The sequence below is a fragment of the Lepidochelys kempii genome, chromosome 1, assembly GCF_965140285.1.
Source record: "Lepidochelys kempii isolate rLepKem1 chromosome 1, rLepKem1.hap1, whole genome shotgun sequence".
Lineage (NCBI taxonomy): Eukaryota > Metazoa > Chordata > Testudines > Cheloniidae > Lepidochelys > Lepidochelys kempii.
This window is the reverse complement of record NC_136380.1, coordinates 164,349,403-164,493,581: the sequence shown is the minus strand read 5'-3', so window position 1 is coordinate 164,493,581 and position 144,179 is coordinate 164,349,403. Positions and strand designations below refer to the sequence as shown.

The 144,179-nt window shown below is 42.7% G+C and overlaps 1 protein-coding gene and 1 long non-coding RNA gene across 4 annotated transcripts; both read right to left on the bottom strand.

Annotated features, from left to right (window-relative positions):
* Positions 1-28,185: 28,185 nt before the first annotated feature.
* RCAN1 (regulator of calcineurin 1) lies at positions 28,186-119,169 on the bottom strand. 3 transcript variants are annotated; one of them, XM_073361425.2, is made up of 4 exons: positions 118,667-119,169; positions 56,854-57,027; positions 42,158-42,317; positions 28,186-39,662 (listed from the first exon to the last, which is right to left on the bottom strand). In XM_073361425.2, the coding sequence occupies exons 1-4, from the start codon at positions 118,895-118,897 to the stop codon at positions 39,490-39,492; spliced, it is 738 nt and encodes a 245-aa protein (XP_073217526.1). In that variant the 5' UTR covers positions 118,898-119,169; the 3' UTR covers positions 28,186-39,489. The 3 variants fall into 3 exon arrangements, with proteins under 3 accessions (XP_073217526.1, XP_073217534.1, XP_073217542.1); XM_073361433.2 differs by lacking the exon at positions 118,667-119,169 and adding an exon at positions 59,496-59,630; XM_073361441.2 differs by lacking the exon at positions 118,667-119,169 and adding an exon at positions 59,480-59,607.
* Positions 114,802-118,640, bottom strand: LOC140917914 (uncharacterized). Its single transcript, XR_012161038.2, has 2 exons — positions 117,867-118,640; positions 114,802-115,577 (listed from the first exon to the last, which is right to left on the bottom strand). It is a non-coding gene; the product is annotated as an uncharacterized LOC140917914 (long non-coding RNA).
* Positions 119,170-144,179: the final 25,010 nt, after the last annotated feature.

Sequence of the window (144,179 nt, the reverse complement as noted above, 5' to 3'; positions counted from 1 at the left end):
AAAAGGAGCATTATGTGTGCATGTATCTCACAACGGACTTCATCTGTAGTGCTACATGTTGCTGTAAGAGGGCAGGACAAAGTCCTAAGGACATTATTCTGCCAAAAATATTCCTTGGGTAGTACAAATCTGAGCACGTAATTCAGAAGAAAGTAGCACATATATAACTTTTTATCTAGTCTGTGTCAAAGGTATTCAGTCACCAGGTTTTCTGTTTGTTTCTTTGCATCACAGAAATATATATATTCTAGTATCTATTGGGAAATCCACGAGCACAAAAAGGGACACTATCAGAGTGAAGGAGAAGGGTTCTGTCCAGTTGTGCAAAACTTTCCGCAACAAGTCAAATCAAAAGATGAAAGCTACCCTATACATGGCACTTTAACTTATGCAACTGGGAGGATGTGGTGCAGTAGGTAACCTGAGTTCTCATTGACCTTGACTGCATTATCACGGACGACTTTAGAAAGGATGTTCTGTTCTTTTTAAAAAAACAAAACAAAACAAAAAACTTTCCAATGAGGCACAAGTATGCTTTTCTTCAGCAGCAGCCATGCATACCTTCCTGTTTCAACTACTTTTCTCTTGAACAAACATTTAATGTGAATAGTCCCAGAAAATTACTGCCCTTCTGAAATGTCTGAGATTCTTTCTATTTCTTATTCACTGACCCAGAGCGGTGATACAGAGCGGGATTTCCCACTCTGCTTTGAGTTTTCTGATCCAACTTTGTACACCAGTAGCTTCTTATCTGAGGCGTTGGAATTGATGTTCCCTACTTTAGCATACTCCAGAGGCCCTGATGTCCCTTTACACCAATTTTACACCGGTCTAACCCCATTATCTTTAGTGGAGTTACCCCTGATTTACAATGCCGTAAGCAAGGAAAGACCTGGGTATAGGAGTGTTGCCTTGATGTGTGGCCAGACATTATACAGACATAGCACCAACAGCCGAAACTGAGGAGGCAGATGATACCAGAAGTAACAGCAGCAGAGATGCTAGATACATAAGCAGGAACAGACTGTCAAAGCAATTCGTCTAGTGTATTCTATAGGCTCAGTTCTTAGCTGGTATACTTTGGGATTCTTAGAGACACAGCGAACTTCATTGTGTGTGGACTGTCTTATTCTTTGAATCCAACGAAGATATTGCCACATATCAAAAGGGCAACACTAGTGAAAAACCATGCCTCAAGAGCTTGCAGTGGGTGTCCTTAGTCATCAAAATGATACAGGGCAATTCAGGAATAGCTCGCATTTTGCTCGAGTCCCAGGTAACTGAGTGGCTTGCAGTGCCTTTTCCCATGTATGGCTGGACAAGAGGTAGCGACCCTTCTTGCTGTGATCATCCATGTCTTTGTAACCTCTAGGACAATCTGCTGCAATGTGCTTTGCTGAGGTCTTCTCTTTAGGTCTACCCAGCAGCTTCAGCCAGTGAAGAGTGCAGTTGCTGGCTCATGCTGTGCTGAGCACACAACTCTGTGCTGACGCATTCACACTAGCTTTCTGTTTGCTTCTGGATACCATCTGAGGGGTTGGAGATAATCATTAAATCTTTGTTTGGGCTGGGATCAAGTGGCCTGACAGGGTGTCTCATGCTAGATCTGACCATGACAATTATTGTTGGGTGGGGGATGTTCTTGCCTGTACTTCCTGTGATTGAACATTCCACTGCTGCTACCAAACGCTCCCAGTGAAGGGTTAGTGCATTGGGAGCTCACTCCCCCTGGGGGTTTGCCAGAGCCATTTTTAGTGGACCTCAGGGCATTCTGTAAAGTGCATTTACTTGGTCTGGCTTTTGGTTACACTTTTCAATGACAGGTTTCAGAGTAGCAGCCGTGTTAGTCTGTATTCGCAAAAAGCTTATGCTCAAATAAATTGGTTAGTCTCTAAGGTGCCACAAGTCCTCCTTTTCTTTTCAATGAGTGTATGTAGTGGGTGCATCTTGATTCCTGACTCTTGGCTGCAGTAGTAATCCTCTGGCTAACCCCAATTGGATACCATTTGTGAAGTTGACTTTTACTTTAATGTTGGCTTTAGTAACAAGTTGCTATAATAATAGTGTGTGTGTGTTGGGTGGGTAGGTGGGGGGAATGAAATAAACAAAAATATCCATCACCCAATAAATAGTTAATAACAACTTCTCAATTAGGCACAAGTGAGTGATTTGTCCAGGATCAGAGAATGGATATAATGTTGATTCCCTGGGGCTGAATCATGAGATCATCCCAGGAACTACAACATCTAAAATCTGACATTTGGCATTCAACCCTACTTCCTCTTTCTCAATAGGCCCTCATTCAGTTCATGCAAATGGAGGAAGAAGTTTGTGCAATCTGTAAAACAGGACAAATTGAAATCTAAAAACAGGATGTTGTAAAATTCATGCACTGTTTGCTGCTAAATCTTTCTATGGGAAATCTCATTGATTTGCTATAGTTCTTCTGAATAGCATCATGAAAACCATTTATGACAGGGCTGATAGCTACTGTCTCCAGTGATGGTCTAAAGGGACCTGGTAGCCCAATAAGGCTGCTGCTGATTTAATCTTGATCACAGCAGGCAGGACATTGCACCTTCTCTAATTTTCTAAATCCCCTTTTTATGCCCAGCAGAGATCATGAATGGCCTGTTTATGGGATCTCCTGTACTGCAACTGCTCTTTGGAGAGATTTTTCTGTAAAGTGGAGAAATAATTGTTTGGGGCAATGCATTTTTTAGGGGGTGGGATGGGATGAGATGGGGGAGGACAAACACCTTCTCTTCCAGAAAATACAGCACAAGGTTTTATGACACTTCTCCAGGGGATCGGCACATGTATGAACCTCCATGGGGAAAGCTTTAGATTTCTTTGGTAAAGACAAGTATTCCCTTGTAAAAAGGCCCCAAACACTGTAGCACAGATTCTTCATTGCTCCATGTGGGCACCAGTATTTTTGAGATGTTTAGGGCTTTGCCTTCCCCTTGAGTAGGAGTCAGCCTAAGGATTGCTGTAATTTACACTCAAGCTGCAATGGCACCCTCTATGGGTCATCCCTCCGCTGAGAACATTACTCACACTGGTGTAATATGTGCCTGATCTTGCCATTCATTGCTGAGGTTAACAGAACTAGGATCCATGTGAACCAAATATTTCCCAGGTCAGGTTTCATTCATTTTGGTCCACCTTTCTGCCGCAGAACCAACGGAAATTTGTGTTTAATACTTCTTTGAGATGAAGTGCTTTGAGTGAGCTCATGTACTTGGCTCCTCTTTATCTGAGAATTAAATCTTGCTTTTGCAATTGTGAAAATCACACACGCTCCTGTGCTGCAGGCAGAGCAAGTTTTTGCCCAGGCAAACTCTTATCTTAGGACAAGTAATGGATACTCAACCCTTCCAGGCTGATTTTTAAAGAGACTTTTTGTTTGTCAGAAGGTGTTTAAGGCTCTCACCAAAGAGAAATATTTTAGTTACTATAAGTGTCCATCTTTGTTAACCCTGCAGCCAATCTACTGCAGGCTTGTCAGTTTTCATAAGATTTGCTCAGTGCTTGGGCGAGAGGCCCCATCTAAAATGGAGAAGCTCCAGGATCTAGTGTTGGTGAATCAGCAGCTGGCACTTCTCTCCAAATCAGAAAGAATATAATGCCTCAAGCAAGATGTTAAGGGGCTCTGTGCCACTGGGAGTGCCATTTACTGGAAGGGTCTGTGAAACCAAGCTCTTCCCATAGGTGGCCATTCGAGACGCCTGACACTTCTCGCATGAGTGCTAATCCCATGGCCAAATTTAAACAAGGGTAATTGCATTCTGCTTCTCTAAAATGCTTGCTGTAGTTTCACCAGAAATTATTCTTTGCTTCCACTACTAAACACTGTGGTGTAGTGTTTGTGAGGCAGAAAGGCTATAGGATACAAGTGGTAGGTAAGTGATCTCTCTCATGCACTGGACTGAAGTCTATAAAAACATTTTGTGCTTTGTCATGCTGAAAGGTGATACAGAATTTCTAAACCACTGTAATTACCATTTTGCTTGCTTTGGTGAGTAGAATGATCATAATAATCTTAAAGCTATAGAACTATCAAAGTGTGTATCTATCTATATATTAAAGATCAAAGCCAACTACAGAGAAGTGAAACTTGAAGGCTTAGAGATGGACAGGTCAGAAAAAAATTTAGACCATATACATTCCTTACATTTTTCAATTTAAATAAAAGATGGTTGTTGAAGTAATCTCATGTGCACTGCCTATCTCTGCATGACATGGTGGCCCAGGGCAAAAAGAGAAAAGAAACGGGGAAAAATCCTTAATTATACGAGTCTACATTGCCAGACTAGGCTGACTTGCAACTGCACTTGAGTAGTTTCCACATAGCCACCAAGGTCAAAGAGCATAACTCAGAGCTACAGGTTAACTCATTGGTAAAGAACATAAGAATGGCTGTACTGGGTCAGACCAATGATCCATCCAGCTCAGTATCCTGTCTTCCAACAGTGGCCGGTGTCAGATGCTTCAGAGAAAGCAAACAGAATGGGGCAATTTATCAATTGATCCATCCCGTCGTCCAATCCCAGCTTCTGGTAGTCAGAGGTTTAAGGACATCCAGAGTATGGAGTTGCATCCCTGGCCATCTTGGCTAATAGCCAATGCTGGACCTATCCTCCATAAACTTATTCTTTATTCATAAACTTATTATTTTTTTAACCCAGGTATACTTTTGGCCTTCACAACATCCACTAGCAATGAGTTCCACAGGTTTACTGCATTGTGTGAAGAAGTATTTCCTTATGTTTGTTTTAAACCTGGTGCCTATTAATTTCATTGGGTGACCCCTGGGCAAATAAATGATTATTTGTTTCTGTGGCAGTTCTGGGGAAAAAATGGTTTCACATCAAACTGAATTTGAAATTTTTCAGAGTTTTTGTTGATTTGCAAAAGTCTCTTTTGGGTCTGCTCCAGAGCAGGGATTTGAGCCTGGCTCTTCCACATCCCATGTGAGTGCCCTAATCTCCAGGCTAATGGATATAAAGGGGAGGAGGGCAGCAGCATCACCACCTTCACCATCTCTTCCTCCTCCTCTGACCATTTTGTGAATGGCAAAACAATGAATGTCATATCTGCAAACAGTTTCATGTCAGCCAAAACTGCATTTTTCATCCAATAAACGATTCAGCCAAACACCTTTTTTTACCCAGCTGTACTCACTAGTTCATGGGATGGGCAGCCATGCTGCAGCACGCTAGAGCACCCACTTCCTCCAGAAAGCAACTAAAGTAGATGAGACCATCTAAGCCTGGATACGCTCTCCTAGTTACTAGGTAAACAACACCTGTGACCTCACTCGTGCTCTCTGGGCACACTCCATCAAGGTCCAGACTCAAGCCATCTCCTGTCTCTTGGGATGGAATCATGAGATTTTCCAACTCTCAGATGGGCCCTAGGTTGCAGTCCCCTGTGATCAACCATGTTTGCCTCAGCAGGTCTGACGTAGGCATAGACCCTAAAGTTCTGTTCCCTCTGGGGCAAGGACTATGGGAACCATTGGCCAAGCATCTTCCTTCAAGCAAAATATTTAGAACAAAAGCATTTCAAAAAAATAGATCTTAAAATCACTTAAACGGACTGTATGCATGTTTACCTTTTCCCTAAGGTTTACTATACCCTGGACCTGAAAAGGTCCAATTCTTTTAGCCTCCTCCAGCTTGCTTGCTGAGACAGCTTCTGGCAAATGATCTCCCTACCTCCCCTCAGAAGGGCTTCTTAACTGTTCTGTGTTCTTTTTGTGTCCAGGCTCCCATTCTGCCAAAATAACTATGCCACTTCAGCCAGAAGCCTTGAAGTGCAAGTCCCCCCCTTCCCTTCCCTCCCAACAATGTGCTGGGATGTTCTTATTTACACACCATTGTGCTGCCTTCCTGCACAGTCCCGATGGAATTCAAACATGATAGGCAAATAATAAACATTCCCTGACTGCCCCAGTTTAAGTTAGATCCATACAGTCATACAGGAAATTCTAATGCCCACTGCAGTAACACAGTAACTTTACCTCACTGGCCAGGCCTCTGATCATACTCGTACCATTCTGACATGTTATATATCAAGGCATATCAACTCCACGTCTGTCACAAAGACTTCCATGCAAACATGTAGAAAAAACAGATTTTGTGGATCGCCACGTGCATTAGAGACCGACTTATGTTCAGACCCCTAGATAATAAGCCCCTCTGACTAATGCAGTGAAAGATATCACTGTGCAAAGCAGTGCATATGGTAAAATAGTTAGAAATGGCAAAAAGAGGTCAGCCAACAAGAGACTGGAAGCGCTTACAAAGAGAGACTTCCAAGTAAAGAGGGACAATGTGTGGGTGAGGCAGACAGACAGAGCGAGGTGTGAATGGGGGTGGACAGTAAGAAGAGGAACCATAACTGAGGAATGGCAAAGCAGTGCACAAGTGCAATGAAACCCAGCTGGCCAGAAGAGGCATGAGCAGGATTTGCAGGAAGGTAGGTCAGTGGGAACATCCCTGGTACACCAAAACCACAGCTAAACTGGTTGTTGCCCATTGGGTCTTTCTGAGGGACTCACGTGCATGGTGAAGCTGAAAAAGTTTAACTGTTTTATTAAAATTTATAATAAAAATAGGAGCAACTGGCATCACAGAGGAAACATTCACAAAATGAGTAGAGTCCTCCACTGAGACAGAGAAAACTCTAGTTATAATCAACAGCATAGATGGCAGAAAAAATTACAGAGACTCATCTGTGGCTCGCTCCACCTTTAAGGGCATACCCTACACAGGCATATGTAGCTTTTATAATCAGTAGGTCTTCTATGTATAACTTGTTAGGTCAGACAGCAGCCAGAACAATAGATCTTGTAAGAGGAATCTAGGGAGCTTGTGGCATATTTGGCAAGAACCTGTTAAAAGAACTTTTAAAACAAGCAGGTAAGATCTTACACTCCCCGAATGACCTACTGAAGAAAGATATAGCAGGGTTAATGAGGACAGAAACAAATGAGAGAGTAGTGAAAAACGGAATGGTACATACCTACGGTGCCACTTCTGAAGCTTGGAACAGGAGAGGTGGCACAGCTTAGAGGAATGACTATGGAACTGGGAATCAGGAAAGTAAATGAGGCAATCTTCTTCATGACATTGCCTCAAAGCTGACAGGACACAACAGTGTTTTCATTCCTGGTCACAGCCAGGGATTCTGGAAGGTTCCTCTACACTCCTACACAGCTCTTGAAATATAAAGCAAAAAGGTGTGGTCTGACCCAGAAAAAGTGAAGGTAAATTCAGGAACTCTCACCACCAAGCAATACCTCCAAGATGAAATGGATGCTAGGGATGATAGATTATTTCAAGTGATATTTGTCAGAACTACCTATTATTAGACAACTCCCCTATACTGGATCAAATAATTAAAAGAATTTAATTGAATTTAATTGAATTAAAATTCAAGATCAAATGGGGTCATTTCTAAATGGAAAATGGAAGCATTTTTTTACAGATAAATATTGCTATAAGAAGATGGTTGAGAAATAATAAATATTACTGAAGAGAATGACTGTTGGAAGTTTCGTCTTTCCTATATCATGGATGACTCTGGCCTACATGGAAACTGCTACTTCCAGAAAGTGAGATCAATAAGGATGTGGAGAAACTTATTCTGCATATAATTCAGTGAGAGAAGATGACCACTTTGAACAATGTTTATAAGACCCGTTTCAATCTATAATTTCTTTTAAACACAGGTTTATTTTAAATTAACTTGGTTTTGTTCACTTTATAGGCAGATGACTCTGGTGATGATTGGCGAGGTTAGATAATCAGCACCATCCCATACCCCTGGGAATACTTCTCTCTTCCTTCTCTGATTCTTTGGCAATTCATCTGTCTTCCCATCATGCCCCAACCCAACTTTGACCTCTATGAGACTCATTCAGTAAAGTCTTACTGTAAATACCATAGATGAGATTAGTCTATGGACTTGATTCTCCACTCCATAACGCCAGTATATACTCCAGTAAAGACAGTCTAGTTACACTGGTGGAATGGAATGGAGAGGCAGGCCATATTATGTGATGATGGATGAGTTTAAGAGCAAACAGGAAGAGGAAGGAAATCAGAGAAACACCAATTCTCAGGAGGAAAGGAGGGAGCAGTAAGTAGACTAGGTTAATCCTTAGCACCCAGACCCCATATCTGTGTGCAAAGCAATGAAACATTTTTTTAAAATGTTAAGAAACAAAAAAAGACATTTGCCAACGTATTTTTTGTAACTATCTGTTGAAACTTGCCTTTAAAACAGCATGCCAGATGTCTTGCCTTTTCCCCACTAAATTCTGAGCAGAGTGATTTTCACATCACCACCCCTCCTCAATTGTCATCATTGTCTGGAAAGACAGTCTCCATAGACATATTTATTGATTATTACATTTTTAAATGTCTATGCTGTTGTTTTGGATAGAATTCTACTCTATTGCCCATAGGTCCAAGCATACATTAAGCAACATGAATAACATCTGTCATGTATCTGTTGTCTCGTCATCTCCTTAGGGGAAAAGGTGTGCACAGTAGAGTGTTGTTTTGGAATTTTTTTAATAAATGCACACACACACACAGCTGTGTGTTTATGTTAGAGAAGGATAAGGTCCCAGAATGCTACTTTTACTTAGAGTGAAAGGTAGTGACATTTGTGATGGTTTCCTTTAAGTATATGAAGACCACTTTCCTGCTACTCTTATTCACACAAGCATCCCTATTGAAGTCAATGGAACTACTTGTGTAAGTACTATGAACAATGGGTATGTGGGGCAAAATCAAGCCACAAAAGAGCTGGGGTGAAGTGCTGGGCATTGACTTCAGTGGTGCCAGGCTTTTATCCCTACAACTACCTGGTACCAGCATAGCATGATATCCACAAAACAAAATTCATGCCAAAGCTCACAGTTCAGCCTCCTTGTTTTTCAATGCATCCCATTCCTCTTCTGTCATCTGTGTGTGTTGTCTATTTAGATTGTAAGTTCCTCAGGGCAGGGACTTGTCTTACTTGTCTATAAAACCTCTCACACACTTTGGGCTTTGTATAAATAGAGGTATGTGAATAATTAATTGATTTATGGTACAATAAATCTTTAATACTTTTAATAAACAGGACACGGAATTTCTATGCTGCAGCTCTGCCTAATGACATTGTAAAATGTCCAGACATGCTGTGAGAAAGACTGTGGCAGATACTCTACCAGAAGTCCAATGGGATGTTTTACTGCCAACCATCTAGAGACAGAAGTCCAGGCCAATGTTGGTATTCTTGAAAGAGACAGACCAGCTCCCCTGCAAAGCTAGAACAAATATGAGCAGTATAAATGGCAAAGAAGAATGGGTAGCCCATAAGTAACATCCAAGTATAGCCCAAGAATTTTATGGCGGCTCACTGAACTAAATGGCCTGATAGTTTACAGTATGTGAATTGCCATCCTCAAAACCCACCTCTCAGCATATTGGCTTGGCACTGGTGCAGACATAAAAGAAGAGGAGGAAACCTATTAGGAATGCAGGTTCAGCAGAGGGTCTGAGAAAAAGGAACCATTCCTTTCAGCTCAGTTGCTGGAAGGCCCATGGCAGAGAAGTGCCATTACACACCTACAGAACCTCCTGATTATTTTCTGAGATTTATTGAAATACAATTACTGTGAACCATCAATGAGAAGGTAAAAGGCACCTGTGGTTATTCTATCATGCCTAAAGAAGCTATCGCTGGAGATGGTCAAAAATGGGAATGGCCATCCCAGGGGAAATTCCAATAATTCAAAATTTGCGTGTTAAATCAGGATGAAAAGTTGAAATAGCCAACATTTCTGTGAAATGGAAAGTTCTGAAAACTTTCACTTCAGAAAATGTCCAAATGTTTTGTTTCAATATTTTTGGTTAAAACAAAAATGCTCTGACGACTTTGAATCAAAATGTTTTTGGTCTTGAGTCAGTTCAACGGTAACTGGTGTCCTCCTCAGATCTGCTCTATTGTCTCTGGGTAGTTCTAGCCTGAGTGCCTCATGCCCCTGTTCTCTGTAAGCCAGACTCCCTGGCTGGATTTTCGCTTTGCGTGCGTGCACATACGCACACGCACACACAATTTCCTTTACCATAAGCAAATTCCCGTCTAAGCAAAATGTGAACCTAAGAACATTTAAGTCAAATTTGTGAATCCCCAGTCAAAATGGGCTTGAAATTAAGCAAAACAGATCTGTCCACCCCTAAATCAGACTATACACCCTCTTCTCTCTGTGCACTTGAATAAAAGGCTGTTGCTGAACCAGTTTAATATGTCCTGCCCCTCTACATTACAAAAATAAGGGTGGAGCATATTCTGTTTCCTAAATGGTGATTACAGCAGGTGGCTGGCAGTCACATCCTCTAGACCAGAGGTGGGCAAACTACGGCCTGCGGGACCGTCCTGCCCGGCCCCTGAGCTCCCAGCCTGGGAGACTAGCCCCTGGCCCCTCCCCCACAGCCATGCGGCTGCACGGGCAGCGCTCTGGCCTGCCGCTCCTGCCAGGCAGCGCGGCTTGCGCCCGCCCACCTCCCAGGCTTTCCAATAAGCCTGTCCCGTCGCTCTAAGTGGCATGATAAGGGGGCAGGAGATCCTGGGGGGCAGTCAGGGGACAGGGAGCGGTTGGATGGGATGGAGGTTCTGGCAGGGGGGACAGTCAGGGGACGGGGAACAGGGGGGTTGGATAGGCGTGGGAGTCTCAGGGGGCCTGTCAGGAGGCGGGGATGTGGATAGGGGTCGGGGCACTCAGGGGACAGGGAGTGGGGCGGGGGCTGGATAGGGGGTGGAGTCCTAGGTGGGCAGTTAGGGATGGGAGGTTCCAGGAGGGGGCGATCAGGGGACAAGTAGCAGTTGGGGTTGGATGGGTCGGAGCTTCTGAGGGGGACAGTCAGGGGCGGGAAGTGGGAGGGGGCAGGGGCCAGGCTGTTTGGGGAGGCACAGCCTTCCCTACCCGGCCCTTTATACCATTTCGTAACCCTGAGGTGGCCCTCAGGCCAGAAAGTTTGCCCACCTCTGCTCTAGACTCCAGCATTGACTTACTGTGTAACATTGGGCAAGTCATGGTTTTTGGCTTAGTTTCCCGCCCCTCACACACACCACCACCATCACCACCCTCATGTGCAAAATGGGGATAATAATACCTCAGTCTGAAAGGTGATAGGAAGCTTAAATTGTTGTGACTGAGATCGATGCATGAAAGGTGCTGTGACCAAACAGTTTGTAACTTGTTTCTTTTGGGTTTAGCATTTCCAGGTAGCACACACATATACTACGTTAATAAAAGTAACCATCCTCAGGGAATATTGCGCCTTTAAATGGAAGAGTTGAAATTAAAAATGATCATTTAAAGTTATAGATTTCCAGTGCAAGATATTTTATTCTGAAATGCACACACATACATTATAAGTAAAGTTGGTCAACATTTTTAAAATGAAAGATTTTCCTGGTGGAAAATGAGGTTTCATCAAAATCCAATTTTCTGCAGGCACAGATTTTGACAAAGAAAATTGATGGGAAAATATCAACACTGTCGAAACATTTCAGTTGTGTGTTTCATTTCAATTTCTGGAGCCAAAACATTTCAGTTTTCCAAACTTGGCTGGGATTTTAGGGACTTCCACCGCCCCCCCTCTCCCCCCTGGCTTCCTTTTTACCTTTTCTCTCTTTCTTCCACTGGAAAAAAGCAGGGGAAGTTTAAAAGAAAGGTGTGATGAAGTGGATTTTCTCCATATTTACATCACCACTTATATGTCCAATTAATTTGGCCATTGCATCTCTGGAAGGACACCATGAAACGATTATCATTCAGCACATAGATTCTATCTTATTCCAATACTCAGCTTCTAGCAATTTCCCTCAGGTATCTTTACAATCACACTCTATCGGTGTCTAGAATCTTCCGGTTACTGAATCCTACTGGCCCTCTCTATCTCAAACCTCCAGCTGTATACAAGTGAAGGTTGTTAGCTTTCTAGCTGGCTGTCCAAATAGCAGGTCCATCTTTATTATGCTAACTATACATATATACATTTATACATATGCTAACTACCAGGAAAGTTATTTAAAACTTGTATATTAGCTTTGAAACCATTTTCCATGAGCAGTGGCATTAGGATAGTGTGACATTCACAATGCACTGACTAACAGGGACTTACTAATTTTAAGCCTACTTTGTTTGTCCTGTACGAGGAAATGGAAAAAGTGAATTCCTGTGGTTCAGCTACTGAGCCAGATATATTACACATTATTCCTTTTGTTTGGAAAGTCCTCTTTCCAAACACTTTCCAATACCCAAACTGTATTAACGAAACACATTTACCATCCAAATAGTTTCCAGGAGATCAACAGGATCTTTCCCCTGGTATGCTGAATGGGTGAGTTTGAAAAAGCTCTAGTTGGTGTCCTCTTTTATTCTGAGTGCTTATTAAGAAATAACTAGTACTGGCACTGGGAAAGCCTCTAAAGGTTGGGAGTTTTAATTTGGTTCAAATGAGCATACAAGAGTTCAGGTACTCCTACACAATGGGTTATTTCAGATGAGCTACCCAAACCGCCAATCCTGCCACCTCTCCCTCCTCACACAGTCCCCTGACAGGCACCACAACCTTCATTCTTTCTCCAGTAGGCGGCTTGGTTCCATTGCATTTTCATGAGAGAATCTCAGCAGCCCGGAACTCCTTCCAGCATAGGAACGGGCAGCTCCACTGACTCCCAAATCCATTGATGTCGTCTTCAAGTCTTATCAGGCAGCCTAATATCCAATTCTAGAATAGCAGGAGCCAGTAACTTCTCTGTTGGGACCCATGGCTCTGGCTCTAACATTTAAAAGCATTCTGGATGTTCTGGCTCCGAGAGCACTGTATTAATCCCTAGTCTTGTACAATCCCTTCTTCCCCCCATTCCCACAAGAATAATTAATCCTGCGGTAATTAAGACAGTGTCTACACCACAAAGTGAATTTACATTTTAAAAAGCCGGAGCAGCAGGATCCAACAACAGACTTACTAGCTTACGCTGATTCAGATCCTCCAGTCATTCCCCAGAAGAGGGCAGTGGGATGAAGCAAAGGGAGGGACAAGAGATTGCCCATGAAGACACTTGAAGGGAGTATGGGCCTCAAAACCAAATGCTTATTGAGTTAAAAGTGTGTGTGTGTGTTGGTGGGTTTGGGGGGGAAATTAGCTAAATTTTTAGACACAATTTGAAATTACTCTTTTTGAAAAACTAACTTAATGTTTTCTGTTCTATGCTGTTGACAATATAGCAAGAAAAGCCCAACTGGCAGAATATCCACAGCTGCTTAACAGTGAGAGCTCCTGAAAGCTGAGGAAAATCACAGGAAGGGCCACGCAAAAAACCAAGTCTCAATATGTTTTGACCTGGAACTGAGGCTTGCTGGTGTGTTTTGTTTTTTTGTTAATAGTTCTTTGATGTCCTCATAGAGAGCTTGATCCAATGTATCCTGAAGTAAAAAGATACCAGCTCTGCAGACTGAAGTCCCCTATTTATCCACCTAGCTGGTGAAGTGTTAGCAGTGCAAGTTTTCCCATTGATCAGCTCCCATTGATTTTAGCGGTGAAGGCTCAGGGACATATTCCCTTAATCCCCCTCTTAAAGGCCCCAGAGAAGCTCATTTTATATTTCTAATTGAGGATTGCCTGGTACAGCTCCCAACAGTGACCATGAGTGTTACCCCTGGGTTGGCTGGAGGGATTGTTTGGGCCAATGTGAGGTGACCCACTCCTACCCATGGACTGAGCACGTAGCTCTTAAAACCCCAGCAAGCAAATGACCCTAAATTATTTTAGCGCTTTGGAAAATATGGTAACCCCTTGGTCTGAGTGGTTAGCCAATATTTGGTGCCTTGCCATGTTTCTGCTAGGAGGAGAAATTGTTGATAGGAGTCAGGGTTGTGTGTGTGTGTGCAATCCTGTTTATTTACAAAGAATGTACATCAAGTCCTGTCTCCCTAACCACATTAGAACAAACAATAGAAGATAGTTTCCTTACTCACAATTTCCAGGCCTGCCTATCCGGCCACTACTCTGCCCAAAAGAAACTCTCTCTTTCCTCCTGGGTCACACTTGCACTGAGTCTCTCACTGTCTGCTCACTTTATGATTCCTTTCACACACATTCAAACAGCTGTGACCAAAATCAACACCACAGCCCCTGTGTTTACAATCAGTCTCCAAGGAAACCTCTTGGGCCACATGGCTCAACTTCTATTCAGGCCTCGCCATGCTGGTCCGTGTCCTGGGCAGTGGCTTCTGGTATTTCAGCTATCACTAAACAAAAGGGAATTTAATTGCTGAAGGAAAGGTGGCTAGCATGCCCTTCAGCTTCAGCAAGGTCTGTGATTGCCCACAGATCAAAGACACAATTGCTGGAAGCCATCAATACCCTCCAGCTTAACAATATTTTTAAAAACCATTGACTCAATACGATCATTGAGCATTGTTGACTCAGTACTACCTCTCATCTTCCCTCTCTGTGACTCCTAGTAACTGTCTGAATTACAATGCCTCTACATGGGGATGGATACAGAGCGCACACACAATTTGCTATCTATCCATGAAGCACTGACAGCAGAATGCTTTTCATTTTGATGTAGGACTGTCCCAAAAGCACTCATTTTTAGAGATTACTTTTAGATGGAAAACCATTAACCAGCTGGTTTTACTTAACCCATGTCTGAAAGAAAAAGCAGGTTGGATGAAAACCAACATACGTGTAGGAGTAGTTAAATATAAGGGACAGCATGAATAATGTATTTCAGCAATTTAGGGAACTCTATTCATGTAAAATGAGATGGCCTTTTGGCTCTCAAGATGTGATCTACTAAAACAAACAAAGATCTTGTCACTGGAGACAAGGAAGCTCACGATTGCTAAAGGAGCAGTAAACTTTGTTTCAATTCAGCAGTGAGTGACCAAAATTGATTGCCACCAGTGTCTGTTTGCTGTACTCTGTGAAACGAAATGAGTTTGAATTCTCAATCCACTTTTCAGTGGCTGGATGTCCTCATTGTAACTGACACCTTTAGCGGCAGCATCAACCAAAAAATCAAAGAATGGATGGATAGGGGAGATTGAACTACCTACTCACTGCTACTGGTCAGGGCTGAGTCAGGCAGGATGGGAAAGCTAGCTCACCCGAAGCCCATGCTGTAACTGCTTTGTGACTAAGCAGAGGAAAACACGACTACTGAGCTATCATATTTTATAGACACTAATAGTCGCATCATTTTGCAATTAACTGCTGACTATATAAATGACCAGCTGAAGTTCTATAGTTAAATCTTTTAAATAGAAAACTTGAACATTAGGATCACTATAATGGTTTATCACTCTGCTCTAGCAGATCTGGAAATGACCATAACTCTTCACCACCAAAATGGTTCTCGCTCGTCCTTCACAAGATGTAATAATGAGCTTGATGGCAAATACATTAAACATGTTGACAGCCATGACCCAGCCGCTGTGGATGGAAGAAAGTATTGAAAGTCAAAAATACAGCATGCTGTAAAAAGTTTTCCATATAAAGCAACAAAGTACATTTGTTCGCTGTAGTATCATACTAGTTTAATTTTAAAGGGACATTGCCAAGTCAAATTTGGCCCCAATTCTGGGCTGTGTGAAAACAAGGTCTTACAAAAGCTAAGAACAATACAAATGTTTCCAAGTGATTGTGCACATATACAGTCCACTTTAGATATGCATATGCCCAATGCACTTGTGTTGGAGACTTTTGCCAGCAGTACCACTAGGAGACACATGTGCCCCTGCTCCCCTTGTGCATTGAGCCAAAGTCAGAAAAAGGGCATGTCTGCTGTCTCCATCTCTGTTCCTTCTTGCCACCTGTGCAGTTATTGTCCCAACCAGCGGGAAAGGTCAGAGGGTCACGGAATGTATATGTGCACACCTCTCGAAGACCAGCAGTAACTGTGGATAAGTAATCGCTTTTCTCCTTCACTTGATTATGCACATATATGTTCCACTGCAGGTGACTCTGTGGCAATTCCCTTGCAGGTGGTGGGGGACTTCAGATTATCTGAACAGAGACTGCAATACTGAGTTGCCGAAGTTGGTATCGTCCCAAAAGACCTGAGAGAAGTCACAATGTCTGGAAAAGGTATATATAGACCACCATGTTGCTGCTTTGCTGATGTCTGTTATGGGAACCTTTCTCAAAAAGGCTGAGGAATTGGACTGAGCTGTTATTTTTGGTGGAGGAGAAACTTTGGCAAAATTGTAACAAAAAGTTTGATGCAGTCAGAAACCCTGTGTGAGATATGCTGAGCTGCCACTGGTTGGCCTTTGACTCTCTCGGCCTAGGCTACAAAGAGCCTGGGAGAGGCTCTGAATGATTTGGGGTGGTTAAGGGAGAATACCAATGCTCTGCAGACATCCAAGTGCTGGTGGAGCTGCCGGTGTCAGCGGACACGTCCTGAGAGAATGGAATTATGCTGTCAAAGCTTCTGATGATGCTGGTCACGCTGACTGATGCCAGCAGTGCCGAGCGCACCGAGGGCACCCATCGCACTGATAGTGCAGACCAGATTGATAGTGCTGACTGTACACCAGCAGTGCCAGGTGTGTTGATTGCCTGGAAGATGCTGGCAAAGCCAGTGGAGCTGGATGTACTGATGGTGTCCAAGAAGCTGGAATCTACAATACCAGAACCAGGTGTAGCGGGGGATTTGGTACAGTAAACAAATCAAACCTCTCCAAGATAGGAAAGCCTGCAGAGTTGAAGGCACCAAGACAGGTAGGTGCTTAAGTGACAGGGCCTGCTGCAGCAGCAACATGGACAGTGCCAAGACTGTCTGGACCAGCTGAAGTGATGGCAGCAGCCCTGGTATTGATGAAGGCACTAGACTCAATGGTCCTGGAGGAGCAGGAGTCAGCAGTGCTGCCTCAGACGGAGCCAATGAGTGCTTATGCGCGCCATGTTTTGAACCAGTTCTGGAGAACTTACTGGAGGGAAAACGTAGCTTTAGAGCATTTGTCAGCATGAGAACGCTCCGAGCACTTGGAAGAGGACAGGGGAAAGGACGAGGAATGAAGTTTGTCATCTGACTTGCGTTTAGAGACCCAAAGAGGTGGCGAGGCACTCCTCGTGGACTCAGCATCTGCTGATTCATAGTCTGAATATCTGAAGACTGGGGAGAGGCCGACATGGTGAACTCAACCAGCTTGTTCTCCTACAAGGTTCAGCAGCTGCACACGTGAGTCTCTGATCTCTTGGCTTGGTTTCTTCTCCATCTCCAGGTGGTGGGGCCACACAGGGCTGTCCCTCTTGTTCCTTCGGCTCTGGCACATAAAAGTCTACATATGCAACTGCATGTATAGGTACTGGTGAACAATGTAGAACTGTAGGGGAAGATTTTTCAAAGGCACATTGACAGGTGTCTAATTGCTATTGGTTTTAAATAGAGCCGGGCATATAAGTGCTTTTTGTGCCTTTGAAAATATCCCTCTTGATTCTTTCTTAATCCTAGAACAACAACAGAATAGCACTAGAATCAGCTCACCTCAATGACTCAAGAAAAAATAAATTTTTGCCTTTGAAAAAATATCACCATGTCAACGTTGCGAAATTTCACAAGCCGTGGGGAAAAAACAGATTTCCATGACTTTTACACACTTGTTCAAAGGCAAGTTTTTGCTTTTATTAAAAAAAAACCAGTTTTCTTCATGTCAATAAGTAAATAAACGTATTTAAAAATACATTAAGTTCAGTTGTTTAAAATTTTCACGTTGCATGGAAAACAACAACGTTAAATGACACCACAAAATGCCTTGAGAGCATCATAAAATCTTGGGCCCTGATTCTGTAAAGACCTGTGAAGGCCAAGACTATAGCAGGGTTCAAAATAGAAATAGATACATTCATGGAGGATAGGTCCATCAATGGCTATTAGCCAGGATGGGCAGGGTGGTGTCCCTAGCCTCTGTTTGCCAGAAGCTGGGAATGGGCGACATGGGATGGACCACTTGATGATTACCTGTTCTGTTCATCCCCTCTGAAGCACCTGGCATTGGCCACTGTCAGAAGACAGGATACTGGGCTAGATGGGCCTTTGGTCTGACCCAGTATGGCCATTCTTGTGTTCTTATGACTTATGCACATGCTTAACTTTGCACACACATCAACTTCAACAAGACTATTCATATTATGCAAGGTTAAGCATCTGTGTAAAATCTTTGCCAGCCTGGGGCCTTGATTTTTCCCTGGTGGTACAAATTGTTTTCCACTGATTCATTCTATTGCCAGCTTTCTCTCTCCTTCACACACCTTTGATTAGTATCAGCCTTGTGGGGCTTCTTTCTAAGCCATTGATGCCCTCTCACTCACCTTTTGTGTGTGTGTGTGTGTGTGTGTGTGCGTATGTGGGGGGGGTTCTTCAAGGTAAGTATTTCTGTTGATACTACAGCAAATTGTGTAAGGATCTACACCTCTTCCAATAGTAAACAACTGATCCAAATTGATAGACCTTGTGATGAAGAGAGGGATAGGCTAATAACATAAATCATTCTTTTAAAAAGTGTTTATTTGTCTTGCTGTGGTTTCTAAAAAAATAATAGTGGCGACTTGGAAATTTAGTTCTCAATTGCTCAGAGCCTAGGATGATTTTGGCTGATGAAAAGGCCTGTATCCCATCATCAAACACACAAACCCTACCATCTCTTTATGAACATGCTTTTTTAATGTTAAAGATAGTTTAGAGTGCTGTAAAGAATCCCACATTTCAAGGTTTTCTCTTTAAAGATGAAGTCAGGTACAGTAGAACCTCAGAGTGACAAACACCTCGGGAATGGAGGTTGTTCGTAACTCTGAAATGTTCATAACTCTGAACAAAACGTGATGGCTGTTTTTTCAAAAGTCTACCACTGAACATTGACTTAATACAGCTTTGAAACTCTACTATGCAGAAGAAAAATGCAGCTTTCCCATATTTTAGTAGTTTATGTTTAACAGGGTACTGTACTGTGTTTGCTTTTTGATTTCGTGTCTCTACTGCTGCCTGTGTACCGCCAGTTCCAAATGAGGGGTATGGTGGACTGGTTAGTTCATAACTCTGAGGTTCTGCTATAAGTAGGGTTGCCAAGCCTCCAGGATTGTCCTGGAGTCTCCAGGAATTAGAGATGAATCTTTAATTAAAGATTATGTCATGTGTGAAACCTCCAGGAATATATACAACCCACACTGGCAACCCTAACTGTAATACACATTAGTTTCAGAAATGAGAAGATTCACACATAACAGTAATGCCATTCCAGCCCTAACATTTCCATATGACTTAGTTTTTAGGGTTAAGGACTCGCTTCCTGACACAGTTTAAACACAAACAGATTTTAAAAGCGAAAAGTCTAAACGATAGTTTTTAAAAGGAGCTTTTTTATTATTTGTTGCATCCAACACAGGCCTTGTCATGGGAAATTCCAGGGTGCCCCAGAATCAAAACATGTAAGGCCAGTTTTCAATACCTGAAAAATTTTAGTCAGTAACTATGAAGGGTGGCTGTTAGTTATGAGAGTTTCATGTGTACCCTGCTAAGAGTGCTATTAAAAAACCTTGTGCTTCACCCACTTTGAGGAATACAAAATCCTGGATAGGTTTGTGGACCTCTCAACATGAGAAAGTGTTCTGTTTTCCAGCAGGGTGTTAATTTAGGTAAAAATCTAAGACCCAATGTTTGTGCTCTGAGGAGCCATCTGCTGTCAGATGTACAGCTTCCCAGATGCACAACTTGGGCATCTAATCAACTAATGAAGGAAATAAGCAGAATAGCTTGGATTTTAGTACACCTGCGAACTTGGACATCTACCAACTGAAAGTTGGCTGAAGCTGGAGTCGTTTAATTGCATTGCCAGAAGCCAGTCATTGCTCAGATCAGTCCACAGTAGACCTGCATTGGTGTCTAATACAGCCAAATTTGCAACAAGGTTATGGAGCTCCTGTAAAACATTCAACATGTTACTATCAGCGCTGGAGTCAGGTGAAGACGACTGAACAGCCTAATCCAAATCTGAAAATGGGGCTGTCCACAAAGGTACAGACTTGAGTCTATTTCTGTTATGGAATATATTTTAATAGGACCTCCCTTTGGAATTGTCTCCTCCTGAGAAAAATCATGATTCTCCATAGCACAATGGATGATAGCTCAGAAAATCCACAGGGGGTGGGAGAACACAGATAAGCAAAAAAAAATTTGGTCAGTGGTGTTTATGTGTACTTATATATGGGTGGGAACAGGGTGGCACATAAGCAGATCCCAAGCTTAGCTGTACTACAAATTCCTCAAAGACCTCCTGTTTGAAGACAGTTTCCAGAATCTGTTTCTGTTTGATTTTGAAGTTGGTACAGCCCATCTGGTGCAATATCATAAGACGTAGTCCAGGGAAATTGAGTTTGGAACAAAATACTTAGCATCTGCAGCTAGTAAGAGGCATGCAGATCAGTCAAGCTGCAGTGCAAGCAGCAGGAATCTGCCAATACTTTAAGATGTATTTCCAGGAATTCCAGGACCAGCCATACCGCCTTGCTGATCCTGCAATGTTAACTTGGGAAGTACTGCTTTTGGGGGGCCAGCACTGCCGTTCAGATTGGCCCTGGATAGCAAAATGATCACCCCAGCTCCAGTCATCCTAGCAAATGGATGATTTTTATGATGTTCACAGAAGTGAACCTTTGTGACTGAAGCGAGTCATACAGTAGTGCCCATGAGCTCCTTTCAGGTTTAGGGTTCATTGTGATAGGTACTGCGCAAACACGTACAAAGATAGGATCCCTGCCCCAAACAACTTACAATCTCAGGGCCCAAGTCAGGAACGCACTTGAGCACATCTTAAGACCATCCCCATTCAGGACAGCACTTAATACACACCTAAGTCCCTTTGATCTCAATGGGACATGAGCATTTAAATGTATACTTTCCTCAATAGGCCGTGAATCAGATTCTAAGAATTGTCCCAAAGTTTGAGAGAGTTTGGATCCTGAGTTCTTGATTGGGTTTATCTCTACTTAAAGGCTGATTTATTCATTTAGCCTTCCTCTTTGGTCTCTCCAGTGCAGTTTGCTCACATGGCTGGATCTGATCCCTAATTGCCTGTATTGTAGCTTAAGTTGCTTGAGGCTGAGACCTCAGTTTTGTAAAGCACATGTGCTGTGACAGGGTGATTGTATGTGAATAGCAAATAATAGCTTTTAACCTGAGTGAGTCTTCCCTCCCCCGTTCCCACAGATAGTCCACACATCCAGTGAGACTCATCAGATATCATCAGCACCTTTGAGAGTAACATAAGCAAAACAATGAGTGAGGCACACCTTGCTTCTGCGTTAGCATTCTCTGAGCTACAACCTGGGGCCACATGCTGACATGTGCAATGAAACCTCCAAAGGACTGGTGCAATCTGGCTGGAGCGCCGGGGTAAGTACAGTAGTACCTTGATGATGGTGTTTATCAGGAAATGCGGTCAAAGGGCAGCTGGATTATGAGGATGGAAGTGACTTAAGTTACTGAGCAGTTATCTTATATTGAATAAAAAGTTCAGTTATTACCATCCAGCACAACATACATGAACCATACTCCTGAAATTAGTCCTGCCCCCGCTCTGGGCTCCAGGCAGTGTTAAAGGAAGACAAGCTCTTTGCCAAACTCCTTTCCTACGTAATGCGATTTGGCTAAGGGATCAGTAGCATCATGCCCATATGGCCCTTTAAATCTGTTATGCACAAATTTAGACTGACTTAAAAATACTCTCCTTAATTAGCAACTGGACATGTAAGCCACTCTACTGTGAGCACTTATTATATATTACACCACAAGATTACAGGGCTAGGATTGGGAAGCTTTCTTACTGACCTACATACCGTAGCTATATTATAACAGCACTAGTCTATCATTAAGGCTGTGTCAAAGTTTCCATTGTACAAACCAGCCATAGAATCACAGATTTTTTTTTTTTTTTTTTGGAGTTAAAAGGGACCCATACTGCTCAAGTGTTAGGGTTTTGGTTTAGTTCAGCTAAGCCTCCAAAATGTGAATGCTTACCAGAAAGCTTAGCCAAATCTTCCTAGGAGCCCAAAACCATGTACAGTAATCCTCCATTCCTGCAAGCCCCCTCAAAGTGGGGCACAGCCTACAATAGCCTCAAACTTCCCCACCATCACTTTACCTTGAGCTGTCTTCTGAGAGTAGGGAAGCTTTAACCTATCCATAAGAAATGGTTACCTTTCTGTAACTGTTGTTCTTCAAGATGTTTTCCACATGTCCATTCCACTGTAGGTGAATGCACCCTAAGCACATGGTTATCAGAGATTTTTTCCCCCCTCAGTGGTACCTGTCAGGACAGCTTGAGCGCCCTCTGCTGCTTGCACACCACTATGTGCAGGTCTAATGGGTGGAGCCACCCCCCAAACTCCCCTCAGTTCCTTCGTACTGGATAGTCTCTGACAGAGAGAGGAAGGAGGGTGCGTCGAGGAATGGACATGTGCAACACTTCTCGAAGAACAACAGTTATGGAAAGATAGGTAAGTGTTTCTTCTACTTCCGATGATTGCACATGTCCATTCCACTGTTGGTGACACATAAGTAGATCAGTCAGGAGGTGGGCTCAGAATCTATTTGAACAGTGATTGTAGAACACCATGTCTGAATCTGGCATTGTTCTTGGCTTGATGGGCTAGAGAGTCATGAGAAACAAACGCGTGCACTGATGACCAAGCTGCCACTTAGCAAATGTCAAGAATAGGTACTTGTGCCAGGAAAGCAGCTGAGGCTGCGCAATCTCTAGTTGAATGGGCCAACACTCTAGCTGGAGGAGTTACATTAGTCAACCAGTAGCAAAAACAAATACAGGAAGAAGTCCGGGGGAGATTCTGAGAGGATACTGCATGGCCCTTCACTCTGTTGGCCACTGTGACAAACAGGTAAAAGGCTAAAGCTCTTCTAACTTCTTCTTCTCCACGAGTATGAGTCTGTGGAAGAAAAGTTGGAAGATGGTTTGCCTACTTAACATGAAATTTGGAGACTACTTTTGACAGGAACATATGGTGAAGGAGAAGGCAAACCTTGTCCTTACAGAAAACTGTTCAGGGAGGCTTTGATACCAGTGCTCTCAACTCACCCACTCTCCTTGCCAAGATAACTGCAATTAAAAACACCACTTTAATAGAAATGACAAGTTGTAAGTAGTTCAAAGGATGGCCCCATTAAATTTGCTAGTGCCAAGTTCAGAACCCACTGGGAAAGAGACTCTTGCATTTGTCCCTTCAGAAACCTGACAGCTATGGGGTGGGGAAAAGATCTACTATCCACTGACGGATGGAAAACTGAGATATCTGCCAAATGGACCTTGATAGCGCTAAATGCCTTGATGTGTTGGGTACAGACGGTGGATGGGAAACACACTTCCATTTAGGCAGATAAGTCCCTCTGGTGGAAGGTTTTCTGCTTTGAAAGGTACCCTCTGTATGTCTTTAGAAGAATCCCTTTCCAGTGGTTGTAACCATGAGCATCCATGTTGTCAAGTGGAAGGCTTGCAGGCTGGGATGAAGCAGGCACCTTGGCCCTGGGAAATCATTCCTGGATCAAACAGGAGAGACAGTGGAGGCCTGACTGACAAAATTAGGAGGATCCAGTACCAGGGTGGCAGAAGCCACACTGGTGCTATAAATACGATGCAAGTGTGGTCTTGCTTGGCCTTGGACAAGACTTTGGAAAGTAATGGAATTGGAGGCAAGGCATAGAGTAGAGAGCTCTTCTAGGGTGGCAGGAACTTTCTGTAGGTCCACTTGGGGAGACTCCCACAGCTGGAAAATGGTTCTGGCAATGTCCAGACATAGTGACCACTTGTATTGACCAGAGAAGGATCTGCTCATCTGATCTGCCCAAGTATTTCGCACCCCTAGAAGGTAAGCAGCTCTGAGATTAAATGAATTGGCTATGCAGAACTCCTCTCTGCCTATTTACACAAAACGTAGTTGTGCATTGTCTGCCAGCATCAGCAGATTCTCTCCCACAATATATGGCCGGAAGACTGAATGAGCTAGACTGACAGCTCACAATTCCCTGATGTTTATGAGAATCTTCAGATCTTGAGAAGACCACAGACCTTGAGTCTGCAAGGTCCCCATGTATTCCCACACAATCCAGGGATGACACATCTGTGATTAACGTGAACGTTAGTTGTGAGAGAATGAAGGGAATCCCTATACAAACTCTCAGAGGGTCTGTCTACCAGTCCAGAGAGGACAAAACTAATGTTAGTACATGAACTGTCCTATCCTGACAGATGAGGACTCCAGGTATACACTGACGCTAGCCATCCTTGAAGTTTTCTGAGGCATAGTCTGGTGTGTTGCACCACATGGGTATGTGCTGCCATGTGCCCCAGGACCTCCAGGGAGGCATAGGTGCCAAATCCCTAGCTTAGCAACCACCGGCAGCCTCAGTGCCTCTCATCTGCCGGTGGCCCCACCAATCAACTCCTCTCCCTTCCTCCCAGTGCCTCCCGCTCACTGCAATCAGCTGTTCCGTGGTGTGTAGGAGGCACTAGGAGGAGGAGGAGGAGCAGCAGCAGGCAGAACCGGGTGGGAAGAGGCAGGGCAGGGGTGGGAAGAGATGGGGCAAGGACTTGGGAGAAGGGGTTGGGTGGGGGCAGGACCTGGAGTGGAGCAGGGCATTGAGCACCCCTGGGGCCCGATGAAGCTGGCACCTGTGCCGAGAGGAGCTGCACCCTGCTCCACCTGTTCCCCCAAGACTCCCCCCCCCACCCTGCAGATAAAAGAAACGGACATTAGGCTTGTCAAATGGCACCCAGCCACACAAGCCAAACCCTGGCCTGTCCAGGTGAAAACTGGACTGGTGGCAACCCTAATGGAAGTACTGTGAATTGGTAATGAGTCCCCCTTTCCATGAACCTGAGAAACTTCAGTGATTGTGGTGGATCATCAAGTGAAAGTAAGCGTCTTTCAAATAAAGGGAAGCACATCAGCCCCCTTGTTCTTGGGAAGGAACAACAGAAACCAGTAGAACCCTGCCAAATTTTATTTCCTTCTGGTATTTGTTTAACTCTCTTGAATCTAAAATAGGCTTGAGACCACCTCTTGCTTTAGGCATGAGGAAGTAGTGGAAGTAAAACCCTCCCCCTGCGAAACAGAGGAACTTCCTCTATGGCCTCCACCTGAAGGACAGCCTGTTGGGGCGGGAAAGTGGGGATAGGAACAAACTGAGGGAGTATCCCACTTCTACAGTGCTTGAGATCCCACTGATCTGATGTGATGAGAGTCCAAGCACATAGGAAGTAGGATAGATGATTGGCAAACATTGGGGTAGGAACAGATGGTACCATGGGGGAGTGTCACCCACTGCTCCTACAGCCTGATCTGATGAGGAAGAGGATGGAACAGGATGCTGAATCAGAGCTCTAACTCACTCCTGTGATGGCAGAACTGCTAGAGTGGCTTCTGCTTGTTTGGTACTGGTCCAGTTCTGACTATCAGTGGATATTAGTTGTGGTGCTGATGCTCATGGTGAGATCTCAAGGAGACCAACTGAGGTGGGTGAGGGAATGCCCTGGTAGGAGGAAGGAAACCCTACAGGGTCCAAGAAGGCCATTGACGGTCTTGGAACCCATTCTTGTGTGGACCATTGGCCCTTAACAGGTGACCATTGCTGAGTCTGCTGTGAGTTCCATGGCCCACGAGAGGCTGATGGAGGATATATGTCCTATCTAGTTTGAGACACATATGACCCAGTCTCTGACACTGAGAAAAATGACGACTCCAACTGCTCTGATAACAGGGCAACAGACCCTGTCAGTACCACAGAAAGACAGCCAGAGTCCAGAGATGGTGGAACCAGCCAGACCATCAGCAGCTTCTCTCTCAACCATACCATCTTCTGAGGTAGGGAAAGTGTAGATGGCATCGGTACTGCATCCTCCAGAAGAACAGAAGTAGGAGCCTTAGGTATGAGTATTGGCTGGAAACCTTCCTGCACCGCAGGGGACATCAGTACCAAGAGGTTAAGTAGTTCCTTAGAGGCTGCAAATATCTCTGGAGTTGTTGGTACCAGTAGTCACTCATATTTTTGAGACTCTTCCACAGGCACTTCAGGTGCCGGCCTCGATGGACATGGCAGAGGTTTCTTCTTCTTAGACAACTCGATGAACTTGCTGAACAGGACACAGTCTTTTGAAGCCTTGTGCCACCTTTTTGGCACTGGTGACAGGGAACGTGCTGCCAACTCAGGCAGTGCACTCTGGACAGAAGCCATGGTACCTGGAGCCCGCTCCGAACGTGGCTGCCTCTATCAGAAGACATTTATGTCTGGCTGCTCTGTCCTTTTTGGAGTGGGGTTTAAACCCATTGCAAATGTGACACTTGTCACTTACACGGGATTTTCCCAAGAATTTCAAGCAGGTGTGCTGTGAGCTGCTTACCAGCATTGGTCTACTACATGACCAACAGGTCTTAAACCTTGGAGAGTGAGCTTCGGTACTGGTCCTAGTACCGAAATTCAAATTTGGTGAGAATAAGGACCTAATTTAAACTGAAATATATCGTTAACTGTCTATAGTATAACTAGCTAACTGACTACTAAATCTAAGAAAAACAGGTTCTTTACAAAGATATGAGGGAAGAACTTGCAGTAGTAAGACTGAAATCACTCCAACTGCAACTGGCATTGGTAGTAAGAAGGAATTGTTGGGGGAGGGGGGAGGAGGATCAGGGCTGGCTCCACATTTTATACGTAAACACAGAACCATGCGGCAGTAGAGAGCTCTCAAGCCACCCCGACAGGTACTACTGAAGGAAAGAAAAATCTCAAACAACTGTGGATTAGGTGCACACTCACCTACAGTGGAATGGGCACGTGCAATCACTCCAAGAACAACATAATTACCTTCTTCTGTGGCATACAGAGGGGCAAATCAACTGACTTGTTATATAGTAAATGTGTTGCACTTAAATATGCATTCCACCCTCCAGTTATGTCTTTGAGGTTCTGTCTTTGTTCAATTTGATTGGGTTTTTCGGATAGTTAATCACTGGAATATAGAATGTATCTGTATGGGTATATCAGTCTTAATTGCATATATTCCTTGTAACTAAACTAATTAGTACATTGGTGGCTCCTCTCCTCCATTCTACTCCTCAGTTCTCCAACTAGCTGCACTGCTGCAGGTTTGAAAGTCCTTGCTGTGGCCTGGATTTAGCCTGTACCCAGACCCTGTACCAACTTTGGTGCCTCTTGCTGGTTTCCTGCTGGGCTGGAATGATGGCTGCTATATACTCAACATCTCCCTCCACACTTCCCCACAGTCGCCTGTTTCCCATTTGTCACCTCAATTCCTTTGCCTCCCTCTTTCCCTTGTCTCTTATCACATTGTCTTTCTGCCACACCACACGCTCCTGGCATACTCTGCTCAGTCTGCCTACTGCTCCCCATGCTCCGCCTGCACCCTCTTCAAAAACTCAACATTGGTTTGAAGTATCAGAGGGGTAGCCGTGTTAGTCTGGATCTGTAAAAGCAGCAAAGAGTCCTGTGGAGCCTTATAGACGAACAGACGTCTTGGACCATAAGCTTTTGTGGGTGAATACCCACTTCATCGGATGCATGCATTCACCCACAAAAGCTTATGCTCCAATATGTCTGTTCGTCTATAAGGTGCCACAGGAAGGACTCTTTGCCAATATTGGTTTGGTAATATTTTGAGAAGTATTGTACACAGCGATGCAGCTCAGTTTGTATAAACTTGCCTGTGAAACTGAGTGGCTCAATAAATAAAGTGCCATGAATGGCAAAGGAAACAAGGTACGTTTCAAACAATTCTTCTTTCTGTAATGTATCTGAAAACAACATAACCGCTTGAGAACTGGATGTTAAAATAACCAGGGCAATCACCATGTTTCAAAACCAGCCACTTTATGCTGAATGGATAAAACAATTACAGGCAAGAGAGGCACCAGTTTTCCCACATCAAAATTTCTATTTACAAAAATAGTTTTTTCTCCCTAATCATTCTTCAGCACAAAATAGCTTACATTCTTTCAACTGGAATATTTTACATTGTAACATTTTTAAAATAGCGCTGACCTTCTCAATATCAAAATGACAAGGAATGCATTACAATTCCATTTTGCAACAAAACATTTTATTCCTTTTATATATGGTCTTGCCCTGAAACTATACATACAGTAGGTGCTAACTGACATGGGTTCTCAGTTTTTCTTTTGTTGCTTTTTTAAAGGTACTTGGCTGAAGAATATTTTCATAAAGCTTTTAGTTTAAAGGCAACCATTCACTGACTGTTCATTTCTGCAATATCAGTGATTAGGAACAACTTTTTCAAGTGCATCCTAGCATGACAAATAAATTACATGTAGGTAATGGAGAAGATCTAATACATTGAAGGATATGTAAATTCTTAGAGAACATAGATAGGCACACAAAGCCATTGTCCATAATGGACTTGTTATACACTATTTGTCTGCTAACTGCCCAATAATTCCAGATGCAATTTATTCATTTTGTTTTTCAGGAATATTATGACATCATAGCTCAGTATGGGCTCAATCCTATAAGGTATCGAACGCTCTGACCTGATACAGCTAAACACATTAATATTTCCCCACTGACTTCAAAGTTAAGCAAGTGCTTAAGTACTTTGCTGGTTCAGGCCAAAGTGCTCCGCACCTTCCGGGATCAAGCCCTACATAAGGATAAGATAGGTTTATTTATCAAATGTGCCTCTTAACAAATCGAGAATAAGTTCAGTCTCAGGGCTAGATTGCTCTCTTACTCATGCCGAGTAGTACTTTTCTCTGTGAATAGCCCCAATGGCGTCAATACCTTAAATAAAATAAATAAATTGCTTAAATACCCTCATTACAGGCCCAAGCCAGCACCCACTGAAAAACTTCCATTGACTTCAACGTCGGATACTGCTGCAAAATTCACAATGGTATCTAGACATTAAATGCTGCATTTTTTGAAGTTGCTTCCATTGTTCACTCCCGTTATGAAATCCTTTTGGCTGAACCAGGGCCTAACTTTTTAATATATTTACATTCCATACTGCTTCTAATCTTGCAACATTATTATTTAAAAGGGCATGAATATCAGACATTTCTAATACTCTAAAAAGTGTTCATGTAGGACAGGATTATATCTTAATTTGCAAAATATATATATGTATTTTTTCTCAGTTTTCTACACATTCGTTTACAAGTGAATTAACCATACTAAAAAAATCATTTTAGACAGCTGAAAGGTTTTAAAAAGCAGATTAAAAATCCAACATTCAGACTTCTGTTTTTGTAAACAGTTGTGATAATTCCAGAATTGGAATATCTAAACTATGATATTTTTGAACAAAAAGTCTATCGCATATAGATTTTCATGACTTTTGTATATATATGCACAATACAACTGGTCAGAGGCAACACAACTATTAGAAACCATACTGAAGTTCATGCTCAGGGCTAGATTGCTAATGTTACTGCACCACAAACAGCATGCTTGTTTTAAGTTTTTCTCTTCTAACATATAATTCCCCCTTTTTTATATGTAGCTTAGTTTTTGGGTTATATGTGCTCTGAAATAGCCCTCAAATCTGGGGTTTAGAATAACAGTAGTCTGAAAATTTGCAATACAAAGATTTTTTAAAAAGTAGAAGCATTAGTTACTACTGTATATCAGCTTATAATGCATGCAAGTCTTGGTATACCTTGCTTTTCACATGTACCATATAACCTTCATGTACTGCTTTTGTCACCCATTAACCCCCACAAGAACCACCTCACACTTGAATTTCACCCAAGTGTTGAGGACTTACACAAGATGTTCTGTCCTGCACCACTTAAGCGCCGTATGTTAGAGACTGCAGAAATAGCACAGTTGTGCAAAAACTCTAGTCTGTGAGTAGATGTAGCCAAGGGACTGTGCTGCAGCCCTGTGGCTTGTCCATAGATTGAAGTTGTGAATTCTGTTCCCTGACCTAACTCCCACTGAGTTTCCTGCACCCTGGTTCCACTTATGAGTGGAAGTCCTTACTTTAGGCCCTCATCCTGTTCAATGGGACTACTCAGGGGAGAATGGTTTCACATGTGAAGTCACAGAGTGCTTAAGTGCTCCCAGGGCTGGGGCCTAAGATGGCAATTGCAATTTGTACATTATAAGTTTAGAATTTATCATCACTAAAAAGGGAATATCATTACATGGTGTTAACTAAAAGCCCATTATACAGTTTATATTTTAATCAGCCATATTCAAAAGGAAGAGAGGCTCTGTGATGGCCACATCTCTCTTCTACAGCGGTCTTTCTATTGTGAGTTGAAAGGTGATCAGCAGCTTGCAGGTTTGGGCCTTTATTTTGGCTAAATGGTAAGCAGTTTGATATTGCTGGATACTTAGCTCCACCTACTGGGCACCTACATATACTATTACTTTATAACTATAGGCAGCGGGACTAAATTATTTTATTTATACTTGAGGCCTGATCCTGGAACTTTTCTACACAGGCAGATGTAGAGGTATGCTTAGAGCAACATGCAAAATCAGGGTGTACTTTTAAAACATTTTTGGCCCAAACAGCATGTTTTGGGACAGTTTTCATTGTAAATAAACTAGGAAAAAGCTAGAAAGCATTCAATAATAAAAGCCATTAGATTTTGTAGATCTTTAAAATGAAGCATGAAAAAGAAAATATTTTCAGTTTCTCTTTAGACTGCTTTGGGTTGGCAGCAGAATCATTTAAATTTTGCTTTCCAAAATGGGTTGGGAGCTTTTGTCTGACATATCAGATAGAGAGATTGACCTGCACAGCCAGTAAGAACTCTTTGTAAAACCTCTAGTTCCCACCCCCCCATATTATTTTGGCCCACATGAAACAGATTATTACAGTGATGGTTGGCTTGAAATCTATGTTCCAAGTTTGGATACCTCTAACTTTTCAAAGATTTTGACAGTTCAAAAATCTAACCTGATATGGATTAAAGTGAAAATCTGAAATAATTCTGTAAATTGCAGTTTATACACTACTGCACAAAACAGAGTATAAAAAGCCTAAGCTACACTTATTTTCATGGGAACAGTTTTTTTGTTTTTAAATCTTTTTCAATCAAAGAGCATGGATAAAAATACATCTAGAAATGGTCAGGTTGTCTATCAAGCTGGGTCCCTGTTTTTCATTAGATTTTCCAACACCAAATCTTACTTCAGTGAAAGTTCAAGGTTTCATTAGCTATTTTTGTGAATCCAGAGGTCACAACCACTAGAAAATACTGGAAAGGCAAGATCGCCAAAAATAGCTATTCTGATCAGTTTTCTGAATTAAAAATCAACAACATTAAGGAGATCTGAGAGTCTTGTGAGGAAAATTATTAAATGTAATAGATGGATAGTGAAAAGTATTAGGCAAAAATTAAAATCTATTTAAACTTCAGTCAGGCTTGAAAGATAAACCCAAGAGTTTTAAGAGAACTAGCAGAGGAAATCTTGGAACTTCTCAAAATAATCTTAAGAAAAATATCACTAGAGTCAGAAGAGGTGATTTGAGGATTGGACCCTCCCCCACCCCCCAAGCTTTAGTGATGGCCACTAAATGGCAACTATTTGCCCATCAAAACAAGGGCACAGAGTGAAGAGGTTCAAAAGCGCAGAGGACATAGCATACATAGAACTAAATGGAGGTTCCAGCACAGGTATATATACCTGAGTGCAATAGCTATATTTTCTACAGTCCATAAAAAAAAACATTACATTGAGTGACTCCAGATCAGGTACTCCTTGGGCTCTTCCTGAATTACTCCTAGAGTAGAGGTCCTTCCTTTGCAGCATTGTCAAGAGCTTGAACCAACCACAGAAAAAACTCCAGACACTTGGCTAATAGGGTGGAAGTTTGATTTCCATTGGTCAGAGAGAAGTGAACGAAGGCATCTCAGATACTGTGGTGAGATAGATCTATACCTAGACTAGAAAATGTTCCAGAATATATATTCATAAGTTCCACAATGTTTCAGTGAATCCCATTCACTGACTGCACCTTAAACTGAAGCTTGTCTGATGTGCTATGAAACAGAGCCCTGGAAATAATGAAGAATCTGAATAGAGATTTAATTACCAGTGGAGGGGTGCTGAATACCACAGCCAGGGTGCCTGGTCTAAAGCACAGCCAGGGTGCCTGGTCTAAAGCACAGCCAGGGTGCCTGGTCTAAAGCACAGCCAGGGTGCCTGGTCTAAAGCACTCCTATTTAGAGAGATTCCCTGCCTGCTGTGGTATTTCCAAGAACTCAGACTGAAAAAAGAAAAGGGAACAGAGGAGGGGGGCTACCAAGGAATTACAAATAAAACTAATGCCTGTGCTTTGGGCTTCCTGTACATTCATTTACCTTAAGAAAGGCTTTTCCTCGGACTGAAAGTTCAGCTTCCCGGCCTGTCGTCTCAAGGAAATGTCTTATTGTCAATATGGGAAGCAGGGATGACAGGGTGAATGTGTCCAGTGCTGTATCACAGGACCAAAAATAAATAAATAAAGATAGATCAGCAACTAGGAAGATGACCTGGTTTTCCCAAACTATTTAGCATCTTTGGGAGCTGTTGGGAGCCAGAAGGCCTAAAGAAGCGGGAGGGGAATGGAACAATGGGTGATAGCCGGGAAATGGAGAGCCCTGTCTCAGGAAGAAAGCCCATGGTACCTCACCCAATGACTGTAGACCAAGTGCTATGATAACTCTCAGCCCGCCCTCATGTGCTGAAGCAGCTTCTCTCTTCTTCCTAGTAGCAGGGATTCAATAAGAGGGAAGAGCTCAGGTTGCACAACTTAAGACACCTGCTGATCAACAGGTGAATGAGGCAAACATGAGAGGAAGCACTAGGATGCGTAAGATATTACGGGTTTACTCCCCAAGTGTTGACCTTTAAAGGCCCAACTGAGGAACTGCACATGGACTGGGATAAAATTGTAATGATGGCTTCTGCTGCAGCTATGTAGGTCTATACTGTGGCCCATATTAACCAACATACCTGCTGTCGCCAGCCCCTGCTTGCAGAGTGGTGAAGAGCAACTGCCCTGGTGGTAGAAAGGGTAAGTGAGCCCTGTCACCACGGGAAACATCCCAGCCATGCAGGTTGAACACAGCCTCTATTTCACAACCACCATGTTTTGAAAGCAGAACACCTACCTGTAAGTCTGAAATGGGCAAAGGTAGAAAATGAATTCGTCTGAGTGGGACAGACTCCTCCTGTGAAGGGCAGGATTGAAAGTGTTTGGTCTACCCAAGTTAAGATGAGAAGTTAGAGCAGCTCAGACTTAGGGAGACTTTGGCAGGAAATTTCTGCCAATGAACATAACATCTGTTCCAAGCAGAATATTCATGTGTATTATTACAGGGGGGAAAATTGGAAGAGATGTTTAAGACTATATAAAAAAGAGGTTTATTAGAAAGAGCATGTGAAAAATCTAGTGGCCTTAGTGACTGCTAATTTGTAAGGTACATATGTTGCCCCATTTCCATTGTATCTGAGCGCCTCATTTTTTCAGGTTTCAGAGTAACAGCCGTGTTAGTCTGTATCCGCAAAAAGAAAAGGAGGACTTGTGGCACCTTAGAGACTAACCAATTTATTTGAGCATAAGCTTTCGTGAGCTACAGCTCACTTCATCGGATGCATTCTTTCATGTATTATCCTCAAAATACCCCTATGGAGGCAAGGAACTACCACCAAGAGACTATGACTTGACCAAGATCATGCAAAAGTCTCTGGCAGAGTAGGAAATTGAACCCAGATATAAAGTCCAGTGCTAGTGCCCTTCCTCTGAAACATCCTTCCAACTAAAAAATAAAGATAAAGGGAAGGCTGGATGGAGCATGTTAAATTTGCAACAAGACATTCAGTATAGAACCACTGAATAAGTTTGATACCACTATATTAGCATGTGTCTGAAAATTAGCCGTTATAAAGAGTGCTCATTGACAGTTAAAGCTCCAGGCATGCGACCCATACCATTTAATACATTAATATATGATATAGGAAGGTGTATGATTATCAAGGTCTGAAGTTGTAGATTACTATCCCTTGAATTTTGGACAAACAAGAAGAGTGTGGATTGTGTTCAACAAGATCATGTTCATTCCTAAGAAGTGTAAAGTTACGCAGCTAGTGAGAAGAAAGGATCAAAAGGCTGTACATCTGGAAAAGTCACCCGTTTGACAGAAATCCAGAGGTGACAGGCGGCAAATGGACAAATCGTACATTGCTGTTGCAAAATGAAAAAAGAAGACAGCGGCATGTGTGTGTGTTTGCAGGGAGAACTTAGTGTAATACCAAAAGTAGTAATAGCCCTGTTGCAACCGGACGTGGTAGACTGCATGCAGAGGGTGCCACCATTTTGGGAGAAAAAGAAAATACAAGGAACAGCCAACTATATGGCAGAAAGACTGAAGGATAAAACATAAGGAACAAATTAGGGACCTATATTTTTATAGGTTAGAAAAGTAGACAGAAGGGCAAGTGACAAATATCTTCAAAGTAACCGGAAAAGTTAAAGAATATAATTATTCACGGGGTCAGAATTTGTTAGCACAAAAAAGCAATGGGATGAAGGACTGAAGAGTTTATAAATATATATAGATATAAAAAATGTCTACTGCTCCTCCATGCTATTCTGCCTATATACAAACTCAAAAGAGGAAGTGCTAGATCATCAAAATATGGTTTTGAAGCCATGGGATCGAGCTATCATGTCTTTTGTGGGGGAAGAGAGGTGCTTCAGGCCTTAAAAAGTGACAAGGGGAGTGTCTCCTAAACTTCATGGAGCCTCGGTCTGCTGGAGCATCTCCAGAGAGCCGCAGGGAAAGCATTCTATGGAAAATAGCTGCTTCCTGGTCCCCCCACTACCAGCCAGTGGAGATAAGCATGGGGACATTAACAGCCGGGTAGTTAGACCAACAGAGGTGGTAGGACTCCATTATTTTAGATACTTAGATACCGATTAGAGGGGACAAGTAAATGATGTAGGCCCCAATGCTGTAGTCATTGTTCAAGCAAGAGGAGTTTTGTGAGTATAGAGATTGCAGGACTGGGTTTTTAAGTAAAACATCCCGCAAAATACAGGTGATTAGACTGGATGATGCGAAACATCCTTCTGGCTCCGCTACCCATTCGCATGATATACAACATTCTGTATTTTATTTTCAGTGTTAATATGGGTCAGTGACTCGCATTTTTACAAACAATTACATGAATTATACTAAATATAATTTATGTGATCATTTAAAAATGATTATCAACAATTTTGGAGCACTGGAGCTAATATAAGATTATAGTAAAAATGGGAAGATGAAACATAAGCCCAAAAACCGAATATTTAGATACTCAGTTCTGCATGAATAAAGTAGGATTCTACCTATTACTTTATTATTTTGATTATTTGGGGCTCCTAGGTGCAACTGGAATACAAACAAATTATAGGTAGAGAGCTTCAACTTTAACAGAACTTGTTTTGCTAAGACATTCCTTCTAGCACAATGCAGAATATAGTTTAACTATGCAGGCAAGTACAGTAGCTGGGATTTTTTAAAGGACATGAGAAATTCATTGGTAGTTAGGCACCTTACTTCTTCAGGCTTCTTTGACAATGCCAGCCTGAAGAATTAGAACCCAAAATAGTTAAGTAATTCTTGATGGCTAGAAATAATAGCCTGCTTAAAAATAATTTTTGCCCTATGCATTTTTGGACTTGTCTTGACTATGAGTAAGGGCCATATTCTGTTAACACTTATGGCACTGTACACAGCCCATCTGTACCAATTTCATAAGAATGAACACACATTGGTAACCATTCTTATATGCATGTGATTTCTTGAATGGCAGAATATCATTTTCATTTTTCTGGAGTTTCATGAGAGTGGGTGAGACTCTTATTAAAAAAAAAGTCAATAAGCAAAACAGAGTGGAACTAGCCAGACACAGCAACTTCCATGTATTTGTTTCTAAAAAGTGAACGAATTTAAGGAGGTGTGCTAGTTAAAGCACACTGGTCCAATTAATCCTGTAGTCTTAGTTGTACTGTCTTATCAAGAGCCAAATTATTCCCTCTGATGTGTAAGTGGCTTCCATTGAATTCAATTGGAGAATTGCTTGTCTGTATTAGAGGCAGAATGTTGCTACACACAATAAATGTAAATAATGCCAATTGTAAGATACTGATACATCACAGAGTTTCTATGCAGAAGGAAATGTAAAAGACTAACATTGACATCAAAAACTCCTTTCTCCACACTTATTTTAGAATAAAAGAATTCTTACCCTGGGTTAAGAGGTGGCCCTTTAATGTATTTTGCATGCCTGGTAATGTTTTGTAATGACTAGGCTTGCTGGCTACGTATATGAAACTACTGACACTATGAAAAATATTTTTAAAGAGATTAAACAATGTTGTAAAAGACTATCAAAGACTATCAAACTGGATTCTCCCACCCCCCCATAATTAATATTAAATTTGGTTGGCAAGGATGTGAGCCTACCAAGTAAGCGGGGACAAAGTCCTTATCCTAACATAAGTACATTTTTGGATGCTTGAAGTTTAAGCATTTTTACACCAAAATCTTTAACTATAGTTTCATGCATAAACAACACGACATTTATAAGTAGACAATCCAAATATTTTAATTTAAATATGTCCCATACTATACAATCTTATAAAATACCAGTTTGTCTTAACAGAACAGCTGTTATTTTCATACAGAAACAGAGTGATCCATACACCACATTGGTGCTAAGAGAACAGACATAGGCCAAGATACATAAACTGGGGGCGGACAGCAAGATGGGCAGTTACCGTCCAGTAATCCATGTTCACAAATACAGTTGAGAGTGGCAGAAACTGCAGCCAGCCCAAATCATTCATAGTTCTGAATCTGAATGACTACCTTCAACCTCCATTATGCAGAATGTCTTAATGTGTACCAACATTCCAAATCATGTCACTGTTTGTTTTACATTCTCTTTTCTATTGAAAATAATTGATGCATCTTGGCAGTCCCATAGAAGCAACAGTAACAGCACCCAGTGTTCAGGGTCTATGCTGGCAGCAGAAGAGGAGATGGAGGAGAATGCTACAGAAATTAGGCCAAAGGTTTTGTGCTGAATGAAGGGCAAATATAAAACATCTGCATCAAAATTTAGCAGCAGTATCTTTGGCTACATGGGAAGCCTTAGAAAGCTATACTAGAGACATTTGTGTGCTTCAATGTTTCTCTAAGTTTGGTCATTGTATCCTGCACTTAAAAATAAAAAGAACAAAGAATGTTATGCATTGCAGTCTGATGTTTACACTTCAGTAACAGAAAAGTAACTCATGTGCCCCTGAATTTATATACTGTATGAAATCAGCAGTAAAACACAGCCTGACCTAAAGCTATGCTGGGTGACATTCTACACCTGCAAACTTGGTATCAAACAACATAACATACACAGGGAGAGCATCTCTCTCTCTGTCACAGATAGGAACCAAAACTCAGCATCAGTCTGTGTGCATGCATGCTTACTGTAAATCTAATCCATCAGAATAGGGCCCTACAACTCCAGATGATTACTGAGGTTTAACAGGTTTCTGTTCTCTTTGGTCACAATAACATTGTGTGTCTTGGTCAGCACAATGGTACGCTTTTAGTGGTGTGGAGTCTATACTGTATTATCAGTTGGAATGATTGTACAAATTCATCGGTACATACAGTATTGTATTCTTTATAATATTTGTCTATTTCTACCCAAAAGTGTATTATGTTGGGCTTCCAAGTCAACATTAACTACAAATGGCACATCATAACGCATTTCATTTTAATGCAACAACAGCTACAATGCTGATCCCAAGCCTAGTCTTACTACTAATGAAGCTAATGGCAAAGTTCCCACTGACTTCAAAAAGAGGATCAGGGTCTTTATTTCTAAAAACATGTCTGAACCCCCAAAATACCTCTCCTTCTAAAAGAGAAACATGTCCTCCCCCAACAGTATATTTTTGTCAATATATTAGTATATTTTAAAAAAGTATTAAAATATTTCAAAGTCAGAATCTCCATTTTAAAAGCAGATTCTTGGAAACACTTGAACTGGTACAGCATGTGTTTGTTTGTTATGTAAACATGACAGAAAACTTGTACATCGTTCGTCACTGTCCTTAAAACAGTACTCAAACCAAACAGAATGAAAGCTTATCTGTTCCCACAGCAAGCCATCACCTGAACTGATAAAGCATGCATTATTACTTGGTACTAAGCATTTCTAAATACCAGCCTGTTTTGGAAACAAAGCCAAAAGAGAATACATATTGGACGGACATAGCCATTAGAAAAAATACAAGTGTTCAACTAGTATAACAATCCCATCACAAATTAATGGGGAAAAGGCACTCCATCCCACTTAAACATACCACACATCTGTCATCTATTTCACATCATGTGTGTTGAATCACTGTTAAAATGTGTAACTGCACCAGCTACAATGTACAAGTTAATGTAAAAAGTAATACAGCTCAGGTTTTCTTCCTTTGCCATACTTCCCACTGAAAACTGTACACTGCTGTGAATATACAGTACTAGCTTTATTTACATGTTTAAGAATTTTGTTTTTCAAAAGGAGAAAATCAAAATAATTGAACCAGCATTACTTAAAAACGTATAACTTAAAGTTTAAATAACTTAATACACTTACTTGAACAATTTTCCTATTGCACAGCTTTTTCCATAACTTTGCTAGACAAAATCCCACATAAGCATTTAATAACAGATTAAAATTTTAAAAGCACAAATTATATTGCACCAAAATAAGGTGCTACATAAATTGTATGTCCACTGGAAACTGGGTACCAATAAAACATACATACAGTAAGACACCCAGGATGCTGAGAGATAAGCATTGAAGACAACTTCCCAGATTTCAAAAAGCGTGAAGTGAGAAACTATATAGAAAATAATGCAAAGTTATTTTTGAACATCAGTAAACAACATGCACAAAACAACCTAAGAAAAATGTTTACAATTCCCATATCCTTAAACCATCTCAGTATCACATGTACTTCACATATGTCTAGCCTATGAATTAGAGGCGTATCATGTGAGATAGAACAAAGAAAGCTTTCCCCATCTGTTTTATAATGAAGCAGCCTAGGACTCCTTATCAAGGAAGGTTTCTCAAAATGCCTTTTTCTGATCACCTAACTCTGATCTGGAAGTTTATTTTCGGTTCCATACATATTAACCAATGTGCAGCATTAAAAACAATGAGGAAACTTCCAGTGTTTTTCTGAGTTAAATTACATTGGAATTTCTCCTACTATTGCTGCAGCCACTGCCACCAAACCTGTGACCTGACACTTCCATAGTAAGCATTTTTCTTGTATACGTCTACTTGAAACCCTTGAAAGTTAGAACCACTTCAACTTAAATGAGTAGGAGTATACTCCGGCCTTCTTGTCTGAATAATTTTTGGTTTGGGTTTCTTCATGCCTTCCTCTTCCTCCTCCACTTCATTTTCCTGGTCACTCTCACATACGTGGACAACAACACTGGGAGTAGTGTCAGTTGCAGCATGGAGTTCATACTTTTCTCCTGAAAGTTAGAACATTAGCAAAACTGATCAAAAAAGCTCCATTCTACACAGTAAGCACAGAACAAACAGTCTAAATTTAAAAACAACAACAACAACGAGTCCTTGTGGCATCTTAGAGACTAACAAATTTGTTTGGGCATAAGCTTTCATGGGCTAAAACCCACTTCATCAGATGCCTGGAGTGAAAAATACAGAAAGCAGTATAAATATTACAGCACATGAAAAGATAGGAGTTGCCTTACCAAGTGGGGGGATCAGTGCTAAAGAAGCTAAATCAATTAAGGTGGAAGTGGCCTATTTTCAACAGTTGACAAGAAGGGGTGAATATCAAAGGAGGAAAATTACTTTTGTAGTGCTAATGAGGCGAATGCAATCAAGGTAGACATTGCCCATTTCTAACAATTGACAAGAAGGTGTGAGTATCATTGTCCTACTGTTCTTACAGTGAGGAAGTATTTCCTGACATTTAATCAAATCTTCTATGCTGCAGTTTGAACCCCCTGCCCTCTGTGCAGGACTGGCTATAGGCAGAAGCAAAGCAAGCATGTGCTTGGGAAGGCAAAATTCCAGGGATGCTTGGGCAGTTGCACTCTCGGAGCTTGGGGAGGCAAATTTTTTGCTTGGGGTGGCAAAAAACCTAGAGAGGGCCCTGCCTCTGTGGCAAGAGAGACATCTTTTCTCCATCTTTTTTATGGCAGCCTTTCAAGTATTTGAACACTGCAGTCGTGTCCTTACTTCATCTATGCTGTTCCAAACTAAACATACCCAGTTCCTTCAGCCTTTGATCATATGGCTTGCATTCCATCCCTTTGATCATCTTTGTCGCTTACCTTCGGATCCTTTCCAGTTTCTCTACATCCTTTCTATACAGCAGTGACCAAAACTGGACACACAACTCCAGCTGAAGACTAACCAGCACCAAGTAGAGTGGTACTATCACCTCCTGTGACTTGCATGCTATACCTTGGTTATTGCAACCCAAAATTGCATTTGCTTTTTTTGCAACATCGCATTGACGACTCGTGTTACGGTTGTGATCCACCACAATTACCAGATGTTCTCAGCAGTGCTGCTGCCAAGCCAGTTATCCCCCATTCTGTATTTGTGCATATGTTTTTTCTTCCCGACGTATAGCACCTTACATTTACCTTTGTTGAATTTCATTTTGTTGTCCATAGCCCAGTTCTCCAATTTATCAAGATCCCTTTGAATTTTAGCTCTAGCCTCCAAAGTGTTTGCAACTCTACCAGGTTTGTCTCATCCGCAAAATTTGAACAGTATGATCAAATCTGATCATTCAGGAGAACTGTCCATCTCCATACCATGAAGATTTAAAACCACAGAAGCAGATTTCTTCCAAGGCTTCCACTGGCAGAAGTTAATGAAGTTAGATATAGTTTTGCTGACCAAAACCTAAAGGGCTGAATTCTGCCCTGGGATTCCTGTGTAACAACAGAATTCGCTAGAAGGGATTTTACACATCTACTTGGATAGCATTTAGATAGGCTGTGTTATAATTTTGTTATGTCCATTGATTAGTCATTAGTCAACCCTACAATTTATTATTTTCAAATACCTTTTCTGTAGGAGAAAGAAACCAGCACTCATATTTCTGTGTGTGTTCCTCTGGTCACTTTTTCTTCTGTTCCACTCAGTTTGGTATGTTTTATCCTCATGCTTTTAAGACCTCAGTATCTTAGCAGCTGCATCACCATACAAATTGTGGTGCTTGCGACATCAGATATTTTAGGGAACCAAAGAGCAAGCCAGGCTGGATAGTCTGTAAGGTGTCCCTTGCACAGTTTTTCCCAAATAGTTCTACAGAAAATTGATGAAAGCTCCCACAGAACAAACAAGGGATTCTGCCTCCAGCTCTGCAGATAAATGGGAGCCAGGCTCTTAGAGCTTCCTCTATTCCCCTCTGCCACTGACTTACAGTGTGATAAGTCACTTATCCTCTCTGATTTCAAAAAAACCTTTATCAAATGGATACAACACAACATCACAGTGGTGTGAGACTTAATATGTGCAACGTCTGCAAATCCTCTGATGAAAGTGGCTAGACCTATGTCAGTTATTAATTTACTGTCAGATGGTTGAACAACAGCAACCATGTTTAAGAAAAAGTAGTAGCTATATAGTTAAAATATAAATATTTTAGAAGTGCCATTTTATTTCTGGGGAAACTTATGTTAGAGTTACAATTTTATTTTAAATTTTATAATCTTATAATTCATGTTGTATGACTCAGCAAGAATGTTTTCTTCTGGCAAGGATATTCCTATGGAAATTTTTATCTTTTTGATACAAAAAGGTGATTTCGAAAACAATCCTTGACATAAAAAAAACTTCAGAGTGTTTTCTGTAGTTAGTAATTTAATTGATAATGAACAAATATCTTGGAGGAAAAATCTTTTTGAATTATTACTAGTATTCCAAGTCATTTTTTACTCAAACACAAGTATTAAAACTTTAAGCTTAGAATCCTTCTTACCTGGCCCTAGCTTGGAGATAGCATAGAGAAGGTCATAGTTAATGACTGGTGTAGCATCTTCTACTTGTTTCCAACCAACAGGAGGAGAGGCTGGAGGTGAAATCAAAAACTGTTTGTCTGGTTTTGGTGGAGCCAAATGCGAGCTTCCAATGTGCAAAGTCTGGGAGAATAAAACAAATGATTAAATATTTGATTAATGGAAAATTAAAAGTATCATTTGCATGGAATTTAAAGTTTGAACAGATATACTTCAACAAGCACTCAAGGTGGCAGTATGTAACTGTGTGATAACATATCAAACATACAAATTCAAAACCACCTTGCTGACAATGCTGTCAAAACACGCAGTGAAGTGTGCGCATCTGCTTTTTTTTTTTCATTTTTGTTTTAATATAGTTATTTCATCAGAGAAAAATCTGCTCCCAGAAGACCAAAATAGAGGGAAATTAAAAAGGGGCTGTAAGGTCTAATGATAAATGGTGTTGAAACTTATTATCACAAGTGGTGAAAATTCCAGAAGGTATATAAATAAACTGGCTCCTTCAGGATTGTCCCTGAGGACATTTGAAACAAACACAAAGGATACCAAGAAGAAAGGAACACTCAGATTGATCTTCCCATTAAAGTTAAAAAAAAGGAGTGCCTAATGACAGCAGCTGAAAGTGCACACATTTTCAGAGCTGAGGTACAGTTAGAGATCTCCTTGGTATTACTGATACTCAGGAATCCAGCATTCAGTAACCCACTGATGACTCATATAGATGCACTGGTGATGCTAGGCGCAGGCTCTGTGGTGGATTTGGCGGCCATGGCATCAGGTGGTGGACCACCTTCTGTAGGGTGCCCGCCCGGGAAGGCGGTTAGGGGGAGTGAGCATGGGGAAAGGGGGACTGGGGTGAGGTTGCCCAGATCGAGGCCAGCCGGCAGTAGATCATCCTCTCCCTGGGTGACCGGGGTCAAACCTAGGGCCTCAATCTCCTCATACACGGAGGAGAGGTTGTCTTCTGCTACTCCGGGGGCCTCTCCTCTGGGGCCCGCCTCGACGGTTGCTTTGGGGTTCGCGGGGGGTTCGGGTGGTATCCGGGTAGAAGGGGCTTCCTCAGGGGTCTCGGAGGGGAGGGTCTCCCGTGGAGGGGAGATTCTACCTTCCAATGCCATTCTGTCTTCCCCTCCCGACACCAGCGGATGGATCTCACTCGTGGTCATAGCGGAAGGCTCAGTATCAGTGCCTCCCTTCCTGGTCTTCCGGGGGGCCTCCGCATCGGATGGGTGCAGCGGAGCTTGAGCCTTCCGCTTGCCTCGCTTCCCCTGGAATAGGGTCCAGCCCTCCATAGCGTCGTCTGGGGGTTGGGTAGCAGGGGTCGTGTCGGGGGGCAGAGGTGATGGTTCGGGGGGGGTAACGGTGAGGCAGCATGAGGGGCGGGGGGTTCTCCTTGGGGCGGGCCCTCTCCTATACCCGGTAATATCTTTGCTGCACCCTCCTCCATAGGCTCTGCTGGATTGTTAATAGCAAGGGTGGGACTCCCTTGCTCGTCTGGGCGTTGTAGGGGAGGTGTCTCTTGGGCCCGGACGGGAACAGCGGTGGATCGAGCAGGAGGAGAGGTGGTTTCAGGTGCGGGCAGCCAGGGGCGTCGGCAACGACGGAGCCGACATCCTGCCGGGTCTCGGGGATCTCGGGTGCCCCTCCCCGCTGGGTCAAAGGGCAGTCTCTTCAGACATGCCCCGCTGAGCGGCAGAGGTAGCACCGGGCTTCTCCCGTGGAGTAAAAGACCCGATAGCGGGCTCCCTGGTAGGGGACTAGGAAGGACTAGTCGAAGGACCCCTCGAACGCCTCTCCGTCACGCGCCGGTGGCGGCGGTAGAAGCTGCACTTGCCGGCGGAACGAGAGGACGTGACGGAGGGTGGGGTCCTTGCAGCCCAATGGGAGAGGGCTGATGACAGAAACAAGTTTCCCCAGGGTGGAGAGAGCGGGTAACAGGGCGGCATTGGGTAGAAAGAGAGGGACGGAGGTGAGGACTAGGCGAACGCCCAGGTCCTCTAGCGGCTCCAGGTGGACAAACACCCCCCCCCACCGCCAGGCCCTTGTCCACCGCCTCCTGGGCGGCAGCCTCCAATGCTAAGAAAAAGAAGATCTTCCTGTACATTTTGGAGGCTGCCACAATAGCCATGGGTCCTACCACCCTCGCCAATGCCTGCACGTATGTCACCACGTGGGGCGAGGCGGGGACCAGGAGGCAACGGATGCCGTGCTTCCTGGTCATGGTGGGAAAGGGGCCCCGGCCGCTATTGATGGTAGCGGAGGCGGTGGTTGGGCAAGATGACGAGGCGGCAGGCGGGGGGGGGGGTGCCACCGCCCGGGCATACGTCCTGGGGGCCGGGGGAGGAACGCTCGCAGAGCTGGTGGAGGGAACAGCGGGGAGGGATGCCATGGTTGATGACGAGGCCACAGCGGTGGGGGCAGCCCCTGCCATGGAGGGCCTGGTGGTTTTAGCGGGGCCCTTTCCTTTCTTCACACCCTGGCCTTTCCGGCCAACGGGGGGGGGGGGTGTCCTAGAATCGGGGGGGGGGCGGTGGATGTTGCAGCGGCAGTAATTGCCCGGGTGCCTCCTGCTGCCCCAGCGGGGGCGGTGGCAGATGTTTTGACAGCAGTGGGGGGGGGGAGGGCTGGGGGGTAGGTGGGGGAGAGGCAACTGAGGTTGTTAGAGGGGCCTCACCCCTCTCATTCCCCGCCATTGTGAGCAGGGAGAGACGGGGAGACACCAGAAGGAGGAGGGGGGAGGGGGAAGCAGATTAACCACTCCTCCCTGCTGGGCTGCAGGCGGGGGGGGCGGGGGTGCCAAATGGGTCGGACTGGATGGGGGAGGAAAACAGGAGTTGGGGTCCGGTAATAGGGGCAATCTGTGGGGTAAACAGTCCGGGGCAGGAGCGGGGGGGGACATGGACCCACGCACGTTTGTCCAAAGAGTCTCGTTTGGTCAGCTGTTGTGTTTGGTCTGAGCGGCAAAATTCAAAGCAAACAGCTGAATCCAAAGGCAGATGGCAAGTTGCCAGCAGGGACAGATGGCGGGGGGGCCGTGACGGTCGTAGTAGTGTTGGGGGGGGGAACCGATGGATCAGGGGGCAGCTCCGTGCCACACCCCCTGTGCCCCCACAAACGCAATTAAAACACAGTCAAACTCCCCCCACACGAGAGTACAATTCAAAAGTTACTCAGTCTTACGGCCCCCTCCATGATGGTTCGTAGCTTCCCTGGGTGATTTTTTCTGTCAGCTATCTTCTCTTCTGGTTTTGTGATGAGGCTTTCAGCAGGCCAAGAATGTTGCAGAGATAAGAAGAATCTTCCTAGCTCGGTACGGGTTTAGAAATAACAGCAAAACGGCTGAGTCTGGGGACTTCCACTCCCCTCCTCCGGGTAGCGGGTCGGCAGTCCTCCCCCCCTCCTCTGGGGATTTCAGCTGGGGCAAAAGCGGCGTCCGAGAGCAGGCGTGGGGGGGGGGGGGGGGGCTGGCAGCAAGCTGGCAACTGACCAGCACTCGAACGGCAGCAAAAAAAACAGCAAAAAAAAAAACAAAACGAAGAAAAAGCATCTGGCCCGGTCGGGGGGGAACTAAGGCAGGGTCAAAAAGTAAGAAAAATCCAGGCCAGAGGGCTTTAGGAGAGCATAGAAAGCAGACAGCTAAGCAGCAAGCGAAGGAGGTCCCTTTTCCCTGGGTAAGGGAACAGGGAAGGTTTTTTTTTTTGAAACAAAAAGAAAGTTTATTGGTAACGCTTACAGAATTACCAAAGGAAACAAAACAACTATGCAACAAAACAACGCAATCAGAAGGTATAACACAGCAGCTTTCAGGAGGGAGAAGTGTTCAGGCTAGCCTGGGCCCAGAGCGGGGGGGCTTCCTCGACACTCGTGGTCTTCCACCCTCCTGAGTTACCTGGTGGCCTAGAGCGGGGGGGCTTCCTCGACACTCGTGGTCTTCCACCCCCTCGAGTTACCCAGTGCCGCGCCCAGTGTCACCGATCCTCCCTCTCCTGAGAGTGCCCGGTAAGATGGGCACGGCTGCGGGGTGGGCGGTTTAGGGAGGGGGGGGGGTAGACACCCATGTATTATAGGACCCCTCCTAGATGACAGGAATGATGGTATCCACAGCGGCAATGGCTGGGGCTGGCGTCTCTCGCTCTTCCCCTCAATCAAAGGGTCAGACGGAGGGAACCGGACGGGGTCACCGAGCAGAGAACCCCAGACAGCGCCCACCGCTCCTCGAAGGCTTCAAGGGAGTCGGTGGACGCCGCCCAGAGGAACTCCGCTCGGATACGTGAGTGTACTGAGGATCGGAAAACGGCCCCACAATCGCAGGACGTTTCATGGGCCAACCTCCTCTCTCTGGTTTTGTAAATGGCTGTTTTAGCCAAAGCTAGGAGGAGGTTGACCAGAAGATCCCGCAACTTTGTGGGGCCACGAATGGGAAGTGTATAAATAAAAAGGTGGGGGGAAAAATGAAGCCAGAAGCGTAATAAAATATTTGTGAGGAGCCGGAAAAGGGGTTGCAATCTGGCACACTCTAAATACACGTGCACCAGGGTTTCCCTCACATTACAAAAAGGACAAGTGTCCGGAATGGGGGTAAACCGTGTCAAAAACACGCCCGTGCTCACAGCTCCGTGAAGGAGCCGCCAACTGATGTCCCCGACGGGCCTTGGGACCAGGGTGGAATACAGGCTGGCCCACCGAGGTTGCTCACCCTCCAAAGGTGGCAGGAGATCCCACCACTTTGTATCGGGGCGGGACACCAGGGTGTGGGCGTGAAGGGTGTGAAGCGTAAGTGTATATAAATATTTCCGTGAAGCAATTTGAAAGCTAACCGGCTGCAGTTCGTGCAGCCGGCTTGCAGTGAAAGGGTGAGGGGTGTGTTGGGATCTATGGGGTGGGGGCCCGATGGAAAGGTCCGGCGGGCCTGGGGTAAGGGATGGGCGGGGTGTGCCCTCGCACAAGGCTCGGCTAACATAAGCCCGAGCAGCGGGGGTCAAGGCGGCCTTCACCTCCTGAAGTACGTGCCGGGGGGTACGGAGGCTGGAGAGCCCCATGCGCCGAGCGAGCATCAGGGGATCCAGCCAGTCTCTCCGGTCGTAGTCCAGGAGGTCTCCGACCCTCGTAACTTCCGCCAGGACCAACCTCTGGCGCACCGAGCGGGACTCCGCCACCTGCACACGGAGCTGGGGGTTGTGTAGCAGGGGCTCCGTGAGGAGATCTGCCCCCACGGTGGCCGCCACGGACCTGGTTGTTAGAAACAATTTCCAGGTCCGGAGGAGGTCCTGGTAGAAGACCGGCAGCCCGGAGAGGTCTCGCGGAAAACCCCTCGGAGAAAGATAAAAGAGCTGCCGGTCATATCGAAACCCTTGGAAACGGCGCAGGAAGGCGTGCGCCAGTATGCTCCACGCCGAACTACTTGCACTATAAAAGAGCCTCTGCAGGGCCTGGAGGCGGAAGACGCGGACCTGAGTGTACAGACACTTCAGGCCCTGCCCTCCTTCCTTCAGGGGTAGATGAAGAACTCCAACAGGGGCCCAGTGCATTCCTGACCAAAAAAACTCTAGAATCAATCTCCGGAGATGGGTCAGGAAACCCGGGGCCGGGGCCAGGGTGTTGAGCCGGTACCAGAGCGTGGACAGGACTAGTTGGTTAAGCACCAGTGCTCTCCCTCGGAGGGAGAGACATCGAAGAAGCCTCGTCCATCTCCGGATCCGCTCTATCACCCCGCCCTCTAAATTTTGCCAGTTCTCCGGCGGGGAAGGATGCGTGGCGGAAAGGTAAACGCCGAGATAGAGCAGTGGACCCGCACTCCACCGGATGGTCTGAAGTGCGGGTGGGAGGGAGCTCACCTGCCGCCAGTCCCCCACCGCCAAGCCAGAGCTCTTGACCCAGTTGACTCGGGCGGAGGAGGCTGCCGAATAGATGGCTTGGCATGCCTCCACTCGCGCCAAGTCGCCCGGGTCCTGGACCACGAGAAGTACGTCATCGGCGTACGCCGACAGGACCAGCCGCAGCTCCGGCTCCCGCAGCACCAACCCTGTCATCCTCCTGCGGAGGAGACAGAGGAAAGGCTCGATCGCCAGAGCATACAACTGGCCCGAGAGGGGGCACCCCTGCCGCACTCCTCGCCCGAAGCTGACCGGGTCAGTCAGGGTCCAGTTGAGCCTAACCAAACACTCCGCGGAGGCATACAGCACCCGGAGAAAACTCACAAACCGAGGTCCAAATCCAAACGCCTGCAGAGTGCTCAGGAGGTACCCATGGTCTACTCTATCAAACGCCTTCTCCTGATCAAGAGACAGGAGGGCGAACGATAGACCATCTCTCCGCCCGAGTTCCAAAAGGTCTCGGACGAGAAAGAGGTTGTCGAAAATGCTGCGACCCGGGACAGTATAGGTCTGGTCTGGGTGGACCACGTCCGCCATCACGGACCCCAGCCGCAGCGAGATTGCTTTCGCTACGATTTTGTAATCCGTGCTAAGGAGTGAGACGGGACGCCAGTTTCGTAGATCGCGGAGGTCCCCCTTCTTTGGCAGCAAAGCGAGCACCGCTCGCCTGCATGACAGAGGGAGGACCCCGCTCTGCAAGGACTCAGCCCAGACGGTGACTAGGTCTGGGCCGAGAATGTCCCAGAACGCGCGGTAAAACTCCACGGTCAGCCCGTCCATGCCCGGAGATTTATTGGTGGGCATGCGACGGAGGGCTTCCGAGAACTCGGCCAGGGTGAGAGGCAGCTCTAGTCGGTCTCGGTCGCCCACGCTGACCGTGGGGAGTTCCTCCCAGAGCACCTCGCAAGCGTCAGGATCGGTCGGGTCCGGGGAGAAAAGGCTTGTGTAGAAGTCACGGGCCCTCCCACACATCTCCTCCGGACCCGTGAGGGGGGTGCCGTCTTCCCCAAGAAGGCAGGTGACGTGTTTCTTGGCCCCCCTCGTTTTCTCCAGGGCATAGAAGAAGCGGGAGCCGCGGTCCATCTCCCGAAGGAGGCGGATGCGGGATCGAACGAAGGCACCTCGGGCCCGGTGGTCCTCAAGGGCCCGGAGCTCCTCCCGCTTCTCCCGGCACGCTCCGCAGAGGGACGGGTCCTCGGGATCGGCGGCCAGGCGCCTCTCCATCTCTAAGACCTCCCGTTCCAGCTGCTCTATCGCCGCATTTCGCCGTCGGCTGGTGCCCCGAGTGTAGTCACGGCAGAAGAGCTTGGCGCGCACCTTCCCGAGATCCCACCATCGCCGCACCGAGGGAAAGGCACGCCACTGCTCTCGCCAGGCCAACCAAAACTCCCGGAAGGACATCACAAAGCTCTCGTCCTCCAACAGGCTGTTATTAAAGTGCCAATAGGCCGGCCCCGGTCTCTCTGCACGGAGGGAAACCGTTACAGCGACTAAATGATGATCGGAGAATGGGGCCGGCCGAATGGCGGAGGAGTGGGCCTGTGAAAGATGGAAACGGGATAAATAAATACGGTCCAACCGAGAGTGGTGTGACCGATGGGCCTCCACCCGAACAAAGGTAAACGTGGAGGTGTCATCTGGGTGATGGTCACGCCAGACGTCCACTAGGGAATGATGGTCAACTATCCCTTGGAGAATATTCGCAGCGGCCGGACTCGGTTCGGCCCCTGAGCAGTCCCGTTCCTCGAGGGTGGTGTTAAAGTCCCCTCCCAGGACCAGGCACTCGTGCGAATCCAGGGTGCCGAGAAAGTCGGACACCTGCTGATAAAATTGTGGCCGCCTGGAGCTCATTTGCGGGGCATAGATGTTAACAAAATTAACCACGAGCCCCTCCATACGGACTCGAAGGTGCAGCACGTGGCCCGGCACGGCCTCATTGACCCCTAGCACCTCAGGCCGTAGGTTGGGGGAGAATAGGGTTGCCACTCCAGCCTGCCAGGTCGCAAAGTGGCTAAAGTATACCCCGTCCCCCCACTCCAGCCGCCACCTGTCCTCGGCGGCCGGGTCTGTATGGGTCTCCTGCAGGAAAACTGCAGAGTACCTCCCCTCCCGAAGGTAAGAGAGCACCTGGGACCTGCGGAGAGCCATCCTACAGCCCCTGGTATTCAGGGTCGCAATAATAAGAGGCATCATACGGAGGGCTGGGGGGGTGGGGGTCTTGTATTGGCGGGGAGGTTCAGGGCCCCCGGCGGGTTGCGCAGCAACCCATGACCCATCCCGTGGGTGAGTAGATCGCTTCGGAAGCTGCGGGCTCGCTCGTAGGCCGCAGCACCGCGCTTTCCTTGCCCCCTGCCCTCCTTCATAAGGGCCTTTGTGGCCTGGAGGAGTTGATCAAAGTCCCCCCATAGCCGAAGAGCCAGCTGTGCCCTATTGCGGGCGCCACGGGAGTGCTCTAGGAACTTCCGTAGCGCATGCCGCAGCTCATGGGGGGGTGGGGTTACAATCCCCGAGGTATTCCCTAATGGGCCTCTTAATACAGCCTCGTGGTCCGCTAAGGCAGGTAGACAGGGTGCGGACCACCGACGGGGCGTCTGACAGGCTGGGGTTATTAAATTCAATTCACGCCTTGGGGTGGAGGGGGATGGCAGGGGAAAAATTGCCACTCCTAACGGGTCGCGACTAGAAAGTGCAAAGACTGCTCCCTGGGGGGAGTCTGCAAAAGGCGGAAAGGAAATAACCCCAGGGGCGGCATTAACATTGCAGGAGGAGGGACCTTGGGCAGGGGCAGGGGTGGGGGCAGGGGCAGGGGTAAGGCTCTGGGGTGCAGGAGGCGAGCAGATAAAGGAAAGTGCCTCCTGAGCAGAATCAAGGGTTAAGGGGGAAGGGGAGGGGCTCCCAATAATGCTAGGTGCTGGCTCCATGGTGATTTTAGCGGTCACGGCAGCAGGTGGTGGGCCGCCTTCTGCAGGGTGCTCACCCGGGAAGGCAAAAAGGGGGAGGGAGCATGGGGAAAGGGAGGCTGGGGTAAGGCTGCCCAGCTCGAGGCCGGCCGGCAGCAAATCATCCCCTCCCTGGGTGACCGGGGTCAAATCTAGGGCCTCAATCTCCGCATACACGGAGGAGAGGCCAACTCCTGCCACCCCGGGGGCCTCTCCTCTAGGGCCAGCCTCAACGGCCGCCTCGGGGTCCGCGGGGGGTTCGGGTAGCATCCAGGCAGAAGGGGTGTCCTCAGGAGTCTCGGAGGGGAGGGTTTCCCGTGGAGGGGGGATTCTGCCCTCCAATGCCAGTCCGTCTTCCCCTTCCGACACCGGCGGATGGATCTCGCTCGCGGCCGTGGCGGGAGGCTCGATAGCAGTGCCTCCTTTCCTGGTCTTCCGGGGGGCTTCCGCGTCGGGTGGATGCAGCGGAGCTCGAGCCTTCCGCTTGCCTCGCTTCCCCTGGACTAGGGTCCATCCCTCCATAGCATCATCTGGGGGTTGGTTAGCAGGGGTCGTGTCAGGGGGCGGAGGCGATGGTTTAGGGGTTCGGGGAGGTAGCGGTGGGGCAATATGAGGGGCGGGGGCTTCTCCTTGGGGAGGGCCCTCTCTTATACCCGATAACATCCTTGCCACACCCTCCTCCATGGGCTCTATTGGGGTGGTACTAGCAAGGGTGGAAACCCCTTGCTCGCCCGGGCATTGTAGGGAAGGTATCTCTTGGGCCCGGACGGGAGCAGCGATGGGTCGAATAGGAGGAGGATTGGTTTCAGGTACTGGGCAGCCAGGGGCGTCGGCAGCGACGGGGCCGATGTCCTGCCGGGTCTCGGGGGTTTCGGGTGCCCCTCCCCCCCGAGCCAAAGGGCAGTCTCTGCGGACATGCCCCGCTGAGCGGCAGAGGTAGCACCGGGCCTCTCCGGTAGAATAAAAGACCCGATAGCGGGCTCCCTCGTAGGGGACTAGAAAGGACCCCTCAAGCGCCTCTCCGTCACGCGCCCCTGCCGGTGGTAGAAGCTGCACTTGCCGGCGGAACGAAAAAATGTGACGGAGGGTGGGGTCCTTGCAGCCCAACGGGAGAGGGCTGATGACAGAAACAAGTTTCCCCAGGGTGGAAAGAGCGGGTAACAGGGCAGCATTGGGTAAGAAGGGAGGAACGGAGGTAAGGACAAGGCGAACGCCCAGGTCTTCTAACGGTTCTAGGGGGACAAACACCCCCCCTACCGTCAGGCCCCTCTCCACCGCCTCCTGGGCGGCATCCTCCGAGGCTAAGAAGAAAACGACCTTCCCATACATCTTGGAGGCCGCCACAATAGCCGTGGGTCCTACCACCTTCGCCAACGCCTGCACGTATGTCTCCACGTGGGGCGAGGCGGGCACCAGGAGGCAACGGACGCCGTGCTTCCTGGTCAAGGCGGGGAAAGGGCCTCGGCCGCTGGTGATGGTGGCAGAGGCAGGGGGGCGGCGAGATGACGAGGCGGCAGGCAGCGGGGAGCCCGCTGCCGCCCGGGCATACGTCCTGGGGGCCGGGGGAGGGACAATCGCAGAGCTGGTGGAGGGAAACGCTGGGAGGGGCGCCACGGTTGATGACGAGGCCGCAGCGGTGGGGGCAGCTCCCGCCATGGAGGGCTCAGTGGTTTTAGCGGGGCCCTTTCCTTTCCACCCGCCCTGGCCCTTCTTGCGAACCGGGGGGGGTTTCCTAGAATCTGGGGGGGTGATGGGTGCAGCAGCAGCAGCAGCAATCACCCTGGTGCCTCCTGCTACCGGTGCCCCAGCAGGGGGGGTGGCAAGTACCTTAACAATAGTAGTAGGGGGGGGACCTTGGGGGTTGGGCTGGGGTGGTGGTGGGGAAGGGACAACTAATTTTATTGAAGCAGTCTCACCCCTCTCGTTCCCCGCCATTGTGAGCAGGGAGAGACAGGGAGACACCGGAAGGAGGGGGGGGGAGGCAGAATAGCCCCTCCCTCCGCTGGCTGCGGACGGGAAGGGAAAAAATGCCGAGGGAGGGGGTCTGGGAGGAGGGGGGGAACAAAATCGGGGTCCAGTAAAAGGGGCAAACTGTGGGATAAGCAATCCGGGGGGGGGGGTGCAGACCCACACACGTCTGTCCAAAGAGTCTCGGTTGGTCGGTTGTTAGGTCCGGTCCGGAAGGCAAAGTTCAAAGCAAACAGCTGGATCCGAAGGGAGATGGCAGATTGCCAGCAGGGACAGACTGCGGGGGGGCCGTGACAGTTGTAATAACGATGGGGGGGGGTAGGGGCACCGATGGATCGGGGGTGGGGGTCTCCACGCCACACCCCCTGTGCCGCCACAAACGCAAGTAATCACAGTCAAACTCCCCCCCACGAGAGCATAATTCAAAAAGTTACTCAGTCTTACGGCCTCCGTCACGATGATTTATATTATTTCTTCTGTCCGAAGGAATCTCCGTCTCCGGCTGTGTTGGCTGTGTTCCAAGTCCTCCGGTATGTTAAGAATGCTATAAGGTCCGAGCTACTGGCGAAACGGCTGGGTCTGGGGGTTTCCACTCCCCCCTCTGGACAGCAAAATCGGCAATCTTCCCCCCCCTCCTCCGGGGGCTCAGCTGAGGCAAATAGCTGCGCCCGAAAGCAGGCGTGGGGGGGGATGGCCGGCGAAGGACGTAGATGGGAAAAAAAACACAAAAAATGAAAAAAAAAATAAAAAAAAAGCGTCTGGCCCGGTCGGGGGGGGACTAAGGCAGATGCAAAAAGTAAGAAAAATCCGGGCCAGGAGGCTTTAGGAAAGAATAGAAAGCAGATAGCTGAGGAGCAAGCAAAAGACGTTCCGTTTCCTAACAGGGAAGGTTCCAGAACAATCAGGAACCTTCTGGAGACAAGTAAGACAGGCTGATTAGAACACCTGCAGCCAATCAAGAAGTTGCTAGAATCAATTAAGGCAGGCTAATCAGGGCACCTGGGTTTTCAGAAAAGGAGCTCACTTCAGTTTGTGGTGTGCGTGCGAGGAGCTGGGAGCAAGAGGCACTAGGAGCTGAGAGTGAGAACGTGGACTGTTGGAGGACTGAGGTGTACAAGCATTATCAGACACCAGGAGGAAGGTCCTATGGTGGGGATAAAGAAGGTGTTGGGAGGAGGCCATGGGGAAGTAGCCCAGGGAGTTGTAGCTGTCGCACAGCTGTTCCAGGAGGCACTCTAGACAGCTGCATTCCACAGGGCCCTGGGCTGGAACCCGGAGTAGAGGGCGGGCGCGGGTTCCTCCCAAATCCTCCCAACTCCTGGTCAGACACAGGAGGAGTCAACCTGCACTGTGGGTTCAGAAAAACGGCCAAGCTGAGTGCCGCCGTGAAGTTCCAAGGCGAGCAAATCCGCCAATAAGCACAAGACCCACTAAGGTAGAGCAGGAACTTTGTCACAGAAAGTATTGACCAGAAATCAGTATAGTTCTATATACTGGTACAGACCCCTGCACACCCTTGTCTATATTTAGGAATCACTGCCAATGCAGCTCCACAGGCCAACCCTGTTTGCCGAATCAAGGGCTATTTTTGAGGCTGGAAAAGATCGAACTTCTAAGCCAGTGTTATTTGCATCTCTGTATAACAATTAGAGCAGTGTTTTCTTTGCGACTCCACAGGCATCAGGGTTGCTGAGAACCCACTTTATGCTATAAGAACTGTGCTCAAGAATGTAAGCTTTGATTGAAGAAAAATTACATTTCTAACTGTTACGATTGCAGAGAGCATCAAACATTAACCAAGTGTAAACTATGCGGGTAAGTAAGTGTAAGAGTTTGTGCATAGCCAAAATAATTGGTCATCTCAAAGGGGAGTTAACTGATCAAATGATTACCTTATCTAATATTACAAAATAATTCCCCAATATCATTTACTATTTAGTTACTTTATGTAGTGTAGTTGGGTCCCAGGATATTAAAGTTAAGGTGGGTGAGGTAATATCTTTTATGGACCAACTTATGTTGGTGAGAGAGACAAGCTTTCAAGCCATACAGAGCTCTTCTTCAGGTCTGGGAAAGGTACTCCAAGCACCACAGCTAAATGCAAGGTGGAACTGATTGTTTAGTATAGGTTGTTAGCACATATTCTATTCCAAGGGACCATTCAAGGTAGAGTGGCCCACTAACAGTCCTTTGCAGTCATAGGACGAAAAGAGGATTTAGTTGGTTACAGATCGTTGTAATAAGCCATGGCTCGAAAGTTTTGGGCCAGTAAAAGATATTACTTCATCCACCTTGTCTCTCTATTTAGTTGCTTATCATTTTGGCAGAAATCTCCAGCTAATGCATTTATCCAACATAATTCCCACACCTTTCCCCAGGTCCCAAAGCTATAACTGTCACTACTCAAGCTGCCAACTATGTTGTCAGTACAAATCCGTATAGCATCTTAAAAAATAAACGTATACATTAAACACCTCAAACTAAACTTAACTTATTACCACAAGGGACACAATACTAGTACAGTAAAAACTTTTTAAATCTGGCATGTTGGGGTAATAGGGGGTGCTGGCAAGTGAAAAATGCCAGTTAAGAAAGAGTTTGGGTGCGGGTTCCCATTGGTTCCCAGCCAATGGGAGCTGTTGAGTCAGTGGGCGGGGCAGAGGCAGCGCGAAGAGCCATCTGATGGGTCTCCACCTAGGAGTAGCCAGGACAAGTCACTGCTTGTGAGCAGCCTCCCAAGGTAAGCACCCCCCCGGATCCTGCACCCAAACTCCCTCCCAGAGCCCATGCCTGCACCCCCTCCTGTGCCCCATCCCCCACTCTCACACCCCCTCCTGTACTCCGAACCCCTTGTGGCCGTTCTCCGCCTAGGAGCAGCAGGGACATATTGCTGCTTCTGGGGAGCCACGCAGAGCCAGGTAAGGAGCCTGCTGGCCCCACACCAACCGGACTATAAACCAGACTTTATATCAAGATCAGAAAAGCCAGTTTATAGAGCTTTCCAGTTAGTACAGGGCCAGATAATACAGCTTTTACTGTACTAGTTATTGGGATTTAATTCAATAAAGCCTTCCATTCCAGTGAATAAATGTATCTGAAACTGCTGCAGAATCTTCTATAGTTGTACTGTAGAGATGCAGAATATCTAGGGAGTGTTGCTAACAATTTGGCAAAGAGCAGACATGCTTTCAGTCTCCCCCCTCCCCTCCACAAGTGAAATCTTACAGTTATTTTGTTTTTTAAAACCATCTTTGTTTTATGACCCTGGATATCTTTAAGTATCTCATTAGGAGTTCTGGGGTTACTAGATTTTCAATTAAAGCTGGCTGAAAATTGTCAAAATTTCTTCAACAGAAAAGGTATTTGCAATAAAATGGAAGTTTTTGCAACAATATTTCATTTTGATTGAAACTGATGAAAAATTTCAGAACATTATGAAAAAGAAGAAGCTAGGAAGAGAGGAACACTCCCCTCTATCAGTGGAAAAAAATTAAAGTAGTGAGAGAAGATGGTTTTTATATTCAATAAAATCAAGTGTTCTGAATATTCCCAAAAGTTGTTTGAAATTTTACAAAATATACTCCTCCCCCTGTTTACCCAACCAGCTCTTGGTATGACAGTGAGTACTAGATGTCTCCCCCTTATCCCAAGACGGGGCAAACAATACACAAGCAGCCAGAAACCCAACATATTCATTAGCCTCCAAACACTCCTAAGTTTGGAGGTACCTACCTGATGTTTTCTCCAATCAATTTGGTCACAAATGAATGCTACAAATTTTCACAGGTCTTTAAAAAAAAAAACTGTCAACTACAACAGCATAAGACTCAATGGCAAAATGATTACATTTATACAGAAATGCTTGGTAAAACATACCTGAGCAAAATACAGTTTTATTTCCTTTCCAAGAAATTCTGTCTTATGTAACTGGATTCTAGCATCTGCGGCTGATAAAGGGTTGCTGAAGTTTATTCGTACTCTTTTGAAGCTCTTAAAATACTGAAAGGTGATATCTTTGTCATATGTTCTAAAGAGAGATTCAAATTTGGCCTGTAAAAAAAAATATTATATATTTTTAAAAACAAAAGAAGCCATGTACATGCCACATCCCTTTTTTCTTGTAATTTATTCTCATTCCCTCAAGGACAACTGCTGATTATGATGGACTGCAGTTAACAGTGGCATGCTAAAATATTTTATTAGAGAATATGGTAAGCCATTCAAAATAAACCAATCATCATTTATTTACAACATAGCAGCTGCTTTTTTCTTGCTGAAATAATAATGCCTTCAAGGTAGAAGAAAAGATTACAAATAAGTAAAATATATTGCATGCCTACTGGCTTCTGTCTCAATCTTGTGGCATGCTAAAAAAAGTACTATTTACAAGTGATGAAGATCATGGAGTTTTAATTGCTTAGTTTAGTTTATATAGAAATATCTATAAAAAGCAGGCAAAGTAAATTGAGGGCCAAAAGTCCTTACTCAAGTAAACATGAAGGACATGAAAACGGTAGATATGAAAACTGAATAGTGTGCTGTACTAAAATGTGCTTGTTTTTAAGGTAACCAGACACCTCAGTAATGTTATGACATATGAAAACTATTTTTTGTAGTTATTTTTAATTTAGGGAAATGAAGTGTGCTTAAGGAAATTTCAGTTATAATGACACACAGTAATTCTATAACACCCTCCATCTATGGATCTCAAAGAACTTTACAAACGAAGACGCAATTCCCTTAGTAAAGAAAGTATTGTTCTAATTACACAGACATGGAAACAGAGGTGAGGGCCTTGCACAAGGTTAAAACAGTACATTTGTTGCAGAGTGGGAACAGAATTCAGCCCTTCTGACTCCAAAACCTTGTACTTTTATCGGTGTGGCCCAATGACTTAGCCATCCTATCTAGATGGCAGTATGAAACTAAGTCCATCAAAAGTTGGCAGTCTTCATTGATGATTTGAGTAACTAATGTTTGAGCTTTTAGAGCACATGAGGCAGCTATCCAAACCAAACTCAGCTATTTACACATTATTTATGAAGAATGTTTCCATTTTTACTTCAGGGTGCTGAGGGGAGGGGAAGGGAAAAATGAGTGTATGGCTGGCATACTTGCTGTTTCAGACTTATTTTAAGCACAATGACTCGCTATGTACAACCCTTAGTAGTAAGTTATGTTTTATGTATTGGCATTTTGTATGTTACTATTTCACAGAATCTTACTGATCAGAATGTTCTGACTTCATGTTCATCTTTCAACTGCATTCAGTTTAATCACTGATTTTTGGATAAGGCTACATAGAAGGGTATAACAAAATAGCGTAATATTTTTTTCTTGAACACTTAATTTCCTTATTCTCTTATATAAACCTTTGGTTATAGTTTTTATTTAAGCTAAGCGTGGTTCTAACTCACAACAACTTGCTACTGCTATCCCAAGACTCTAAGTAACAAATATATATTAGACAAAAGCCAAATATTTCATGTATGCATGTTAACTCAAAACTATCCTGTCTCTTAGTGTTCTAATAAAAGCTAGCTGTATGTAAACTCCAAGTAGTTTTAATACAATTCTCAAGAATAGAACCCTTAGCACAGGAATTTATTGTTAGCTTTTTACACGGGAAAGAAAGCTGCTTTGTATTTCTGAAATCTAAGCCTTTTTTTATCTTTTTTCTATATTACACTACTTGGTGCACCAATATCTCATTCATACCTATTCAGAAAAACAGATTGGTCTATAATTCAGAATTCATATTCACCACTAAACCTTTGGAGACCATCTAGATGATTAATGAAATGTATGGAATCTTCAATTTTATGTTAGCTAAAAAGAAAATTCTGTACTATTATAAAATACTCGCCTCATGGATCAAACTTCCAGATGAAATCAGATGTTAGCATCATAGTGTCTACTAATAAAATCCAATTGTTTTGTGCCTGACAGATGTCTTAGCACTGCTAATCAATAATTCACTACTGTAAGTCCAACATTTGTGTGTTTGTTACTCCTTCATTCTCATCAATTAGATAGCTGGAGTGATTATATTACGTAGCATTCCAACACTACAGAAGTGTCACCAGTTTTAACAATTACAGTGCTACACCAACAATGTAAATTTAAACATCTTCATATATTCTAATATAAACAAACCTATTAGCAACATTCTAAATCTGATCATTGAAAATGCCTTCAAATGAAGTTTTTTCAACTCATATTCACACTTACATGCATATATACACAGTATTTTTATGGACAGACAACAAGTATTTGAAAAAGCAGAAGATAAATATCTTAAAGTCCATATGATACATTAAGACTGAAACATAATACACAAAATACACATTTGCAGACTACAACCTGTTAACCTCTGAAATAGTTCTTCCCTACTTCTTAAGCATTATCTGTTTAATGTTTTAAACAGCACAGTATTTTTCAACTATTTTAGAACAGCACCTATCCTTCAGTATTTAAGAAATTCACAGATCTAAAACTCAACTTTAAAAAAGCCATACCCTCGTTTCAATTTGATTGAAGACATCGCTGTCTGCCACACAGGCAATTAGGGAACCAAAACTGTAGTTAAGGTTCCTAAAATGCATTTTGTGCCTCACTAAAGCAACGATAGCAGTTCAACACAAATCCAAGGCAATTACTTTTAAGGAAGCTGTTGGTTCTGTAGACTGTGTTTATAAAGGAAAAAGTCCAACCCCCTCAAAAAAGCATTCAGGTCATCCCGTAAGTGACAGCAAATTCCTGAACAAAGTCCTGCATGCTTTAAGGCAGTCAGGGACAAAATGTAAGCGACTACTGGAAAGAGGTGACATCAGCACATTAGTCAGCTTTCCTATGCTAATTAACTTTGCTTTGGAAGATGGAAAAAACAGCTGAGGTTTGCACAGCAGCTGCTTTATCAACTCCTCTTGCAGCATAGTTTCCATTGGTAGTAATTCCATTCAGCACTCAGACAACATGCTCTTCACTTGAATGGGCCAGCCCATCTTAAGATGGAAAATGTTACTGCTAACAGCTCAATGTCTACAGTAATAAGCAATAATTAGCCAGCAGGGAAATTTCAAGACTTTGGAAACTAGAAAACAAATCCCTTAGTAAATTTACTCCTTGTACTTTCTGAAAATGTACAAGAAGTTTTAAATTGGGGATTAGAGGAAATCTACTTTGAAAAATATGTTTTTCAATGAAATACTTTATAGTGGAAATTCATTTTGAAATACCTTTTCCAATTAAACTTTATGGAGTAATTTCCTGCTTCCACTTTATTTGATTCTCTTATGGTCTCAAGGCCCTGTAATATGAAATCATACAAGAGCTCAATTAGTAGTTTACTACTAGGATTTTAATACAAACCCCTAATTCTCACTGGTGTAAAACTGTAAAGCCTACACTTATATCCCCTGTTCAATGAATTCAGAGTGTTGTTCGGAGAAAGTTTCCAGAAAATAAAGCAAGATGGCGAGATTTAAATCAAGGCTATTTAAGTCACTGATTTAAAATATTTATATCAGATCAGATGGGGCCTTTGTAAAGCTAATTTGAAAATCTGTGCTATTGCAACTATAAATTTTAATCTAACGAACAAAATTACAAATGCTTTTTTTAGTTAGTTTATTTTAGTATAAAATCTACTACAGTTAAGGTATCTTATTTGAATTTTACAAAGCAGCTACAGGCAAAAAACAAACAAACCACAGACGATTAAGGGTTTGTAGGACAAGGACTAAAACCAGCATGTAACTTTACTCAAATGAATAGTCCCTTTGACTTCAGTGGTACTACTCATCTGCTTAGTTAAGCATGTGCATAAGTATTTGCAGCACCAGAGGCTAAAAGTTTTTAATATTTGTGTACAAAATCTTTGCCACTTCAAAACAAAATTGCTTCACTGTTAAGAAGTTTATACTTTCAATACATTAAGTTACTGTAAACTATTTTGTACACAGGCCAAAAACTATCAAAACTATCAGCCTAAAATTAGTGTCTCAGGCCCATATTTAGGCACTTAAAGGTGGAATTTTCAAAAGCACAAGTTACACTGAGTTCATCAGAGAACAGCCTAGCACCATCCTCTTTGGAACCCCCTTTCAGGTAGTTGAAAGCTGCTATCAAATCCCCCCCTCACACTTCTCTTCTGGAGACTAAATAAGCCCAGTCCCCTCAGCCTCTCCTCATAAGACATGGGCCCCAGTCCCCTAATAGTTTTCGTTGCCCTCTGCTGGACTCGGTCCTATTTGTCCACATCCTTTCTATAGTGGGGGCCCAAAACTGGACACAATACTCCAGATGTGGCCTCACCAGTGCCGAATAGAGGGGAATAATCACTGCCCTCGATCTGCGGGCAATGCTCCTACTAATGCAGCCCAATATGCCATTAGCCTTCTTGGCAACAAGGGCACACTGTTGACTCATATCCAGCTTCTCATCCTCTGTAATCCCCACATCCTTTTCTTAAGAACCGCCAGCCTGCAGCAGTGCATGGGATTCTTCCGTCCTAAGTGCAGGACTCTGCACTTGTCCATATTGAACCTCAGATTTCTTTTAGCCCAATCCTCCAATTTCTCTAGGTCACTCCCACACCGCCTTCCAAACTCTGAACCCCTTGTGGCTGTTCCTCCACTTAGGAGCAGCGGGGACATGTCACAGCTTCCAGGGAGCCATGCGGAGCCAGGTAGGGAGCCTGCCACCAGCCGGACTATAAACAAGACTTTCAATGAAGATCAGAAATGCTGGTTTACAGAGCTTTCAGGTTGGTAAAATGCCAGATAACACAGCTTTTACTATAAAAACATTCTAAGACAGGAAAACATTAAATGCTCTGATTTGTTGCCTAATTGCAAGTTATACAAAAATATTAATGGCAGCATTTTCTTTGCCAGTAATACCTGCCATTTTCATCATATGGAGTGAACAGAAGTATTTTAAGAACTCTAAAAGCAAAAAATACCTCTTTGAATATACATATATATCCCAAACCCCACTTCAAAAATGGAAGACTAATTAAAAAAATTCTCTATACTGATACACCCAGAAATCCAGCTTTCAGCAATGAACTGAACAAGTCAACTTAAATCATAACGGTGATATCACAGCATTAACTGACCACATACTTAGTCAAGTTATTCTAGTTCTTGTTGCAGAGTTCTATATTCAGTTTATTTCTACTCAGAAGCCTTTTTTTCCTGAACATCACCTTCATGGTACAGTAAGTGTATTACTAGTCTGCCCAAAGCATGACGTTGTATTTGAATATGGGGGTTCAACTAAGAGACAAGACTTTTTGACCATGTAACAACCATTCTAGATACATAGTTTTAGGGCCTAATCCTGCTCTCACTGATGTCAATGGGTAGCATTCCTCTCGGGACTTTAATGGAAACAGGATTGGACCTTAATTTGCTATGGAAAACACACACTGCATTTACTCACAAAATTTCCATAAGAGGTAATGGAACTAAGGAGAACTTAGTTCTATGGGAAATGAGACATAACAAAACCTATCAGTCTTCCTGTGCTAATGCTCCTCTTCCTGTCACTGAGGCCCAAACAGGATGACTTCATGTTTCTTCCTGATGGCACAGTCACCCACATTCTGGAGACTACTTTTGTAGCTCAAAACCTGACTGAGGCTTCTGGGTTACTATAATACAAGTCAATAAAATCACCAAATATCACTCTGCCAAAAATAAATAAATAAATAATAAATAAAAATTGTCCTGCTCCAAAACTTCCCATATAATGTATCAAGCAGGGAACAAAATGTTTTGTCTTCAATCTGAAAAGTGAAGTTTGGAAAGAGATTAGTTTAAAACATAGTCTAACCCTTGGTACTGTATTTTCATTAAAAGAAACAGTCTACATGCTCGGAGATATTCTGTTAAAAATAAGACAGTGTGTATTAGTTTAACTATTTTTTGTTTATAAAGAACTTGCTGTGTCTTTATACAAGAAAATAAATGTATACTGTTAACTATTCTGTTTTATCTAATAAAGTGTTAGTAATTAAAGCAGTACTCTACCTTGAAGAGCTGAATATCTATTTTAGAAGCAATCAGAAGTTACAACAAAATAACTATTACAACTTCCTGATGTTGTGTGACAACTTGGTGGCAATGTTGTTTTATGGCATTTGATATCACCACACAAATGACACATCCTGAAAGAAACACCGAAAAAAAACACAGAATTTCACAGAATCTGTCTCTGGCTGCTCTAATACAATATCACCTTTCCTTCTTGCCAACTCTTGACTACTAGGGACATGCACAATTTGATGTTTTGCCTCCATGTTGGCCTGGTGCACCAGCAGGGGGAGAAGAAAGGGGAGGCAGAGAGGGACCCTGCCTGCCTAAATAGAGGTGCGTGCGGAGCCCCCGGCCCGCCCAGGGGCCGCAGGGACATGCTGGCTGCTTCCAGGAGCGGCATGAGGTAAGCACCACATGGCCAGAGCCTGCACCCCAACCCCGAGCCCCCTCCTGCACCCAAATTCCTTCCCAGACCTTACACCCCCTCCTGCACCTCAACCCTCTGCCCCAGCCCTGAGCCCCCTCCTGGAGCCCACACTCCACGCCCCCTCCTGCACCCTAAACCCCTCCCCCAGTCCTGAGTCCCCTCTAGCACCCAAACTCCCTCCCAGAGCTTGCACCCCCACCCCGTCCCAGGCACAGCCTGGAGCCCCCTCCCACACTCTGAACCCCTTGTCCCCAGCCCAGAGCAAGCACCCCCTCCCACACCCCAACTCCCTGCCCCAGCCAGATGAAAGTGGGTGAGAGAGAGCGAGCGATGGATGGAGAGGGTGGAGTGAGCAGGACAGGGCCTCGGAGAAGGGCGTGGCTGGGGCAGGGCCTCAGGGAAGGGGCATGGCAGGGGTGTCTGGGTTTGTGATTAGACAGTTGGCAACCTTACACTCTAGCTGGATGCAAGAGGAACCTGCTGAACACATGACAGGGCTATCAACATATAAGTAGCACACGAGATAAGAGAAACATGGCAGCTCTGCTTCCTTAATGTTTTCATTTCCAGCCAAAGCCTCAGGGATTGTGACTGATGAAGCCCAAGTTTCTAGAAGCTGATTTCTGCCACTAAGTTGCTGTGTGAGTAGAGAAGAGGGTGGCTGGAGACTACAGTCCCCTATTCTTGTACCCTCTAGCTACTCCTCCTCCAAGATGCTTAGTTGGTAGCAGTCTCAGGGCACAAAAGCAGACTTGAGTGGAAGCCCAAGCAGCAGGGTTTTTTTGGGAGGGTTGGGGGAAGAGAGATGATGGGTAACTGATAGGTGACAAGAGGATAGTGGAAATATGAATGGACAAGTGGTATAGTGGGAACATGAAGGGGAATAAGGAGACACTGAAAGCCACAGATGGTGTATAAAAGGATATCAGGAATTCCAGGGGACACATGCAAGACAAATACAAAGAAAGGGGCACAAAAAAGAGGAAAGCCACAAACATCGCCTTTTTTTAGTTGACACCTATGCTATCACTGACTGGGAGACCAAGGAGGAAAACCTATGTAATATTAGAAGTTACAGAATTGACAATGCTGTTAAAGAAATGTTTGTCCTACAAGCAACAAAACCAGAATTTCATAATCCAGCTGTGGCCTTCTTGCACTTGGTGAATGTTTACACCAAACCTCAAGGGTTGCACTTCATACCCCAAACACCCCCACCTTATTATACAGTTATTGATTTTCTGTGTCTATGTACTGTTTTCATTCCTGTTTTTATGTACTACATAAAGTTTAAGATAATAAAGGTTAAACACTATCCTGGAATGAACTTTCCTAATAGCATTGATAGGTTTTGATTTTCAAAGTCAGGGAAACAAGATTATCTATACATGTCTGGTATCAGGAAAGTATATTTTTTGCGCATGTGTGAAAATTAAAGTCAACCTCTTACCCAGATCCCAATAAAGGAACAGGAATGCATAAGTGTGTGAAAGGCATTCTAAAGAACAGGATGTGAAACACAGTCTGCATTCCTGTTTTGCACTCTGGATAAGAGGTTATTTTTAAGGCACACTCTGCAAAAAGAACTGAAGAAATTACTCAAGGGGAAAAAAAAAAAAAAAGAGGCAAACTCAAGTTAGACAAACATACAAGCAGTCATCCAAAACACTCTGTACCTGTGTAAATGGGTTTCCTGAATACTCGAACCAAATCATCAACATTTTAGTCATACAAGAAACCTCTTTGAGCATCTCTAATTTTGCAGTCAGTGGGAGCAAGAAACTTTCCTGTAAGGAGAGAAACTAATTTAACAAGAGGCTGCTGTCTTTACATCTTTGTCAGCTGGCTGATCCACAAAAGAGTAGTAAGGACAGGGAGCTAGAGAACTTTCTTACCTCCCATATAGTGAAAGAGTCTATGCTGGCAGTTATCAGTAAATGGGGCTTATAAAAGGTAATATGATAGAGAAACAGGAGAAATGCATATAAAGAGGGAGATTCTGCAATAATTTTAACAGTCAAATATTTTGGGGTTTTGTTTTTTTTAATTTTTTTTAATCTGGATGTTTTTGGTTTTTTAATGCCTCTTTTGGCAAGTCTAACAGGACTTCCCTGTTAAAAACAATTGGCAGATACATTCTGCTGGACATTAGACTGTCTGTGGGCACCTGACAGCCATGATCTTTCTCCTTCAGCAAGGAAAACAGTGCAAAGTGGATGCATGTTCTTCTGCAGCTATGCAAAAATACAACACTCTTGCAGCTACTTTAAGTAAAGCTGTAAGTCCCTGCAGTGGCATGCAAAACCATACATGAAAGAAGTTAGGCAGTGGTTTTGCAGTTGTTCTCAATCAACACCATAATAGAGGATAAAACAAAGTATATCCCAAATAAAAAATAATTAATAAGACAACCAAAAAACATCATCATGACTAAACAGCAGAGTAAAAGGTGGTTAGAGGCAAAAAGGCATCCTTTAAAAATTGGAAGTCAAATCCTAGTGAGAAAAATAGAAAGGAGCATAAACTCTGGCAAGTCACGTGTAAATATACAATTAGGCAGGCCAAAAAAGAATTTGAAGAGCAATTAGCTAAGGACAAAAACACTAACAGCATTTTTTTTTTTCAAGTGCATCAGAAGCAGGAAATCTGCCGAAGAGTCAGTGGGGTCACTGGGCGATCAAGGTGTTAAAGTAGCACTCAAGGAAGACAAGGCCACTGTGAAGAAGCTAAATTGATTATTTACATTGCACTGAAGAGGATATGAGGGAGATTTCCACACCTGAGTGACAGATCTGAGGAACAGTCCCATATTGAGGTGTCAATAGAGGAGGCTTTAGAGCAAGTCAATAAATTAAACCGTAATAAGTCACTAGGACCAGATGGTATTCACCCAAGAGTTCTGAAGAAATTCAAATATGAAATTGGTATGTAACCTATAGCTTAAATCAGCCTCTCTACCAGATGACTGGAGAATAACTAATATAGTGCCTATTTTTAAAAACGGCTCCAGCAACAGTTCTGGCAATTACAGGCTGGTAAGCCTAAATTCAGTACCACGCAAATTTGCTCAAACTATAGTAAACAAAATCATCAGAGATACATAGATAAACACGATATATTGTGGAAGAGTCAACACAGCTTTTGTAAAGGGAAATCATGCCTCACTGATTTACTAGAATTCTTTGTGTTGATAAAAATGTGGACAACAGTGATCCAGTTGATATAGAGTACTTAGACTTTCAGAAAGCTGTTGACAAGCAAATTATGCAGTCATGGATATGAGGGAAGGTCCTCTCATTGATCAGTAACTGGTTAAAAGACAGGAAACAAAGGGTAGGTCTAAATGATCAGTTTTGACGATGAAAAGAGGTAAATAGCAGGGTCCCCCAAGGATCTGTACTGGGACACATGTTGTACAACCTGTTCATAAATGATCTGGACAAGGGAGTGAACAGTAAAGTGACAAAATTTGCTGACAATATAAAATTACTCAAGATAGTTAAGTCCAAAGTTAAGTGAAGAGCTACAAAAGGTATCTCACACAACTAGGCAACAAAATGGCAGATGAAATTCAATGCTGATAAAGACAAACTAATGCACATTGGAAAGCATAATCCCAACTATACATACAATATGATGGGGTCTAAATTAGCTGTTATCCCTCAAGAAAGATCTTGGAGTCATCGTGAACAATCCTCTGAAAACATCCATTCAATGTGCAGAATCAGTCAAAAAAGCTAACAATGTTAGGAACCATTAGGAAAGGGATAGATAATAAAACAGAAAATATCATAATGCCACTATATAAACCCCATGTTATGCCCATACCTTGCATACTGCATGCAGTTCTGGTTGCCCCATCTCAGAAAAGATATATTAGTGGAGAATGTGCACAGAAGGGCAACAAAAACTATTAGGAATATAGAACAGCTTCCAGACAAGGAGATATTAGAGACTAGGACTGTTCAGCTTAGAAAAGAAACTACTAAGGGGGGTGAAATTATAGTGATCTATAAAATCATGAACGGTGTAGAGAAAATTAAAAGGAAGGGGTCATTTGCCCCTTAATATACCAAACACCAGGGGTCACCCAATGACATTAATAGGCAGAAGGTTTAAAAACAAACATAAGGAAGTACTTCTTCACACAATGCAGAGTCAACCTCAATGCCTGGGGATATTGTGAAGGCCAAAAGGATAACTAACTGGGTTAAAAAAAGAATTAGATAATTCATAGAGGAGTTAGGGATATACAGACTCTATTGTAACACAGGTGAGCCAATCAAACATGCTTTTTCCTTAGAGGATTTATTACATTTCCCATATTTTATACATTTATTTCAGCCTGGAAACTGACCTTTAAAAAGTATTTAAATATCAATTGATTACTATTTACCACAGTATTAATGATGGCAAAAGCAGCGTGTGTTTAAATGGAGGAAATTGTGAAACCACAAGTCCTTTGTAGTAAGTTATCCGCTGGGTTTTGTTCTTCTGGGGTCACAAGTGAGTCATAAGGGAATTATAGAAGCTTTGTCCCAGAGATACAACACCTTTTTAAATAAAGGAAACAGCCTACAGGAAAACATGTAGCCAGAACAAAATGGATAGAAATACTTGGAAAAGAAAATCCAGTGACACTAAAGGATGATTCTGTAGTTTTTTTCTTTAAAAAATGAGAGCGTAACACTTTTGTCTTGAAACAATGTGTGTCACCACGATGAGGAAATTTAAGAGGCTGGTAATGTGAAAAGTGATTTTTTTACATTATTTACTGGATTTGTAGGCCTCTTTAGAATCAGCTCTCCTCCTCTGCGGTAGAAGGAAAAATATCCCAAGAGGAGTTTAAAAAAAAAAAGGCAACAAACCCATCTATTTAGTAGCACATTTAAACAGTGTAAGAATTTTTAACATAAAATAGCAATAAGGAAATTCTTGTTAAATAAGAAATAAAGATCTGAAAAACAGTTTCACTGGAGATAAAAGTATCTGCAAGATACATATAGAAGAATAGAAATAAGTAATAAGTAATGTTTTTTTCCTAAAGATATACACCATACATAAAAATACATTTAAAACTTCAGGGGTGAATTTATTACTGTGCTGTGGAATACAGGAAGCATCAGATATTCTTCCCACTACTATACCTAGGAAAAAATGAAAGCCGCTTGAAAATAGAGTTTTAGAGAGTATTAGTTTGAACATCAGGTCTGGGGAAAAGTTAGACAAAATTATTAACAAATAATGGGTATTTAAGGCAAATTAACTATTAGAAAGAAAAAAGGGGCACATGGTATAAAACAGGAACTAAACCAAAAAGTGGCCCATCAGAAATTTGAGTGACGTTGTGCACATAGCATATGAAGAATACTTTATAGCTGTTTATCCCTTACAAAACAAAGTTATTTAGAAAGAGGTACAATCTGTATGGTTTAATTATTCTGTAGTGTATCACAGTATCACCTAGAGCCCTATTGTGCACAGTGCTGCATGAACTCAGAATGGAGCCATATTCCTTGCCCCAAGGGCTTACAATTCAAATTTGGACCAGATAGAACTGATTCTCCATCTTACCAGAGTTCTGTTTGGCTGAGGAATAGGGGTAGGTGGACAAGATGAAGGGGAGAAATGCAGGGAGGGGGAGGAAGGTGGCTTCATGCCACCTTTACACTTCTTCATATTTACTCTTCCCACAGCTGGAGTGCAGCCACACTCCAGCCCTTCCCCAGTATAACTCCTATGCCAGGGGCTGGTGAGAAGCGTAGGGTCACGTCTACAGCACCTGAGGAAATCCCTATGCTATTCCCTTGTATCCTGGCAAGGGAAACATGCGGTCATCAAGCTACTGGAGCAGCATAAAGGGGATATTATCACAAAGAACCGGCCCCCAGTAGTTCACTATTGGTGAAGTTAATGTTTAAATAAGTGGCGAGGTATCTAGGATCCATCTTAGACAGGTACAGATATGAGCCAGGATGGAGAGAAGAGGTAAGAAGTGGAAAGGCAGTTTTGAGAGTCCTGGCATAAAGATGCTAGAGCCACGTGAGCTGATGAAAACTCCCAAAGTAAGGGTGCAGAATGACAGAGGGAGGCAAAGCAGCTATGTGGAAACCCCAGGTGATGGAAGGGGAAGAGTATTGGCAGTGGATCCATACTGCCATGTATTTAATAGTCACCCCTAAGCCCCAACACCTAACCTGCCTTACTCATCAAAACCGTCTGATGCTATTACAGACTGAGCCCAAGTCGACTGATGCTCCACAGTGCACAGGAATATTCAAACTAGACCTTTCATTGTCTGGCATCCCTTGCATAGTAGGCCCAAAAGAGTTGTGCTGCGTTTTGAGTCCTATGTCTTCCATGGAAATTTGGGCTCAACGTTACTTAAAATGTAGTTTGGTCATTTATTCTGATGTGTATTTTTTTTAAATTACGCTTTTTAAAAATACTTCCCAGAAATCTGTTAAAGAAAACAGGAGGGATATATGAAATCTAGACTGAATGGGGGGGAGGGAGGGGATAGAGTAATAGCCCAGGCTCTCAAATTTTAACTCTACATGGATAGTGTTATGTAATTAAAAGATTTGAAAAGTGTACTATAGTAAATTGAATAAACTAAGTCTCAATGTCAACCTTGAGAGAACATTCTGTTCTATTAAATATTTGCTGAGAAATTAGGAAAATTGTTGGGGTTTGTGGATTTGTTAAGCATGTACCTACCTAGTCTTCATTATACTGGGACTTTAAAACATTAAAATGCTGATGTCTGTCAAATATTCCAATGTTGTATGCAGTGTTGTTGCAGTAGTGTCGGTCCCAGGATATTAGAGAGACTAAGTGGATGGCAATATCTTTTATTGGACAACTTCTGTTAGTGAGACAAGCTGTTGGGCTTATACAAAGACCTGAAGATAAGCTCTGTTTTACCTCACCCACCTTGTCTCCCAAATATTCCAACATCAGTTAATGCCTTCTGGAAAAATCATATGCGAAAAAGCCAAGAAATTTCTTATCTTAAAAATTATTTTTCATTCTAGAAGATAAAGGGAAGAGATAGCATGTAAGTTCAATATGAGGTAGAATGAATAGAAAGAATGAATCAGCAATGTCACTGTGTTTACCTAGACTTGCAACTCAAAATCTAATAGAGTTACCATAAAAGCACTGATTATATTGCAGACACTCTGATACACATTAACCAAAATAATGAATTTTTTCTCTATTAACACAGTTCGTATATATTTTGAATCTTGGGTTTGACTCAATATTGACAAGATGAATTGCCTTTTATGGTTTCCGTTCAGCGTTCACCTTTGCTTTCACTGGGTGAAGGACCTTTTTGGAGGTTCTTCAGTCTCCTTTGGAAGACCAAGCTGTTATCAGACTTGTATAAAGGAAGAATGCTCTGAAGCCATTGTTGGAGAAACCTTGTTCTAAATGCATGCCTCTCAAGGGCAGAGAAAAAAAGCAGAGAGTACTTGCACAGCTGAAGGAGAAAGGCAAGATGTTATTTATTTTTTAAACGTAAGGGCAAGGTGCTGACTTAACTCAAAACAGTACTCTTGAGGCCCTCACCCAAGACTCCATCTCTTGACAATGGCACTCTAAATGTTTCCCTTTGAGAAATCTTTGGTGTTGCCTGAAGTCCAACAACATTTTGCAAGTGTCATTGTCTGGATCTCCAAGTGATGGAATATGGTCAGGTGTCCATGATTCCTTAAGATTTGTTATCATTCTTTGTGGGTTGTGTTAAGGTGATCTCTGGCTGGTTTGGACAGGATTGCTTTGGAGGGGTTTTGGTTTTTTTTCCTCTGAAAGGATGTAGAGGGTGGTTTGGGGCAGTTGCTCATTATGCCCCAAATAATCTCTTTTGCAGGGGTATGCAATACTATTTCATTACCACTCCTTAATGCATGTGAGACCATGTAGATTGTGAAGCAGTTTTGTCTATGGTGTCATCAATAACTCCTGAAGTCCCATCTCTCTCTTTTCTCCCTTTACTGAAAGATTAAAGGATTCTATTAAAAGCACATGAACTGCAAAACCACTCAGCTCTAGTAAATGCTTAACCAATTGCTAAATGCTTTTTTTTTTAAACCCAGATTCAAAAGTTTGTCACAAGATTGACAAAAAAATTCCCATAAAATGCTGCCTACCTCTACTGCTAACATTTTAAAAAACATCAAGAACAATCCTCCAAAAGTACAGTTTTTAATAAATCACATTTACTTTATTAGTGTATTGGGGAGTGTATGATACAAGGAGTCCAAATTTTGACTGCAGATCAAAGTGTGCCTTAGCTATAGATATCAATGGGACTCATGTATCCAAGGGCAGAATTTGGTCCTTGTTCTGCACAGAACTACTGTATAACTATTTATCTTGTAGTCAATCCAGTGAGGGGTAAAAGAATCATAACAAGCGCTCTGACAATGCTTTAATTTCCTTTTTTGAATGTACTGAAATAAGTTCTTTCCTTCCTGGAAACAGTGCTGCAGGTTTTTTTTAAACTTGTTATACTGAATAGGTTCTCATTAAAGGAAACATTATTACAATAAAACATAACAATATATTTTTATACTTGATCATGTAGTTTTCATGTGTCCAAACAGAGTATAAAAAGCTGTGCTTTTTCATAGAAAGGCTATTTACAGATTGGCTGACCATTAGTTGGAAAACTGTAACACATTCAACTGACAGAAAATAATACCTACAGTGCTTAATTCCTTCCTTGGAAAAATCCATGACTTACTTATATTTCCAAGCATTAAACATTAAATTCCTGTTCACTGACTGGTAATATTAGAGTGGTAATTTGGAAATTCCACTGAAGAAAAATGTTTGCGTAACCAGCTAGACACATTTACTAAACTCTGTTTTTTTAATGTGGCATATACCTTTATAAATTAAAAAGTTTCTTCAATGATGTATTTCCCCTTTTATGGAAAGTATTTCCTTAAAATACACACATGGAGCTACATGGAGCAAATATTTTAATGTAGGTGTGTAACGGTATTTTAATAAATATTCTTCATATGCTATATTTACTGGAAAATCCATAATTACCTACATTTCCAAGCATTCAACATTACATTCCTGTTCATATTGTCAAATAGAACTGCATTTTCTAATGGAAAAGATATCCAGAACTTATGTATTAGCAGTGACTTCCTCAACAGACACACAACTTTTATATTTTTCTGTGCTGAAATGTAAGTGAGCATTAGAACAGAGAAACCACTGCAGTGGGGTATCAAAACTAATTAGATCCACTGTAGAATTAAGTGGTTTTTAAAAAGTCTATATTCCAAGTGAACAAGGTCAGTGTAACTACAGATCGTGTCTAAGTATCACTGTACATACATTAAAGCAAGATTATTCTGGGAACAGAAGCTATACAAATGCTTTGTACAACTCTACCAGCTCTAGTGACTAACTCCATATCTCCTAGTACGTGTATTTAGAAAACTACACATTGTGCCTTAGCAGATCTGTCCTTAGGAAGCCTTACTTCCCAGCTTAGGAAGTGGCAGTGCTTTCGGTAAAGTAGGTCTTGATCACCACTACATAAGGCTGATTCTAAACACTCAAGCATCACTGATCCACTCTGATATGTGAACAAACTCATCAGCACCAAAATTCCCTTCTATCTGTGTAAAAATTCCAAACTCTGATATCTGAGTTATGGAGGCACCAATTAATCTCAGGAGAGAACTATTAGAGGGAAGACAGATATTCTGGATCTGATGGAAATGTGGGGACTGAACAAACTAAAGAGTACCGATGACAACTTTGTTCTTCTGAGGAAGTATAGAAGAAAGTCTAAGCCAGGGCTGCTAAATCCTAGTCAAGGCAAGTCGAGACAATTGCCATTAGAAAAAAAAAAAAGGAGTTAAGGGTTAAGAACTTCAAAGGAATACCCTGCATAGGTTTGAAGGGAGAATTATTAAGAGCTTGTATACTAGATTCACCCTCCATTTGGGCTTAAACCTAAAAAGGACTATAAAAATGCTATGGAAAAAAAGATGATGTCTTCTAGTGTATTTTTGAATTGTACCCCCATGACCAAACACCTCCCCAAAAGCAAAGGCCGCTAAGGACCTGATTGCAACAGCTTTGTCAATTCCATTGGGATTTTTTTTTTTTAATACTACTGATACATTTTGTAGGCTAAAAAGTTTTTTAAAAAATTTAGTCAATGGCAGCTACTATAGGAAAAGAAAGCATAAAAATTTTGGATTTAAAGAGTGCAGTGATTGTCAGATTCTCTCCCCCAGCCACCCCACGTCAACTCCAAACAAAGGAGAAAGAGAAACAACTCTTACATGCCAGACTGTTAGGGTTAGGATCTTGACAGACAAATCAAGGACTAGTGCCAGAAAAATGCAAAACCAGATACAAAGAAGTCTTCTTTCTAGGGACAAATGGACTAGGTCCTTGACACAAGGCCTTGGCCAAGGAAGAGCCACAAAAGTGGTGCCAGCTTTGAGTCTTGCCACTCAGAAAAGAGGATTATAAAAACTATGCATAAAAGATCCTTGGAACCAAAGATTAAGAAGGCACCCAGTTGGCAGAGCAGAGGTTGCTTGTATGTGGAGGAATCCCAGGAAGTAGATCATTTACCAGAAACACACTAAAACGATGCTAATACAATAGTGAAGATTCAGGCACTTGATAATGGGAAGTTATTTGCTACAAGGTTGCTTGTTTTTGTGTCTTTTAGAAGGGGGGAGAATTGAGTTCTGCCACTAATATTCAACCATAGCAAAGGTTTGATCACTTGCTGGTCTAAAGCATAACAGTAGGATCTCTAAAAAGTGTTTTATGTGAGTGCAAAATGTCCAGCAGGATGGATGGGCAAAGATCTAAAAACAGTCAGGCCCCACTGTGCTAAGGGCTCTAAAAATAACCATATCCGTCAAAAGAAAAAAAAAAAAGAACAAAACCCCTCAGTTAGCCAATATCAAAAAAGCCATGATATGATCATGCCTACTCAAGCCAGTGCGTTGACATACTTCTCCTTTGTGAACACGATGCAAGCAATTGAAAAGAATAATATGGAACAATAATAATTGATCCACAGGGACATGGCATATGTTGCTGTTACAAGGATGCCAAAGGATTAAAAAAAAAAAAAAATTAGGTACAAATCCTTTCAAGGAACAGTAATATTTTCTTTTTCTTTCCAAGGTACATTTCTTGAAAAAATTCTTACCGATGGCAATTAGTTTAAATTGAAAAATGGAATCAGCAATTATGCTTTCCTAAGTCAGGGTCTGAATGAATCACTAAATTTCAAATCAGAGGCTTTGCTGTTTATCATCTTGAGGTAGACTATATCAGTCACATACCACAGAAACACTTTTTTTTTTTAAGTGAACTGGTGATCATGAAAAAAATTAGAATATATGCCCAGCAATTTGACCATATAGTCCATGAAGATGCATTTCCATTGGCTGAAATGTAATATGCAAATTAACTGAATAAGCAGCAACCATCCCTGTGATATGCATCTCACTATTTAAAATAAACAGCTGTTTCCCCAAGTATCAACCAGTAAGTTAACACTACTTGGTAAATATGAAAGTCACAGAATTAGTGAATTGCAACATTATTGCTTCTTTCTCCTCCTCCACTCCTCTTCCAATGGCGGGATCTTCACAAGTAACCACCATATTAAACAGCACACTGAGTGGAAACAGAGTACCAATGGGTGACTGTGGTTTGAATGGATGGGAGTTAAAGGGAACAGATATGAGAGATGATCAGGTTACTGTTTTTTTTCTCCTGTAATATTATATATCTTGCCAGCTGAAACTACGTTTCTCCTTTTCATTCAGGATGATCTGAAGACAGAGTCTGACATCAAATCATAAGATCTCCACAATTTTAACAAGAGAGACTAATGGGGCAGTTATAAAATTGATCATAACCCCATTCTTGAGAAATCTCCTTTATATTTATTATTTGCCAAAAAAAATGATATTTTTGGTAGATATTTAAATTAAAAAGCTTTTTTCCTGAATCACTCTCTCTCAGTAGTCAACTTTATTTCATACCCTCACATACCACATAACCTCACATAACACATACTCTCTTAAATTTCACAGAACGAATTCATTTTCATTTCAATAAACGTTTACCATTAAATCCAGATTTTACTTTCAAAAGCCTCTCTTTGGTAAATATTGGTTTAAACTAGGGTTGTTGATTAATCACAATTACTTCATGTTATTAACTCAAAAAAATTAAGCACGATTGAAAAAATTAATCATGATTAATCGCAGTTTTAATTGCATTGTTAAATGGAATACTGATTGAAATTTATTAAATATTTTGGTTGTTCTTCTACATTTTCAAATATATTGATATCAATTATAAACCAAAATACAAAGTGTACAGTGCTCGCTTTACATTATTTTTATTACAAATATTTGCACTGTAAAAATGATAAATAGTATTTTTCAATTCACCTCATACAAGTACCGTAGTGCAATCTCTATCAGGAAAGCACAACTTACAAATGGAGTTTTTGTTACATAACTGCACTCAAAAACAAGCCAATGTAAAACTTTAGAGCTTGCAAGTCCACTCAGTTTTACTTCTTGTTCAGCCAATCACTGAGAGAAACAAGTTTGTTTACCTTTACAGAAAATAATACTGCCCGCTTCTTATTTACGTCCCCTGAAAGTGAGAATAGATATTTGCATGGCACTTTTGTAGCTGGCATTGCAACGTATTTACGTGCCAGATAACCTGGGCATACGGATGCCCCTTCATGCTTTGTCCACTATTCCAGAGGACATGCTTCCATGCTGATTAGGCTCGTTAAAGATAATGCATTAATTAAATTTGTGAATGAACTCCTTGGGGAAGAACTGTATTTATCCTGCTCTGTGTTTTGTCTGTATTCTACCATATATTTCATGTTACAGCAGTCTCGGTTGATGACCTAGCATGTTGTTCATTTTAAGAACACTTACACTGCAGAGATGACAAAACGCAAATAAGGTACCAATGTGAGATTTCTAAAGATAGCTACAGCACTCAACCCAAGATTTAAGAATCTGAAGTGCCTTCCGAAATCTGATCGGGACGAGGTAGGGAGCATGCTTTCAGGAATCTTAAAAGAGCAACACTCCAATGTGGAAACTACAGAACCTGAACCACCAAAAAAGAAAAACAACCTTCTGCTGGTGGCATCTGACTCAGATGATGTAAAAAGGAACATGCGTCGGTCTGCTCTGGTTTAGATAGTTATCGAGCAGAACCCATCATCAGCATGGACGCATGTCCTCTGGAATGGTGGTTGAAGCATGAAGGGACATATGAATCTTTAGCACATCTGGCATGTAAATATCTTACAACACCGGCGAATACCTGTTCTCACTTTCAGGTGACATTGTAAACAAGAAGCAAGCAGCAGTATCTCCTGAAAATGTAAACAATCTTGTCCGTCTGAGCGATTGGCTGAACAAGAAATAGGACTGATTGCACTTGTAGGCTCTAAAGTTTACATTACAGTTTTACATGTGTTTTAGTTTTGAATACAGTTATTTTTGTACATAATTCTACATTTGTAAATTCAACTTTCATGATGAAACTGCTTTCCGAAACATGATAACTGCTTTCAACTACCTGAAAGGGGGTTCCAAAGAGGATGGCTCTAGACTGTTCTCAATGGTAGCAGATGACAGAACGAGGAGTAATGGTCTCAAGTTGCAGTGGGGGAAGTTTAGATTGGATATTAGGAAAAACTTTTTCACAAAGAGGGTGGTGAAACACTGGAATGCGTTACCTAGGGAGGTGGTAGAATCTCCTTCCTTAGAGGTTTTTAAGGTCAGGCTTGACAAAGCCCTGGCTGGGATGATTTAACTGGGAATTGGTCCTGCTTCAAGCAGGGGGTTGGACTAGATGACCTTCTGGGGTCCCTTCCAACCCTGATATTCTATGATTCTATGAAGAGATTGCACTACAGTACTTGTATTAAGTGAATTGAAAAACACTATTTTGTTTTTACAGTGCAAATATTGATATAAAAATAAAGTGAGCACTGTACACTTTGTATTCTGTGTTGTAATTGAAATCAATATATTTGAAAATGTGGAAAACATCAACAAATATTTGTATAAGTAGTATTCTATTAATGGAGATTAATATTTTTAATCCCTTGACAGCCCTAGTTTAAACTGAACACTCTAATCACAAAGATCCACATGATTTATAAAAATATAAAATCAGAAACAAAACACTTATGAACCAAGGATGAGGTGTGCTTAGAACTCAAAGGATGAAAGGTCAGTAAGAATGTATTCTAGCATTGCTATCAGGACTGAAACATAATTGTCCAAGTATCATATCATATAGCTGACATTTGAAACATACTTAAGTGTCTACAGTATTGGCCTGCGTACACAATTGATCAGCCAAATCCATCCTGATATGAATCAAGAAATTATCTTAGGGATGAGTTTGTCCTAATGTCTGTTTTTTTTAAAAAAAAAAACAAAGTAAAAGCCATATTTGGTTGATTTTTAAAGAACAGAGTAAAGGTATCTACCTCAATACCTTAAATACTTTTTTTCCAGTTATCTTGAGGTCAACTGGCATACTCTGTAAGAGCTGAGCTGTAAGCACTCAGCAAGTAAATAAATCTGTCCTCCTTGAATGGATCTTCTGAAGTCTGAAGGCAAAGTCTCTGGATGTAAAAATCTATGAAACCTGAACTGCAGAACACTCCAAAATAAGGATCATCATCAGATTGGTTTAATTGGTTATGAAAGCGTTCTACTATAAGAAGCTGGAAGATTTTTTCCTTTCATCGTATCATACATATGCATAATTAAGTGCAAAAAGATTAGCATGTTGTAGAGGGTAGCACAGTTAAAAGCAAAGATACGAAAAGCTAAGGCTGCCACAGCAACATTAAACATTGCACATGTAATGTTTTCTATTGCTATTCTTCTGTTAAATATGTAGATTAGAAGTGGTGCTAACCTGAAAAGTGAAATAAGAAGGTCATATTATTTGCTTAATCTGTTGCATGTGAAGATGCTATTTTTACAATTACTTCTCAAAACAAACTCCATTTCTACATATAACGTTAAATGTGTATCAAAATACACAGGTATGGAAAGTTGATACAGAAGCCTTAAAACTTTTGCAGTTTTGGTCATTTCAACTGTACAGCCTTAGGACTAAATTTTGGCCTGAAGGATGAAGTACAGATGTGGAAAAGAAAGAAAAGGCAGCTAAACCCATATATTTGAAGTTTACACCTCCGTAAAGGAATACATTCCGTATATTACTATTAGGCTAGAGACAGTTTTCTACAATTCTGTGTTAATATGGCAGCAGTGAATCCATTTATTTTGTGATATGTCTTGGTAAATGGAGTCAAGGTGGGTGAGGTAATATCTTTTATTGCAGCAATATCTGTTGAGGAAAGAGACAAGCTTTCAAAACTTTCACCTGAGGGAGAGGTCTGTGTAAGTTTGAAAGCTTGTCTCTTTCACCAACAGAAGTTGGTCCAATGAAAGATATTACCTCACCCACCCTCTCTGTCTAAAATCCTGGGACCGACACAGCTACACACCACCACAAACAACATTGGCAAATAGAGACATTTCTCTTTCTGAGAGTAATCTGAGAACGGAAGAACATACTGAACACTAGTGGAGACAACACAGTTCTCAGGATCCACAATATAAAATACATATCCATTACTGATCCTGATCTGGATTTCAAAGGAAGATTTGAGAAATGTGCTTGGTGGGTTTTCAATGAAACATGTACTATCTCCCACACAGACTGTCCTAGGAATAGCTAGAGAGCAACAGCCCGTTCAACTGGGAACACACACTACAATTTCATAAAAAGATGGAGGCATCATTACTAAGACTGCATGTCTGTCACAGATTCCTTGACTTTCTGTGACTCCTGCAGCATCCGGTGCTGGTTCAGGGGCTTCCAGAGCCAGGCAGCCCCTGGGCCAGCAGCAACAGTTTGGGTGTGTGGGAGGGTGCGGGGAGGCACTTACCTCGGGGGGGGAAGGGAGGTCCCTGGTTCCCACTGCAGCTCCTAGGCGGAGGGATCAGTGGGCTCCGCACGCTGCCTGCACCTGCAGGTGCTTCCCCCGCAACTCCCACTGGCTGTAGTTCCCGGCCAATGGGAGCTGTGGAGCTGGTGCTTGTGGTGGGAGAAACGCATGGAAACCTCCTGGTCACTCCTCCTCCAAAGAGCTGCAGAGACATGCCCATCAGAACCCGGAAGGGAGTCTGCCAGCCCCACCAACTCCCCCGAGCACCCACGGCCCAAGTTTTAGTTAGGGGTAAAACGTACAAGTCATGGACAGGTCACGTGCTGTGAATTTTTGTTTACTGCCCGTGACCTGTCAATTACTTTTACTAAAAATACCCATGACTAAAAGGTAGCCTTAATCATTACATTTTGCCAACAATCTTAGATACCCACTGAGCATGTTCTACTCCTGGGGGAATTCTGTGCCAAAAAAATGTGCACCAAAAAAAATTAAAATTCTGCAAAATTTCAACATTTTATTTGTCAAAATAACACAATATAATCACACTAGTTTCAATTATTTTTGTAATTTATTTCAAAATACTTGTCAGCAACTGTGCACAAAAAAGATTCAGAAAATGTTTTTTGACAAAGATTCCTTACTAGGCATTAATACAGACTTCTGAGTAATAATTCATTTAAACTACAATAAAGAAATGTATTTTACGCATACCTCAGAAGCAATGCAAAGGCTTGCAGGTGTCAGGGGTAATGGAGGAGCTGAGGGAGAGGGAAGTAATTGCTGGGAAGGAGCCGGGGTGTGAACTTGGAGGGTTGCTGGGTGTGGGTGGGAGAAGAATGGAACAGGTTTTTTGGGGGTGAGGAGGGGTTGCTAGGGAGCCTCCACCATGCAGACCAGGGCTGACTCCTAGCCTCCCTCATTGTCAGCCACATCTGCCCCTGTCCCCATGTTTCCCTACAACCCCCATCCCCATGTGTCCTTGCACCCAACTCAGCCACCCCTCCTCCCCCATCCCCATGATTCCCTGCATCCCCTCCCCGTGACCCTGCCCCATCACCTGTGTCCCTGCACCCTTTCCCCATGTGTCCTTGTACCCCCACTCAACCACCCATCCAGCCCCCCCACACTAGCCCTTCTGAACCCCAGTCTGTGATTCCCCTAGCAGCCCCATATGCCCCATGCTGTCTGTCACCCCCATATCCCATGCCTGCTGACCTGGACCCACAGCCAGGGTGCTGTAACGAAGGCAGCTTCTTTCTCTTCCCTATCCGCAGCTAGGGCTGCTCCCGCTTGGGAGCGGCTGCTTTCTGTTCTGGCGCCATAGCGGCCCATGGTGGGCGAAAGGAGTAACTATAGCACCTTTCCAGCAGAATGTACTTTTGGGGTAGGGGCAGAATTCTGCGTGGCACATGAATTGTGTGTGTGCAGTGGCACAAAATTCCCCCAGGAGCAATGTTCAGAAATTTTTTTTCACTCCTTCAGAGAGCAGCCATTAAATTTGGCCACTCGCATAACCCAAAAAGGCCCTTTTTTGTTCTTAAACAAAAAAACAAAAACAACCACCACAACAATAAAAAACAAAAACAAACAAAAAACCTCTCACATTTCAGCTGAGATTAAACATGGAAATTCATTCCAAATGAGTATTTTTGTAAAGTTAAGAGCGGTCTGATTGTAACTGCTTGCAACCTTACCAGCAAGCTTTTCTTATTATGCCATATGATTTTAATAAAACCATGGAAAGTCACAGTATTTCCTGATAGCAGAAGCTGGGGTGGGTCACTCAAATACCTCTTCTGACTAATTCATTCCATCGTGTTTTCCATAAATGATTCACAGTTGTATTCTACTTTCCGGACTACCTGGAAAACTTTTTCACAAAGTCTGTACATTATGTAAAGCAGAACACATTCTTTGTTTAAAGAAAAGGAGTACTTGTGGCACCTTAGAGACTAACAGATTTGTTTAGTTTCTGACTACAACTTCTGAAGACATTGTTTTCTTTCTAAAAGAAAAGAGAGAATTGTTTTTTAAACAATTTATTCTAGTAAATATTCTTACAGTTTCATGAAGTAAAGTACCTGCCTGGAATAAATTCTGCTATGGAAAACCAAACCAAACCATTTTTTGTAAATGAAAATTTCACTATGTTCTTGCAAAATTATAGTTACATTTCTCACACAGTTCTACTCAGTTATATATCTTATTTATGTCAAACCTTTTAAAATATTTATTCTACTCTTACATGTCATCTCCTGGTGTGAGGTCATTACTTTTTATTGATGGCCTAATCTTGCTCCTGTTTAAAATCAGCACAATAAATTTGCCACGTAAGTGGAAGCAAGCTCAAGCCCTTAATCATAAACTCCTCTGGACAAGGACCTGTCATTGTTTAGAAATCTGTAAAGCTATGCTGCCGTATAAACAGAAAAACTTGAAACTGATTATATTAACTTCTTGCAGATTTACAAGTTGTCTTCTTTTTAAAGACACTACCTAGATAAGCGCATGAAAGGTTGTGAAGTATGTAATACTTTAAGGATAAAATTATTCTTGAAACTCTAAACAATAATTCAGCTCAAAATATGGAGCTCAAACAGTGCAATTTAGATGTTTTGTAGCTTTCTCTCACCTAAATTAAGTTATAAAAGTGAATTTGGTTTTCCAGTATTTCATTATGATTTCCTCAGACAAAACTATGTTTCTCACAATTTTTTTCCAGTTAAATTTTCCATTACACTGCTGTTCAAAAACAAGCTGGGTGATTAGATCTGTGTCACAGTTTGAGGAGGTAGGGCGTCACACTGTGAACTCCATTTTTATTTTAGGAGTGCCACTTTTGATTGTAAACTTTATTGTGACCTTCATTATGTATTGTAACCATGTTGATTAAGACATCAAGTTTGTGCTAAAAAGTGCCTGGTCATGACAATGCCAGTCTATTCTAGACATGGTATTGCTCATTATGGGGGGGGGGGGGGGGACTCTTCAGAGAAGGCTAACAGAAACATCAATATTTAATGACTCTTCCCTACTGGAACAATGGATTTTCTATCCCAGGAAAACAGACTTTGAATAACTTCTAAGGGAGCTGGAAGGGAGCAGTGACAATGCTGGAGCTTGGTATTCCTCCATCTGAAGCACATGGTACACTTACACTGAAGCTGGAACAAAATCTTCCTACCTATATAGACAGACTCATTCTAGCAGGACTAACACTAGTGCACTAAAAATAACAGTGTGGACATCCCAACTCAGGATCTCAAACATACCTGATCCCCTTAGCTTCAAAGCCTGAGCTGGAACATCCAATTTGCTATTTTTAATATATTTGTTTGTGCCACACTAGTGCAAGTCTGCTACTCAGGCTGGGAGGCTCACTCCCAGCTGCAGCATAGACATACCCATAGGAAACAAGGACAGAATTTTAAAAGACGACTGCTTCTCTGGTCTTGGCACCAGTCCATCAACACACAGTGGAAGATCAGATTAAGGAGAGAGAAAGCAGGAGAGTCAGCCTAGCCTATGAATGCTGACCCAAACCTCAGTCTCATAGCAGGAATCCTTTCCTAAGCCCATCTGCCATGCTGTCGATGAAGCAATTAACAGAGAAATTCAAAGCACCTACAGCAAGGTGAAACTCTGAGGGAGCTTGTGTAAATTCAGAGGGGCTGAGACACCAGGCTGAAAAACTCCACATGCCCAGGAAGAGGTACAAACATGAGACCTGCACCTGGAATGTGCCTTAGAGACCCAACAGAAGGAACAGTGACCTTGATTCTGCCAAGACATAGTTGGTTTAGGAGCAGGTTGGGACAACTCAACAGACTGATGTCCACCCAGAGAGGGTTGTGACTCCCTGTTTCTGCTTACATCCAATATCACAGAGGTAGGGGGTTCTTATGGCTAAGGCAGGATTTTATCCATTGTTGTTTAGGACTATTACAACTTGACAGGTGGAAGAGCAGTTAAGGGCCTAAAAAAATGCTCAGAAACAAATTCTCATCACGACAAAAATTTTTTCAAAATATTTAATACACCTCCAAATTGGCATATAATTTGTCTAGACAAAGTGCTGCTTGGACACCAATCAGGGATTGACCAGGGAATTTCAAACAAGAAAATTCTAAGATTATACTGTGCATAGTTAAAAGCCACTTAAAAGCAGGATTCTCAATATGGACCTGATAATGTATATTAATAGCAAAAAAAATGCTTCTGACATGCTCTTTTTGACAGAGAATTGAACTGTTTCAGAAGTAAGTGTGGCTAAAAAGTAAGTATGATTTAATCACATTATTGCAAAAAATCTGAGATAATTCCAAAATAATAAACAAACGTTAAAAATGCAACATCAAGTGCAACATCAACATTTCAAACATCAAGTTAAAAAAGTGAGCATTATGAAAGTGGATAATGTCAACACCTATTTTTCAGGAGTACATCTGTACATAAGTTCCTAGTGCACATCTAAATTCATTCAGATACTCTATTAACAGTAACAGTTAGAGACACATTTAATTTTACTTGTTTACCTTGGACCAGGACATGAAATTCACTCACTTCAAATGTCTTTATTACTTACTTAGCTAAAAGACATGACATTCTTCAGTGTCCAAATAGGTATGGTAAAATTAGGTATTAAAAAAAGGGTTTCACATCAGAATTGACACATCTGAGTGTGTGTCTGAATTTCCTTGAATGCTTCTGACAGTGCAGATCCTTACACAGTCCTCAAAGGTAGATATCCACACAAGGACATAGAGGCACTAGGCTCCTGCAAGCTGCTCTCTGTTGGGGTACCCTTCGGTGGGAGTGGTCACTAGTGAGGTTTTGCCACATAAGAGGAAGCACTAATTCACGTCCACGGCATCCCTGACATACTTAAGATGCCCTTACTGGTGGAACTCTCAAGGGAGGGCAGCACTGGCAGTAGAAACAATACCTTCCTTCCTCTGGCACTGAATGTCCCTTTTCCCTCTAAGCAAAGCAGCCTTTGCTGGCATAGAAGGTGTACCAGTAGGGATCAATCTAGCCTATCTACTTAGACCCCAATCCTGCAAAGACTTGTGCATGTAAACCCACTGCACTCCCTGAAGGACCAAGTCTTAATTAGTTTGTTCTATGTGCTCTTTAATGGAGAGTTTCAGTTACAGGCCTTAATCACACATATAAAACTCTTAAAACTTCAAATACTTCTTTCAACATGAAATGTCATGTGTGGTCGCTTACAGTGGAGAATTTTTTTTTTGGAAAGTGATGGACAAGCAGGTTGTGGTTAGATGTTGTGCTGTGTGTGTGTGTGTGTGTGTTTCCTTTATGTGTTGCCCCAGCCCTGTGCAGACAGTTGGCACAGCAGACCTCGAGTGAACCGCCCAATGACCACAAGATTAGTTAAGGGACGAAGGCATCCAGTCAGGTTTATTGTTGACGAAGCATGGTACTAGTACCCCACAGACTTTACCGGACCACTAATTCATGTATGCCCATAACAATGGACCAGCTCAGTGAACAGCGGGATTTTCTGTTCCTCCCTAGGCCAAAGATACTCCCTTTGAGATACAACTTTATACCCCGCTATAAACAAGTTAGTACTGTCCCTCTGACATAGTTAGTTACTGCTCTCTGACATGGCTAGTTATTATCCATCACCTTATACATGTTGGTTCGATTAAAACATATTTATTACGTACTGTTATCCTGACCTTATCTTTTAGGAGGGGTCAGTGTGTTCCTGTTATCCTTGGGGAATGTTTTTGTACCATCCTTGATATTGGGATATTCTGGTACCACTTGATATCAGGATGGGTTTGCATGAGTACTTTGTGACTAGCACTTTTTAGGAACGTGTATTTTTGCAAGATCAGCTCTGTTCTTGCCCGATTTTGTGAGCCGGTTCGGCCGCATACCAGGTCTCTGATATAGGGGCTTATGTTTCAGGTTCTCTTCCTTCTACATTTCCCCGCTTTTTGTCTTTTTATGGGGAGGATGTTTACCCACTGTCCTGGAAAGGCATAATGCATAGACTGAAGATGGCACAGTGGGCTAAACACTGTTATGTGGCCATCTTGGGAGACAGAGGAAAGGAAAGGGAAGAGGAGGTTTTTCACATTTTAAAACACCTAATTTTTTTGAAGATGGGCCTCAGCTTGGTCTTTCAAAAAGGTGTGTATATGTTAATTTTATTTTTTTATATTTATTTACACACACACACACACACACAGTGTGTTTTACAATATTTATTAAAATATTCCAACTTTATCTGTCCTGGTCAAATTTTGTTATCTAGGAATACTAATGAAAGGTCTACAGAAATTATTCAGTAAACTTTTTTTTATTCTATTATGTCTTTTGTTTATTCTTCTCTTGATACATGTTGCAACTCTGACCAGAGAGTGTGTCTACCCAATGAAAGAAGAACAAACTAATTACATGTATTTTGGCTATTCCCAAGAATAGTTTCCACACTATGTTGGAAAACCTTGCCTGACATAAGTCTTTAGAATAATTTGAAGTCAATTAAATGCTAAACAGTACATCACCTAACCCTATGTCTCTCAAATGACCACTTCCGCTGACTGTATTCAGACGAGCCAAGTTACACAAAGGTCCAGTTATCTCTCTACTTGCATACAGAAGTAATGAAAACAGAGAACTTGAGTTTGATTTTTAGTGATATATGAATACAAATGATGCTACAAAAGTAAGACTGGCTATTTTTGTCAATTCTGTAAAGTTGTCTAAATGTGCCTTAAAAACAAAAAGAAAATAGTGCAACTATGACAGATCAAACATACATTAACACTGATTTAATTTCCCAAGTTTCGGGATATTTCAGTTTCAACTTCTGATTGATATACAATTTTTTCGTCCATTTCATAGCCATAAAAATCCTTTTAATGGCAGCTATAATCATGAAACATTTTCTCAGGTTAAGAAGGAAAAATATGAAACTTCCTTCAGATTACTACTCAAAGTTATCTGTAGTTTGTCTACTATTAATGCCACTCTCTAGTGTATTTCTCGGAGGAGTTTTATTAAATTACTGCAATGAAAACATCTTGTTCAAAGGAAAGACTACCACTATATATACAGCATATGTACAGTGATTAAAATAACCAAAGAGTTGAATACAGAGGGCCTACTCCCCTCACCCATCTGGAGAGCAAATTTAACCGGAAAAAGTGACCAGCTTCTTGTGCATCTAGACATAAAATTAGATCAGAAAGGCAACAGTATAATAATCTGAATCAACATTAATACAGAAACATGTTAAAAGAATGATGAGTGTTAATGGAACATGTAGAAAGATAGGGAGGGGAGAAGAAAAAGAAAAGGAAGACCAATAGTAGTACTCCGCCCCCATCCCGTAACAGACAGTGATCTGGAGAACTCACAAGAAAAGCTTCTTAGACAGTTGGCTTTCTTAATAGTTAACTATTTTGCTACTCAGTAACTGATAATTATGCTAAAAATAAATCAACTTGGTTACAGTTATACAAGGGATACAGTTATGCCTGTATCAGGAAGCTGCAAAACTGGGCGTCTATTTTTGATTTTTGGGGGGGTGGGGCAGTAAAACACCTTTGACAGTTTCTCTTATCAGGTGTTAAGCTGCAACTGGTGCAGGATTGTGCTGGACATTAATTTGGCCAGATCCCACTCTCGCTTACATATCATTTTAATATACAATGAAGTCTAGCTTTTTTGGGATTACTTTTTTATTCCCTCACCCCAAGCCTATATGTGACCAGTTCATTGAGCTCTGTTTAGTTTGCTTTGTGCTATTTAAGGTAATTCATAGTGTTTTCTATAAATCCATCAACTATATTTCTTTTATACTAAAACTCTAATTCTTCATCGTCGCACACAGAAGGAAGGGTACATGTGAACGTGAGTGGGGAAAAAGTGTTTGATTTAGCACCTAAAATCCTCGCTGGTGGTTTTGTCTTTTGTTACTGAAGGTCACCAAAATCAGAATACACAGCCAATAGTGACTTGCTCAAGGTAACCTACCTCACCTACTTTGTCTTGCTCAAGGTAACAGTCAGCTGCAGGGATGTGAATAAAGCCTAATTCTTTGCACTATGTTGTGTCCACTAGACACCCTTCCCCCTTCAGCTTATTCTTGGTTTTCTGTGCTTTCATAATGGAAACCTAGAGTTGTAGTAAGACATTAAGCAATAGGTCTTATCAAGCTGAAATCTTTGCTTGTTCTGGTCTTTAAGTCTTCTCTACTAAGGAAAGCCTTCACAGAGTGTTAGTAGTCTCCATGAAATTTAAAGTTTTATCCAAGTCCTGTTTAGAACATACTACTCTCGGGGGAATTCTGTGCCACTCCATACCTCCCTGAACCTCATACCCTGCATCTGGAGCCCCCTGCACCCAGACCCCCTGTCTCCAGACAACCTCCCACTGAGCTCCCTGCACTCAAACCCTAACTCTGACAAGCCCCACTCCCCTGCACCACCCTGAGCCCCGACATCCAGACCCCCACACCACTGACCCCCACTTAGCTGCACCCAGACCCCCACCCAGCCCCACTCCCCCAGTACCCAGACCCCTCTGCTGAGCCCCAACCACCTTCACCTGGAAGCCCCTGCAGAGTCCCATTGCCCCTGCACCTGGAACCCCATCAACGAGCCTCTGTGCATCCAGCTCCCCCCACACCGAGCTGTCTGCACCCAGATTGTCCCACACAGAATCCTTTCACCCCACATCTGGATTCCCCCACACTTGGATCCTGCCTGGTTGAGCCTGCCTGCCCCACCCTTGGTGCTCCTGACACAGAGGAGCAGGGCCCCAGGGTGTTTCTGGGGCAGACCTTGTACTGTTGTCAAGGTCGGGTGCAACCTCACCACTGAGTTCGTGTCCCAGGAGTGGGGGCGGCAGGGTGATCTCCCACCTTCGTGCAGCCAGTGACCTATGCTCTCCACTGCCATGTGAAGCCTCTGCATTTATTGACAAATAAAACTTGCAGAATTTTAAAATATTGTGTACAGAATTTTTAAATTTTTGGAGCAGAATGTCCTCAGGAGTAACATACAGTTTTCAGAAGCTGGTCCTTTAAAAACAACCACAATGAAACAGTCTGTAGGACCTGAAACAGACTTTTCTGATATGCCGACAAACTAAGCATTTTTGGAACCAAACTGAACTTTTCAGATTTTTTGATTTGTTAACCAAAATGAAAAAAAAAACAATTTATGCAGCTCTAGTTATAAACTTGACGAGAATTAGATTTTACACTGTGTCCAAAGCACACATATGGATCACAAAATTGCAGATGTATGTAAGCCCTGAGGTAATATATCCACTCGATGAACAAAGGCATTTGAATATGAGAAGCCAGCATGACCAGCTTCTAATATTAGGGTCACGGGGGCTATAAGCGAGCCACAGCTATTGCGGTTGCTTCTTCCTGTCTGTCCTGCATACTAGTAGACTTGGAGGAAGTGCAGAGACATCTTTTGGAGGTTCTGTTGTTTCTTCTTTGAGCTTACTCCTTCAATTGCCTTCTCAAAAAGCTCCCAAAGAGCTTTGAGTTACTTCCAGGGACATTCTGTGCCAAAAATTAAAAATTCTGCACACAATATTTTAAAATTCTGCAAATTTGTCAAAGCAACACTACATAATCATGCCAGTTTCAATTTTAGAAATTTCAAAATATCCATCAGTAAGTACGTCTAACAATACAGACACACAAAAATTCCCCCAGGAGTAGAGAGTTAAAGAAACCCCTATGACAACCAAGTTCCTACTTCTCTGCCCCCTTCTTCCCCAGAGCCCAGCTGCATGCCCTCCCTCCCCAGCCCAGATACCCTTCCCCCGAGCCCAGCCGTGGGCCCCTTCCCAGCCCAGTCACCCAACCCCTTCCCCACAGAGCCCAGCTGCGGGCTTCCCCTGGCCCAGATACCCAACCCCCTTTCCCTGCCCCCAGAGCCCAGCCATGCTCCCTTCACTACTCAGAGCCCAGGGCTCCAGAGAGAGAGAGAGAGAGAGAGAGAGAGAGAGAGAGAGAAACAGCCTGATGCTGGATCTCGAGTCTGTTTGGAGTTTCCTGAGCACTGCCATCTCCTTCCCTCAGGGCGTGCAGGGAACTGCAGCTACCAGAAACCTTCCAGCTTCTTCCCCTTTCCCCAGTAGCGTCTTCTATGCGTGAGCTGGGCTGTGCTGAGTCTAGCAGCCAGCACTACTGCAACCCATTTCTGTGCGGGAAAGGGAATTCTGTGAACGTTAATTTCTGCAAAATTCTGCATTGCGCAGTGGCACAGAATTCCCCCATGAGTATTTAGTGTATCTGGAATCTTCCATAAACTATTAACCTGGATACCTGCTTTCCATTATTTTAGCTACAAATGTCATATGGCTACCATATGTATCTGAACCTTACTGGTGAACTTCAATGGGTTCTGTGAACTCCTAAAAGAAAGATTTTCTCATTAACAAATGCTGCACTAGGTCAAGTTTGGGATTTGGGACACCAAAGAATTTTCCATCCTGCAGACTTTGACACACGATTTGTCTTTTTTCTGTACAGAGATGAAGGGTGGCAGAAAGAAGGCACAGTTTCTATTATTTTCTTTCATTTGTTTGGCCATCAATCTGGGCGCCTCTATGAGAGACTACTGCTGTCTATATGGAAGGGAAACTCCTCCTTAAAGGCAAAAATCCCTTCTAGAATGCAAGCTTGGTTTCAACTTCAAAACAAAAAAACCCACAAGTAAAATATGCTGAAAATTGAGGGGGGAACTTCCTAATACACCTGTGCCAACACCGCACTTCCTCCTTGGTAGGAGTCTAAAGTAGGCGGAACTGAACTGAGCTGCCAGAGAGTGTAAACCCAAGTCCTATCCTGGCGACTGATTGAACATGGGACCAGACCAATCTTATTCACAGAGGGGAAAATGAGTTGTCAAAATAAGCCTAAATGTGAAGAACAGGAACTCACCTTTGCCATAAATAAAATCCTGTCATTATGAGATTTTCTAATGAAAGTTTACTAACCTGATTTCTTAATATCTGAAGAGGGAGGAGGAAACGGACAATGCCTGGTATACTGTATAATGTCATCTGTTATGAGGGGCTCCATTTCCATTATTTATACATATAGCACAATCATTAAGCGCTCAACGCAAGCAGTACCCAACTTCTTTAGAAGACCAGCTTCCACGCTAGGCTTGGTCTTCTCCTTTCCTGGAGTGGTAATTCTGAGGTTTCTTTATGACTCTGGATCACAGGTGACAGTGCAGAATGCTGCAAGCCTACAAACCATGTTGCTTACTTGCTTATATCAGCTTTTTTTCAGGGGGCAGAGAAAGGAAGAAAAAAGGAAAGATTACATTTGATTTTTTATATATAAAGCTAGCAAAAATATCTGTCAGCACAAAAAATAAAAATGTGCTTGTGGAATATTGGTTTGGAAGATTTTTTTTTTTTTAAAGTGAGAATGAGTTCAAATCTAAAACAACAACTAGCAATATCATTCTCCCATTTTCTGAAGCATGCTGAAAAGGGAAGTCTCTTGCAATATTTCCTGTTCTTAGGCTTCTTGGCACTTCAGCCATGTCACTGCAGTCTGATAGCAAACAGATCTGTCCTAATGGAAATAGTGATTGCTCCAGGGAGATACGTGAAACAGCTGCTGTTGCAAGCAATGGAAAGTATGAATAACTCCTGCCTGGGGTTGCATAACAAAGAATAATCAGATCAGAGTTTATGTTAAGTTATCATTACTCTTGACTATTAAACCCACTATTAGCCCATGTATTTTCATGTCTCAAAACAACATACAATGATTTAAAAGTGTCAAAAGACACTAAAAATAACTGGAGAAAGCCATCAGAGTTCAGGAATCAGACATTTTCCTCTTGAGAAGGGAGGAAAGAAAATTAAGTCTGCCGAGAGATTTGTATCCTTTTAAGCAGTTCTAAGGATGTTTCAGTTTTTTTCCTGTTTATGATCATACTCCAGGCAAAGACTAAATGCAGTATTAGAAACATAGCCCAACAAGAGAATGCAAATCTTCAGTGCAGCAATTCAATGCAGGGATTTTAGGACAGACTGTTCCCAATTGCTCCCACTCACAAAAGATGCAGCTATGTCTCTTCACTGACTTACCAAGAGAGTAAAAATAGAAACTACTGATCTTATCAATATGATAATGCAATAGTAAAGTTTTGAAGCTCCACTGTAAAAGATTGCCAAAAAAAAGACAAGATTAAAAAGCAGCAAAAAGGTGGAGAGAATGAAATGAATATTCATCTCTGGTCTTACGTAATATTGACTAAAGCTTACGTTTAAAATTGAAAACTGTTGCCCTGCCAGTTGAACAAGCTATGATAGCGGAGGCATTATTTCCTATTAGCGATCACTTTTTCAACTTAAAGACCACCACTTTTCCCTATAAAACTATTAAGTGATTTTTTAAAAACATGTCCTAAAACTTAAATGCATACTTATTTAAATGCTACACTGTCCCAAACAAAACCAAACAAACCTTTCCTGCTAGGACATAACACTGGAATTACTCTACACTGAGGCTTTTCTATTTAGATCATAGGGTCATATGACCCTGTCTCATTCTATTTTTAGATGCCCAAAAATGCCATCAGAAGTTAACCAAGTACCGTACTGTCAGATCATTGGTGAAACAGAAGGGTTAAGTAGTAATATTAGTGAGTTAGAGATACAATGTGTCACAAGATACAATGTGAACAAGAGCTGCTTGCAATTAGAATTACAAAAAATCAAGACCACAGAATCTTAGTGTCCATTAAGAAATTTACCTTTTTGGGCTTCTGCCATCATTTGTGTTAAAAAAAATTTCTCAATATACAATAATTGCACCTGGAAAAATACAATTACTTCTTGAAATTAATGTTTTGTCTGTTTTGCTAACTATCCAAAAATGTTCCACTTCAAAATATATGTTTAAACCAACTCATTGTTCTTCCTCAACTGACTTCAGTGGAAAATTTCATTTGATGGAGGCTACAGAAATATAATCCTGCCATTTTTAACACTATTGTGGTTTTCTGAAGATTACTAGAGCAGACAGTAATTTTTTCCTTGACTATCCTTAATTACAGAGGATGCAGAGGAAGACTGGTCAACAGAAGATAGATATAAAAAAGTTAGTAACTTGTATTTAGCTGTGATCCCATGTCTATCTTTAATCATCCAGTCATACAAGCCAAGACAGTACCTGCCTTTGTAACAAAAAATGAATCTGCAAGACATTTTAAATCAAACCTTAATCCAAGCAGTAGTTGGATTTAAAAACCAAAAGTCTTGTCTTTATGTAGTACAGAGAATCAGGCACCAATTATAGACTACTTTAGAATAAAATCAGTTAACTGCAGGAGTATGCTTTAGAAAGTTTGTTTAATCATACAGGTGACTTAGATAAGTCATACAGAAAACTAATTTCTTGGTGTGTTTTGGGGTGGTTATTGGATCTATGAAGATATGAGTTCCTGGCAGTAGATAACACCTACCACAGAATATGCTCCAAGGAGAAAGTCCAGGATATACACCTTAACACACTCAAAACCGCCTTCACCAAACAAAGACAATCCTCCAGAAAAGTTAAGTCGCATCATGGAATGGACCATCCAAATACCCCGAGAGAACCTGCTTCAATACAGAAAACGTCGTCTGACCACCCACCTGTACTTGTCACCTACCACCCCACACTGGAACCTATATGGGTATCAAACAACTACAATCCATACTGGATGGGGACCCCATCATGAAAGAAATCTTTCCTGAACCCCCTCTTTTGGCCTTCAAACCTATATGGGTGAAACCAACCAACCACTACACTTGAATGAACTCACAGGAAAACTATAAAAGACAAAAATCCCATATCACCTGTGAGTGAATACTTTTCACAAAGTGATTGCTCTATAATCTGACCTCTCAGACCTCATCCTCAAAAGGAAACCTGCATAACACTTTCAAAAGACAAACCTGGGAGCTTAAATTCATAAAAATCATGGAATGAAGAGAGACATTAGATATCGTAAAAGTTGTTTTATCCAGCACTTCTCCAACCGGAAAGTTCCGTAAACCAGCATTTCTGATCTTCATTGAAATTCCGGTTTATAGTCTGATTGGCACGGGGCTGGCAGGGGGTTGGAGCATGGGATCTGTGAGGGAGTTTGGGTGCGGGAGGGGGCTCGGGGCAGTGGGCTGGAGCCAGTGAACATTCACCTCTGGCATCTCCTCACAAGCGGTGACCTGTCCTGGCTGCTCCTAGGCAGAGGCGTGGCAGGTGACTCCGCTCACTGCCCCCGCCCCGAGTGCTAGCTCTGCAGCTCCCATTGCCTGGGAACTGTGACCAATGGGAGCTGTGAAGGCTGCACGCAGGACAGGTCGCCACTTGCGGGGGAGCTGCCCAAGGTGAGCATCCCCCAGATCCAGCACTCCCTCCCATGCCCCAACCTGCTGCCCTGAGACCCCTCCCGCACCCAAACTCCCTCCCTCCTGGTTAACTGGCATTTTTCATTTACCGGAACCCCTCATTCCCCGAACATGCCAGATAAAACAGCTTTTACTGTATATGGCTTATTAAAACAATCTATAACCCATTAGCAACCCCCTAGTTGCCTTCCCCCTCCTTCTTTCATGCCCCTCTCCCCCATGACTGGAGGGCTGTTAATGGGCCACTTCACCATGAATGGTCCCCTGAAATGAGCTAACTACCTATGCTAAACAATCTATTCTACCTTGTATTTAGCTGTGACACACTGAGTACATTTCCCAGACCTTAGGAAGAGCTTCGTATAAGCTCTAAAGTTTGACCATGTCTACACTACAGACCTTACAGAAGCACAGCTGTACCACTGCAGCTGCACCACTCTAAGGTCTCCTGTGTAGCCGCTCTATGCCGGCAGGAGAGAGCTCTCCCACTGGCATAATTAAACTATCTCCAATGAGTGGCGATAGCTATGTTGGCAGGAGTGCTATCTCCTGTCTCACTCCAGAGTTTTTTTGTTCTCAAAGCAACTAACATTTATAGACAATTACTACAAAAAAAAAAAGTAGAGAAACAGTAATTTTGTTACAAGAGGAAATATGAGCTATTTTGCTTCCCATGCAGCAACGTCTTCCATCAATACATCTAATAATAAATAGCAATGCTACAGGCATTTAATATAATTATATAGCCATCTTCACAGGTGGGGAAAATATACTGATTGACGTCAGAAAAAGCTATAATGAGACCTTCAAGAGGTGGCCCAAAAGGAAACTGAAGTGATTTAGTTATGATTTGATATTCAACTTATATCTATTTAGCAAGAAGTATTTAAAATTGGTTTTCAAAATAGTTAAAAATACCTGTCATTATTTCACTAGTCCCATATCTGTGAACTATGCTCATCCCTTCCTTTCAATGGGAGCTACCACGATGCTAATATTGTGGTTTGGACTTTCTACTAAAAGTAGATTAAGACATAGGAAATCATCATTATAGGTGGAAAACCATAGAATCTTAGAAATGTAGGGCTGGGGACCAGAAGTCATCCAGTCCATCTGCCAGATGAAGCAGGATCAAGTATGCCTATGCCATCCCTGACAGGTATTTGTCTAATCAGTTTTAAAAAGCCTCCAAAGAGATATTCTACAACCTCATTAGGTAAACCTCCTCAAAGTTTTTCCTAATCTCTAACCTAAATCTCTCTTGCTGCAAACCAACCTAATTAATTATTGTCCTACGCCCAGTGGTCATGGAGAACAACTGATCACTGTCCTTGCATTCAAATCTATTTTAAGGCATGTTTGTTTGTTCTTTTTAAAACACACAATTTTATTTTATTATAAAGATATGCTTTCAAAGAGCTGCCACAAGCTAATCTTTAGTTAGCTTTTATCTATTGCAAGTTTTTTTTAATAGTGCAACGCTACTTGGAAAGATGCATACACCCAGTACTGTATTTCACAGCTCTTTTTAGGAGCATATGTAACAACGTATCAGTAATGCATTGTCACTTAGGAAAAGAATTGTTAATTTGAATATTAATATAATCAAGATTTATTTACTTTTTTAGAAAAAGGCATGTTTGATTTTGACTGATTTTCCACTTCAAACAGTAGTTTCTATGGTTGCAAAATTTCTGGATAAGATACATCTCATACAGAAAAGGGACATAACTTGCATACTATTACTATTAAATATAACTTTTTTCTCTAAAGTATAGAAAGTTCCGTTAAGTCAGCAATGGTCAACATAAGTAAACTGTTCTGTTTTCACATTCAGGTTAGTCTCCCCAAATTACCTACTTCAAAATTATTATTAATCCAATCAAAACACTAGAGTCTAGTCCAGTCTACTACTAATTGTGAATACTGAAAGACTAAATTAAAAGAAGAAAAAAAAACTCCTCCTAGGCATAAAGGGAAACAAAGCAAAACAAAAGCACAACATTCCTTCTTTGCGAATGGGGGGGGGGGTAAATCCCCCCCCCCCCCCAAGATCTACCCAAGTCTTCATATATAAGGCCTTGTCTACACTACAGAGTTTTGTCAACAAAAAGGGAGCTTTTGTCAACAAAACAGTGAATACTGCAATGTGACTTTTGGCGGCAAAAATGCCGTTTTTGTGACAAAATAAAACCACTCTGACTAAAAACGTAAGGCTTTTTGCGCAAAGTTTTCTGTCGACAAAAGGCCAGTGTAGACAGCATGCTTGATTTGAATTGCTTTAATTAGCCTCCGGGAGGTGTCACACAATGCTCATCCTGACCGCTTTGGTCAGCACTTTGAACTCCACTGCCCTGCAGCCAGATAAACTAACATCCGCCCCTCCCACTTAGAAGCCCCGGGAATTTTTGAAATTCCATTTCCTGTTGGCTCAGCATGGAGAAGTCTCATTGCATCTTCCCAGGTGACCATGGTGGCTTATTGCAGCAAATGCTCTCCTACTTGGATCACTGTGGAGCTGCTCGATCTGCTCACTATGTGGGGAGAGGAGGCTGCGCAGTCCCGGCTGCACTTAAGCTGTAGGAATTTTGATACATGTGGGCAGATTTCTTGAGGCTTGTGCAAAAAGGGCTATGACCAGGACACGCTGCAGTGCAGAGCAAAAAAAAGGAGCTGAGGCAGGCGTACCATAAGGTGAGGGAGGCAAACGGTCGCTCCGGTGCTGCACCTAAGACCTGCCAGTTCTATAAGGAGCTGGACGCTATCCTTGGTGGCAACTCCACCTCCACCACCACCAAGAGCCCCATGGATACCTTGGCAGGCCTGAAGGCGGTGGAGAAAGGACCTAACCCAGAGGATGAAGTCGTTGATGAAGAGGAAGTTAGACAATGATGTGGAGCTCCCGGTGGGGCAGGCAGCCAGGAACTGTTCACTGCTCCAGAGGTGTCTAGCTAGTCTCAGCAGTTACTCTCCAGTGAGCAAGAAGCAGGAGGCCATGCACATCCGGCAGTATGTGTTCAGGTGCCCCTCCCCCTGCTGTTTTACAGCCACATTGCTCCTGCAGCTGCTCCCGGGACCCTCCTACTGGCTGTGCAGAGCAGGAGGGGAGGAGGGGGGGCTAATGTCAGGGTGTCTCCCACCCCTGTACCCCTTCTCCACAAAGCAGGGAGAGCTGCTGTGGTCTGAATCAGCCTTCCGGGTGAGTGAGTGCCATATATATCACACACACAGACTCTCCCTCCCCGCTGCCCATGTACCCCATCTCCACAGAGCAAGAGAGGGGAGACAGGGCTCAGAAGCAGGAGAGGTTTCAGTAAGTGCCTTAAAAAGTCAGTGCACAGCACCTCTCAGAAACTTCCCCAGGAGCCAGCACGTGCACATACAGTCTTTCACACTCACCTCCCAACACATACTTGTGTGGTGGTTGTTGTTACTTCTTGGTACTTCCTGCAATGGACATATATTCCCTGTAATTGTATTCTTTCAAAGAGTGTTATTTTAGTTTTTTGACTAGTCTATGCATTTCATAATTTTTATTTCTCTTACACTTACATTTAATCCTTTGAGTAGTGAGTTCTAAAATGCCTACATTGTCCTGGCTGGCGCTCCACCTACCCAGTCAACGCTCACCATGCTTTGGGCGTTCGCTGAGATGTGTGCTTGTCAAGGATAAGTGAGAAAGTGATTGTTACCTAACCAGAGGTGTAATTTTACTGAAAATGTTTAAATGCTGTTCATGAACTTATGCTTCTGTGCCTTGTTCCTTGTGCTTTGGCAGATGTGGCCTTGAGGAACACCCCACACACTCCGGCTGAGCATCTCTGCCAGATAAGAAAGTGCCTAAGACGGAGCAAAGACTACATGTTCCACGAGGTGCTGCATTTCTCCAAAGTAGAAAAAAGGGAGCGCAAGGAGAGGAGGGAAGCCAAAAGACAGGACAAAAGAAAAATCAGGAGTTTGTGAAGGATGCTACTGAGTGGATGATTAAAGTCATGGAGACGCAAACACAGATGCTGCAGACTGAACAGATGTATGCCCACCCTCCCCTGCAGCACATTCAGAACTCTTTTCTGCGTCCCTCCCAAACTCCATCCCCACAATCCTTTCCACTTGCCAGGACTGCTCGGTTTCCCCTTCACTTCACTCCCCCGGAGAACTTTCAAAAGGATAGCTGGACCGACACACGACTCTGAAAGTCTGCCCTTCCCTGGTACCTCCTTTCCCACCAAGCATCTTTGTATGGGTGTTTCTTGTGCAATAAAAGCAAAGTTTTTGAACAGTAACATCTTTATTTGTTTGCTACAAATTGAGGTAGCAGGCACTACCAATACACATACAGGCAGTTTAATCATTTGATTACTGGAATGTAAGGCTCCAAATTTTACCATTGCTTCCTAGGAAAAACTACATATAATGTAACAATGCAGCACCAATCACAGAGATATACATTACTGGTTCTCATTTTCAGAGTGTTGCCTCAAAGCCTCTCTGATTCAAATTGCCCCTGCTCTAGGCCCCTCTGATAGCCTGGTATCAGGCTGCTCAAAATAAGCAGCCAAGCAGTCTGGCTCAACACTCCACCCTTGAGCAAATCTTTCACCCTTGGCTTCACAGAGATTACGCAACGTACAACACATGGCTATGACCAATTAGCCTCACTGAGGTCTAACCTGCCATAAAGGCACTGCTAGTGCACTTTTAATCTGCCAAAGGCACATTCCATTGTCATCCGGCACCTACTCAGCCTGTTGAACCATTCCTCATGGCTGTCCAGGTTTCCTGTGTAAGGTTTCATGAGCCACAGCTGTAAGGGGTACACCGGGTCTCTCCCAGGATCACTATGGGCATTTCAACATCCCCCAATGTAATCTTCAGGTCTGGAAAGAAAGTAATCTTCAGGTCTGGAAAGAAAGTCCCCGCTTGTAGCTTTCTCTACAGGCCGGTGTTCCTGAAAACGTGTACGTCATGCACCTTCTCCGACCACCCTGCGTTGATATCAGTGAAACGCCCACGGTGAGCCACAAGTATCCTTTCAGCTTCCCTCCACTCCTTGCACTCCCTTTTCTCTGTATTGGAGAAGTGCAGTATCTCCAGGAGTACTCCTATTGATGTGCTGAACTTGTATTTGTCTGTCTGTTTGAAGGACAGTGGGCTGTGGCTGGCAGTTGGAAGCTGTGAGCTTCTAAACCAGGTTTGAAATCTAGAACCTTTGTTCATTGGCTGAGCCTTAGTCAGAGGGTGGGGCGATCAAGAAAGACAGAGCTTTATAAAGCAGTGAGCAAGCGACCAGGGAGCTTTGCGAACAGGGGCCGCTAACAAAGATTTTCAAGAGGGAGTTTGGAAGGGGAGTGGAAAGGGGGTGAGGGACACTTGTCAGTCTTTAAAACCTTTAAACTAAACTATAATCAAAACTTCTTGATTTAAACCAAAACCCTATCATTAACCTAGGTAGCTGTAGGAGAGAATGCAGGCAGAAGCCCAGCAGCAGAGTGGGGCTATCCTGTTTATTGCACTCAGTGTAGCATGTATGATTACCTGCCCTGTGGGCGGGTGGCGTATGTGTGCATTTGGTGCAAGGAGCTCCTGGTCCTCAGAGACCGCATATGGGCTTTGGAGGCCAGGGTGGCGGAACTGGAGGAGTAAGGGAGACAGAGAGGAATGTTGATGAGGCTTTCTGGGACACTGTAGATTTGTCCCATCTCTGGTCAGACAGCCCCTATGCTGTTAAGGAGGATGAAAGGCCCAGGGAAGGAGAGCAGTCAATGGGAGCAGAGGGAAACCTTCCCATAGTTGGGACCCTCCTTCCAGATGATGTTGGGGTATTCTCTCACACCGAGGTTACCTCTCCAGGGGAGGGAACTCCAGTCATTAGGAAAAGGCAGGTGTTAGTAATGGGAGATATGATCATTAGAAACATAGATACCTGGGTTTGTGATGACCAGGAGAACCGTATGGTGACTTGCCTGCCTGATGCAAAGGTTGCAGATCTCTCGAGGCATCTAGATTTATGTGTAGTGCTGGGGAAGAGCCGGTGGTCGTGGTACATGTAGGTACCAATGACATAGGGAAGGGTAGGAGTGATGTCCTGGAGGCCAAATTTAGGCTGCTAGGAAAGAGACTGAAATCCAGGACCTCTATGGTGGCATTCTCAGAAATGCTTCCAGTTCCACGCACAGGGCCAGGTAGGCAGGCAGAGCTTCAGAGTCTCAATGAGTGGATGAGACGATGGTGTAGAGAGGAGGGGTTTAGATTTATTAGGAACTGGGGAAACTTTTGGGATGGAGGAGCCTATACAGAAAGGATGGGTTCCACCTAAACCGAAGTGGATCCAGACTGCTAGCACTTAACATTAAAAAGGTTGCAGTTTTTAACCTAAGATGTTGGAAAGCCGATTGCTGCAGAGGCGCACGTGGATCGGACAGAGACTTCTCTTAGAGGAGAATCTATTGATAGAGATTCTCTAGGTTTTAGTCAGGAGGAGCGGATGGAAGAGGATAAAGTATGGGCCAGATCAGAAGAGAAACATTCACATAAAAAAGAATCTGACACATCAGAAAAGGGCAGACAAATAAACAGTGACAAGTTTTTTAAAGTGCTTGTACACAAATGCTAGAAGTCTAAATAATAAGACGGGTGAACTAAAGTGCCTTGTGTTAAAGGAGGATATTGATATAATAGGCATCACAGAAACCTGGTGGAGTGAGGACAATCAATGGGACACAATCATTCCGGGGTACAAAATATATCGGAAGGACAGAACAGATCGTGCGGGGGTGGGGAGGGGGAGTGGCACTACATGTGAAAGAAAATGTAGAATCAAATGAAATAAAAATCTTAAATGAATCCACACGTTCCACAGAATCTCTATGGATAGTAATTCCATGCTCTAATAAGAGCATAACAGTAGGGATCTATTATCGACCACCTGACCAGGACAGTAATAGTGACGATGAAATGCTAAGGGAGATTAGAGAGGCTATCAAAATAAAGAACTCAATAATAGTGGGGGATTTCAATTATCCCCATACTGACTGGGTACATGTCACCTCAGGACGAAATGTAGAGACAAAATTTCTTGATACTTTAAATGACTGCTTCTTGGAGCAGCTGGTACAGGAACCCACAAGGGGAGAGGCAACTCTCTATTTAGTCCTGAGTGGAGCGCAGGATCTGGTCCAAGAGGTAAGTATAACAGGACTGCTTGGAAATAGAGACCATAATATAATAACATTTAACATTCCTGTGGTGGGAACACAACCTCAACAGGCCAATATTGTGGCATTTAATTTCAGAAAGGGGAACTGTGCAAAAATGAGAAGGTTAGTTAAACAGAAATTAAAAAGGTACAATGACTAGAGTGAAATCCCTGCAAGCTACATGGACACTTTTCAAAGTCAACATAATAGAGGCTCAACTTAAATGTATACCCCAAATTGCCTACTAAACAACCAGTGGGGCCCCTGGGTGATCGAGATAGAAAAGGAACACCTAAAGACGATGAAATCATTGCAGAGAAACTAAATGAATTCTTTGCTTCAGTCTTCATGGCTGAGGATGTTAGGGAGATTCCCAAACCTGAGCAGTCTTTGGTAAGTGACAAATCTGAGGAATTGTCACAGATTGAAGGGTCACCAGAGGAGGTTTTGGAATTAATTGAGAAACTTAACAGTAACAAGTCACTGGGACTAGATGACATTCACCCAAGAGTTCTGAAAGACCTCAACTGTGAAATTGTGGAACTATTAACTATGGTTTGTAACCTGTCCTTTAAATCAGCTTCTGTACCCAATGACTGGAAGATAGCTAATGTAATGCCAATATTTAAAAAGGGCTTTAGAGGTGATCCTGGCAATTACAGACCAGTAAGTCTAACATCAGTACCGGGCAAATTAGTTGAAACAATAGTAAAGAATAAAATTGTCAGACACATAGAACATAAATTGTTGCGCAAAAGTCAACATGGTTTCTATAAAGGGAGATCATGTCTCACTAATCTATTAGAGTTCTTTGAAGGGGTCAAACAAACATGTGGACAAGGGGGATCCAGTGGACATAGTGTGCTTAGATTTTCAGAAAGCCTTTGACAAGGTCCCTCACCAAAGGCTCTTATGTAAATTAAGTTGTCATGGAATAAGAGGGAAGATCCTTTCATGGATTGAGAACTGGTTAAAAGACAGGGAACAAAGGTTAGAAATAAATGGTAAATTTTCAGAATGGAGAGGGGTAACTAGTGGTGTTCCCCAAGAGTCAGTCCTAGGACCAATCCTATTCAACTTATTCATGAACGATCTGGAGAAAGGGGTAAACAGTGAGGTGGCAAAGTTTGTAGACGATACTAAACTGCTCAAGATAGTTAAGACCAAAGCAGACTGTAAACAACTTCAAAAAGATCTCACAAAACTAAGTGATTGGTCAACAAAATGGCAATGAAATTTAATGTGGATAAATGTAAAGTGATGCTCATTGGAAAAAATAACCCCAACTATATATACACACACAATATGATGGGGGCTAATTTAGCTACAACTAATCAGGAGAAAGATATTGGAGCCATCGTGGATAGTTCTCTGAAAACATCCACGCAGTGTGCAGCAGCGTGCAGCAGCAGTCAAAAAAGCAAATGGGATGTCAGGAATCATCAAAAGAAGGGATAGAGAATAAGATGAAGAATATCTTACTGCCCTTACATAAATCCATGGTATGCCCACATCTTGAATGCTGTGTACAGATGTGGTCCCCTGATCTCTAAAAAGGTATACTGGCATTAGAAAAGGTTAAGAAAAGGGCAACTAAAATGATTAGGGGTTTGGAACAGGTCCCATATGAGGAGAGATTAAAGAGGCTAGGACTTTTCAGCTTGGAAAAGAGGAGACTAAGGGGGGGATATGCTAGAGGTATATAAAATCTTGAGTGGCGTGGAGAAAGTGAAAAAGGAAAAGTTATTTACTTGTTCCCATAATGTAAGAACAAGGGGCCACCAAATGAAATGAATGGGCAGCAGGTTTAAAACAAATAAAAGGAAGTTCTTCACACAGTGCGCGCACTGTAAACTGGTGGAACTCCTTGCCCGAGGAGGTTGTGAAGGCTAGGACTATAACAGGGTTTAAAAGAGAACTGGATAATTTCATGGAGGTTAAGTCCATTAATGGCTATTAGCCAGGATGGGTAAGGAATGGTGTTCCTAGCCTCTGTTTGTCAGAGGGTGGAGATGGATGGCAGGAGAGAGATCACTTGATCATTACCTGTTAGGTTCACTCCCTCTGGGGCACCTGGCATTGGCCACTGTCTGTAGACAGGATACTGGGCTGGATGGACCTTTGGTCTGACCCTGTATGGCTATTCTTATGTACTCCATCACAAGGTGGTCTGGTGCCAAAATTGGAATGTGGGCACCATCTATTGCCCCTCCACAGTTAGGAAAACCCATTTCTGCAAAGCCCCATCCGCTATTTCATGCACATTTCCCAGTCATGGTCCTTTGTAGCAGGACGCGATTAATTGCCCTGCACACTTGCATTAACACAGCCCCAACAGTCAACTTATCAACTCCAAATTGATTTGCGACTGACCAGTAGCAGTCTGGAGTTGCCAGCTTCCACTCAGCTATTGCCACACACTTCTCTACCGACAAGGCAGCTCTCATTCTGGTCTGGTGGCCTTGCGCCGCAGTACTGGGGCAAGCTCTGCACACAGTTCCAGGAAGGTGGCTTTCTGCATCCGAAACTTCTGCAGCCACTGATAGTCATCCCAGACCTGCATGACGATATGATCCCACCATTCAGTGCTTGTTTCCTAAGCCAAAAAGCGACAGTCCACCATCTGCAGCTGCTCCGTGAATGCCAAAAGCAATCTAAAGTTGCTCCTATCTATATCACACAGCATGTCAGGCAACTGGCAGTCTTCTTCAGTTCGGAACTTTGTGATTAACTGCACTGCAATCTGCGATGTCTTAATGACAGTTATCAGAGCACAGGAGAGCAGTGCAGGATCCATCCCTTCTCACAGAGATGCTGGGGTGCACCCCAAACAAGGGCCGTTGAAAAATGCCATGAAAGAAAGCTGGAAGCCCATGGCATGCTGGGACACAAAACAATGCATCATGGGACATTGAGCTCGGTCCCAAGATGTGAGAAGGCGGAGCGGATCACAGCGCAAGACCTAGCGGCGGCAGGTGTTGAGCTGGACTGTGGAATAGGTACCCACAGGGCATTGCTCATATTGTCAATGAGAGTACGCCAACTGTGGATGTGCTCTGACGACAGAGGGAGCGAGTGTGAACGTGCAATACTGATTTTTATTATAGCACTTCGAGTGTCAACAACTTTTGTCTACACTACAGAGTTTTGTTGACAAGACCTAAGGCTATCTCTACATTACCATTTGTGTCGGTACTACTGAGGTCACTCAGTGGTGTGAAAAAGCCACCTCCCTAAGCGACATAAGTTACACAGACCCAATCACTGGTGTGGACAGTGCTATATCGGTGGAAGAAGCTCTCCTGCCAACATAGCTACCGCAGCTCATGGGGGCTGGAGTAATTAAGCCGACAGGAGAGCTTTCTCCCATTGGCTTAAAGCAGCTACATTAGAGAGCTTACAGAGGCAGAGCTGAACCACTGTAAGCTCACTAGTGTAGCTATAGCCTAAAAGTCACTGTTTTGTCTTTTGAGAACTTCCCACATTCTAGTACACACATCACTTGTGTATCATTTCAGAAAAACAACAGATTCAGGTAACAAAACCATACAGACACCCTTTTCAATACTGTAGTTTCTAAAGGGAAAACTACAGAAATTGCAAAGCAGGATACAATACACAGCATAAAGGTCATTCAAAGGTGACAGCTGTATTAGCTTTTCTGTGTTCCTGCACAGCACAGCTAAAACCGAAACCTTCTAATGAAATCTAAATGTTAATTTAGCATACAGCATAGGATCTGGATCAGAAAGTAAATATTCCCATGTAGGATCAGAACCTCGCCCGGTGTAAGTCAGCACAACTCCTTTAACATCAGTGCTGTAATACTAGCTGATGATCTGGCCCTCCCGGGTGTGATCACATTTTTCCATAAATATTAACAGGGAAAATAGTATTGAGTTAACAGATTATATATAGCTACAAAATGTGATACCTGTGTAGATTCTTTCCCCCTTATTAGATGCATATATATGCATATTCTTCTAGAATTACCACATTATATGCAAGAAGAGGGACAGGATGCATGCAATGAAAGCAGCACACTTAAGTATTAATAAACTTAATAAACTAATTCACTGATCCCAGTCTATGGGCTGGACAGTGTGGGTGCATATGCATGTGTACATAGGTTATTTTTCAACATTTCTCATTCCACACACTTAGATTACAATTATTCCAATGCTGAATCTTTCAGATCATCATCCATTTGAACAAAATTATTGTTGAAAATTCTAAATATTCAAAAGCGAGGGGTACTAAAGACTCCTCTCTACTTCTTCCTCACAAGAGCCCAATTCCCTCTTCAGCATAACGTATTAACAAAATTATGCATTTTTTCCCTATGGCTATGAACTCCAAAAATGTTTTTCCATCCTTGATAGTTGCCTGCCCATTAAAATGCCAGTAGCTTTAATAAGTTTATGTATAACAGACTACTTTTATTAAAGTAATTCTTTTTCCCATTGCCCCTACTTTTAAGGCCCTTTTAGTAAATGCCTTTTAAAGAAATGTACCCTCTATTTATTTTATACAGTACATTATATTCACATATCAAAGCTATTTGGCCAAGACATTAAATAAAGGTATTTTCTGTTTATCTTTCTGGACTGTCTAGGTAAAGAGGATCATTTGAGCATTTCTGAAATGAGTAAGTAAGAGCCCTAGGATTTTGAACAGTGCTAGAAATCATTTGCCAGACATAGACTAAAAATGGAAGTGGAATCCTCTATCTATCATGAGACGTTCAAGGGCTTAGCTATAAAACTAACACGGATGCTGAAAAGCATGTCCTCTCAAAACAGATTCTTTCCAATCTTTAAAGCTCCAAGAGTAAGGTATTCATGATGCCCTGGTCAAACACTTTTAAGTTATACAATCTATTTAAACCCTTTTATTCCAGACTTCTTTTACTAGGAAGGTAAGCGATGTCCAGAAAAAAAAAAAAAGGCTATTAAGAGTAACTGGGAAGCCTCTCCTGAATTGGGGAGCCAGAAAAAGACACATGAACGAAAGCATTTAAAATGTGAATATTCCCATATTTTAGGGACACCAACCCCTGATAAACAGAGACCCCCATAATCTAACACAATAGTTAGGTATTGGGGGTCTCTCTATTTAAAAATTTAAATTAAGGGGTGAAATAGCATTTTTAAACACCTAATTCGATTTCCTGACTGAGATTGTCAGAGAAACTCCTTTGCACCCTATGAGGGAGAAACAGCAGAGCAGTGACCCCTGAACAAATTCTGTATACACACATATACATAGAATGAGGATCTTGTGTTCAAAATGCCTAAAAAACTAAGATTTTCAGTACTTCATCTCTTTCTTTTACTGCTTAAAATTTTCAGCAAGTATATATGCACAGTATAGAGGGGATTTATACTGCATTAGGCTCATAATTCACATGGTTCTGTATTATGAATTTTATTAGAATTATGAATTATAGAAAAATATTAAGGATAAAGTTTCCCAAAGCATGAATGACTTAAGAATTTAAGCCCCAATGACTTTCAATAAGACTTTGAAACCTGAGTGCCTAAGTAATTTTTGAAAATTTTACTCAAGGCCTCAGTCTTCCAATTAGATTAAACAGTGAGATTACTGCAAAAGTCTTTTAAATTATTACAAGAAAGGCAGTCGTGGACTTTTGGTTTATGAAAACTCCTACCATGATCTCAATTGCCAGAACTCAGTGTCAATTCATGAATGAGTAGCACAAGGAGAATTACGTGAATGGGTGTGGTAACAAAGTGTATATGGGAAACTTAAATATATTTTGAGATTTTTTTTTAGTATACCTGACAGTGAAATAAATGTATGTACACATGTATTCTATTGAATAAAACACTTGAATTTTTAAATTCAAATTGCAACAGAATCTTTCACTTAAAATTTTTTTTTAATTTGGCCAAAATACTAAAACAATGGTTTGTAATGCTTATAAAGTACACCTCTTTAAATACTTCTTTTTAAACACAAAGGGTTTAAATGTAATTCATGACATAACAGGATTATTGTACATGTGAGAGGGATTAATTGAACATGTGAGACACACAGGAAAACCCAAGTACAATTTTCTAAAGAAAGTTTTGTAAACACTTGAATAAAAAACTAAAATAAAAAAAAGATATCCTGTAAACGTAAGATTAGCTTTATGGAGAAATTCTGTGAATATTTAATGAAAGACAAAATAATGAAAGCTTCTGTTAAATAGCTCATATGATATTTAGAAGGCTGTAGATGACAAGAGTTTTAATAAGCTTGAATCACTTCAATAATGACTTAGCATTTAAAGATCAATTCATAAATGTCTTTTTCAACATTAAACTTTTACACTGCAGACAGTTTTAGAATTTTAACATTATATGACAGTCATTAACAATACACAGTATATTTGCCATTAAGAACCGTTGCCTATATTACTTCAAACTTGCAACAGGTCAGATCTAATTTCTGAACACATGGCTGCTACTCTGAAACCTAAACACAAATTGTGTTCCTTCATGGTTTTAGCAGGGACACTTTTTTTTTTTAAATATACAAAGATAGTTCTGTCTGCAACTGCCATGGAAGGTCATTTGAAGGGATAGGCTTTGTGAGAGATTGTTTCCACTCTCCAACCCTTACCACTCCAGCAATTGGGGGAAGGGTTCTATGCACCTAACAACAGTTCTCTTTTCTTTTTCAAGATAATTTTGGTAAAAACTGGGTTATTCTCCAGAGTTTGTGGAGAAAATTGTCTTACCTTCAGCTAAAATCCCTTAACCAAGAGGGATAGCTCTGATTGTAATGGTAATTATTTTGATTATTTAAGACAGATCTAGCACTACATTCATTAATTTGTTTTAATATGCAACAAGATTTACAAGTCTACAGCAAACTTAAATCCTTTAAGCTAATTTACGGTACCTGTACTTAAATGACAGAAGCTAGCTGGATCATACAATCTTTCACTGTACCTGATCTGCTAGCTTCAGAACTACATTTACTGCTCTAACACAGAATTCCTTCCATCTGAGTGCACAACACATGTATTAGACCCATATTCATTTTAAAACCCAAACCATGATGAAAACATTTATAAGTGACAAACCTGTCCATAACTAACCTGAAACAGAAGCTTCACACTCAGAAATTCTTTGAGATCTTAAATATGAACAATGTAGCCTACTTTGCAGGAGCCTAATAAAGCATAAATGAAGTTACTTAGCCCCCTTGTGGCTTCACCCAGTATTATTTTTTAAAGTCATTAAAGTTTGTTGGTGCAATATTCTAGGATATATAAGGAGCATCAATCTACTGTACTTATGCGACAGTAAATTCTATAAAATCAAAGACCTCTCCTACATCAAAAATACCATTAAAAATGCCAAATGGACAACAAGTTGGGGAGGCAAGGAGATGGAGCCATTGTGCTACAGCAAAACATTTAATGTTTTTTGTTAATTGAGTCCTGCCACATATATTGCATTGGAACACAGAACTAATAGGATGACAACCTTATCATGAGTTGCGATGCTTTCCTAAGAAATTCTACTTCTCTATAAACACACCATTACTTGCCCATCTACATGGCTGACATTACAGCTGCTAGAAAAGTTACTTTAGAGAAGGCAATTTCAGAGGGTCAGAACAGAAAAGTGTTTCAAAGACTAAATCTTTGAAACCCAGGGAAATGGGCTTGGGAGGAAACCATGAACCTGAAATGCAGAAACAGAACCACTTTTTAGTAACCTGGAACTTAAGAAGAGAGGAAGCAGAATCTACAGTGATTTTTCTAATCAGGGCATCTGAAAACCCTTGGAGATGAACATTCAGGTTTTCTTAGGAAGATTAGCTGTAGACCATTCTAGAATCCAAGTTGAAGAAATTTTAATAAGTCAGGGATTGTTTTTGTTCCTTGATCAGCTATAATTACGCCTGGTAAGGAAAAAGCAACAGACTACTGAGGATACTTTTACTCAAATTGATAGTCCAGTCTTTTAAGAGCCTTATAATCACAAAACAGGCTAAGAGAATTACTACTCCTGGGTTGAAATACAGTATTGACCCCAGATGTAGCAGTTCTATAAGACAGAGAGAGGAGCATGTGCACCAGCTCCATGTCTCAGTGGGTTTCTAAATAATGTATTCATTATTCTAGTGCTATCAATATGAAAAGGATCTGATGTCTTGTTTATTTCAGCACTTTCCAGAAAGCTGATCAGTTTAGGCCAAATTCTTAGCCACTGTAAATCAGTGTAGTTCTACTGACTTCAGTTAAAGTATGCCATTTTACACTGGCTGAAAATCCAGCCCTTCACTTTCTAGACCCTACTTTCCTGGTTGGACTTCCTCATTGCTTAGCCTGCCTGTCAACCTGGATGTCCTGGAACATGAAGGAGTGGTGGACTGAAAGTAACTCTTGACTTAAAAAAAGAATTACTACTCTGAAAGGTTTTAATCTTGGACTGCTGACTGTGATATGATACTGGAGTTACATTATCCGTCCTGATTGGTATATGTTGCTGAGCACAGGATTTTTTCCATGAGGAGCAGTGATTGCTTCACTTCTGAAAGTTGCAGTATACTGGCATATAGTGACAGCTCCCTACAAGACCATTCTCCCTGTGCAGAAGCTTCAGTAGATTGGCTCCTTTTGGCTATCTGTGCTAATACAGTCTTGGTACATCTGAAAGCAGAGGCCTATTAAGGATGTTCCTATCCATCTACTAGAGCAAGGACAACATTAGTTTTGCTAAGACAGATGACCTGACATCTAGATTCCCTCCTGCAATTCTGAGGGTTGATCATAAAAGTCACTAGAATGCTGTATGAGTTTGGCATAACCTAAGACATTAAAACAGCATGGTCTCCATCAGACCATGGTCTCCATCAGATATATGCAGTTTGTGGCCATTACTTTTGTCAAGACTTGCATAGGGGTCAGTCTGATTACCTCTTCTAACAGGAAGAAAACTTCCTCTGGGAAAAGTATTTCCCCCTCGCCCTCCCCATGGGTTCATCAGTGACTTGGAAGAATTGTGTTCCTCACTCAGGACCCTATTCAAAGCCTAGTGATGTCATTCACGTTTTCCCACTCACTCCAGTGGCACACTGGAATTCACGTGGGGCCTAATCTAAAGGGACAGAATAAGATTAAGGCCATGAATAGCATTTGCCAAGTTGTCCTCTGTACGTAGGTGCTGACTTTTGGTTTTGCCAGAGGATGCCCCATCCTGGCTCCGCCCCCTCCCCCAAGGCCCCGGCCCCACTCCACCTCTTCCTGCCCCATCCCCCTAGACTTCCCCCACCTCCCGGAATGCCTCGTGCCTGCCAACCTCCCTCCCCTAAATACCTCCCACCTGCCGCTCACTCCTTTCTACCCCTCCTGCCTTAAGGACAAGGTGTGTGTGCTGGAGGGGTGCTCCGCCAGTTTTGAGGGGAGGCTATTTTCAGCATATTTACACACTTTCATTCTAGTTACTGAATGTATATCTATCATTGGTATCTCCCCTTCCTGATGTTTCCCACTTCTTGCTCTCCACCTGTGTCCGTTTTCCCCATCTCTCTCTGCTCCCCACCTCCTGGTGGTTCTGTCTCGCGCCCGCTCCCACCCATGAACTCAAAGCAGCTCTGTCTCCCCCCAACCCCAATGGCCAGCCCAGAAACTGCCCACCCTGACACAGAGAAATTGAATTCAACAGCCCGGCATAGAAATGCCCCATTCATTCATCCTGCTGTGTGGCTGCTGTGTCACTCCAGTTCCTCCCAGTCCCCAGGGTTGCAGCCCATCCCAGCTTTGAAGTTCACTCGCTGACTCCCTCACAACTCTGCAACTTTTATGGGAGGGGAGCCTCTGGTGGGACCATGGCCAAAGGCCGGGGGGGGGGGAACTTCCTCTTTTGGAGGAAAAGCCCCTCAGGCAGGCTTGATTGGGGGCATGGGGGGGAAAAAGAGAGAGAAGAGAACAGCTTTCAGCTGGGCAAGCATTACGTTGCCAAGCATGAGAGCCAGTCATGGAGAAGAACCCGCAGGGAGGGTGTTCCCCCTCCTGTCCCCCCATGCACGGGGGAAGGGATGCGGAGCCCTGGGACCTAAATCAGAACCGTAGGGGTTGGGAGCTCCCAGAGCCTGTGAGGGAGGGGTCCGGGTACAGGCAGGGTCCGGGCTGGAGGAGGCTGCTCATTTGCGACTGGGGCTGCAGTGAAGCCCCTCTCACCTTTGGCCGCGCGCACCCGACAGAGCATGGGGAGGGGATGAGCTGCTGGCCCCAGCCCAAGTTCACTCATCAGACACAAGGGTAAACTTTTCTTAAAGGAGCCATGTGCTTTGGTTTGTCCCCCTGCCCAGCACTAAGTGGGTCTGCAGCTGGTTTCTCCTGGCTAGAGCAGGGCACAGGTCCTGGGGGAGACACCAAAGGGGGCTGAGAATGGCTGTCTCGGTCCTCGAGAAATCCCCCCCCCCCACCGGCCCCCAGCAGTCCCCTGTGGCCAGCCGAGAAGCTGCCTGCCTGTCTCCCCCAAAACCCCTGCCAAGAAGCTGCCCATGCTGTCTCCCCAACCCCTCCGCAGCTAGCACAGAAGCTGCTGTGTCCTGGCTGCTTGTCTCCCTAGCCCAGCTCCCTTTGCCCTGAAAATTAAAAGGACTCACACCTGCCTGCAGTGGGGTGGAAGCCTGCTGGGAGCTTCAGCAGCTGCAGGGGAAAGAGCTGATAGGTGAGGACTTCGCCGCTAAACAGCTGACTGGCCGCAGCCAGCCAAAGAGCTGATGAGGGCTGTTGCACATGCTAAATAGCTGATTGGCAGTTGCCAACAGCTGATCGCCCCCAGTGGGTGCTAAGCACCCACGGAGTCTATGCCTGTGCCTCTGTACATTTACTGGGATCACAGCAAGTTATTAGGGATAACAGGCAATGTACATCAACCTAATTAGGTCATTGTACATACTCCAGCCTTGCTCCCACCGATGTAAGTACCCTACTACACCAACATAACTCTACCTCCATGAGAGGCTTAGGGCTTATGTCAGTGTAGTTAGGGCAACACAGTGTCCATGCAGACACTCCATGCTGGAGCTGTGAAACTGACAAAAAAGCCAGGCAATCACCCCAGGATGGGCTGGGAGCAGGAGGAGGAGGAGCCAGGCTCCGTGGAGAACTATGCCAAGGTAAAAGCCCAGGCATAATTGCCCCACACTGCCCCAAAAATATTCCTGCTTCGGGCCTCCAGTGGGCTAGCACCAGCACTGATGGAGACTGGAAGTTCATTAAAGCCCTGTAAATTTTTTAAATTCCTTTTCCTGATTGCCTGGCTTAGTGAAGACACCTAGCACCGCTACATTGTTGAATGCAACTGCCCAGGTGACCATGCCAGTTATGCACTCCAGATGTGCGCCTGCTTAAAGTAGACAGGAGATATTGGATCTCATGGGCCCTGGGGAAGAGAGGCTGTGCAGGCACAGGTCCAAGCCACCCAAAGAAACGTCGACATGTACAAGAAGATTGCTCAGGTAATGCAGGAGAAGGGGTACAACATAGACTAGCTGCAGTGCCACATGAAAGCCAAGAAGCTGAGGCAGGAATGCCAGAAGGCCAACAATCGACCAGGTGCTAAAATGCAGATCTGTCGCTTTTACAAAGAGCTGCATGCCATATGTGGCGGAGACACCACATGCACAGCACAGGGGAGTCACAGGCCCCTGCTCTCAACAGTGAGGAGGTAGTGGAGGATATGGGACAGGCGACTGGGCGGATCCAGCTACACAGTGAACCAGGACATGTTTTTGATTCCAATGAAGTCCAGCCAGTCTAGCATAGGTGAGCCCGATGCAGGGGAAGAAACCTCAGGTAAGTGTGCAGATAAACTTTCACTACAGGAATGGCATTCCCAAAGTCGCAAAACACATCTTTTGGCTTTTCCTTAATTTACCCACGCTACAAGAGCTAGTGGTATAACCAAGAAAGGTAGAGTTATCTGCTTTTCATTCTCCTCTAGAGTTAGGTGGCAGGAAGGGTGTGGAGAACAGCATGAGTAGTAGTTTATGCATACAGGAATGTCCGTTGAATCCTCCTGAGAGACCTTGATGAAACTTCCATGGAAGTACCCTGCAACCCTCTGCCAAAGACTTCTATGGAGGGCTGCCTTATTTCTTCCTCCAAGGTAGGACACTTTCCCACATCACTCAACAATAACTTCAACAATAACTTCAGTATTGCATGATTGCAATACACAGGCTGTGCACCACATGGAACCAGGTACCGTCAGGATATCAGCCGCAGCTGTGCTCTCTCTGCCATTGTTACCCTGAGGAATGAGATATCAGCTAAAATCACCACCGCCTGTGGAAAATAATGCCAGTATTCAGTGCCAGTGCCCTCTTCTACTAAAAATCAATTGCAACCAAGCAATTCCCTCCTCCTTTCCCCAAGCCACAGAGGGTCATATTCACCATGGCTGGTGCTGTGACTGGTGCGGTGCACAAGCAGAAGTGAGAAGAGTGAAAGGGTAGTGCTTAAAATTTTTGGGTAGCAAGGGGAGTGAGCTCAGCATCTTAAGTTATGCTTTCTGTAGAAATTATGCTGACAACGGTACCTCTATGTTTTATCTGGAGGTGCTGCCATTACAGCCTTCAAGGTCTTCCTCTCCACACCCACAGAATGCCTGAGCCAGATAAGGAGGAGAAAGACAACGACTTAGGATGATCTGTTCAATGAGATCCTGCAAGCTAGTGCTGCATGGGACCATGAGCACAAGGCCTGGAGGATGGACATTGCGGACAGCCTGGAGAAGGAGAGAGTGAAGAATATAAAGGCCCAAGAGTCCCAGCAGTAAAAGGAGAGGCAAATGCACCAGGATATAATGGGGCTACTTGGGCAGCAAAACACACATGCTGCAGACTCTGGTAGACCTGCAGGTTCAACAATCCCATTTTTATTAGTTCAGAAGATATGCAGCTGAGTGCTCAGCAGTTCTGAGAGCAACCAATTACCTGTTACTGCACAGTGTCACACCCATAGGATCATTCACAAACAAAATGAATACATGCATTGAAAAGGTTATATTCCCCATATACAGTAATCACCACACAATTCCCACCAGGCCACAAAAGAGCAGGGCCAGGTAGAGCACTCTATTCAGGCTCAGAGTTAAAACAGTCTTTCAAAGCCTCCAAGCCATACAGTTCCACAATAAGCTCTTTTAATAGCCGTTGTATCTGACTACTCAAATTGAGCAGACAGCCGCTCCACCTCTGCCCTCTATCCCAGCAGAGACTTTTCCCCCTTTGCTTCACAGATATTATGCAGGACATATCAGGCAGCTGAGACCATTGAGGTATTTTTCTCACTGAGGTCCAATTTTGTGAGTAAACTATGCCAACATTCATTCAAATGACCAAAAGCACATTCAACAGTCATTCTGCACCTGCTGAGCCAATAGTTGATGTCATGGGCACACAGATTCAGTGCTCTAGAACAGCTTTGAATTAGTCTTAGGCAGGACCCTTGTCAGTGTGGCACTCCCTCAGGTCACACACTCACTAGGGAAAACCTCCTCAGACTGACCGCGGAGTTTTCAGCACCCCCATTCCACGCCATGAGCTCCCCACAGTAGGTTCGTCTGAACGGGACACCTGGGGAAGTCTTACGCCCTCAAAGGGTGCATGCACGTCCAACTTCTACAATCAGCAGACACTCTCAGACAGAACTGTAAAAGAGAGGGGTTTATTAGTTGTCTGGAACACAGGGTAAGAAAGTTCTTCATTAGCACAAAAAGCAGGGAGTCCCAGCGAAGTCCATCTTGGTTGGGCCCCGAGCTTGGGTTCCCTCTCGAAAACCCACAAGAAGGAGACTGTCCTGTTTCCAGCAGCCCACACTCAGTCATGCCCATTTGCCCCTCTGTCCTTTGTTGTGTTTCCCAGGAAAAATTGGTCACCTGGCCTCCACCTCTTTGTTCTTCAATTTGACGCAGCAGTCTGGCTTCTTGCAGAGGATGTGCCCCCCCCCCCGCCATCAGTTTCTAAGTTACAAAATGTCTAGCCATTGTCTGGGCCCAGGCAGCTAGACAATCACACCTGTTCCTCTAGGAGTCTCTGCAAAGATCAAACACCATTTCACCACATAGTTAATCATGCAACACATAGGGGAAACTGAGGCACGCAGTATTCGTTCAAAATCTTAAGAAAATGCCACACTTCGTCACAATTGAATCATTCCTTGGTGCTGTCCAGGTAGCTGGTGTACAGCTTCATGAGCAATGGGTAGGCTGGATTGCCCAAAATTACTATTAATCCACCAATTGAGAAAGAAAGTCCCTGGGTGCAGCTTTCTGAAGAGTTCTGTATTCTTAAAGATGTGAGCAATTCATTCCCCAAGAAACAGCCAAGTTCCCCACTCATTTGGTTCTTTTTGTAGCTCTCCAAATACTCCAGGATTATGCACTCTGTGTTTGTAACGCTCATAATAGTGCAGAGCTGTGCAGGCTCTATGATGTCAGACAGCGAGGAGGGTCACGCAGGTTTGTGGGATTTTGAAAAAAAAAAAAAGAGCATGAAAATTATGGGATACAGATAACACCATGGAATGGAGACAGTTGCAAAAAGGAAGTTGACCCCATGGTCCCAGACACCCCTGCCTGACTCATTCTGGGCCCCTCACACAGTGTCAGAACTTCTCAAAAGACAGTGTACTGGATGGTGGCAAGTTGCACAGTGGGATACCTACCTCTGGTGCATCACACAGTGCACTGATACAAGCTTTACTGCGAGTACACACACCGCTGCCACAAGGAGTCAAACGATCTCTTAGAGATAGTGGCTACATGCTGATGTAACTTGAGTCAACATAAGTTTGTAGTGTAGACATCGCCTAAAAGGGAGTGGAAGTTCTTCATTCCTTTCTTCAGGGGTATTGTGTAACATTCATACTATTTTATAAAGCATCATTTGGTTGACATGCTACATTAAAATTCCCCTCACTGTTCCTCAGACATTCTTGTTAACTCCTGGAAATGTGCTGGAAATGGCCCACCTTGATTATCACTTCAAAAGGTTCTCTCTCCCCCCACCCCACTCTTCTGCTGGTAATAGCTCATCTTAAGTGATCACTCTCCTTACAATGTGTATGATAAACACCCATTTTTTCATGGTCTGCGTGTATATAAATCTCCTCACTGTATCTTCCACTTTATCCATCCGATGAAGTGAGCTGTAGCTCACAAAAGCTCATGCTCAAATAAATTGGTTAGTCTCTAAGGTGCCCCGAGTACTCCTTTTCTTTTTGCGAATACAGACTAACACGGCGGCTACTCTGAAACCTACATTAAAATGTATTTCTTAAATTCAATGCTCCCTCACAATCTGACATTTTGCACTATAAAAACTGTACTTTTTCAATAGAAAAGAAGTTTTATTTTCCTTATCTCTATTACTACATTAACTAAGATTGAAAATTCCAGATGTTTTTAATGGCTATTGGTCCCAGTATTGGCAAAACTGAAACCTATTCTTCATTCTCATATTTAAATCTCATCTTCATCTACATAACACTTATAATACAGGGTGGCAACATGCCTACAGCACTTAGGAAAACTAAGTCTTGAAAATAGTATGTACACTAAGAAGTCTATTTTTCCTCTGACACATGCATAACTTATCAGTGGCACTGACACACTAACAGGATACTAGGCCTTAAGTGATAAATAAAGTTTTAACTTTTCATGTAACTACAGTGTCTTTTAAAGTGAATACAACCTTAAACGTAAACACTGAAATCAGCAGTTAATACTGTTGCCAGTTTTTAAAAATGTAAACTCTCATCTTTAATGAATTGTAATTATCTGGAAGCTCAGAGACTTATTACTGGTCTACTGCCATGACAACCAGTACCTGTACTTTAAAAAATAAAATAAAATAAAATAAAATAAAAAAGACACTTAAATTTGGCCCCTAAATCTGAATATTATAAAAACATGCTTTTGCAAAAGATAAAAAACCAGTACAAATATTTCCTCAAGTTTTTAATCCAGCAAAAACAGTTGATTTAAAAACTAAACAATCCCTTGCAGTGTTTGAAAAGCAGCCATTACAAGTAATAAGAGCATAAAAGCAATATGAAACAACCGATTTCCATCTTTTTCTACATTTTTAATAATCCAAGCATTACTAGTAACATAGCCAAAGATCTCTTTACAACAGAAGGCACTGATCCTGCAAACATGTACTCACTCACTTGCTTAAATTTACTTGTGTGAGTAGTACCATCAACTTCAAAGAGACTACTCAAACAAGCGAAGTAAAGCATGTAGGGCTCCGTCTATGCTAGGAATTTATGGTGGTATAACTGTGTCGCTCAGGGGGATGGAAAATCCACATCCCCAAGCAACAGAGTTACACCAACCTAACTCCCACTGTAGACAGTGCAATGTTGACCAGAGGGCTTCTCCCATGGACAAAGCGACCACTTCTTGGGGAGGTGGAGTACCCAGACCACCAGGAGAAGCCCTCCCATCTGCGCAAGTCCCGTCTTCACTGAAGCACTACAACACCGCCGCTGCAGCATTTTAAGTGTAAACAAGCCCTGAGTATAGGCAGGTTCTGAGTTTAGTATATTAAGATGTCAAGGTCTGCTTGCAATCATTTCTTTAAAAACCGATTATTTCTTTAGAACTAAATCCTCAGGTTAGGGACCCTCGCCACAAACCTGAAGACACCTAACTAAGCACACGCTATCTTCACTCAGAGGAGCAGCTATCCAAAAAAATCAAAGTCATTACCTGCATATATTTGTTTAAGTTCCAGAATTATTCCTCTAAAGGTCACGTAGGTTAAAATATAGCCTATCAGCGGGCACAGCCAACAGTGGCCGCTGGTTTAATGCAAGGGAGTTGCAACAGAAGGGCATGGGATCTCTGCAACAGGAAGTCTGTGGGACAGGGTCACCCCCCAGCAGGCGCCGCTGGAATGCGGGGGGTCACCGGCCTTTGCTCTCAAGCAGCGCTTGGCAGGGGACCGGGCGAGGGGGGGGCCAGGATCCAGGCAAGTGCTGCAAATGCTTCACCGACCGGCCTCCAAGGGCTCCCCACCTCCCAGCTGCCTGCGGACGTTACGTTCCACCCAGACGCCCGGCCCCCACCGCATGACCGGCTCCTCACCAACGGCCTTCCCAACGGCCGCCCAACCGCCCCACGCCCGCGCCGCGGCCCGCCAGCGACGCCCCACGAGAGCAGCCGGCTCAGGCAGCCCTCGGCTGTGCCGCAGCCCCCCCGCGCGGCCTCCCCGGCCAGCGGCCGAGCACGAGCGGGGCCGCCAGGCAGGGAGCGACGGGCACCCCCGGGGCACGGCCAGCTTCTGCTCCGGCTCTCCCTGCTCTGCCCGCGGCCGGGCGGCGAGCTCTCCTCCGGCAGCCCAGCGAGCCGGAGCGCGCCCTCCGCCCCCCCCGGTGCAGCGCCCGGCTCCGAGCCCCGGCAGCCGCCGCCGCCCGGACGGCAGGGAAGGGAGAGGCCACAAAGTGACCGAGCCGCCATGGCACCGGCGGGGCTCGCGGCAGCTCCCCGGGGCCCCAACCCGCGCTCACCCGGCACAGGGTGTCCTGGAAGAGGCGCGGGTCCAGGTTGCAGGCGATGGTGGCGGTGGGCAGGTCCCGCAGCGCCACCGCCTCCATCTCGCAGTCGATGAAGCTCCAGTCCGACTCGGCCTCCGGCGGCGCCTCCTCCCCGGGCTGCTGCGGCTCCCGCTCGCTGCCTGCCGGGCCCCTCCCACCCGCCGCGCCGGGCAAGCGGCTGCAGCCGGCGCCCTCGCTCTCCATGGGGCGGTTGCGGGGCCCCTGTCCCGGCCCAGCCGGGCGGCGCTGCGGGCTCCTCCTCGGTTGACGGCGCCGCCTCCGCCCCCGGCGTTAACCCTTTCCCCGCCGCGCAGGCACTGCGGCCCGGGGCAGCCGCAGCCAATGAGGCGCCGCGCTGCCTCTACCTCAACAGGTGACCGGCCCGCCCGCCTGAGCCCCGGCCGCCATCTTGGGTGAGGGCAGCGGCCCCACTTCTCCCACAGCCCAGCAGCGGGTAGCCGGCGCCTCCTGCTGCGCGGCGCGCGGACGCTCCCCAGGGCGTAGCGCCGCCAGCATGGGCCAGCAGCCCTCGGGGGGAGGATCGTGGCTGTCCCCGGCCAGGGAGAAGTAGAAAATATCACCCCCTGGACCGGTCCGCTAGCTGGGTGTCTTCCTGGAAAACGGCAAAGACATTGCCCCGCTTGTGGGGGGCATGCTCACCCCCAGCAGGTCACCCCTCCTGAGGCTTCACGGAGACAACGGCTGTGAAAGGGGCTGATGTGTAAAGGCCAGCACCCCAGCACGCTTTAGTTTTGTGGTGCGGTCACCGCCATACACAAGCCAGGGCTCCGCCCTGTAATTAATTAGGCAGCAGGTTTGGTATAAACGAGAGGACGTGCCCACTTTCCACCCACTGCACAAGGAACCTGTGGAACTCATTGCCATGCATGTGCTGGTTGATGGCCAAAAGTACGACCAGTTTAAAAGAACTGGATAAGTTCATGGAAAATAGGTCCAGCTACGGCTGTTAGCCAAGATTGCCCAAACATGGGCTGGACTACCTGAAACCTCTCCCTACAAGAAGCTGGGGATGGAAGACGGGTGGATCATGCCATAATGGCTCTTTTCTGTACACTCCCACGGGAGCTCTCCTGTGCACAACTGCTAAAGACAGCAGAATGGGTCAGCTAGATCATGGTCTGAAGCAGTATGGCAGCTCTTTTGTTTTTATGTGTATTGCAGCATATCAACCTTTTCTTGTCATTGAAGTACATTTATCCTACTTATAGATAGACGGGGGCAGGGAGGGGGGGAACAGATATTAGACACCAAATAAAGGACAAGTGTTCAGCAAAAACAAAGAAGCCAGGTGATTTATGATCAGCTACACAAGACTTCTTACCCACATTAAGTTTAGATCATTTTTTTGTTTGTTTTTTTTGTTCTGCAAGGCAGAACATTATGTAACAACATTATGTGGGCAGTTGCAACTTATTGTGCTGGAGGAATTGTGCAGCTAATCTTATTCATGAACTTATATGTGTGGTACCTTATTTCTAAGACAAACTGTCTTTGCTTGATATTTGCTTGATATTAATGATATTTCAGATTTAAATGGCTGTTGTAGGAGGGAGTGTAAATATGATTTAAAGTCAGCCTTATGTTCTTTACTTCTAACCTTAGCTGTACCAAGTGAAGCAATGTAATAGTTGAGGATCTGCATCAGTATCTTTGCATCTCCTTCACTTCTTTCCTTTCCCTTCCTTACAAAGTCCCAAGCATGTAAACATCGCTGTCCCTAAAATGGAGCCAAACTAGAGCACTATTTATGCTCTCTTCTCTCCCCCTCCTCATCTGGACTCTGCTTGGAATTCAAATCTTTTTATCAAAATAACTTTTAAAAAAATCTCAGCTATATGTTACATATTTCTCTCCAAATAAACACACTTTTCCGTGTGCACACATACAGCTGTGTTGAAGAGAAAAACAGTTCCTTATAGGTAAGGTCAGGCTTGACAAAGCCCTGGCTGGAATGATTTAGTCGGGGATCGGTCCTGCTTTGAGCAGGGGGTTGGACTAGATGACCTCCTGAGGTCCCTTCCAACCCTGATATTCTATGATTCTATGATTTCAGGTACTTTCAAGTCCATTCCTACAGGCCAGAGGAGCAGTAGTGATCAACATCTCCCATAGATTAGCTGGCTAGTTGAGAAATGTGTTTAACCTAAGTAAACAAATAGATTCTACAGATATTTAAGTAGGATCAATTTCCAGGGGAGCTGCCAAAGACAAGGAGTTTTAGAAGCACACCTCTTCACAAAATTTGCATGGGTGTCCAACTACGTAATCTGAGCAATTTATCCCAGAACAAGTTTAATACTGTGTACAAGACAGAAGAAGTATGTTAATAAATGCACCTTATTTTCTACACGTGCATATGACAGGTAAGAGGAGAGAAAGGTCTAAAAAAAGTGGAAGAACAGTTTAATAGTCCAAGGACATTAGACTGGTCTCTCACTTCAGGGAGCCCTCTAATACTGAATACCTGGCCATTAACTAACCTATCTACTTTCCTATAATGAATTTGATGAGAAAGGACTCTTTTTTTGACAAAATTCCTCAACTTCCTTCATAACTAGCTCCAGTAGGGAATAGTGAGTCTTTGTCGGCTTAAAAGTAGGTACTGAGTTTCCATTGTAAGTTTAAATGGCAAAAATTCCCAGGAGACAATTTGGTCCTTAGACAATGGCTCAAGGCACCAAAGTGCATCTGACATTCCATTGTGTAGAGGGTATTGATACATACACACACACACAAGTCAATACATCACCTGTTCCCAAACTACGTTCATATTTTATTTCAGTTCAGACATCTGGAGTTCAGTTCTGTGATCATTCGCCTTATGCCATGACTACAGAAACATACTTTTTTGTTAATGTACATTAAAGTCTTTAAGTACATATGTAAAAATATACTACCAGGTGTCATAACCAGGCTAAATTAATTTAGACTATTGTGGCGCAGTTCTTTAAAAAAAAATCCATTTCTTAATCATGGTATGGCAAACAGCGAAACCGTAGTTTAAAATATGTTGCTGCTATGGTAGGCAAATCTTGTCTTCCAAAATGCAGCATGGAGCAAATGTATATGCCAAAGTAATGAACTTCTGAAAAACTGCTATAGCATTCACATGCCACTAATGATCAGCATTGTGTAAGGTTTATGGCAAAGACAATAGCCCCACTATTTGACTTAGCTACTGCATCCTGAGGCAGTACTGTTGGTCTTTTTTCAAATTGATCTACATGTCAATAGACTTCACAGTGGAACATAGTACTGTGTTTGAAACTGATAAGTTACTGGTTTTAAATTAATTCCAACTTCATCCTATTGCAAGAAGGTGAAGAAGATTGTAGTGAAAACAGAGTAATTTCTTGCCATTTAAAAAGGTAAATCTATTCATACTCAGTCTTCTAGGCAGGAAAAAACCTCAGTTTTTATCATCTTCCTCTTGGAGATAACTCACATTCTAAATACATCATATTTTCACTAGTATCCACGTCGTCATGTTCTGTACTTTCATCCAGTCTGGACACATGTTTCCACCAGTATTCACAGACTCCAGCAAGCAGTATTTATTATCAGTATTTTTAAAAAGCCAACGTTGATATGATTTGCTTTCAAGTGCAAAATTGCTCCAATCTCTAGACAGCTAACTCCATTTTTTCTCTCTCACTTTTCCAGTAAGCCTGCATAGCTGCTCAACCAGTCAAGTCAGAGTTAGGTCTTGACACAAATTGTGAAATTCATCTCAGTGCAGACAACTTGTACCAAAAAAAAAAAATAAAAAAATCAATCTATGCACCACTTAGGTCCTAGAACTCTGCACGGGGCAATTTCACCTGCAAAGAACAATGGAATCTGATCTGAGATTTAGCAAGGCAAGCATATTTCTTAAATCTAAAAATGCCTCTTCTGTAATTATAATATCATAATTTAATTCAAATAATAATTTCCTTTTATACAAGTGAACAGGGCATTTTCTTCAATAAGAATGTTTATTCCTTTCACCAGTAAAGAGTGATTGAGCAGTTCAGCTTCAAAATACTTAGACTGAAATCATGTATTCTTAACATTTGTACATTTATCATGTAAAAATTGGAGCATGGATCCTGTCATCTTGCTTATTATGTATTATATTACAAGATACCTAGTGGGCACTCAGAACAATGAGGAGTGCAATAGAGAAGACTGTTTGGTAATCGTAACTAAAATTCCAGATTCCTACAAAATAGCCATATTATTTATTGTTTTTCTATTACAGTACTACCTACGTCTAGCTGAGATCAGGGCCTCCTGGTGCTAGGCACTGTACAAATACATGGTAAGAGAGAGGTCTGTGGGGCAGAAACTTACAGTCTAAATAAAAAAGACAAAAAGGAAGCATTATCCCTATTTTACAAATAGGGCACTGAGGCAGAGATTAAGTGACTTGCCCCTACATCATATTGAAAGTTTGCAGCAGAATTGAAAATTGAACCCAAATCACCTGAATCCCAGTTCCATGCTTTTAATCACAAGACCATTCTTCCTCTTTATTGTTAAATATGCAATGAACACCAACATATGAGTGGGCTGAGAGAATCTGATAAAACACAGAGGGGAAAATAGAGATAGACCCCTGAGCAACAAAGTTCAGATCTGGGGTTTTGTGCATCTCTAGAAGAAGATACGTCAAAGAGAAAATAAGATGATCAATGGTACAGGTTCCTTTAGGGCGAGAAGCAAACTTTCTATCATAAAATGATATACCATCACATTCAGTAACAAGTGACTTAAATTTTTTTTCTGTTTTAAGTACAGCATGAATAGCAAACACCACCACCTAGTGGCTGATGAAAAAAGCAATGGAAATCTTTTGTAAGATTTGGTTTTATTTCAAAAAAGACAAAACAAAAAGTTCTTGCCTCTCAAATGCAGACTGACAAGCTATGCCAACATGTGCAAAACAATCAAACCCAATATACCTATGCTTCTTACTTCTCATTAAGTGTATTCAGTGAATTTTTTGTGAAATCAGATCATGGGACCCAGTGAATGTACACAGGTACATGGTGCTGTATAACATGTTATCTATGTGCATTGAGTCTGTCATTATCCCTATTTTAATATCAAGATTTTAAACTTAGAGTAAACCAGCACACTACCCTCTTTCTGCAACTAATCAGTTCATTTACTTCAGGAATGGGATTCAAATGTCATCCAACCAAAACACCAAATTCATACCTCAGTCATCAGATTATTGTTCAGCTAAAGATATGCCACATGTGTAATACAGAAGAGTTGAGGGTTTGCATTTTTTTGTTATATCAAAAGATCTAATGCCAATTCCCATTTGTCTCCCTGGTGTCAGCTTTCTGTGACAGTGATTTAGCCCCCTATCTGACTTCTCATGGTTGATTCTGCCTCATTGGGGTTCAGAGCCAGATTAAAGCACAGGCAGCTCTAATGGAAGCCAGTAGTACCCCCACAGAAAAATAATTTTCTATATATGGGCCCAACTCTCTCCCCTCCTAGCAGTGCCTATATAAGTGCAGGTGCTTCAGTGATGTGAGCATTTCCAGGCTTTTGTGAGATCTCCGTGGCGTTGGAAGAGTTACCATTGGGTGGGCAAAGCATGGAAAAAGAGGGGTACCTTGTTTGAGGAAGTTAGGTAATGAGCAGGGCCCAGCACCTTCATAGCTGTGGACAGCAGTGACAATACAGCGCACAATCCATAATCAATAGACTTTCTTCCCTCTTACACCTAGCACTTACAAGGACCTATTCCTGCCCCCAAGTCAGGAACAACTCTAGATACTTGGTATGCTCCCAGCTCCACATGGAGTGGGTGGCTTTTCTTTTGGAAGGGACTGTGTCATCTGAGAGAAATATGGGAATTGCTGAAATATTTTTTCAAAGGGACTAGTAATATTAGGTATAGCGGAAGTCATCTGCATGGGGGACAAGGCAGAAATATACAAATTCAATGGAGTAATAGGTAGCAAGCCCAGAGTCCCTTTATCCCTTTATTTAGGAGGGCGGTGAAACACTGGAATGCGTTACCTAGGGAGGTGGTGGAATCTCCTTCCTGAGAAGTTTTTAAGGTCAGGCTTGACAAAGCCCTTGCTGGGATGATTTAGTTTGGAATTGGTCCTGCTTTGAGCAGGGGGTTGGACTAGATACCTCCTGAAGTCCCTTCCAACCCTGATATTCTATGATTCTTTCAAGGCTGGGAAGAAGGAGAACACATTAAGGGAGCACAAGTGGTTAAGGAGTCTTCAAAAAGAGAAATTAAAATACAAAGTTTAAGTAACTGATTCAGAACCATCAAGTTGTATTGCTAGCCAATGTAACTGATCGTATTACTGTTACCCTCATCCTGAATTCCCTCCTATTGTTTGTTATGCACACTTTTTGCAACTTGTCTTTAATTAGATTGGAAGCTGATCTGGGCATGGAATGTCTTCCAGTATTAGTCTGTATTGTGAACAGCACCATGAAACCACCAATGTCACTGGCAGCTTTGTATCCCATACCAGATTTAGTAGTGACATGTCAATATCTCTGCATTACACGAAGGTACCAGGTTAGCATGTACGCCTCCTGACTTTCAAAATATGCTACTGGCAAGTTAATTTCTAAATTAGGAAGAGAAAGGCAAAGTTGATGTGGAAGTAAACAAGCTACTGATTTCAGGAGCAATCAATCAGATGATCTCTGGTTGCTCTTTGACTTTATAGCACACCTTTACAACATGTTATTGAGCAAATAAATTGAATTGGTAAACGCCTTTGAAAAGGCATAATAAAATAAGACGATAATAGCAAAGATCAGGTTAAAAGCTGTTAAAAGAAAAGCTAAAGTTGGGTTCTCATCTGCCTGATCCTGTGGGGAAAAATAGACGGCATCATGCTACATAGTAACCTGCCACTGGTTTGGACATTAATGACAATTAGAGGATTGAATCCCAAACACAATGTCTATCTGGGAGTGTCATACCTGTCTCTGACAGACAACTAAAGGGTCTGCCTTTTTCTTACAGTTCAGCTTCATTTGTGTAACTTGTCATGCCAATAAAGTCCCACTGAATTGAACTGGAAAAAAAATGAAACCTAACAAGAGTCAGCTGTATGGATTTCATAGGAATTCTACATCAATGTCAGATGAGCAGAATCATGGAAGTTTTAAAATTAAGATTTTAAAAGTTATTTCTGATTTTAGCAATAAGCGCATCAAATAGCATTCACCCAAGTAGAACTTTTGCTAACTTTCAACAACTTTAACACATTTATATTGAGAATTACAAGTAATCTGTTCAACTTTTTAATTTATTTTATGTATGATATTCAGTAATTCATTTCTTAGTTACCATATACTCATTATAAGACCAATATTTAATATACATCTCATTGTATGTGCACCTTATTTCTATTTAATCCATGTAATTCAAGTATTTAGAAACTTACTATCTCTCCAATCTGGTCATTTATTTTTTTTTTGTAATATTTTATACTTGATGTTATAGCACAACTTTAAATTAAAAAGCATGATTTTTTTTTACACTAATGGTGAGATTGAGGTGTGAGCATTCCATCAGAAGCCAAATTAAATTGAAAGGAACAGAGAGGAACCCAGTTCTGCAAGGGATAATCGCTTGTAAGAGCTAAGCTAAAATTTAGAACATAAATCTTAGCTTTGGAGGTAACCATAAACAAACAATGTATAAATGAACAGTGATGGGGATGCTGAGCAGTAGAAGTTTTAAGCAATTGTTGCAAGAAACTGAGGCAGCAGTAAGATGAGAAACAGGAACTAGAGTAAGCCAGAATTTTATTGATATAAGTCAATAGGACTAATGTGACAAGGGAGAGTCAGAAAAAGCACCAGCATTATTGGGTGGGAAAGTATCTTGTCTTTTTAAAAATCAAGCTCCAGTTGTTTCCAAGTTTAGTATTAGAGTATTAGAATAGTCTAATACATCTAGTTAGGGTGTTAGGGCAAACATGTATGGTTGTAAGTGCCAGCTAATATAAGGAGGGAAATATTTACATAGTTAAAAATAGGTACAAAATTCTACTGTACATTGATTAAATTTTTTGAGAATCCAGAAGTGTGCTAGACACTGCAAAACAAGTAATGGCATATTCCCTGCCCCAAATAGTTTACATTCTACAGATTGACTTCAAGTGGAGTTGTGATTGCTCAGTGCTTTTGAAAAAAAAAATCAAGCTCTAAATTTAACATGAGTGACACAAGAGGCAAGACTCAAACAGAAAAAGAGGACAGGAGGAGAGAGGAAAGAGAAAGGTGGCAATAGTAAGATCATACAGTTACTTAGTAAGGCCCTAATCCTGCAAAGATGTATAGAATCATAGAAATGTAGGGCTGGAAGGGACTTTGAGAGGTCATCTAGTTCAGCTGCTTGCACTAAGGTAGGACCAAGTAAACCTAGACTATCCCTGACAGGTGTTTGTCCAACATGTTCTTGAAAACCTACAGTGATAGGGATTCCACAGCCTCCCTTGGAAACCTATTCCAAAGTCTAACTGCCTTGTAGTTAGAAAAAAAATTCTTATATTTAACCTAAGATCTCCCTTGCTGCAGATCAGGGGTAGGCAACCTATGGCACGCGTGCCAAAGGCGGCACGTGACCTGATTTTCAGTGGCACGCACACTGCCCGGGTCCTGGCCACCGGCCCGGGGGGCTCTGCATTTTAATTTAGTTTTAAATGAAGTTTCTTAAACATTTTAAAAACCTTATTTACTTTACATACAACAATAGTTTAGTTATATATTATAGACTTATAGAAAGAGACCTTCTAAAAACGTTAAAATGTATTACTGGCCCGCAAAACCTTAAATTAGAGTGAATAAATGAAGACTCGGCACACCACTTCTGAAAGGTTGCCAACCCCTGCTGCAGATTGAACCCTTTACTTCTTGCCCTGCCCTCAATGGACATGGAGAACATACCATCCTTTTTATTTAGCCCTTAACATATTTGAAGTCTGTTATAAAAGATTCTGTCTCCCATCCCCAGTCTTCTTTTCTTAAAACCAAAATGTCCTTTAATAAAACCCCCAAAGATAGATTAGGTTTTCTAAACTTTATCGTTTTTGTTGCTCTCCTCTGGAGTCTCTCTAATTTTTCCACATCTTTCCTAAAGTGTGGCACCCAGACACAGCCCTCCAGCTGAGACCTCACCAGTCACGTTGCTAAATACAGTGGGCCAGTTACATCCCATGTCTTACATATGGCACTCCTGTTAATATACCCCAGAATTATATTAGTCTTTTTTGCAGCTGCATGACAATGTTGAGTCCCATTCAAATTGTAATCCACTACTACTCCCAGATTCTTTCTGTAATGTAATACTTTCATTTGCTTGCATTGATTTCAGACCAATTCTCTAATTTGTCATCATTTTGAATTCTAATTCTATACTCTAAAGTCAGGTTTCAGAGGAACAGCCGTGTTAGTCTGTATTCGCAAAAAGAAAAGGAGTACTTGTGGCACCTTAGAGACTAACCAATTTATTTGAGCATGAGCTTTCGTGAGCTACAGCTCACTTCATCAGATGTTTACCGTGGAAACTGCAGCAGACTTTATATACACACAGAAATCATGAAACAATACCTCCTCCCACCCCACTGTCCTGCTGGTAATAGCTTATCTAAAGTGATCAACAGGTGGGCCATTTCCAGCACAAATCCAGGTTTTCTCACCCTCCACCCCCCCACACAAATTCACTCTCCTGCTGGTGCTAGCCCATCCAAAGTGACAACTCTTTACATAATCAAGTCGGGCTATTTCCTGCATAGATCAAGGTTTTCTCACATCCCCCCCACCCCCATACACACACAAACTCACTCTCCTGCTGGTAATAGCTCATCTAAACTGACCATTCTCCAGGTTTAAATCCAAGTTAAACCAGAACATCTGGGGGGGGGTAGGAAAAAACAAGAGGAAACAGGCTACCTTGCATAATGACTTAGCCACTCCCAGTCTCTATTTAAGCCTAAATTAATAGTATCCAATTTGCAAATGAATTCCAATTCAGCAGTTTCTCGCTGGAGTCTGGATTTGAAGTTTTTTTGTTTTAAGATAGCGACCTTCATGTCTGTGATTGCGTGACCAGAGAGATTGAAGTGTTCTCCGACTGGTTTATGAATGTTATAATTCTTGACATCTGATTTGTGTCCATTTATTCTTTTACGTAGAGACTGTCCAGTTTGACCAATGTACATGGCAGAGGGGCATTGCTGGCACATGATGGCATAGATCACATTGGTGGATGTGCAGGTGAACGAGCCTCTGATAGTGTGGCTGATGTTATTAGGCCCTGTGATGGTGTCCCCTGAATAGATATGTGGGCACAATTGGCAACGGGCTTTGTTGCAAGGATAAGTTCCTGGGTTAGTGGTTCTGTTGTGTGGTATGTGGTTGTTGGTGAGTATTTGCTTGAGTGAATTTGTGTGGGGGGGTGGAGGGTGAGAAAACCTGGATTTGTGCTGGAAATGGCCCACCTGTTGATCACTTTAGATAAGCTATTACCAGCAGGACAGTGGGGTGGGAGGAGGTATTGTTTCATGATTTCTGTGTGTATATAAAGTCTGCTGCAGTTTCCACGGTAAACATCTGATGAAGTGAGCTGTAGCTCACGAAAGCTCATGCTCAAATAAATTGGTTAGTCTCTAAGGTGCCACAAGTACTCCTTTTCTTTATACTCTAAAGTGTTTGCAATCCCTCCCAGCTTGGTGTCATGTGCAAATTTTATAAGCATACTCTCTATTCCATTATCCAAATCATTAATGAAAATATTGACTAGTAACAGACTCCTGTGGGATCCCACTAGATACAACCCTACAGTTTGACAAACTGTTGATAGCTACTCATTGAGTACAGCCTTTCAACCAGTTTTTCATGCACTTTATATTCATTTAATCTAGACTACAGTTCCTTAGTTTTCTTATGAGAAGCTCAGTGATAGTGTGTTAAAAGCCTTACTAAAAAAAAAATAAAAAATCAAGTGATATATTTTTATCTACTGCTTCCCCCATCCACTAGACCAATAACCCTGTCAAAGAAGGAAATTAGGCTGTTTTGGCATGATTTGTTCTTGCCAGAGCCATGCTAGATATTCCTCATCACCCCCTTATTCTTTAGGTGCTTACAAATTTACCATTTAATAATTTGTTCTTTTTCCAGGTATCAAAAGAAGGTATATTGGTTTAGAGTTCCCTGGGATCTTTTTTTTAAAAAGACCTTTAAAATACAAGGTACTATGTTTGCCCTTCTCCAGTCCTCATGGACCTCACCTGTCCTCCATGAATTCTCAAAGATAATCATGAACAGTTCTGAGATTACATCATCTAATTCCTTATGTACCCTAACATGAATTTCATCAGGTCCCACTGACTTGCATACTTCTAACGTATCTAAATATTCATTAACCTTTTCTTTCCCTGTTTTGGGCTGTGTTCCTTCATCTTTGTTGTTAGCACAATCAAAGTATCTGATTGCAATTTACCTTTTTTGTGAAGACTAAAGCAAGCTTGGCATGAAACACCTCAGCCTTCTCGATGTTTTCTATTACTACCTCTCCTCCTTTGCCAAGTAGACGACCTGCAGTTTTATTCACCTTTCTCCTCTCCTAATGTATTTACAGAACCTCTTCTTATTGCTTTTTTATGCCTCTTGCTAGACAACTTATTTTGTGCCTTAGCCTTGCTGATTGTCCCCACATGCTTGTGCTATTCTTTTGTACTCACCTTTTGCAATTTGTCCCTGTTTCCATTTTTCATAGGATTCCTTTTTGATTTTCAGATCATTCAAGAGCTCCTAATGGAACCATATTGACCTCTTGCTATTTTTCCTCTCTTTCCTTTGCATTGGGATAGTTTGCTTTTGTACCTGTAACATTGCCTCCGAGAAACTGCCAGCTCTCCTGAACTCTTTTCCCTTAGACCTTGCCTAACAGTTCTCTGAGTTTGTTGAAGTTTGTTTTTTGAAGTCCATTGTCCTTATTCTACTGCTCCGACTCCTTTCTTCCATTAGAATCATAATGAACTCTAATCATTTCATGATCACTTTCACACAAATTGCTTTCAACCTTCAGATTCATAACCAATTCCTGTTAGTTAGAACAAAGTCTAAAATGACTATCCCCCTTCCTCTACCTTCTGAAACAAGAAGTTGTCCCCCCATACATTGCAAGAACTTAGTGGACATTGTGTTTTGCCATACTACTTTTCCAACAGACATCTGGATACGTAAGCTCCCCCATTACTACCATGTCTCGTGTGTTGAATATTTCTGTTATTTGTTCTAGAAATACCTCATCTACCTCCTCCTCCTCCTGACCTCGTGGGTCTTCTGTAGAGCCCTACCATAACATTATCTCTGTTTTCCCCCTTTTATCTTCATCTAAAAACTTCCCACTGGCCTGCTTCCCACCTCCTTCTGGACCTCAGAACAAGGTACTTGCTTAACCTTAAGCATGTGAATAGTCCTATTGAGCTCATGTACAAATCATGAGGCTTGTTTAAATAATGTTGCTATTATTTGTGGAGGATTTTTAATGCGAATTACTATCAATAGGAACAATACACTCTTCACTGAAAGGGATGAGCGGGGGCAAATTGTGAAGCCATGAACCTCCAGGGTCTACACAGCCAGGGAGGAGAAGGATTTGTTTGGTACCATCCTTCCCCTCATTTCTTGTGTGCAAGACAGGATAACTGAGTTTTCAGAAGGGATGTGGATGTGGTGGCAGAAGGGAATATTGAGGCTGGCATTATTTGCATAGTGGAGGAGGTGAGATGAGGCAGGAATGGCTACGACTACAGTACTCAGGCTTTGCATTACATTGGAATTCCTGCAGCACATTCAAAACCATTATTTTATTAAGTATGATGTGGGACAAGAGAAACAGTACAGTTCTAGTGGAGATTTTGTTAGTTTACTTTTACGTTAAACAGTAGAGGTTTTAGACTGTTTTTCAATGTATTCTATTTCCAATTTTTCAATGTGCTGCAGAATTTTGTATTGAAAACAAAACTCTGTTGTATATGTTTCGTTGGTGAGCAGGAGGTATCGAGAGCTTGTGAGAGGTAGGTGGGACTTCTGGCATCTAAAAAGGAAATGCATCTATTTCTTTCCACCTTGTCAGTTGAGATGGAGGGAACTTGAGATCTAGATTTCCATCCCATCCTTGACAACCACCAGCTTGTTAGAGGTCCCTTATACTATCTTTTGTTGAGGTTTGTCTATTTTAATTTTTTGAAGTAATGTGGAAAGAATTTCCATGTACAAGATCTATCTGCATGCACCTAGGACACTATACTGCTTTATTAAAGCTGTACCAATAAGCAAAGAAAATTAAAACCAAAGTAAAAATAAAGGATACAAAACCTGGTTGTCTCAAATAAATTACCCAACACTCTGCTTTTTCTTCCTGTTTGCATCAGTCTGCCTCCAACCTCTGTTTACACAAATGTTTCTTCTGTTATTGCACATAGCTAGCTCTTCCACAGCAGACTGCCTCTAAGCAGCTGTGAAGGGAACTGATTGCCCCTAATCAGCTTAATGCTGGAGAGCTGAGAACACTAAACACAGATGGCATCCTTTTTTCCTTGTTACCTCCTCTATGAAAAATGAGGTATCTGTTTTAATTTTGTTTGGCTGAACTGAGTACTATGAAATACAAGATGATAGAATACCACATTCAATTTTAGTCAAGTATTTAAAGAATCAACAAAAGAGTGGCAAATCTAAATTTACATACTCAGTGGTAAAGTAAAAGTTAGAGTCCTCTAAAGCTATTTAATGGGACTCTTTTCCCTACCAGCAACACCGTAACATGGATGGGAGAAGGGGAGACATAGATTAAATATATGTGTAATAATACTTTGTGTATATAGCACTTTTCATCCAAAAGGGTTAGATTGTGATATGCTTGTGGTGTAGAGCAGTGGCTCTCAACCTTTCCAGATTACTGTACCCCTTTCAGGAGTCTGATTTGTCTTGCATGCCCCCAAGTTTCACCTCACTTAAAAAACTATTTGCTTACAAAATCATATGTAAAAATTAGGACTGTCAACCAATTAAAAAAATTAATCACGATTAATCGCACTGTTAAACAATAATTGAATACCATGTATTTAAATATTTTTGGGATATGTTGTCTACATTTTCAAATATATTGATTTCAGTTACAACATAGAATACAAAGTGTACAATGCTCACTTTATATTTATTTTTGATTACAAGTGTTTGCACTGTAAAAAAATAATATTTTTCAATTCACTAATACAAGTACTGTAGTGCAATCTCTTTATCATGAATGTAGAATTATGTACAAAAAACTGCATTCAAAAATAAAACAATGTAAAATTTTGGAGCCTGAAAGTCCACTCAGTCCTATTCCTTGTTCAGCAAATCGCTCAAACAAGTTTGTTTACATTTGCAGGAGATAATGCTGCTCACTTCTGGTTTACAATGTCACCTGAAAGTGAGAACAGGCATTCTCATGGCACTGTTGTAGACAGCGTTGCAAGATATTTACATGCCAGATGTGCTAAAGATTCATATACCCCTTCATGCTTCAACCACCTGTCCAGGGGACATGCGTCCATGCTGATGACAGATTCTGATCCATAACAATCCAAAGCAGTGCGGACTGACATTTCATTTTCATTATCTGAGTCAGATGCCACCAGCAGAAGGTTGATTTTCTTTTTTGGTGGTTCAGGTTCTGTAGTTTCCACACTGGAGTGTTGCTTTTTTAAGACTTCTGAAAGCATGCCCCACACCTCGTCCCTCTCAGATTTTGGAAGGCACTTCAGACTCTTAAAACTTGGGTCAAGTGCTGTAGCTATCTTTAGAAATCTCACATTGGTACCTTGTGTTTTGTTGAATCTGCAGTGAAAGTGTTCTTAAAATGAACATGTGCTGGGTCATTGTCCGAGACAGCTATAACATGAAATATATGGCAAAATGCATGTAAAACAGAGCAGGAGACATACAATTCTCCCTAAAGGAGTTCTGTCACAAATTTAATTAATGCATTCTTTTTTTTAAAAAAAGTGTCAGCAGCATGGAAGCATGTCCTCTGGAATGGTGGCCGAAGCATGAAGGGGCATATGAATGTTTAGCATCTCTGGCATGTAAATACCTTGCAATGCCAGCTACAAAAGTGCCATGCAAATACCTGTTCTCACTTTCTAGTAACATTGTAAATAAGAAGAGGTCAGCATTATTTCTTGTAAATGTGAACAAACTTGTTTGTCTTAGCAACTTGTTGAACAAGAAGTAGGAATGAGTGGACTTGTAGGCTCTGAAGTTTTACATTGTTTTGTTTTTGAGTGTAGTTATTTAACCAAAAAAAACCCAACCCTACATTTGTAAGTTGCACTTTCACAATGAAGAGATTGCACTGCAGTACGTGTACAAGGTGAATTGAAAAATACTATTTCTTTTGTTTATCTTTTACAGTGCAAATATTGTAATAAAAATAATATACACTTTAATTTCAATTACAACACAGAATACTATACGAAAATGTAGAAAAACATCCAAAATATGTAATAAATTGCAATTGGTATTTTCTTGTTTAACAGTGCGATTCATTTTTTTAATCACAATTAATTTGAGTTAATCACGTGAATTAACTGCGATTAATCAGCAGCCCTAATAAAAATACAAAACTTTCACAGCACGCTATTACTGAAAAATTGCTTAGTTTCTACTTTTTACCATATAATTATAAAATAAATCAATTAGAATGTAAATATTGTATTTACGTTTCAGTGTATAGTATATAGAGCAGCATAAACAACTCATTGTCTGTATGGAATTTTAGTTTGTACTGACTTTGCCAGTGCTTTTTGTGTAGCCTGTTGTAAAACTAGGCAAATATCTAGATGAGTTGCTGTACCCCCATAACACCTCTCCGTACCCTTGGTTGAGAACCACTGTCATAGAGTACTATTCAACATAACTAACTTGTATGGACTTCAGTGGGCCTACCTGTGGGATTAGGTACAACTCAGTGCTATGGGCCACAATGTTTCACAAACTAAGGTCAACAGTTTCACACAGATCTTTAAGTAAGTTAATCACTTAAATCGAAACTGAGGAACCTAACCAAATAGTGCCTGATTTTCAGAGATACTGGGCATCCACAACTCCCAGTGAATTTAGTGCAGATGCTCAGCACCTCTCAGAACCCAATAGGTGTTTAATTTGCTGTATTTAGGTTAGAAAGTTTTGGCCTGTGACTACGTAGCTTCATCAGTGATTGTAGACATCTCTGCAGTAGAAAGCAGAAGTCAGGTGGACAAGGAGCATGCAGGCTGCTACACAATAGTGAGAGGAAGGAAAGTTATAATCTAAGTCAGTAAGGGCTTGTTTACGTTACCCGCAGGATCGAGGGGCAGCGATCAATCCAGTGTGTGGGGGGGTGTCGATTTATCGCGTCTAGTCTAGACTCGATAAATCGACCGCCGAGCGCTCTCCCGTCGACTCCAGTACTCCATCGGAGCAAGAGGCTCAGGCGGAGTCGATGGGGGAGTGTCAGCACAGAACAGAACAGATATTGTTTTTTCAGATATCACACAAAAGATCACCTCCCCCATGACTTTTCGCTAGTCAAATGAATGCAGTTATTCAATACTTTGATCAAATGTAGGGTTAAATTAATGCTGCAGCATTTGAACAGTGGTTTTAGTTATTTCCATGATGCTTAGGCCACAGAACCATCATTTTTATTGACAACACTATAATATCCTTCACAGCAGAGCCTCAGTTTGGTCATATAATGTAATATAAATTCCAGGCTCTCCATTTTTATTCCTAATTCCAGGCTCTTCCAGTTTATTCACTATAAACCATAAACTGGTTAAAGGAAAAAATCTGAGGTGTAATCTAGACAGAATGGCAAAACTTAGCAGTTGGAGTGCTTTCCATACAAGAATCTTCAGTGCTTTACAATCAATTAATTTACCTTCATAAATATGAATGTCATCTTCCTTTCGCAGTTGAAGAAACTGAGGCATAGACAGCGTAAGTGAATTTTCCAAGATCACAAAGGAAGTCCATGGCAGAGCTGACAATAAAATCCTGGGGTCCTATTTTTACCCGCAAAGAATATGAGTAATTCTTTTATGGAAGTTACTATTATCCTGCAGAGAAAGAGTAGGGTCTGGGCTTCCTGACTTCCCATTTTGTATCCCTTATCACAAAGCCTTCCCTCCTGAACCATGAGCAAAAGAAATCTGAATAGGGTTTTGAGATTAAATATTGTATCTCACTCCAAGAGCAAATTGGTGTGGTCTGACAGGTCTCTGTAGGGATATAATATGCATTCTACAACACATTGTAAAGGGATCTTGAAAGTATCTCTCGTTAGGTCTTTCATTAGGATTTCTGCCCATACTTTCGGCTATGTATTAACTGCTGTATTAATTTATTTTCAAAATGAACATAAGGATGCAATAATCTTTTCTAAGCCCAAGATGGCTGAATCATAAGGGCAATATCTATTAGAAAAACCCTTCTTTAGGGTTGTAGGGGCAAGTTTTAGTGACAGACAGAGCATGAAATGTGTGAAGGTTACATAGCAATACAAAAAATGAGTCTGCAGTGGGAGCAGAGTAATCTTCAAGCCATTAAGATGTAGGGCTAAGTCTTTCAGTAAACACAGTTTGTCATTCTATGCTCGATGTAAAGTGCCAGATTTCATTGATTTGGTCTATTAAAATCAGATCCATCTCCAAATCTGACGCCAAGGAACTTGGGGGCCCTCTACTGGGCTGATTGGTTGACTCATAGCTGCCTCCCAGCTCCCATGCTTTCTGCTTCAGTCGTTTACTTACATATACCTCTAAATGCAAGCAATGAGTCATGGAGTTGGGAAGGGTAAAAAAAAAAAAAAAAAGCAAGACATAACAATAGCTACTGAAAAAGCCCTTCAGTGACAGGAAAGGAGAAGATGGGGAAAGGACCAGCGGAGAAAAAGGCTGAGGAGGCAGTGAAATATAAATAAGGGTTCCAAGGAGGAAAGAAAAAGGCACTCAGGACCATGATTAGGAGGTCAAGAGATTAGAGGACCCATGGGACAGGGAAAGCATGAGACATAGGGAACGAGTTTGTGGGGGATGAGACAAAAAAGATGCTAGAGCCAAGTAGAAGACAGAAAGAGGCTGGAAAAGGGGAAGAAGGAAGAGAGATGGGAAGCCAGAGGGAAAGTGAAATAGAGAAAAGGAAAGCAGAACTGGTAGGGAGTGTGGGAAAGATAAATGCGGGATCAGGGAGAGAATGGAAGCATCTAGGATCTATGGGGTAGAAAGAATAGAGGACTGATCTAAAATCCTTACACACAGTGTAGGCATAGAGATTACCCCAGCATGCTCCCTGTGGTCAGGCAGGATACCACAGGTGAGCCCTTGCCTCAGTTTCTCCTCACTCCGAATATAAGCAAGTCCAAGCAGGCCTTGCTAGTATTTACAGTGCACCCTCTTCAGAGGGTCTCATTTCTATAATAAAAACATAAATAAAAACTTCAGTCAACTACTCTACTAAAAACTCTCTCCTCTGGGTTAATAGGTCTTAAGTCTTGCTCCTCTATCCATGGTTGAATTCCCTGCCTGGAGCTTGTACCTCTGCTGGGCATTCAGCTAAATGCTATTTTTCTCCTGACAGTTCATTGTTCTTTGCCAAGCAAGTCTCTACTAGTTCCCTAGGAGGTCCCAAACTCACTTCATTCTCTTGGGTAGCACCAGTCCCTTACGTGGGAACATTTTCTCCCCAGGCTTGTTCCTCTGTCTGAGAGCCTATACTCTCCAGGGAGGCACTGCTGGGAGTAGCTTCCTAACTAGCTCCCATGAGGGGTCTTCCTCCTTAGGAGTCTCCTCTATTCTGGCTTTCTGACTGAACCTTCATTAACCTTTATTAGGCCTAGGCGTTCCTTAACTAATTAACTGGCACCCAGCCACCTAGGTAATTAACTACTCACAGGTGGATCTGGGTTGGCTCATTTTTCTTAACGGAGCCAGTCACAGAAAGGCTGGGTGCCTGATCCCCTCAGGCACCCGCTAGCCTGTGGCACACAGCATGCCACTTACAGTGAGCCAGTCAATAACTTAATTAATTGGTAATTAATTGATCTTTAAATATTCATGGTAAATAGGCCTAATGGCCTGTGATGGGATGTTAGATGGGGTGGGATCTGAGTTACCCAGGAAAGAATTTTCTGTAGTATCTGGCTGGTGAATCTTGCCCATATGCTTAGGGTTTAGCTGATTGCCATATTTTTACATATTTTTACAGAGGTTTTTCACCTTCCTCTGTCGCATGGGGCACAAGTCACTTGCTGGAGGATTCTCTGCTCCTTGAAGTCTTTAAACCATGATTTGAGGACTTCAGTAGCTCAGGCATAGGTGAGAGGTTTTTCGCAGGAGTGGGTGGGTGAGATTCTGTGGCCTGCGTTGCGCAGGAGGTCAGACTAGATGATTATATTGGTCCCGTCTGACCTTAGTATCTATGAATCTATAACAAACATTGCAAAAAACTTTAATTGAAAAATAATGTGTCTAATAATCTGTACTGTGTGTTTTAAGATCTATGCATGTGTGAGTTTGTGGGCATAGAGGAGGAGAAAAGGGAAAACATTAGAGAGATGTGAGTGCTAAATTAAGGCTTGTAGTGAAACTCTGATTTCAACCTTAATAAGGAAGCCATGCCCCTTCCCCTCCTTATAAATATTAGATCATTTATCATAGATGAATGTAAGAAAGAATACATTATAGTGGAATATGATATACAGACTACATCGGCATAAATTAGGGAAGCCTGCATTATTTGTGAATGGCTACATCGTGAGTGAGCAGTTTAACACACCATCTGTACCACATTGCTTTATAGTGTACCATACCATCATTATGTTTTTCCCCCATCTGTCAAGGTTCCTCCCCCACTCTGAACTCTAGGGTACAGATGTGGGGACCTGCATGAAAAACCTCCTAAGCTTATCTTTACCAGCTTAGGTCAAAACTTTCCCAAGGTACAAAATATTCCACCCTTTGTCCTTGGATTGGCCGCTACCACCACCAAACTAATACTGGTTACTGGGGAAGAGCTGTTTGGACGCGTCTTTCCCCCCAAAATACTTCCCAAAACCTTGCACCCCACTTCCTGGACAAGGTTTGGTAAAAAGCCTCACCAATTTGCCTAGGTGACTACAGACCCAGACCCTTGGATCTTAAGAACAGTGAACAATCCTCCCAACACTTGCACCCCCCCTTTCCAGGGAAATGTTGGATAAAAAGCCTCACCAATTTGCATAGATGACCACAGACCCAAACCCTTGGATCTGAGAACAATGAAAAAGCATTCAGTTTTCTTACAAGAAGACTTTTAATAAAAATAGTAGTAAATAGAAATAAAGAAATCCCCCCTGTAAAATCAGGATGGTAGATACCTTACAGGGTAATTAGATTCAAAAACATAGAGAACCCCTCTAGGCAAAACCTTAAGTTACAAAAAAGATACACAGACAGAAATAGTTATTCTATTCAGCACAGTTCTTTTCTCAGCCATTTAAAGAAATCATAATCTAACACGTACCTAGTTAGATTACTTACTAAAAGTTCTAAGACTCCATTCCTGGTCTATCCCCGACAAAGACAGACTATCGACAGACACACAGACCCTTTGTTTCTCTCCGTCCTCCCAACTTTTGAAAGTATCTTGTCTCCTCATTGGTCATTTTGGTCAGGTGCCAGCAAGGTTACCTTTAGCTTCTTAACCCTTTACAGGTGAGAGGAGCTTTCCCCTGGCCAGGAGGGATTTCAAAGGGGTTTACCCTTCCCTTTATATTTATGACACCATCTAAACCACATCTTTTACAGAAAATCTATTTTGTGAATGCTTTAGAAAGTTTACAAAATTGTTACTGGTGAGAACATAAGAACAGCCATACTGGGTCAGACCAATGAACAGAACAGACAATCATCAAGTGATCCTTTCCCAGCTTCTGTCAAATAGGGGCTAAGGACATCATCCCTGCCCATCTTGGCTAATAGCCATTGATGGACCTACCCTCCATGAACTTATCTATTTTTTTAAACCCTGTTATAGTTTCGGCCTTCACAACATCCTCTGGCAAAGAGTTCCACAGGTTAACTGTGTGTTGTGTGAAGAAATATTTCCTTCTGTTTGTCTGAAACCTGCTGCCTATTAATTTCATTTGGTGACCCCTAGTTCTTCTGTTATGAGTAAATAACACTTCCTTATTTACTTTCTCCACAGCAGTCATGATTTTATAGACCTTTATCTTATCCCTTCTTAGTCATCTCTTTTCCAGGCTGAAAAGTCCCAGTTTGATTCATCTCTCCTCATGTGGAATCTGGTACCAGGTCCTTGGATGATGTAAATGCCTATAGTTCCTTGTAGTCCAATGGACCAAAACCAACTTATAACAGCTGAAGATCTGGCCCATTATGTCAGACTTCCTTACTCCTGGGAGACCTCTGTGGTAGAAAATAATTCTCACTAACATATTCCATATACCTGTACAAAGGTACCTTCTCCATATATAAGCATGGGGCAAATTTGAAGACTGATATTTCAAGGTTTAATAGGGCTAAACCCAAAAACCTTATCCTTTTGGAAAAGGAGGATTCCTGGCTTTCTAATGTTATAAAGCTCCAGTTCCAGCTGTGATGTGTTGACAGATACTAGTCTTCACATCTCTCACTGGTCCAGGATTAAATGTTGCCCATTCTGCTCTTCCAACTTGGCAGTCAAATAATATTTAACATATGGGTCTGCAATTTATCACATGACTGTCACCATATATATGGTAGGTACATATATATCACATCAACCCTCCATTTAGAGTCCTTTCACTTGTAGATACTAGGAAGAGCTAATATAGAAACTATCAAAATATTTTTTCATTGAAAAAATATATGTGCATTTTAAGAATAGATTACTTGATTTCAGTATAGAAAGAATAGAGGAAAAGTACTTAAATCAGTTTGAAAAAACAAACAAAAAATGCACAAACCACATTGTTAATGTATCTACCCTGGATCCACAAAAGATCTTGATTCAACACTTAACGTGTCCAAAAACCCATCCAAAAATTTATTTTCTTTGCACTCGAAGAATACTGTTCGCTAGATGTCTGAAAATATCATTGCCAAACCTTAGCTATGTCATGGTGAGAAACATTTATGGGATTATAATTAAGGAGAATACAATGGGATTTGTCACAAGTTATTTATCCATTTCTCCATAAAATTGCCAATTTTATTAAATGTTATACGGTACCTATGCTCTTCCCCATGGTACAAAGATAATAATTAACAGCTTTCCAATGTCAGCTTGTAGTCTTTTTCCACTTTGCCTTTGTCTCACTCTCACAAGTATTTAAATAGCTAATCTATTGTTGTATGTAAAATTGCCTAACATTTATAAGCAAACAGTGTTAATCTTTGGAAGTTTTTTTGCTAACCTTGAAAGCCAGTGATTGCTTGAGACCCACAGATCAGCCTTCAGAAAGATACAGAAGTATGGGTAATATAGAAATTAAAACTGATCTACAATGAATGAGCATTGGCCAGAGCCAATTATTTTTCACGTAGTAGGCCAAAATCAGCTTGAAGAAGGTGGGTTCATCTTCCATTGAAAACAATGGGAGTTACACCCACCTAAGCAAAGATATAATTTGCCACACACTCACCATCCCAGAATACCAAACTGGTGTAAATTATCCTTTTTCAGTCACCCACTCATGACTAAAATGGTGTAAATTCTACTACTAACCTACTTCCAACTCACCTATCTTTGGCTGATTTACACTTGGCGCATAACTTATATCATTATTGAATTTGGGCCCATTAGCCAAAATTCATCTCCATTCTAAATCCATTATAAACAAAGGGCTTGATTGGGTGCAGAGCTGATCTTCCATGCTACCATGTTGGAATGGCAATCTGAAGACAAACTGAAATTAAGACTAAAATAGACAATTGGACAAGTGAAGATTTGCTATCCAGAGGACAGTTTGAAAGAAGAAGCCTCCTATAAGCACTTAGAACAAACGAGTAGGAGCTAACAGGATGCTATGGTGCCTATTGCCACACAAAACTAGAGAACCATGCTGATTGAAACTGGATTGTCATGGATACTGGTAAGGAATCACCACTTAAGAAAAGCACAAAGCATGCAATACCCACTTTCAGAAGCAAAGGGACCATTCAGGAGCTACTAAGAGAACATTGCTGAACACAGTGGATTTTTGGAGTCAGACAGAAGCTGAGAAGTGCTGTGCTGAAGTTGAAGGAATACACAGTCAGGCTGAAAGGCAAACAAGACATCTGAAAGGACATTGGAGTGGTCCATGAAAGTGAAAAGCAAGGTCGAAGAACCTGAAGAAAATCTCCAGAGGTGCCTAAGCAAATTCTGCCTCACCCCCTTCCCTCCCTGATAGCGAGCCAGTAAAGAAGTACCAGAGACAGGGGAAGATCCCAGATTCAGAGAAATAGACTAGAAAAGAAAATAAACCGTTAGGAAAATTCAGAGTTCAAATTGTTTGATATATTTTTCAAGTTTAAATTTTAAAAGGGAAAGCAAGCTGGTTTTTAGAATAATAAACTGATAAAAGGTGCAAGGGAAGATATGGATGGCAATAGAAACAACTGGGTTTCACTGTGATATATGAAAATAAGTAATTGTTTTGTATATGTGTATGTGCCTATAAGCAAAACGGGAACAAGGATACAATCAGTGGGCAGCTACCTCAACAGCTTGTTTCTCCTTGTGTGTTATGAAATAGGAGAAATAGTGGTGCTAACATGTGAAGGGGACCCTATTTTGGCAAGATAATTTCTTCTATGTTTAATTATATATTTAAACAAGTGGGGCCTCATTAGTGCTTTCAGTGAAGTCAATCTGTTTACTTCAATGGCTGTGTGTACACTAGCATTTGTCTACAAATTGCCCACTATGACTGTACCATTGATTGTTGCATCACAATTTGTAGCTCTGGTGGGAGCACCACGGTAGACTAATCATCATCCTTTTAGCCACTTTGCCATCTAACCTGAATCCAAGCAGATCAGACAACATGATGGCTAAGGCTAGTGGCCTACCTTTACTATTGTCTTCAGCTGCACTCCATGTAACACCTGAAACTTTTGCAAAATAATTCGGGGAGCAATGTATGGTGTGCATGGTGACTGGGGGACCTGACCAATCTTCAGTTAACCAGAGATAAGACAAATGGAGCTATGGAAATACTCACAAATGACTATGAATTAAGAGGCTATACATTTATCAAAGGATGCTAGTGACCTGAGAAACTAAGAGAGCAAAGCTATTCTTTATCCCACCATTATATATTTTTTTTGTTCACCATTAAACTTACTATAAACACATGGAAACTACTACTAAGTTATATGACAGGTTTTAGAGTAACAGCCGTGTTAATCTGTATTCGCAAAAAGAAAAGGAGTGCATCCGATGAATCGGATGCATCCGATGAAGTGAGCTGTAGCTCACGAAAGCTTAAATAAATTGGTTACTCTCTAAGGTGCTACAAGTACTCCTTTTCTTTTTAATAAGTTATATGGTAATTTATTTGCATCATTACTGAATAGTTTTAAATAGAGTTGAGCTTTCACTTCATCCTGTGATTTATTCCTCCAGATCTTCCACTCTTTCCCAGATCTTATTATCTCTCCAGACTCCAGTTCTTCTCTCTTCCCATCTCTCCCAGAGTCCTATGCTAAGAATCTCTCCTCCCTCTACCCCCGAAACACTGTTACTCTTATTTTTAAACTCAGTTACTCTCCTCTTTAAAATCTGGCATCTCATTCCTGGAGACCTTTCCTCCTAATGAATCCAGCCCTGCATATAAGAAGATGAGAGGATGTTTCTGATAAACTGATCAGCCATGAAATAGTTAATGTTGGCATTTAAATTGTCATCACTAGACTTCTCTGGTCACACCTCTCTTTGGTCACAATTCTCCGAAATCCCTAATTTCAGACCATCTACAAACAAATGTTCACATCAATTCACATTAATTGGAAGGTTATCTTTATAACAAAAACAGCTAAAAACTTTGTAAAACGTTTAAATTATGCCATGAGTAAGAGAAGTACAAAAAAACAAGCAAACAAGCAAAAAACTGCTGAGATACCCTAAATCAGTGCTATATAACCGAATTTATGCACCCTGAATCTTCGTATCCCTATCATAATTTAAAGATACTGGTAATCCCGCCTTACTATATTTTTGTATCCATTTCAATTCAGTCTGTAAACTCACAACGCGTACAGAGTATTATTGTAATATATAGCTAGATAATATCTGAATGCTACTTAGAGTAAGCATTGCAAGGCTAGTGTTTTTCACAGCATGATGCAATGCTCATTCTTATGACTGCATGCAAATTGGTATAAATACTTGAACTGCTTTATGCAAGGTTAATATT

Bases quoted from the DNA above. Each gene is read 5' to 3' on its own strand.
- RCAN1 (XM_073361425.2), bottom strand. From the start codon at position 118,897: ATGGAGAGCGAGGGCGCCGGCTGCAGCCGCTTGCCCGGCGCGGCGGGT. The intron at 57,028-118,666 runs GTGAGCGCGGGT...TTTTTTTTACAG, and splicing joins TCCAGGACACCCTGTGCCGG to GCCAAATTTGAATCTCTCTT. The intron at 39,663-42,157 runs GTAAGAAGGATT...TCTAACTTTCAG, and splicing joins TATCTCCAAGCTAGGGCCAG to GAGAAAAGTATGAACTCCAT.